At 52.4% G+C, this 117619-nt stretch overlaps 3 protein-coding genes across 12 annotated transcripts in view; all 3 read left to right on the forward strand.

The window, feature by feature from the left end:
- LOC140602472 (uncharacterized) overlaps positions 1-916 on the forward strand; it is a 5491-nt gene extending 4575 nt beyond the window's left edge. For all 6 annotated transcript variants that reach the window (XR_012005415.1, XR_012005417.1, XR_012005418.1 and 3 more), the window contains one exon: positions 312-916. The gene's annotated coding sequence lies outside the window, so the exon portion shown is untranslated. The remainder of the gene's footprint in view (positions 1-311) is intronic.
- A 34914-nt stretch (positions 917-35830) lies between these two features.
- On the forward strand, positions 35831-97558 carry DLGAP3 (DLG associated protein 3). 2 transcript variants are annotated; one of them, XM_072772011.1, is made up of 12 exons: positions 35831-35964; positions 56922-57004; positions 58268-59425; positions 63637-63842; positions 64139-64211; positions 77269-77482; positions 78404-78717; positions 79030-79115; positions 93952-94436; positions 95279-95370; positions 95577-95720; positions 96709-97558. In XM_072772011.1, the coding sequence occupies exons 3-12, from the start codon at positions 58319-58321 to the stop codon at positions 96925-96927; spliced, it is 2940 nt and encodes a 979-aa protein (XP_072628112.1). In that variant the 5' UTR covers positions 35831-35964; positions 56922-57004; positions 58268-58318; the 3' UTR covers positions 96928-97558. The 2 variants fall into 2 exon arrangements, with proteins under 2 accessions (XP_072628112.1, XP_072628113.1); XM_072772012.1 differs by lacking the exon at positions 35831-35964 and adding an exon at positions 39560-40013.
- A 4323-nt stretch (positions 97559-101881) lies between these two features.
- SMIM12 (small integral membrane protein 12) lies at positions 101882-106807 on the forward strand. Of its 4 annotated transcripts, none has more exons than XM_072772014.1 (2): positions 101882-101972; positions 105905-106807. In XM_072772014.1, the coding sequence occupies exon 2, from the start codon at positions 105910-105912 to the stop codon at positions 106186-106188; it is 279 nt and encodes a 92-aa protein (XP_072628115.1). In that variant the 5' UTR covers positions 101882-101972; positions 105905-105909; the 3' UTR covers positions 106189-106807. The 4 variants fall into 4 exon arrangements, with proteins under 4 accessions (XP_072628115.1, XP_072628116.1, XP_072628114.1 ...); XM_072772015.1 differs by having other exon boundaries at positions 101971-102105; XM_072772013.1 differs by lacking the exon at positions 101882-101972 and adding an exon at positions 104107-104131.
- Positions 106808-117619: the final 10812 nt, after the last annotated feature.

Raw genomic sequence — 117619 nt, forward strand, 5'->3', positions numbered from 1 at the left:
TTCTCTACTGGACCCCACTCCCTCCCTCAGCTTAACAACAGTCCAGATCGCTGAACCCAGCCCAACCCCACTCCTGTCCTTGGCCAGGGCTGGTCCAGGTTCTTGGCTCTGCACACATCTGCCTGGGCCGGGTGACCAGCTCTGCAGCCTCTGTTCCTGCTGGAGGCTTCACCTCTAGCCCAGGTACCATCTGCTCCTTTCGCCTCTGTAGGGAAGCCTGTTAGATTTTACCTTAATTTATCTCTCTGTCTTCAGGCCTCAAGGTGCTGTCTCTGAAGCTGTTCCCTGACATCTATTTCCCTTTCCTCTAGCCCTAGGAGGATAGTGTCCCCCCGCCCCCTTCCTGTGGCTGTAGCTGTCCTTCACTGATCCTGAAACCACCTCCTTCCCAGAATAGTCACATGTGGAGCTCTCCCAGGCCTGCTTTTCCAGCTGTTGCTGTGGCACCTGCCCACCACCGAGGCCTAATAGAGACACATCGACATAAGATCATGCTTCCTTACCCCGGATTCTCAGTGAGCACTAGTCTGGTTCTGAAATGGCCTGTGGTTGGGGTGTTGGGTCCACATTGGTCCCTGGCCAGGTAAAAGTATAAATAGAAGCTCATGTGCTATATGTCTAAATATTTATTTATTTATTTATTTTTATGTCTAAATATTTAAAAGTTATAAATTAAGTAATCTCTACACCCAACGTGAGGCTCGAATTTACAACCTCGAGATCAAGAGTCACATGCTCTTCTGTGAGCCAGCCACAGCTAATGCATCGTTAAATAAAATGTGTTCTATCCTCCTATTTTGACAAATATACCTTCATAATGATGGGATAGAAAAATATGTGTAAATGTGTTTTTGAGGACTGAAAGTCAGCAAATTATCAGAAACAATTGAATTAAATTTGATATGTTATGTTTAAACATTGTGTTTGAATTATTGTCATAGACAATATAATTTTTTTGAAAGATTTTTATTTATTTGTTCATGAGAGAGACACACAGAGAGAGACAGAGACACAGGCAGAGGGAGAAGCAGGTTCCCTGCAGGGGGCCCCATGTGGGACGCTGTGATCCCAGGACCCCGGGGTCATGACCTGAGCCAAAGGCAGACGCTCAACCACTGAGCCATCAAGGCGTCCCTGTCACAGAAAATCTAAAATATTTTAATTTAATTTCCTGCTTGGAGTTCTTTCAGCTTTTTGGATCAATGATTTTATACTGTTCTTCATATTGAGGCAAGTTTTAGTCATTGTTTCTTAAAATAATTATGTGTCTTTTTTCTTTTTTTCTGGGATTCCAATACAGGTATACTGAATCACTTGAAATTGTGCCATTGAGTCTGTTCATTTTCCCCCATCTCTTTTCTCCCTCTTTGTTCTTTGTTTTGAATAGTTTTTATTGTGTGTCTTCGAGTTCACTGATCTTTTTTCTCCAGTGTTTAACTTGCTACTAATCCCATCCAGTGACTTTTTCACATTGTGTTTTTCATGTCTAGAAATTCCATTTAAGGGGCAGCAGGGTGACTCAGGTCATGATCTCCAGGTCCTGGGATTAAGCCCCACATCAGGCCTCCTGCTCAGTGTGGAGTCTGCTTGTACCTCTCCCTCTGCCCCTCCCCCTGCTTATGTGTGCATGCACTCTCTCTCACTCTCTCAAACGAATAAATAAAATAGTTTTAAAAAATTCCATTTAGTTATTTTTAAATCTTTTAATTCTTTTTTCATTATGTCCATATTTTCCTCCTAACTACTGAGTATATTTAACATAAGTATGATAGCTATTTAAAGTCCTTGCTTGCTAATCCTATCATCTTTCTTATTTCTGACCTTTGTTTCTATTTACTAATTTTTTTCTTTTGATTATAGGTCACATTTTTCTGCATCTTGGTATTTCTGTTATTTTTGGATTGGATGTTGGGGATTGTGATAGTTCTGCTATTGAGTTTTGGTGTCCTCCTCTAAAAACTTTGGATTTGGTTTTATAAGGCAGTCAAGTTACTTTCAGTTTATATTGATCCTTTTGAGTCAAATATTGAAGTTTTATCTGGGCTAGTTTGGAAGCCTTTATTCTAGAGATAATTTAGCCATACTACCAATGCATGATCCGCTTGAGCTCTTAATAATAATATGAGTGTTCAATGAGGACTCTCCATTCTGGTTTGTCAGAGCTCAAATATTCTCTCATTCTTGTGGAGCTCTGATGATATTTCAACTTGCAATTATATGTTTTTTGTGTTCTGTCTTCTGATGTTCACCTTTGTATGCATGGTTGGGTGTCAGCATAAACTGAAGGAGATGCTTGAGCAGATTTCTAGAGCTCTTTTCCTGCAGATTTCCTCTTATTTGTAACTTTGCTCTGCTACTTGCAGTTTTACCTCAAGCTCCATGAATCCCAGTTTCTGTTTTCCTCAACTAAACAGTACTTGCACACTCTACTTGGGATCTTCTACTCTGCTCTATGGTCTGGGGTGTATCTCTAGGCAGATAGCTGATGAATTTGTAGGGCTCACTATGCTTGTTTTCCTCCTTTCAGATTCACAGTTCTGCACAATTTGCTAATGTATGAAAACAATTGTTTTGTGTGTATCGTCATGTTTCTTAGTTATTTTGGTAGAAAGGTAAGCATAGTCCCTATTACTCCATCATTTCCAGAAGCATAAGTCAAGACAGACACTGCTTTGAGACAGTATGTAATTGGTCCAAGAACAGACCAATAGTTTGGTGGGATAGGATAGAGTGGAAGAAACATGTCCAGACATACACAGTTCCTGATTAATACCTAAAATGCTACTGCGATTCAGTAGAGGTAAAGGGAGATCTTCTAAATAGATGATATAGGAGAAAATTAATGTTGAGTCCTACCTCACATCATACCTAAAAATTAATTGGAGACGAAGCACAGATCTATATATGAAAGGCACAATGATAAAGCTTCTAAAAGAAATAGGGTGAGAATATCTTCCTAGTCTTCAGGTAGGCAAAGATTTCTTAAATAAGGTATAATAATAACTATAAAAGAAAGACTGTTAATTCATTTTTTAAAAGATTTATTTATTTCAGGGAGAGGGAGAGTATGAGTGGGCAGAGGGGCAGCAGGAGAGGGAGAGAATCTCAAGGAGACTCCCCAATGAGCATGGAGCCCTATGTGGGACTCAGTCCTAGGACTCTGAGATCATGATCTGAGCCAAAGCCAAGAGTACCATGCTCAGCTGACTGAGCCACACAGGGATCTCAGTAATTTGTGTGTGTGTGTGTTTTATTTTTATTTGAGTTGACATACAACATCACATTAGTTTCAGGTGTACAACATAGTGATTCAACAAGTCTATATGTTATACTCTGCTCACAACAAGTGTCTACCATCTGTTACTGTAGAACCCTATTATAGCATCATTGACTATATTCCCTATGCTGTGCCTCTTTTTCCCATGACCTATCTATTCCAAAACAGGAAGCTTGTATCTTCCTCTCCCCTTCACCCACTTTTCTCATCCCCCAACCCCCTTACCTCTGGTAACCATCAGTTTGTTCTCTGTATTTGTAGGTATGATTGTGCTTTTTATTTGTTTATTCATTTTTTTTAGAACCCACATATGTGTGAAATCATATGGTATTTGTCTTTCTCACTCTGACTTATTTCACTTAGCATAATACCCCAAGGTTCACCCATGTTGTTGCAAATGGCATGATCTCATCCTTTTTCATGGCTGCATGAAAGGATGGTAATTTGACTTCATTATAATTACAAACTTCTCTTCAACAAATGACAAAATTAAGAAAGTGTGAAGACAAACCACAGACTTGTAGAGAATATTTGCAATACATCATTTGGAAAAAGCACTCTTAAAGAACATATAATGAATCCCTTCAAATCAATAATTAAAAAAAAAGACTGACAACTCAAGTTTTAAAAAGACAAAAATCTTGAACAGACTGTTCACAAAAGAGGATATCCAAATGGCTAATAAATATTTGTAAAAGTGTTTGACATCATTTTATTTCAGGTGAAGTCAAATTAAGACTACAATGAGATACCATCTCATACTTGCACAATTTTAGAATGGCTAAAATTTTTTAAAAACTGACAAGTTCAAGTTTTTGAAGATATAGAGAAACTAGAAGTCTTGTACATTGCTCATTGGGAATATAACTTTATATAAACATTTAGAAAACTGGCAGCGTAGACTAAAGCTAAACAAACATGTGCTGCATGACTGTACAACTCAGCTCTAGGTATATGCTGGAGAGAAATGAATGCGTATGTCCACTAAGATATACATGTAGCGTATTCACAGCAGCATCTTCCATTATAGCCCTAAATTGGAAGCAAACCAAGTGTTAATCAACAATAGAATAAATTATGATCTATTCATATCTGGGGTATTAAATAGCAATGAAAAAGATTGAACTACATGCAATAACATGGATGACTCTTAGTTATAAAGTTGAGCAAGGGATCCCTGGGTGGCGCAGCGGTTTAGCGCCTGCCTTTGGCCCAGGGCGCGATCCTGGAGACCCGGGATCGAATCCCATGTCGGGCTCCCGGTGCATGGAGCCTGCTTCTCCCTCTGCCTATGTCTGTGTGTGTGTGTGTGTGTGTGTGTGTGTGTGTGACTATCATAAATAAATAAAAATTTAAAAAAATTACAAAACAATAAAGTTGAGCAAAAGAGTCAGACACAAAAAATTACACTCCGTATGATTCTATTTTTATATAAAGTACAGGAAAAACTACTCCATGGTGATAGAATTTCAAAGCAGTGGTTATCCCTTGGAATATATTAAGTGGCATAGTGCATAAGAGAGTCTTTCTGGGGTGTTAGAAATGTCTGTATCTTCATCTGAATGGGAAGTACATATGGAACAATTCACGGATATGTACACTTAAGATTTGTGCAATTTATTGCATATAAAATATATATCCCAATAAAAAGGGAGAAAAATCTTACACTTCTAAGAAAGGTATAGAACTAATGATGTGATAATTATTTAAATTTTTAAAAAGTTTTATTAAAAACTAAAGTTTTTCACTTTAAACATATTTTTAAAAAATTTTAATTTCAGCGTATTTAACATACAGTGTTATATTAGTTTCAGGTGTATAATATAGTGATTCAACAATTCTGTACATTATTCAGTGCTCGTCATGATAAGTATACTCTTAAGTCCTTCACCTATTTCACCCATCCCCTCAACTATTTCCCTTGTGGTAACCATCACTTTGTTTTCTATTTCTGAGAGTCTGTTTTTTGTTTGCTTCTTTTTTCTTTGTTCACTTGTTTCGTTTCTTAAATTCCACATGTATGTAAAATCATATCCTACTTATCTTTCTCTGACTTGCTTATTACACTTAGCATTATACCCTCTAGATCCATTCATGTTGTTGCAAATGACAGGATTTCATTTTTTGTGTGGCTAAGTAATATTCCATTGTGTGTGTGTGTGTGTGTGTATACACACACACACACACACACACACACACACACACCACATTTCCTGTATCCGTTTATCTAACACTTGGGTTGCTTCCAAAACTAGGTATTGTAAATAATGCTACAATAAACATAAGGGTTAATATAGATTTTCAAATTAGGGTTTTCATATTCTTTGGGTAAAGTCTTAGTAGTGGAATTACTGGATCATATCATACCCTTACTGGGTAACAACCCAGTAGTGGAAGCACTGGATCATAGTGGAATTACTGGATCATTACTGGATCAATTTTATTTTTTTGAGAAACCTCCACACTGTTTTCCACAGTGGCTGGCCTGATTTGCATTCCCACCAACAGAGTATAAGGGTTCCTTTTTCCCCACATCCATGCCAACACTTGGTGTTTTTAGTGTTTCTGATTTTAGCCATTCTGACAAATGTGAGGTGATACCTCATTGTGGTTTTGATTCGCTTTTCCCTGATGATGAGGGATGTTGAGCATCCTTCCATGTGTCTGTTGACCATCTGGATGTCTTCTTTGAAAAAGTGTCTATTCATGTCCTCTGCCTATTTTTAAAGAGATTATTTGGGTTTTTTTGGTGTTGAGTTGTGTAAGTTCTTTGTATATTTTGGATACTAACCCCTTATCAGATATGTCATTTGCAAATACCTACTCCCGTTCAGTAGGTTGTCTTTCTGGTTTGTTGATTGTTTCCTTTGTTGTGCAGTAGCTTTTTATTTTGTGATAATTATTTTTGACTTCTATCTTCTGGTAGTTGCAATATATATAATACAAGCTTGAGGATTCTGAGAAGATGGCAGAGGAAGAATCACCAGGAATCTGTCTCCCCTCTGGGAGGACAGTTGCATTGGCGGAATCAGTGTGATGTAACTGTTTTGGAAGTCTGGAGTCTATTGAAGGCTTGCAATTTTCAGGGAAAACTTAGGATGGTAAATTATGGTTAATTTTGGTCACTTTCAGCTCTTAGTATGATAGCACCATCCCCAGCCCTCAGCTGTAGGGCAGACAGCTGTGCACATGTTCCTGGAGCAACCTGCATGCAGTACATGGGAGATAGGGTGGGCAACAATGATCCAGTCACCCAAGTATGTGGGATCCATGCTTTGATCACTAATCGTTGCTTCTGATCAAAGAGGTGCAGACAAAGAGATGGACAGCTATTGTTGTTGCACCTCCCCACCCCTTTTGCCCTACACTTGTTGGAACACATCTCCTCTGCTGAAGTGTGATCTGCAGGGGGATTTAAAAGGCCAGAGTCCCTTTTTACTCCTTCATTTTTTGCTTTTCTCCTTTTAGGAGCCAGACATTAAAGATAAGCGCATTCAAAAGTAACTGCATGTACAGAGAAAATTAGAAAGTGACCACACTTTCCCAGAGAAAGGCTCAGAAAAAAACCCTAAGAAGACATTAAGCTTGCACCTCATTCTGATCCTCAGCACAGAGACAGCCTAAAACAAACAAACACAACCCACAGTATACAAAAATAATAATAAAACCCAGAAAACCCTGGGGAAGATGGAGAATCTGGTTTCCTGAATTACTACAATATTAGATTCAAATTTCCTGTGTTCAACAAAAAGTCCCAAAGCATACAAGGAAACAGCAAAGTGTAGCCCATTCAAAGGAAGAAAAATAAGCCACCACAAATTGTCCCTGAAAAAGACCTAATGGCAGATCTACTAGACAAAGACTTTAAAACAACTGTCTTAAAGATGCTCAAAGAACTAAAGAAATACGTGGAGAAAGTAAATGATGTGTGAACAAATGAAATCTCAATAAAGAGATAGAAGACCTAAAAGAAGCCCAAAAGATAGATATTCTGGAGATGAAAAGTACACTAGCTGAAATGAAAAATTCACTAGAGAAATTCAAAGGAAGATCTGAGTAGGCAGAAAAAAGAATTTAAAAACTTGAAGATAGGACAATGGAAATGATTGAGGCTAAGAACGAGAAAAAAGAGATGAAAGAAAAATGAACAGAATTTCAGGGATCTGTGAGATATAATCATGTGGACCAACATATGCATCTTGGGAGTCCCAGAAGTAGAGAGAGGAAGGGGCAGAGAGAGTATTTGGAGAAATAAGGGCTGAAAAATCCCCAAATTTCCTGAAAGACATGAACCTAAACATCCAGGAAGCTTAATGAATCCAAGTAAGATGAATCCATGTAAAATGACTTCAGGGAGACCCACACCAGCCACCCCCACCAAGGCACATTATAATCAAAATTTGAAAGAGAATCTTGAAAGCAGCAAGAGAGATGTGCACTATTATATACAAAGAATTGTCAATAAGATTATCAGCAGATTTTGCAGAAAATTTGGAGGCTGGAGAGAATAGTCAATATATTCAAAGGGCTAAAAGAAAAACCCTGTCAAGAATCCTATCTTGGCAAAGCTGTCCTTCAATAGTGAGGAAGAAATTAAGAGATTCTCAGATAAACAAAAGCTGAGGCTGTTGGTGGCCGCCAGACCTGTCTTGCATGACAGGTAGGGTCCTGCAAGGTGAAATGAAAAGACACAGCAGACAATAATTTATTTAAAGTTGTATGAAGAAATAAAAATCCCAGTAAATGTAGATACATAGGCAATTATAAGCTCTAGTATTATTATTACAATGGTTTGTAGTTGTACGTTTTATTAGTTTTCCACATGGTTTAAAACACTAATATGTTATTTTTTAAAAGCATTTTTATTTATTTGAGAGAGAGAGGGAGAGAGAGAGCAGAGGGAGGGGCAGAGGGAGAGAGAGAATCTCAAACAGACTCCATCCCGGTGGAGCCCTATGTGGGGCTCAATCCCAAGTCCTTGAGATCATGACCTGAGCCAAAAACGAGAGTCAGATGCTCAACTGACTGAGCCACCTGGGTGCCCCCAAACACTAATACATTTAAAGAAAAGAATTTTTAATGTAAATCTTGTATTACTGTAACTTTAGTTTGTGGTTCCAAACCTTGTTTTTACATAATTTAGGGTACTAATGCATTTATTAGTTTATGTTTTGGGGACATATAATGTATAAAAATGTAATTTTGTGACATCAGCAACCAAGAGGGGTGGGGACAGAGCTGTAAAGGAGCAGTTTTTGTATGTTATTGAAATTAAGCTGGTATAAACACAAATTAGAGTGTTATAACTTTAGGATGTTAAATGTAATCCCCATGGTAACTACAAAGAAAATAGCTCTAGAATATACACAAAAGGAAATGAAAAAGAAATCTAAATGTTTTACTAAAAAAAATCATCTAACGCAAAAGAACATAGCAATGCAGGAAATGAGGGACCAAAAAGCTAAAGGCATGTAGAAAACAAATAGCACAATGACATAAGTAAGTCTCATTAGCTGTCATTACTTTAAATGTAAAGAGATGAGACTCTCCAATCAAAAGACAGAGCTTGGTAGAATGGATAAAAACACATGACTCAATGATACGATGTCTACAAGAGACTCAGTTGAGATCCAAAGGCACAAGCAGTTTGAAAGTGAAAGGATGAGGCATGCCTGAGTGGCTCAGTGGTTGAGTGTTGCCTTTGGCTCAGTTTGTGATCTTGGGGTCCTGGGATCAAGTCCTGTACCTCTCATGAATAAATAAAATCTTTTTAAAAAAGTGAAAGGATGGGAAACAATTCTATGCAATGACAACCAAAATAGAGCAGGAGTGGCTATACTAATATCAGATAACATAGTACTTAAATAAAATAAGTTTGTAGGAGGCAAAGAAGGACGTTATATGTTAGCAAATGATTTAATATGGTAAGAAGATAAAATGATTACATTTTAGTGCACTTTGCTTAATTGTACTTCACAGATACTGTGTTTTTAGAGATTGAAGACTTATGATAACCCTGCATTGAGCAAGTCTATCAGTGATATATTTTTCCAAGGCCAGATGATAGCAGTTTTTTAGTAATAAAGTATTTTTAAAAAGATTTATTTATTTATTTTAGAGAGAGAGTGAGTGAGCATGAGCAGGAGGGAGAGAGGGAGAAGGAGAGGGAGAGAATATTAAGCAGATTCCACAGTGAGCACAGAGCCTGATATGGGGCTCAATCTCTTGACCCTGAGATCATGATCTTAGCAGAAATCAAGAGCCCAACACTTAACTGACTGAATCACCCAAATGCCCCTAAATATAACTTTTATATGCGCTGAGAAACCAAAAAATTCATTTGACTCACTTTATTGTGATGTTTGCTGTATTGTGGTGGTCTGGATATCTCTGAGGTGTGCCTGTTAAAACTTTCCACACATAGTGACAGATGATCAAAATATATGAACCAAAAGTGGACAGAATTAAAGGGAGAAATAGTTCTATAATGATAAGTGGAGACTTCAGAATCCCACTCTGAATAATGGATAGAACAACCAGACAGGAGATAAATAAGGAAATAGTCTAAACAGCACAACACAGATCCATCAGATGTATACAGAACATTCTACCCATCAACAGCATACATATTCTTCTCAAGTGCATGTGGAACATTTTCCAAGTAGACCATATGTTAGGAGACACATTGAATCTCAATAGACTTTTTTTTTATTTGAGAGAGAGAGTGAGTGAGAGTGAGAAAGCACAAGTGGGGAGAGGAGCTGGGGGAGAGGGAGAAACAGACTCCCCGCTGAGCAGGGAGCCCGATGCAGGACTTGGTACCAGGACTGTGGGATCATGACTTGAACTAAAGGCAGACACTTAACAGACAGAGCCAAGCAGGCACCCTAGACTTTATTTTTTTTTTTTAATTTTTATTTACTTATGATAGGCACACAGTGAGAGAGAGAGGCAGAGACACAGGCAGAGGGAGAAGCAGGCTCCATGCACTGGGAGCCCGACGTGGGATTCGATCCTGAATCTTCAGGATCGCGCCCTGGGCCAAAGGCAGGCGCCAAACCGCTGCGCCACCCAGGGATCCCCACCCTAGACTTTAAAAGATAGATATCAACAGTCTCTCTTTGACCACCATGAGATAAGGTGAAAATTAAGAAAAAATGAAAACAAAAATTCTCAATATTATGAAAATTAAACAATACATTTTCCAAACAACCAATGACTTGAAGAAATCATAGGGGAAATTAGAAAATACTCAAAGTTGAGTGAAAATAAAAATACAACATATTGAACCTTATGAATCATAGCAAAAGCTGTACTAAGGGGAAATTTATATAATTATAAATGCTTATATTAAAAACAAGAAGGATGGGGCAGCTGGCCCCTCTCTGCCACTTCCCCTGCTTGTGCTCCCTCACTCCCACTCTCTCTCAAATAAATAAATAAATAAAAATTTTTACAAGTTAAAAAACCCAGGAAGGATCTTGGGGTGTCTGAAAGGCTCAGTTGGTTAAGTGTCTGACTCTTGGTTTCAGCTCAGGTCATGATCTCATGGGTTGTGGCATTGAGCCTTGGGTCAGGCTCCTCATTCAGTGAGGAGTCTGTTTGAAAGAGTCTCTCCCCCTGCCCCTCTCCGTGCTCACGCTCTCTTTCTCTCTAAAAATAAATTTTAAAAATCCTTTTAAAAAGATTAAAAAAACCAGGAAGGATCGCAAATCAATAACATAACTTTACAACTTAAGGAACTAGAAAATGAAGAGTGCACTAAATGCAAAGCAAGCAGAAGTAAAGAAAACCATAAAGATTAAAGCAGAGATAAATGAAATAGAGAATAGAAAACAATAGAGAATATCAGTGAAACCAAAAGTTGGTTCTTTGGAAAGATCAACAAAAATCTTTAGCTATATGAACTAAGGAAACAAGAGAAAAACTCAGATTACTTAAATCAGAAATAAAGTGGGGACACCACTACCGATTCTACGGAGATAAAAAAAGATTATAGGAAAGTACTATGAACAATTGCATGTCAAAAAATTGGGTAGCCTAGATGAAATGGACAAATTCCTAAAAACTCAAAACCTACCAAGACTACATCATGAAGAAATAGAAAAATCTGGAGGTATCTATTATAGTAAGGAGATTGAATCAATAATCAAAAATCTTGGGATCTCTGGGTTGCTCAGTGGTTTGGCACTTGCCTTGGGCCCAGGTCATGATCCTGGAGTCCCAGGATCGAGTCCCACATTGGGTTCCTTGCATGGAGCCTGCTTCTCCCTCTGCCTGTGTCTCTGCCTCTCTCTGTGTCTCTCATGAATAAATAAATAAAATCTTAAAAAAAAATTTCCCAATGAAGAAAAGTCCTGGACCTGGTGGGTTCATTGAGGAATTCCACCAGGAATTACAGAATCAACATTATTCCTGCTCACACCCTTCAAAAAATGTAAGAGAGAACACTTCTTGACTCATTTTATGAGGCTAGAGTAACCCTGATACCAACCCAAAGACACTACAAGACAAGAAAACTACAGATCAATATCTCTACTGCAAAAATTTTCTTTTTTTTATTTTTTTAAGATTTATTTTTTATTGGTGTTCAATTTACCAACATACAGAATGACCCCCAGTGCCCGTCACCCATTCACTCCCACCCCCCGCCCTCCTCCCCTTCCACCACCCCTAGTTCGTTTCCCAGAGTTAGGAGTCTTTACGTTCTGTCTCCCTTTCTGATATTTCCCACACATTTCTTCTCCCTTCCCTTTTATTCCCTTTCACTATTATTTATATTCCCCAAATGAATGAGAACATATAATGTTTGTCCTTCTCCGACTGACTTACTTCACTCAGCTACTGCAAAAATTTTCAACAAAATACTAGCAAACAGAATTCAGCACCATATTAAAAGATTATACACCATGACCAAGTGGGATTTATCCCTGAATTGCAAGGATGGTTCAACATGTGAAAATTGATCAATGCAATACTCAACATCAACACAGTGAAGGGAAAAATCCATATAATTATCTCAATTGATGCATTTGACAAAATGCAACACCTTTTCATGATAAAAACACTCACTACACTAGGAATAGAAGGGAACAACTCCAATGTAATAAAAGCCATGTATGAAAAAAAGCCACAGCAAACATCATGCTCAATGATGGAATACTAAAAGCTTTTCCTCTAAGACCAGGAATGAGGCAAGGATGCCTACTTTCACCAGGTCTATTCAATATAGTACTGGAAATCTTAGAGCAATTAGGCAAGAAAAAGATATAAAAAGACAACTCACAGAATGGAAGAAGATATTTGCAAATCATATATCTATTGGATATATTGGATCATATATCTAAGGAATTAATATTCAGAATATAAATAGAACTCCTAAAACACAACAACCACAAAAAACAAGCTGATTCAAAAGTTAGGGAAGGGAGGGTGCCTGGCTGTTTCAGTTGGAAGAGCGTGCGACTCTTGATCTCATGATCGAGAGTTCAAGCCCCATGTTGGGTGTAGAGATTATTTCAATAAATAAGTCAAAATTTTCAAAAAAGTTAGGAAAGGCCTTGAATAAACATTTTCCCAGAGAACATATATGAACGCCTAGTAAGGACATGAAAAGATGCTCCATATCACTAATTACTAGAGAAATGCAAATCAAAACGACAATGAGATGCCACCTCACACCCAGTAGGATGGCTAGTGTCAAAAAACAATAACAGCAACAAGAAATAAGTGTTGTCAAGGATGTGGTGAAATAGGAACCCTTGTACATTGTTGATGGGGATATAAGATGATACAGCTGTGAAAGACGGCATGGAGGTTCTCAAAAAATTAAAAGTAGATTACCATATGATCCAGCTGTTCTACTCCTGGGTATATACTCAAAAGAACTGAAAGCAGGGTTTTGAAGAGATAGTTGTACACTCATGTTCATGGCATCATTATTCATAATAGCTAAAATGTGGGAGTGACCCATGTGTCCATCAGCAGATGAAAGGATAAGAAAATGTGATATATACGCATATTATCCATATATAATAATGAAGTATCATGCAACCTTGAAAAGTAAGGAAGTTCTGCAATATGCCGTAACATGAATAAAACTTGAGAATATTATACTAAGTGAAAGAAACCCGTCACAAGAAGGTGACGAGAGAGATTCTACTTCCATGAGGTACAAAGAGGAGTCAAAATCCTAGAGACAGAAAGTGTAATGGTGGTTTCCAGGGGCCTTCCAGAAAGGAGAAGAAGGACTTACTGTTTAATGGGTATAGAGTTTCAATTTTATAAGATGAGAAGAGTTATGGGGATGGATAGTGGTGAAGGCTGCCCAGCAGGGTCGGTGTACTTAATATCCCTGAAATGTACTCTAAAAAATGGTTAAGATTTTAGAATTTATATTATGTGTATTTTCCTGTAAAAAAGGAAAAAAAGTTTGTTGTTCAATTGACTCTTGTAGTTGAACGAAGTAGTATTTACTTTTTGAAATTTTATATGTAATTTCTTCTCTCATGATATTGGCTGTTACATTATTAATCTCACTTTGAACTCTATCTCAGAAGTGATTATTGACTTTGTTCATCACTTTTGTTTATCCATCATACATATTTGTCCATTCTATAATCAAATTTCCAAATCATCTTTACTATACCCAGAAAATATCTATTAACTTCAGCAACTATTGTGCTTTTGTTAGTAGTATATCAAGATGTCATATTATTCTTTTAAGAATACTATGCCAACATTCTTTATCAAAGTTCTTATTTGCTTTTTTAAAATGGTTTTATTTATTTATTTGAGAGACTGAGTGAGAGAGAGAGAGAGAGAGAAGGAGCAAGGGGAGGGGGAGAGGGAGAAGCAGACTCCCCACTGAGCAGGGATCCCGATGCAAGCCTCCATCCCAGGACCCTGGGATCGCGACCTGGGCTGAAGGCAGAACCTTAACCAACTGGGCCACCCAGTTACCCCAAAGTTCATATTTGTTTAGTGCTATCAATTGTTCCTTTTTTTAGCTTTTTCCCTAGACATTTTGTTAGATGTAATTTCAACAGTACTAGGGGCATCCATGTGTTCTTTAATAAATTGTGGTGTGTGTGTGTGTGTGTGTGTGTGTGTGAGATGTGCCTGACTCTCCAAAACACAGGGACCAGAGATGGACCTCTTCCTTCAATTTAAGGAGGATACTGTCTGGACCCATCTGTTTCTTTCCTAACATTTGATCTGTAGTAGGAAATTTTAAGTGTCCCAATGTTCAGAACACTCTTCTTTTCAAATATTTAGACCTATTGTCCCCATAAATGGGGATAGCCAACATTTACTGAGGGTTTCCTACATCTCAGGCACTGTTCCACCCATTTTATACTTATTTTCTAATGAAATTAGTAAAGTCAAGTCTTTCCTCACAGGAGCTCTATAAAGTAGATACCACTATTATCCCTATTTTATAGATGAGGAAACTAAGGCTAGAGAGGCTAAGCAGATTGCCTAAAACATGAAGATATCCCAGAATGTCAATATTTTGGTATCAAAATTTTCTCTCTTGAATCTTGGAGGAGCACAAAAATTCATAGCATGGTTCCCATTTCTTGTTTCAGAAAATAAATCAGAAGGCGCCTGGGTGGCTCAGTGGCTGAGCATCTGCCTTCGGCTTAGGGCGTGATCCCGTGTTTCTGGGGTTGGGTCCCCCATCGGGCTCCCTGCATGGAGCCTGCTTTTCCCTCTGCCTGGGTCTCTGCCTCTCTCTCTGTGTCTCTCATGAATAAATAAATAAAATCTTAAAAAAGAAAAAAGAAAGAAAAAATCAAATATATCTAATCTACCTATCTCCTACCTTTTCCTGGAGTTCTCATGCCGTAGGTCCACCTGAGTACTAGAGATAGTCTCCTGGGAGTCCCACGGGCATTTCCAACTCAGTATGTTTAAAATCATATGAATATCTTTCTCTTCCAGTCCTGCTTTTCCTCCTGTGATTTCTATTTCAGTGAATGGGCACTGCTCAGTCATTGAGCCAGACCCTGGCATGATCTCAGGCTCTTCCTTTCTTTTCCTACCAAGTCCTCCTTATTTGGACATATGCTTTCGTGCTGATAATGTGCTGTTTCTTGATTAGGACTGGCTATAGGAATGTTTACTCTGTGACATATTCATCAAGTGATACCCTTATAATTTATGCAGTATATATGTATGTGTGCATATTATATACAATCCAGTTGCGATCAATAGAATCATTTTATAGATTTAAAAATGTAATCTATTTAACATTTTAATTGATTTTTAAAAAGAAAATTTTACTTCATCTCTTTTTTTTTTAGAGAGGGAGGGGCAGAGGGAGAGGGAGAAAGAGAGGATCCTAAACAGGTTCCATGCCAAGTGTGGAGCCAGACACAGGTCTCGCCCCCACAACCTTGAGATCATGATCTGAGCTGAAACCAAGAGTCAGGTGCCTAACCGACTGAATCACCCAGATGCCCCAAGAAAAATTTACTTTTAAAAAGTATTTTTATTTTTCAGAAGATTTTATTTATTTGACAGAGAGAGTGTAAGAGCACAAGCAAGGGGAGCAGCAGGCAGAGGCAGAGGGAGGAGCAGCTCCCCCCCGCCCCCCCCCCGAGCAGGGAGCCTGATATAGAATCATGACCTGAGCTTGAAGACCAACGCTTAACTGACTGAGCCACTTGGCCACCCCTCAAAAGTATTTTAAAAACTTTTAAAATGATATAAATGTCACAGAATGTCATGGTTGGGTGTGACCTGGGGCTCAGGTGTTTCTGAGGAATGTTGGGCAAATCCTCCTCTCTTTGTACCCATTCACATCAAGTGATTTGCACAAGGCCCGAGGAAGCCCCGGAGAGAGACCCTGAACTCTTCAGAATAGACAGATATGGCTGATGGACGGGTGACCCTACCAGAAGCCAGGTATAGGGAAGGAGACTGGAAGTCACCGAGGGAAAACCGCCTCGATAAATGGGAAGAGTTGTCGAGTGCCTCAACCAGCTCTCATGCTAGGTCACAAGTAAGGGAGAAGAGCGGTTCCAGTCCAACTGCTCTAGTGGCAGGTGTGCATCCTGGGAGACGTGGATTAAGACTTTGAATCGGAAGAGTTAGGTCATCGATCTCGAAGACACCACGGGGCTCCATCTGCCTTGCTGGGCTCCTCTCCTTTTCCCCTGAGCGTTTCTCAGCAGAGTCTCTTGCTTGCTTCCAAGGAGCAAAGACATGGGCTTTCTGCCTCGACTGCAGTGCAGTGTCTCAGTTTCACGGCCTTCAGGCCATAGCTGCATTCTAGCTCTGCCAGCACGTGGCCCAGCTGAGCGAGTTGGGGCTTCGCGGGCTCCCAGGGCTGGTGGTGGGGGTAAGGTCCGTAGGAATGGACTGTTAACAGGCGTGTGACTCTTGTGCGGAGACATTAGGTCCTTTGGAAGTTATATACTCTCTTTCTGTTCTTTTATTGATTACTCCACCAATTTTAACATATTTATTTATCAGAATCTGAAGTTAATCTCCTTATCCTCCTTCCCCCAAATACAAGGGCCTTAGACACTTACTTGAACTCTACTTTTTCCTTCCCAAAGATACAGGCTTCTGTCACCTGTTTTAATTCTACCTTTGAGGGCAGCCTGGGTGGCTCAGCGGTTGAGTGTCTGCCTCTGGCCCGGGGCCTGATCCTGGAGACCTGGGATTGAGTCCCGCATCAGGCTCCCTGCATGGAGCCTGCTTCTCCCTCTGCCTGTGTCTCTGCCTCTCTCTGTGTGTCTCTCATGAATAAATAAATAGATAAAAATCTTTTAAAAAAATAATTCTACCTTTGAAAAACTCACCAGAGCTTATTATTACTATTTTATACAGTCATGGTTTATTTATATGTATTCACATGTTCACCATTTTCTTTGTTCTTTATTACTTCTTGCATCCTAGACCTTCCATCTGAGATCACTTCTTACACGAGATCATATTTTGTCTGAAGAACTTCCTTTATAATTTTCTTTAGTGAGGGCGGGCTAATGGCAGGCAGTCTTTCGATTTCTTTCTTTTCCGCAAGGTCTTTATTTCACCATGATTCCCAAGAAGTCTTTTTAACTGTGCGTAAATCTCTAGGTTGACTGTTTTGTTCCCTCAGCACATTGGACAGACCATTCCACTGTCCTCAGGGTGTCTGTGGCTGCTTTGTGAAGTCACTTGTCAGCTTATCTATTGTTTGTTTGAAAGCAAACTTTCTTTTCTCTGGCTGCTTTTAAATTCTTCTTTGTATCCTTGATTTTGCAGTTTTTAAAAAAGATTTTATTTATTTGAGAGAGAGAGAGAGAAAGCACTAGTGGGGTGACGGGCAGAGGGAGAGGAAGAAGCAGACTCCCGGCTGAGCAGGGAGCCCGATGTGGGACTCGACCCCAGGACCCTGGGATCATGACCTGAACCAAAGGTAGAAGCTTGCCCGACTGAGCCACCCAGGTGCCCCTTGATTTTGCAGTTTTAACATGATGTTGTAGATTTATTTCGATTTATTCTATTTGAAATTTGTTGGGCATCTGTAATTTGATATCTTTATCAGTTCTGGAAAATCATCACCCACTCTCTCTCCACGTATTGCCTCTGTCCCATTGTGTCCCTCTTTTTGGGGGGGCTTCTGATTCCGTGTGTGCTTGGTCATCTCACATTACCCTTCATATTTCGTGACCTCTCTCTCAGAGCTTTCTCTCTCTATGATGCCTTCCACATATATTCAGCTCTTTCTGTTCACTGATTCTATTAGGACCTGCATCTAGTTGGCTGTTAAACCCATTTATTGAGTCTCTAATTATAGTTATTATATTTTTCATTTCTGGAAGTTATATATAGTTTCTTTTCTTATCTACTTGATCATTCTTTAAAATTCCAGTTCTTTGCTCATATTTCAAAATTGTCTTTTATTTTTTAATGAATCTGAGACACACAGAATTAGATAAATCTTAATCCTTGGTTCATGGTCACTCACTGTCATCATTGGACATAGACATCTTATTTTAAAAAAAAATTTTTTTAGACATTTTATTTTGTATATGAATGTATGCATGTATGTGTGTGTGTGTATTTATAAAAGACTATAATGAATACCTGTAATCCCACCATCCAACCCAAGAGCTAGAAAAGCTATCTATTTGCTTCTTGGCATCCTATAATTCTGCTTCCCCCTCCTAAAGTTTGTGATTATCAGACACTTTTTTTTCTTTTTATAGTTAGACCAAATATATTTGTGACCTAAGTATATTCAGTTTGAATAGTTTCTGAAATTTTTAAAAAAATTTTTAAATTTATTTATGATAGTCACAGAGAGAGAGAGAGAGAGAGGCAGAGACACAGGCAGAGGGAGAAGCAGGCTCCATGCACTGGGAGCCCGACGTGGGATTCGATCCCGGGTCTCCAGGATCGCGCCCTGGGCCAAAGGCAGGCGCCAAACCGCTGCGCCACCCAGGGATCCCTAGTTTCTGAATTTTAAGAAAAGAGTATTATGGCATACATAATCTTCTGGGACTTTATTTATTTTTAAAATAGTTTATTTATTCATGAGAGACACACAGAGAGAGAGACAGAGAAGCAGACACACAGGCAGAGGGAGAAGCAGGCTCCCGGGGGGAGTCTGATGTGGGACTCGATCCCAGGATCCCGGGATCACAACCTGAGCCAAAGGTAGACGCTCAACCACTGAGCCACCCAGGGGCCCCTCTTCTAGGACATTAAAAAATATCTACATTATATTAACTAAGACTTTTCCATATTTTTGCACATTCTATATAATTTCCATTGTGTGACTATTCCATGATTATTTCATCCATTCTTCTGTTAATGAACATTTTCTATTGTTTCTATTTTTTGTTACTATTTTTTGCTACTACCAAGAGTCATGCTGTGAATATTCCTGTATCTGTTTCTTGATAAACACGAGACATTTCTACTGGCACATAACTAGACGTGGAATGCTAGGTGGTAGTGTACATAAGGTAAGTAGCCGGTACACACCAGTAGAGCTACTGGCTAGCATCCAATCTGATGGGCCAGGCATCTGTTCTGATTGGTCAGGATCCATGTGGTATTGGTTATTAATACTCTGAATATTATCCTTAAGGGTCAATGAATGGCAAACATAATCTAATGCCAAATTATTTTAAACGATTGGTCTAATTTATGCTTCTACTAGAAATCTATGAGATCCCATTGATCCATATTGTTTCCAACATTTGGAATCATCAGGCATCTTAATTGTTGCCAGTCAGTTGGGTATGAATTGGTATCTCATTTTGGTCTTGACTTGCATTTCCTGTTCAAGCATCTCTTCAAATGTATTGGCCATATGCATTTCCTCTGAGAATTCCCTGCTCATATATCTTGTTCATGTACCATGTGCTTTTATATTTGATTGTCTTTTTCTTATTTATTTGAAGGAGTTTATTTAAAGACATTTAAAAATACTTGATGCCAGTTCTTGGTCAGTTATGTGTTATGGATATCTCTGCCCCGTTTGTACCTTTTCACTTTCATTGTAAGATGATTATGAAATAAAAAAATAATCAAAAAATGAACAAAAGATTATGTATGAATAGAAGTTCTTCACTTTAATATAGTCAAATGTATCAATTTTTTCTTTCCTAGATAGTGCTTTCTGCATGCCTTGTTTAAGAAAGTCTTCCTACAGGTGCTGGGTGACTCAGTTGGTTAGGCAACCAACTCTTGATTACAGCTCAGATAATGATCTCAGGGTTGTGAGATTGAGCCTGCATTGGGCTCCACACTGAGCATGAAGCCTGCTTGGGATTCTCTCTCTCTCTCTCTTCCCCCCCACCTCCCCCCACCTTGTGCATGCTTGCACGCACAGGCACACACTCTTTCTCTCTCTCTCTCTCAAAAAAAGAAAATCTGAGTGGCTCAGTGGTCTGCCTTCAGCCCAGGGCGTGATCCTGGAGTCCCAGGGTGTGATCCTGGAGTCCCAGGATCGAGTCCCGCATCAGGCTCCCTGCATGGGGCCTGCTTCTCCCTCTGCCTGTGTCTCTGCCTCTCAATCTGTGTCTCTCATGAATAAATAAATAAAATCTTAAAAAAAAAAGACAATCTTCTTAATCCATGTTCAGAAAGATATTTACCTATACTTCTGTGAGGTGTCACATTAATTTTATTTGTCAACATGATTGGGTCATGTGGTACTCAGATATTTGGTTAAATATTAGTTCTGAATGTGTCTGCGAAGATGTTTCTGGATGAGATTAACATTTCAGTAAAGCAGATTGCCTTTCTCCAAGTGAGTGGGCCTCATCCAATACATTGCAGCCTGAACAGAATTAAAAGGCTGAGTAAGAAAGATTTGTCTGTGTCTGCTTGTCTTCAAGCTAGGACATGAGTCTTTTGCCTTCGAACTTGGACTCCAATTGGAACTTATGCCATCTGCTCTCTTGGTTTTCAAGCCTTTGAACTTGGACTAGAACTATACCATTAGTTCTCTTGGGTCTCCAGTTTGTCTACAGCAGATCTTGGGACCTCTCAGCCTCAATAATTGCATGAGCCCATGCCTTATAATAAATATATATGTATATGTTTAATAAATATGTAAATCATGTAATTATATATCCATACCCATATATTTCTATAACTCATAAACAATATATTTATATAAATATATAATATTGAAATATATTTTAACATAGTAAATATGTACTTAAATATTTATTTATTTATTAAAGATTTTATTTATTCATTCATGAGACACAGAGACAGACAGAGAGGCAGAGACATAGGCAGAGGGAGAAGCAGGCTCCATGCAGGGAGCCCGATGTGGGACTCGATCCCAAGTCTCCAGGATCAGGCCCTGGGCTGAAGGTGGTGCTAAACCGCTGGGCCACCCGGGCTGCCCAATATATATTTATTTAGATTTTTTATTTTTAAGTAATCTCTACATCCAGTGTGGGGCTTGAACTCACAACCCCGAGATCAAAGTCTCATGCTCTACTAACTATGCCAGCCAAGTGCCCCATATACTTATATATCTTTAATAAATTGAGTAAATGTATATTTACGTGTATGTATATATATTTATCTCCTATTGGTTTTGTTTCTTTTTTTATATAGATTTATTTTTATTGGTGTTCAATTTGCCAACATATAGAATAACACCCAGTGCTCATCCCATCAAGTGCCCCCCTCAGTGCCCGTCACCCAGTCACCCCCACCCCCGCCCACCTCCCTTCCACCACCCCTAGTTCGTTTCCCAGAGTTAGGAGTCTCTCATGTTCTGTGGCTTTGTTTCATTGGAGAACCCTGACTAATACAGTTTCTATTACGGCATTTGAATTAATTTGACATTTAAGTCTTTAACCCAACTGGAGTTGACTTTTGTATGTTATATAAAATAGGGATCCAATTAATTAGTTTTCTCAATAGATCATCAGTTCCCCTCATTTTTCCACTTACCTGCTATGCCACCTCTGTTATACATCTAAGTTCCGTATATAAATCTGTTTTAAACAACTTAGTCTATCGTACTGATTATTTTGTCTCTCTGAGCCAGTACCACTTGGTCTTGATTTTATACCTTCTTAATAAGTCTTGGTATCTATAGAGCAAATCACATCTCTTTATTCTCTTCTGTAGAAGTGTTTAAAGTAATTAATTAGATCTCTTAGTACCCAGTTTGGAGCTTTTAATATGATTTAATTTAAAAATGACCCTGGATTCTTGGAAAAAATGACTATTTTTCATATTTGGACAGAAAATGTACAAAATGAGTTGAAACAGTTTCTAATATTAAAAAATGAGGAGATTACAAATATTTCTGGGATTACAAATGACTCAGTAGCCAACCTGAATCCTGTTAAAGATGAGAAAAATAAAACATAAATAGAATAATTTCAATGGATTAAAATATATAAAATACATTTAAATCTATGAGTTTGTAATGATCCTAAAAAACCTTCACTGGTTACCTTTGGAATATGCTAGTGAACCATTACTTTTATTTGATCATCTTAATTTTGTATTGGGTTAAAAAAGACACAGTAAAACGCATCTTAAATATATAGATCTTAATATGTACAACCTAAATGTACAACCTTAAATGTGTAAATTGATGAAATTTTACATTTATATATGTCTATGTAACTATCACTTGAAAGAAGGTATAAAGTTCTCAAGTCACTTTTTAAAAGATTTTATTTATTTATTCATGAGAGAAAGAAAGAGAGAGAGAGAGAGAGGCAGAGACACAGGCAGAGGGAGAAGCAGGCTCCATGCTGGGAGCCTGATGTGGGACTCGATTCCCGGACTCCAGGATCATGACCTGAGCCAAAGGCAGACGCTCAACCGCAGAGCCACACAGATGTCCCAAGTTCTCAACTCTTAATGTGCATATGCATCAACTGGTGGTTTTCAAGTTCTGATTCAGTAGAACTGTTGTGAGCCCTCAGGTCCTGCATTTTTAAAAAATTTTATTTTTGTTTATTCATGAGAGACACAGAGACAGAGGCAGAGGAAGAAGCAGGCCCCTGTGGGGAGCCCCATGCGGGACTCGATCCTAGGACCGCAGGATCACAACCTGGGCCGAAGGCAGGTGCTCAACCACTGAGCCACCTGGGCGTTCCAGGTGATGCATTTTTAGCAAGCACCTGGGTGATGCTGCTCCTGCTCGTCTCTGGACCACACTTGAGAAGCAAGGCTATGAATTCTCCTATGTTGTAGTTTATAGTAATAGTTTGTTTGGTGCTGAATGATTTTCATCTGTTAAAGGAATGAATATTCGTACCCATATGGATGACGGACATTTGTGTTTCCAGTTTTAGGCCCTTATGGATTAGATAGCTGTGAACATCCTCGTACATGGCTAGGTGCACTCGGTTGGTGGGGAGGATAGACCTAGGAGTAGAATTGCTGGGTTATAAGGTCTCCATATAGCTATCTCTAGTAGATAGATGCTGTCAAACGGTTTTCCAAAATGGTTGTAACATTTCACTCTTACCAGTAAGGCATCAGGTTCCGGTTGGCCAACATTTCACCAACACTTGGTCTCGTTCTTGTTAAAATATAGCCATCCTGTTGAGTGTACGGCGGTATCCAGTTGAAGTTTTTGGCTAGTGAAAGATCCTCTTTGCAGAAATGCCCACTCGAGTCCCCCCCCCCCCATTAAAATTTGGGCTTGTTGTTTTTTGTTGTTTCCTTTTGTATTTATTTTTTGTTTGTTTGTTTGTTTTTTGTTTCCTATTGATTTGTAGAGATTCTCCATATATTCCGTATTTGAGTTTTTTTTAATTAGATTACAAATATCTTACAAATATCTTTCCCCAGTCTGGTTTAATGATCTTTTAATGAACATAAAGTTAATTTTAACAAAATTCAATTTGTATTTTTTTCTTCAATGTTTGAAAGTTGTGGTAAAATACACATCACGTCAAATGTGCCATCTACACCATTTTTAAGGTCACAGTCAGTGGCATTAAGTACATTCATACTGTGGTGCAACCATCACTACCATCCGTTTCCAGGACTCTTTCCCCTTGCAAAACTGAGATCTCATACCCATTAAACAACTACTCCCCATTCTTTTCTCCCCTCAGTCACTGGTGATCACCTTTCTACTTTCTGTCTCTCTGATTTTGACTCCTGTTAGTACTTCATGTAAGTGGAATCAGACACTGACACTTAGGGGACAATAACAGTATTTATCTTCCTATGACGGGCTTATTCACTTAGCATAATATCTTTCTTTGTCTCTTGTAATGTTTTTTGATTTAATGTTTTTGATATTAGCATGGCCCCTCCTGCTCTTACACCGACTGTCCTCTCTTGTGTTTAGTTGCTTTTTGTAGTGAAATGCTTGCCATTCTTTTCTCATTTCCTGTTGTGTATATTTTAGAGCTCTTTTCTTTGCGGTTATTATGGGGATTTCATTTACAAATTTAAAGGGACAGCACTCTAATTTGAATTTATACCAACTTAACTTTAATGATATACAAAAAGCTCTGTCACCGCTGATTTAGGTTGTTGATATCACAGAATTATATCTTTACATACGGTGTATCCCCAAACAGGAACTAATAATTATTTTAAATGCATTAGTCTCCTAAATTACATGGAAAACAAGATTTGAAGTCACAAACTAAAGTTCTAGTAATACTAGCTTTTACACTAATACTTTTTTCTTTAAATGTATTGGTTTCTGAAATCATGTAGAAACAAACAAAAAATGCAGTTACAAACCGTTGTTACAATAATACCAGCTTTGAGTTCCTTTCATTTCAACCTGCAGGACTCCCTTGAGCATGTTTTTTTGTTTGTTTGTTTGTTTGTTTTTTCAGAGAAGGTCTAATGGTGACAAACTTCCTCAGCTTTTGTTTATCTGGGACTGTTGTAATTTCCTCTTCACTTTTATTTTATTTATTTTTTAAAAAAATCTTTTATTTATTTGAGAGAGAGAGAGAGAGGGAGAAAGAGAAAGAGTGAGCACAGGCTGAGGGCCAGGGACAAGCAGAGTCTGTGCTTGAGCGCAGAGCCTGAAGTGGGGCTTAATCTCATGACCCTGAGATCATGACCTGAGCCCAAACCAAGAGTCGGATGCTTAACCAGCTGAGCCACCCGGATGCCCTCACCTCCTCACTTTTTTTTTTTTTAAAGATTTTATTTATTCATGATAGACATAGAGAGAGAGAGAGGCAGAGAAACAGGTAGAGGGAGAAGCAGGCTCCATGCAGGGAGCCCGATGTGGGACTCGATCCTGGGTCTCTAGGATCAGGCCCTGGGCTGAAGGTGGTGCTAAACCACTGAGCCACCAGGGCTGCCCCTCCTCACTTTTTAAAGATAGTTTTGCCAAATATAAGATTTTTTTATTGACAGGTTTTTTTTTTTTTTTTTTTCTTTTAACACTTCTGATATATTGACCACTCTATTCTGGTCTCTAGAGTTTCTGATAAGAAATTTGCTTAGGGGACGCATGGGTGGCTCAACAGTTGAGCACCTGCCTTCGGCTCAGGGCATGATCCCGGGGTCCTGGGATCGAGTCCCGTGTCAGGCTCCCTGCATGGAGCCTGCTTCTCCCTCTGCCTGTGTCTCTGCCTCTCTGTGTCTCTCATGAATAAATAAATAAGACTTTTTTTTTTTAAAGAAGAAATTTGCTTAGGAGTATATTGAGGACCCCTTGTAATGTGACAGGTCACCTCTCTCTTGTGCCTTCACAATTCTTAGTCTTTATCTACGGGCAGTGTGACTATAACGTGTCTCAGTATGGGCCTCTTTGAGCTCATTGTAGATTGGTTGAACCTCTCAGATATTTATATGCGTGTCTTTTACCAGATTTGGGGAGTTTTCAGCCAATATTTATTCCAATATTTTCAATATTTCAAACGACTTTCTCTTCTTTCTCTCCTTCTGGACTCCCCCCGCCCCAATATATATGTTGGTTCCTTTGATAGCATCCCACGGGTCCCTCAGGCTCTGTTCGTTTTTCTTCCATCTTTTCCCTTAGCCTCAATCCCTTCCATGTCTTACTTCCAAGCTCACTCTTATTTCTTCTGCTTGCTCAAATTTGTATTTGATTGACTCTAGTGAAATTTTCATTTCAGTTAGTGTATTTTTTATCTCCAGATTATCTTTTTAGGTTTTCTCTCTATTGACATTTCCATTTTGTTCATATATCATTTTCTTCACTTTCTCCACATCTCTCTTTAGTTTTTTGAGCATCTTTAAAACCGTTGTTTTAAAGTCTTTGTTTAGGGGATCCCTGGGTGGCTCAGCAGTTTGGTGCCTGCCTTTGGCACAGGGCGCGATCCTGGAGTCCTGGGATCGAGTCCTGCATCGGGCTCCCGGCATGGAGCCTGCTTCTCTCTCCTCCTGTGTCTCTGCCTCTCTCTCTCTCTCTATGTCTATCATAAATAAATAAATAAATCTTTAAAAGAAAATAAAGTCTTTGTTTAGGGGCGCCCGGGGAGCTCAGGGGGTAAGCATCTGTCTTCAGGCCAGGGCGTGCCCCCGGGGTCCTGGGATCGAGTCCCACATCAGGCTCCCTGCATGGAGCCTGCTTCTCCCTCTGCCTGTGACTCTGCCTCTCTCTCTCTCTCTCTCTCCATGTCTCTCATGAATAAATAAATAAAATCTTTAAAAAAAGTCTTTGTCCGGTAGATCTACCATTAGATCTTATTCAGGGAGTTTCTGTTGACTTATAATTTTTTTTTACTTATAATTTTTCTTTGAATGGATCATATTTTTCTGTTTCTTTGTATGCTTTGTGATATATTGCTGAAAACTTGACATTTGTGTCTAATAATGTGGTAACTCTGGAAATCAGAGTTTTCCCCTAACCCTAGAGTTTGCTCCTTCCTTCCTTCCTTCCTTTCTTTCTTTCTTTCTTTCTTTCTTTCATTCATTCATTCTTCCTCCTTTCCTTTCCCCTTTCCTTTCCCCTTTCCTTTCCCCTTTCCTTTCCCCTTTCCTTTCCTTTCCTTTCCTTTCCTTTCCTTTCCTTTCCTTTCCTTTCCTTTCCTTTCCTTCCTTCCTTTCCTTTCTTCTCCTTCCTCTCTCTCTTCCTTCCTTTTTTTCTTTCGAGAGTGCAAATGGGGAGGGGGAGGGGGTGAAGGGGAGAGGAACAGGGAGAGAATCTTAAGCGGACTCCATGCTGAGCACAGACCCCAGCAGAGCTCAGTCTCACTGCCCTGAGATCATGACCTGAGCCAAAATCAAGTCAGATGCCCAACAGACTGAACCACCCAGGCACACGCTCCCCCCTTTATTAAAAAATAAATCCTTATAAGCTGTTTCTGTATCAAGGATCGACCTGAGAAGTAAACTTAAGGTCTTCTCAGCCATTTTCTGAGCCTGTGTCTTTTTTGGAACATGCACAGTGACTATCTAGTTTCTCCTGTATATGTAGTTGCTTTTGAACATCTTAGACTTTAATGTCTGGTTCCCAAAGAGGGAAAAGAGGAAAATGAAGGGGAGAAAGGCCCCTTAAAATCCCTAGAAGTCACTTTCACCAGGGTATGGGGGTACGTGTCTTGCAACAATGGGGGGAGGTCCGACAACAACGGCTACCTCCCCTTTGTCTACATCCTGTTATTAGAAGGAACTTTCAGTGGTCAGAGCACAGATTGCTGATATTTGGAGGAAAGGGTCCTTTTGGCACCCTGGCGCCTTCAGGCTGCTTTAAGAACATATGCACTGCTGCCCATCAGGTCGCTGGAGATAGGAGATAGGCACATGCCACTGGGCTAAAATTGCTGAAATTGATAGCAATTTACTGTCTACATTTTTCCTGGAAGTTGCAAGCCTTTCAATAAACTGCAGAATTCCAAAAATTGTTAAATCAGACAGATTCACCAATGCAATTGTTGCCTGGTTGAGGAGATAGGTTTTTGGTGCTTACTATTCTGTCATCTTCCCAGAATCCTTCTGTCAATATTTTATTATATGGTTATTATCTTTTGCATTCTGCTTAAGAAAGATTTGCCCACTTCAAAGTCATAAAGATATTCACCTATATCTTCACCCAGAAGCTTTAATATTTTACCATTCATATTTAGGTCTGCAATCCCTTTTGAATTTTTTTTTTTGTAGTCAGGTTTTTTGTTTTTTTCTTTTTCATATTTTTTTAAGGTCAAGGTTCATTTTTAACCAACTCATTGTTTTTCTTTCTTTTTTTTTTAAATTTATTTATGATAGTCACAGAGAGAGAGAGAGGGAGGCAGAGACACAGGCAGAGGGAGAAGCAGGCTCCATGCACCGGGAGCCTGACGTGGGATTCTAGTGATCTAGGGTCTCCAGGATCACGCCCTGGGCCAAAGGCAGGCGCCAAACCGCTGCGCCACCCAGGGATCCCTCATTGTTTTTCGACCTTAAAACTAAAGGAAACAAATCAAGCGTTTTCTTGCTTTTCCTATATGAACTATACATTAGAGTAATAAAATAATTGAGAAGTTTCTCTTCATAGAAGTGTTCAAGCTAATAATTGAGGAGGGAATTAAATAATTGGCATGCCACCATTTTGCAACCTTTAATGCATAAGAGAGCCATCATGAAAGGAAAGATTACCAGACACAATATATCTGCTGATGGAAACAGACAACACTATATAATTTGCCCTCAAATTGAAGTTGCATCTGATCAGACCTCTAGATCTACTTGCCAATTAATAAAAAAAAAGGAGGGATAGAGAAATGTGATAAATAATTTTGTAAGCAGAACCCACAAACTATAGGAAATTCTCAAGACAAACTTCTTTCTGCCACAAATACATTTGCTGAAAAAAAAAAGTGGAGAGAGGGAATCTATATATTAAAAAGACTTAAGTGACATCACTCAATTACAATATATGAGAAAAATCAGAAATTTGACCGCATATTTTAATAGATTTTTGATGATATTTGATGATATCGAGGGATTATTGTTAAATTTTTAGATGTGATTATCACATTGTAATTATATTTAACAAAAATGCTTGTATTTTAGAGATACATACTAAAATGTTTATTAACAAGATATGTCTGGGACTTGCTTCAAAATAATACAAAGAGAGAGGGGAGTGAAAGATATGTATTAAACAAGATTGGCTTGGAATTTCTAATAATTGAATTATTATAAATAATAATTATATTATATTATTCTCTCTTCTACATTTTTGGTGTGTGTATGTGTGTGTGTTTGAAATTTATCATGGTAAAAAGTTTAAAAACTATGCCTTAATCATTCTTGATTGTTTACTTTTCCATATTGATTTTAGAACCAGCTTATCAAATTACATGGTTTTTTAATTGAAATTGCATTGAATCTGAGGATCAATATGAAAAGAATCAATATCATTATAAAGTTATAATTTTTTCATGAATGTGAATTATCTTTCCATTGATTAGGTCTTTTAAAATGACTTTCAGTAACTATCTATACTTTTCTGTATCTTAGATTTATTTCTAAATATATAACATCATTGTAGATATTGTAAATGATGTACATTTGCAAATGACATATTTTGCTAATGTGATAATGTAAAAACATGCAAATAACTTTCGTATATTGATCTTCTATTCAGGCACCTTGCTAAATATAGTTTCTTTTTTTAAAAAATTTTTATTTATTTATTCATGAGAGACAGAGAGAGAGAGAGACAGACAGACAGACAGACAGAGAGGGGCAGAGACACAAGCAGAGGGAGAAGCAGGCTCCATGCAGGGAGCCTGATGTGGGACTCAATCCCGGGTCTCCAGGATCATGCCCTGGGCCGAAGGCAGCGCTAAACCGCTGAGCCACCTGGGCTGCCCTAAATACAATTTCATCTAACAATTTTTTAGATTCTTTTGTATTTTCCAAGTAAACAATATGTCATCTGAAAATAATGTTGGTTTTATTTTCCCTCTTTAATCCTAACATGCATGTGCCTGATGAAGTGTCTTAAAATACTTAAAGAAAATTTTATTGGGCTACAATAGATATGAAAAAAAACAAATCCACCACCATAGTGGGAGATTGCAATACTTTTCCTTAAATCACTGATAAGTCAAGCAGATAAAAATCCACAAATGATGTTGAAGATGTGAACAACAAAATTGAACAGCAGAGACTTGACGTATACATAATTCTGCTTCCTACAATTAGAGAGTACAAAACATTCTCCAGAACTGTCTTAATTATCTATTGTTGCATGAACTCAGTAGTGTTAAAAAAAAAAAAGGCATTTAAAAAACATCTCAATGTCTGTGGGTGAGGAATTCAGGAGAGATTGACTGGATGGTTTTAGGTCAATATTTCTCATGAGATTCACAGAGATGTTGTTAGTGATTACAGTTATCTGATGGCTTGACTGAAGCAAGAATATCTGCTTTCAAACTGATTTATCCACATAATTAGTAAGTTGTTGCTAGTGGTTGGAAAGAAGCCTCAGTTCCTCCTCATGTAGGTCTTTTCACAGGTCTACTGGAATATCTTCATGACATGGCAGCTGGTTTCCCTTAGGGTGAGCAACTTCAGACAGCAAAGTGGAAGCTGCAAGGTGTTTTATGGCTTAGCCTCAGAAGCCACATGCTATCATTTCTGCAACATCCTATTGCTTGTCCATATCAGCCTTATTATTCAATGTGGGAGGGGACTACCCAAGACCATTAATGCCTCGAGATGAGAATAATTGAGGCCACCTTAAACACTGATAACCACAAGCACATGTGTTATATTTACAAACACTGATTATATACTAGTCACAGAGCAAGTTTCAATAAATTTCAAAGAATAATGATCATACAGGCAAGGTTCTTTGATCACAGTGCAATTAAATTAGAAGTTAGTAACAAAAATATACACTAAATACTATTTGTAAGTGAAAAACACTTTCAAATAACTCATGTGTCAAAGAAGAAATCATAATGGATATTTTAAAGTACTCAGAACTGAATGATAGTAAAACATGTGAGATACAGTGAAGATAGTTCTTCAAGGGTAATTTATAGCATTACATATTTACATTAAAAAAGAAGAAAAGCTGAAAATTAAGAATCTAAGTTTCCAATTTAAGTGGTAAGTTGAAGAATGAGTAAACCCAAAGAAAGTAAAAGAAAGTAGGTGATAAAAATAAGAGCAGAAATTAAGCAATTAGAAAAGCTATAGTAGAGAAGATCAGCAAAACTAACAAACTGACTCTTTACAACTATTAAAATATGGATGAATCTCTGTCAGTGGGAATCACAAATATAGAGAATACACATAAATATTACAAGGTGGGCACGATTACAGGGGAAGCAGAGATTCAGATGATAATGAGAGAATTTTGTCAACAACTTTATGGAAACACATTTGAAAACTTAGACAAAACAGACATAGTATTAGAGAACTATAACTTATTAGAACTGACTCACAAAGAAATAGAACACCTGAAATAGTCCTTTAAATAGTCCTGTTAAAGAAACAAGCAATAGTGAAACAAAACAAAAAAACTTCTGTAAACATCAGTTCCAGATGGTTTTACCAATGTGTTTCACCAAACTTAGAAATATCAGATCCTTCCAACCTTAAATAAACATTTTTTCAGAGGAAAAAAAAATAAGATAGTACTCTCCCAACTCATTCTATAAAAGTAGAATCATTTAAATATCAAATTCTAATAACAAAAAATGAAAACATCAGGCTTGTTTTATTCATTAATATAGATGCAACAATCTATATGATATGTGTACAATAAATCATAAAGTTCCTTGATTAAGTTGATTTTACTTCAAGAAAGCAAATTTAAATATCAGGAAAATCTCTAAATGTAATTGATCACAACAGATTACAGGAGAAAAATCATATATATGGTCCCTTAAAAGATGCAGAAAAAGCTCTTGATAAAATTCAATGTACATTTAGTTAAAATTTTAGTAAATTGGAACCAAAATTGAACTTCCTTTACTTGATCAAGAGAGGTTTCCAAAAACTAGAATAAATACCATCCTAGAGAAGAAATGTCAGAGCATTAAAATTACAAATAAGACAAACATACTCACCATCACCCCCTTCTTTCTAACGTTGTCCTTTAGGACCTGGCCAGAGCAATAAGAAAAGGAAAATATGCCAAAGGCAACAGTTTTATTTTATTTCTCTAAATATATTAAACATAATTATTTTATATTCTGTGTCTCACAGTTTTGAGTTATTTGCAGATGTCTTTCTGCTATTTGTTGTTTTAGCTGGTTCTTGTTCTTGATGCCATGTTTCCTTGTGTGTTTGGTGATATTTGATTGTGTTAGCTCATTTCCTTTGGAACTTTATCTGTGGAATTTACTTGAAGCCTGGGATTTATATTGGCTTCTGCAAGGCACTGAGGGCACTAGCAGTTTGGGGCCATTTTATACTAAATTCTTGGTTTGAGGTTTTCTGGATCTCCTAGATCTGATCACCTATGGTGTGAAGTCTAAGTTGTAGGTTTGGAATCTTAGGAGGTGATCCTTCTTTCCTACATTCATCACTATTGCTATGGTTTAAAACAGTAGTTTTCTGGGGCACCTGGGTGGTTCAGTGGCTTAAATGTAGGACTCTTTATTTCGTCTAAGGTCATGATTTCAGGGTCATGAGATAGAGCCCTGCATCAAGCTCCCTGCTGTGGGGAGTCTGCTTAAGATTCTCTCTCTCCCTCTGCCCCTTCCCCTGCTCTCTCTCATAAATAAATGAACAAACAAACAAATAAATAAAATCTTTAAAAAAAAACCCCAACAAAACCCAATAGTAATTTTCTTGCAATTTCCTGGGTGTAGGTTGGGGCAAGTTTTTTCTAGTTCACCTGTACCTTAGAGTAGAAGGAGCTCTTTGGGAGCGTGCTCTTTGGGATTCTAAGTAAATGCAGGGGAGTGTTTGCCCAACTTGGGCAGACCCTTTGCTTCATCTTCTTTCCCATATGCCCTGAGAGATCATGAGAACTGAAGTTCAATTTCATCTGTTAACAAGTACCCTTATATCAGTTATTTATTGCCACAATATTATGGTATAACATAGCATTAAAAGATTCAGTGGCTTAAATTAATAATGCAAGAGCCATCAAATCCATGGAACGGTTCTTCTTATTCAGCTGATCTCACTTAGATGTCAGTCAGGTATCTACCCCTCTTGCTCCTGGCTGGGCCCTCTTGTGTTTGGGGGTCAGCTGGCTATACCTGACCATGAGATGATTGCTCCGATGGTCTTGGCTTGGAAAGCCTGGCTCTCTTGCACCTTGTCTCTTGTCTCCAGCAGATTATTCTAGGCTTATACTCCTAGCGGAAGCAAGAATTAAAGAGAAAGAGTAGAAGTATGCAAACGCTGAAGCTTAGGCTTAGAACTGGTCCACTAGGATTTCCTCCCTGTTCTGTCGGTCATAGCAAGTCACAAGTCAGACAGGTTGAAGGTGTGGGAAAACAGACTATCTCTTGGTGCAGGGAGTTCCAAAGTCTTATGGCAAAGGACCTGGATTCAGGGAGGGGTGAACTGGTGCCATTTTTACAATCAATGGATCTCAGGCCCCAAGACTAAGGTCGGCTTCAGTGTTCTGCATACTTCTCTGATTATGCCTTCGCTTAGATTTTGGCTGGGGTGTTTATTTTCTTGCCAGCTCATTGATGCATTTAAGAAAATTAAAACAATTTTTTATCTATCATTGTTTAACACTTACCACGTTTTCGGTGGAAGGATCAATAAGCACCAGCCCGTCATATTGCTAGAATGACCGTTTGAGGAGTTCTGGTCCCTGCATGTGTGGGGTTCTCGGCCCTAATTCTCTCTCCGGGCTTGGAAGTCTCCAGTGCCTCCTTTATGTTTCCTTACTTCTCTGCCTGCCCCTCTTCACTGAGGCAGGGCTCACTGTTGCCTCTAGACTCAGAGTATCTTGTGCCCATCTCTGTGGAGGCGTGGAATTCCTAACATAGCAATCATAATTTGTGAAGTGCAGGGCCCCTTGTTAAGAAATCATTAAGAATTTCGAGACGGTGACAGGAGAGCATTAAACCAAGAGTGGGGCCTTTTTAAGTGTGGGGCTCTGTGTGACTGCACAGCTCACACTCGTTCGAAGCTGGCCCTGGAAGTAATTATTGGTTTACATCTCTGTCTCCCTTACACATCACCGGACGGCTGTGAAAGCACACTGCCCAGGGTAAACCTGTCTGATTAATCTTAATCAGTAAATGGTTGTTGAATTAACAGATGAAAACTACATCATGTTCTCAATTCTAAAACACGTCAACCCTTGGATAACAGCCTTCAGAGAAAAGCAGAAAACCGTATTGAAGGTCCCTATCGGTTGCAGGATGCGTTCCAATTTCAGAATAGCTAACAAAACGTTCATCTTAGGACTCGGAAACCACGGTGGTGCCCTGGGTGTCCTAGTGATGGCTGGTCTTATCCTCCACGGAAAGCAAAGTGGTTCTTTCAGTTCTAAGGTGGGTTCCTGGGACCAACTTTCCACTTTCTTTTCTGTTGTATCTGGTTTTGCCTGGTCCCTGGGCTGGAAATGAGCTGCAACCTTAGCTTAGATTGAAAATTCCTGATGGAAACGCTCTCGTGGGCCGCAGCGCAGGGCAAGGTAACCGTCCTGCCCGGCCCCCATCCCAGAGTCTAGATTTCCTTGGGCAAGGGCTTTCCACACTCCTTCTTTTTTTAATTTTTATTTATTTATGATAGTCACAGAGAGGGGGGGGGGGGCAGAGACACAGGCAGAGGGAGAAGCAGGCTCCATGCACCGGGAGCCCGACGTGGGATTCAATCCCGGGTCTCCAGGATCGCGCCCTGGGCCAAAGGCAGGCGCCAAACCGCTGCGCCACCCAGGGATCCCTCCACACTCCTTTTTGTCATTTATGTCATGTGGGATCTTTAAGCAGTTCTCTGCAGGAAGGGGAAAGGGCTTACTCCCAGTTTTAACTTTTCTGGAGCCTGTGACTCCTACTTTCCCCGCCTCGGTTTCTCCCTTTATACAAGGAAGAGAGCCGGCAACCCCAGAGGGGAACCGGGCAAAGGGGGTAGTTGGGTGAACGTGGAGTCACAATAACTTGAATGTGTGTCCCTGGAGAGGAGGACAGCTAGGACAGCTGGTCTCCGAGGCTCCCGAGCCCTGGCTGGGGACCAGAACCGGCGGAGGCAGGCAGGGCGGAGGGGGGCTCCAAGCAGCACAGGCTCCCCCTTCCCGGCGCCCGCCGCACCCCGCGGAATCCGAACCCAGGACCAGCTCCTCCCCCGCCTTCCAGCCCCTCCCCCTGCGGCTTCCCCAGGCCCCCCTCTCCCCGCCTCGCCCAGCGTCTCCCGGGCGCTGGGACCGACTCCAGCCGGGAAGTGCTGCAGTCAGCTCTCCGCCTCCGGGCTGGACTGTCCCCTGCCCTCCCCGCAGCGCCCCGCACGGCCCAGGGCCCCGAGGTGGGCGGGCACAGGGGCTGGGGGGCCGCCGGCCGGCAGGTGGCCTGGGCCGCGCCGGTGTCAGGCTGGGGGGCCCCCGGGCACAGCGCCCCTCCCCGGCCGCGGCTGGGGGGCGGCCCGCGGGGACCCCAAGAGCCTCCCGAGGGGATGCGGGGGGGGGATACGGGGGACCCAAAGAGCCGCCCGAGGGGATGGGGGGGATGCGGGGGGACCCGAGGAGGCTCCCGAGAGGATGGGGGAGATGCAGGGGGGGATGCAGGGGGCGGACCTGAGGAGCCTCCCGAGGGGATGGGGGGACCCGAAGAGCCTCCCGAGGGGATTGGGGGGGGATACGGGGGGGCCAGAGGAGCCGCCCGAGGGGATGCGGGGGGGGATACGGGGGGGCCCGAGGAGCCTCCCGAGGGGATGCGGGGGGGCTCCCGGGTGACACCCAGGCTGTGACCTGCCTCGGGGGGCGCGAGCCCTGTGCCCGGGGCTGCCCGACCGTGTCCCCGGCTGCGCGTGGTGGCGACGCGGTGGCTGCCCGGGCCCGCGGCGCGGGTGGTCCCGGGGGAGGGGCTGGCGGGGAGCCCGGGCCGCTGCGGGGGCAGGAGCGCGGCCGCCTCGGGCCGGGCAGGCGCGCGGGGGCGGGGGCGGGGGCGGGGGCGGGGGCGGAGCGCGCGGGCGGGATCCCCCCGCCTCCCCGTCCCGGTCCCCGGGAAATCCAGCCTCCGTGGCTTGGCCGCCTCCCGCTCCCGCGCCCGCAGCCGCCCGGCGCTCGCTCGGGGCTCCGCAGCCGGCGCGGCCCCTCCGCCGGGGGCTCCGCAGTGCCGCCCCCCCGCCGCCCGCACCATGGCCCCCGGCCGGAGCCCCAGCCGGGCCAGGTAAGCGCGGGGGGCCGGGGCCGCGCCCTCGGCAGCGCCCCCCAGCCTCGGCCTGGCTGCGGCCCCGGCGCCGCCCACGCCCCGGGCGCCCGCGGCCTCGGCTCCGGGCCCGGGGAGGGGGGAGGGGGCGGGGGGAGGGGAGAGGGGGGAGGGACGGGGTTGGGGTGGAGGGGAGGGGTGGAGGGAAGGAGGGAGCCCTGGGCCGCCCCCCCCGCCCCCGCCCCTGCAGGCGGCCGCGGCCTGACCCCGAGCAGGGGGGCGGCGGGAGGGCCGCGCGGGGCCGAGGGGGCTGCGGGCCGGCGCGGGGGGCTCGGGGGGCCCGGGCCGCGGGGGGGGCAGCCCGCCGGCCGCGGGGGCAGCGGTGGTGTCGGGGAGACCCGGAGAGAAGTTTCCCCTGCAGGTGCGCGAGTGTGCGTGCGTGTCACGGTGCCCGCGGTGAGTGTGCGAGTGTCCCCGCGTGGGTCTGCGGGCGGCCGTGTGCGCGGCGCGAGCGTGTCCGCGGGTGTGTGCGGTGTGAGCGTGGAGTGTGTCGCTGTGTGTGTCTGTAGACATGTGTGTGAATGAGCGTGTGCGCGGCCGCCACGCGTGCCTGTGTATGTCCCTGCGAACAGGATGTGTGTGTGCCCGTGTGCCTGTGTCTCCGTGAGTGGTCCGGGCATCCGTGGCCTGTGTGTGTGTGTGTGTGTGTGTGTGTGTGTGTGTGTCAGGCTGTATGTGAGCGGGGCTCACTCTGAATCACAGCACCCGGGCTTTGTCCCTCCTTCCCCGGGGACGGGGACGGGGACGGGGACGGGGACGGGGACACCGCGGGTGCTGGGAGGCCTGGCGCTGGGAGATGAGACTTGGCCCAGGTCGGGTCATCCCTCCGCGCCTGCGACTCCTGCCCCTGACTCAGGCAAGGGCTGCGCTGCGTTCCCCACCTTGAGGTTCACCTTCACCTCCCCAGGGGCCACCCCCCACGATGCCACGGCTGGGTCCTTGCTGCCTGTGGGGCCCCGGTGGTCGGGGGCCGGGGGGCGCGGGAGTGTGTGTGCTGCTAAGAATCTTGGGGCCTAGGAACTTGTGTCACCCCCGTGACGCTCACCAAGGGCCCCTTAGTGCCAGGAGCTGAGGAGGCCAGGTGGAAGCTGCTGTCCTGTTGTTAGTCATCAGAGCAGGTGGCTGTCTCCCAGACTTCCAAGTCCTAAATTTCCAAGTTCTGGGTCATTTGTTCAGGCCCTTGGCTCCAGGTGGGTCTGTGCTAAAGCTTTTGAAGTAAGAATAGTAAGAAAACAGTGCCTTTGTATCAGTGCAGGGCTTTTGAAAAACTAACCCCCCCTCACCTCCTTCCTCTTATCCCCCCAACAGCCTCAGGAAGCAGGCAGGCCCGGTTAAGGCTCTGAAAGGGCCAGGATTCAGCTGTTTTTGTTTTTTGCCTACAAGAGCAGCAATTTCACGTAGTTTGGCTTAGTATGATGCCGGTTGACAGATGAGGGTGTTGAGGCTTCAGAGGTGAATGGCGGTTCTCCGGATTGCCCCCTGCTAACCAGCGGGGCAGAAGGACTCCAACCCAGGTCTTGGGGTGACTCGCAGAGTTGGGCTGGGCCAAGGCGAAAGAGTGGCGCTTCCCGGCGTCTTCTCTCAGACCCTGGGCCGCCGTGTCTCCCCCCACCCAGCGTTCCCTGAGTGCCGGGGCTACTTCTGCACCCAGCTGCCAAGGCCTAAAAGAGAGATTGGGGGAGAAGAGAGGAGGGAGGGAAGGGAGAGGCTTCGTGAGTTGGCAGTGAATCAGGGTCTAAAAAGGGAGCTGGGAGGGCTAGGGTGGCAGGTGTTTCTAAAAGGAACATGAGCATAGGATGAACAGCCTCAGACGCAAGCCCTGCAGCCCCCACCCTCAATGCCCCCACTGATCCTGCACGTGGTGCCCACTGCATTTTATGCCAGGGGGCTCCTGTCCAAGGGGTGCGCTTGCATGGAGCTGTGGAACGGCGGCCGGGAGAGGAACCTTGGGACTGACTTGCTCTAACCTCTTGATTCTAAAGTGAGGGCACCGAAGCCCAGAGAAGGGCGCGGACTTGCCCAAGGTCACACAGCAAACTTGCGTGTTCCTGGCGAGTCTCAGCCCGGAAACTTTCCAACCCTGCGCGTTGCTTTCCATTCCTGGACCCCCTGCCCGCCCCAGTCTATGCCCGTCAGAGCCGAGCAGAGGGGGTTTCAAAGACCCAATAAGCCCGAGGCTGTAGATCCTTTAGCCTGGGACCCTTTATAAAAGAGAGGGCCAGGGGTTGGGGGTGGCTTCGCGGCCATGCCCACCGCGGAGTAGGCCACGGGCTTGTCCGGATTCCTGCGTGTGAGGGGCCGGATCTGCTGAAGACCAGACTCCTAGACTCTCCGTGGCGGTGCCTGCTTTCAGCTGCCGCCTGGCACCTCACATCATCTCTCTCCAGCTGATGTTGGGGCTCGAGCTGGCCGGGCTCCATCTTCCTTCATCCCACCCAGTTTCTGATGCATTCCGCCTCTAGCTGGCCTGACAGTCCTTATCTCATGGGTTCCTGTTGGGTAGAGAAACTTCTGGGGCTTTTCTGGTTTGGGGAGGGTCTGTAGTTACCCTTAAACCCTTTCGAATCACACTTTCCAGAAACCTAGGGTAAACGCTAAGATAATTGTCCCCATTTGCCAGATGGGAAGACTGGAATTCAGAGAGGGGCCTTCTATTTGGTGTTTTTTTTTTTTTTTTTTAATTTTTTCTCTTAATCTGCTAAGATCAGTGGAAGAGTTTCTTGGAGTGAGGGGACGAGGCGGCAAATGACAGCCGAATCTTTTGCCTAGAGGGGCTCCTACAGACCCCTTCCAGGGTCTTGCCGTCTCCGCCGTCAGGAAGCCTTCCCAGAGTCTGATTTGATTCCCACTTGGTGGAGTCAACTGTTGTCTCAGTGGGAGTTGGAGGACCAGCTGCGTGCCCTCCGCTGTACAAGCATCGTGTCTTGCTGCCTTCTTTGCCCGCCTGCCCCCCCACCCCAGCCCCAGTCTGAAGACTGCTGGCTCAGCGGGCCTCCTGCCGCCTGGGGAGTCTGGGTTTGAGCTGGGGCGAGGCAGCGGCACCATCGTTATGGTAACGAGCTGCTAGCTCATTGTTGCTAATAACTCGTCAAGTCCCTGGGCTCCGAGGCAGCCTGCCTCCCCACCAGCCCTTGTCCCCAAGTCACAGAAAGGAAAAGTGAGGCTGCGAGGGAAGGGCCGATGAGTAAGGGTGTCTGGGGGGAGAGGATGGCCTTGCCCTTGGGTCACTTGGGGGCCGATTTACGCGTGGGATTACATAAGTTTGTGTAGGATCGCCTGGGCTGTGACATGGGAATCCACCCAGAACATACTTGCACCGACCTGCACATGCTAGCTGATGTGTTCATGTGCTTGCCCAGCAGCCCACATGCAAAACATGCTTCCGAGCATCAGAACATGCTTGCGCCTGAATACTTGCTTCTACCATCTGCACATAAGGCACCCAAGAAATCTGGGTTTGTGGGGGTGTCCAGGTATGTGGGTGGGGATCTGATCCTTTTTTCTGATGCGGCTTCAAAGTGTCTTGTTAACAAAGGGCCAGAATGGTCCCGGGGTCCCTTCTTCCTCCCAGCCAAGAGCTCAGAATGGGAGCGGGCCAGGAAGGAGGCGGGGGGCTCAAGCTCCCAGCTCCTGCAGGCTCCTGCCTCTGTGTCCTTTGAGCTCAGGTACCCCCTGCCCCCCTCACTCTCTGTTCTTTCCCATCCTCTCCTCTTCCTATGTGTAAATATTAAAGAGCTGAGCCTGCAGGGCTGATGTAGACATGGAGAGAGAATGAAATTAAAAAGGATTCCCTTGCCCCCATCCCGACACCCCCACCCTGCAGTCCCCCGCTCCTGCCTCCTCCCCTTTTTCTTCTCCCCTCCCCTCAATCAGTGCTTCCACATGTCTCTCCTCCCCCCAGTCCAGATGGGAGCTGGCTCCTTCAGAAAGGGGGCTCCGATCGGGGTGTGGGGAGCTACCTCTCTCGGCCTCCCCCCACCACATCTGCCTACAGGGCTGGGAGCCCCCACGTGAGTATTTCTCTTATCTTCGGGGTGGTGGTTAAGAAGGAAAAAGTGGTTTTTAGAGCCAGCTGTGAGTGGCGTTGAGAGGCTCTGGGCTGAAAAGGAGGTGGGTGGGGTCCTCTCCCTGGGCTCCCTCAGGGAAGCCTCGTGGCTGGGTTTCCTTTCTCTCTTTGGACACAGAGGCGAGGGAGCGACAGCAGGTGCTCCCGGTGGCCAGGAGCCGAGCGTGGGGTGGGCAGGGGCTCGGGGGCTCGGCGGGCGCGGTGGGGGTGTCAGGCGGGCGCCCCGGGGCGCAGGCTCTCTGGGAGCTGTCCCGAGTGCTGAACGGGCTCGGTGGGGACTGGCTCCTTCCTGGCCTCGGCCTCAGGGCTGAGCCGCGCTGCGCTGGGGCCCGTGTCGGGAAGGGGACCGAAGGGGACCCGGCCGCGCTCGGGGCTCACTAGCAGAATTCTCCCGGATGACCCACTTTCCAAGGACGGAGCCTGTGCATGGGGAGATAGATTTTGGGGTCCTCCCTGGGGCTTTAGGCCTCAGGGTTAGTTATTAGCCGTATTTTGGGGGGGAGGCCTCCTCTCTTCCTGTTCCAGTCCCCTCACCCCTCTCCCAGACCACTTTTCCGTGAGTGTGGGGGTGGCCATGGAGGGGGGTACCGTGGCGGCGAGCTCACTCTTCTTCTGCATAGTTTTTAGTGCCATGAGCTTGGGGGTACGGACACTGGCTTTTTCTCCTCCCGGGCCCCCGAAGTTCAGGCTCAAGGCAGCTCTGGACTGGGAGAGCTTAGGTTTTGCAAGTTAGGCCTGGGGGTACACAGAGCCCAGGAGTTCGGGACAATTTGCTCCCTGCGTGGCACCCCTCTGCCCAGCATACTTGGAATCGAGACAGGGGACAGCGAAATATTCTGCAAGCCTGCCTCCTGTTCTCTGCCCACCCTAACCACAGCTCGGAGCAGCATTTGGGAGAGACTTTTGTTGGGGAGGAAGATTTCCAAGCAGAGGATTCAAGGAGTGGGTGGGGTTGTTCAGTGCCATGGAGCAGAGGAGGAGGCTACTGGAGACAGGGCAATGGGGAAAGAGGAAGATCTAGAGGAAGAAAAACCCCTTCAAATTAGGGGGTAGGGTCCAGGTTTCGATCCTCAGCTTCCTTGGAAATCTTTTCCCCACTAACCTAGCGTCTCAATTTTCTTGTGCTTTGTCTTTGTAACTCTGAAGGGAATAGAGCAAGGAGTTATTTCTCCAGGTCCCTTCCCTTGTCATCCCAGGGGGATGAGAGCCAAATGTCAGGACATGCAGATGAGACTGTGGGGAACAACAGGCAGGAAGGGTTGATGGCAGCTTCACCTCCCAGCCCCAAGAGCACAATCAAATATTCAAATGGGATCCTTCTTGAGGGGAGAGCAGAGAAGGTTTCCAGATGATGCTGGGCAGAAACTGGGTGTGGCAGGGAGTTCAAGGAAAGGGGGGACGTATCCAGGGACCCCAAACCAAGCCAGTTTGTTCTTTCCCAGATGTGACTTGTAGTTAATAAGGAGCCCATCACCCATCATGTTTTTGATGTAACTCATCAGGATGATTCTTCCCTTCTCGCTGCTTGGGAGGAGCCGAGTTTTCCTATGCTGTGGGTGCTGGGAGGTGGTGGGTGTGGGTGTGGGTGCCTGTTTGGGGAGGGGAGGTGTTTGTGCTCCACTCAGCTCCCTCCGTTACATAACAGCTTTGATAAGACTTTACTTTGGAGCTGCTGCTACTGCCTGAAGCAGTCACCCCTCCACCCCCACATGCAATGCTGGATGTCCACCCCCCTCTCCCTGGCCCCTTGGAGAGTCCTGCTATCCATGATCTAATGTTCCAGCAGCCACTTTCCTGCTAGGAGGTGTCTTCAGTTCCCCTCCCTGCTCCCTACCCAGCTCATGGTTTGTTTTATTTTTGTTTTTTGTTTTTGTTTTTTGTTTTTCTAAATACTTGCTTCTTTTGTTATCTTGAGCCAAGGTCACCATCTTTACATTTTTAAGCCTTAAGGTCTGGCCTCTTTTTGGCAGGGTCCTTGGGCTGGGATGGAAGGGGTTCGCTGGACATCATGAAGTTGCCCTCTAGGGAGGAAGAGAGGGATCCCAGGAGGTTTTAGAGCCCAGAGATAATTTTCTGACTGTTCCTTCCTGCGCCCCAATAACTGTTTTGGAGTCTGGGAGTGGTGGGCCATACCCAGAGGTATGGGGAGGAAAAACTCGGGTCTCGATATTTTCTTCTTATGTCCCCCTTTTGCATTAAAGAGTTGTATGTGTATATGGGGGCGGGGTGGGGGTGGCCTCTTAGGTGGAGGAAAAAGTGCACCTTGGGATGGGTGCACCTGCTTCGTTGGTACCGATTCCCCAGGTTGTCTGAGGAAATATTGGTTACTACAGGCATGGGACAAGGGGATAACAGCCCATTTTTAGAATGACTTTTTTTTTTGTTTTGTTTTTCCTGAGCGTGGGTGGGAATGGGGTGTGTCCAGGAGTGGGGCATATCCTATTGATAGTAGGAACAACTTTCCAAATGGAGAAGTGGGAGACTGGCAAGAAAGAGAGCAAGTGCAAACTTGTGATGTCCCTTGGAGAGGATATGGACTCCTGGCTTTGTGCGTGGGATAGAAGCCAGGGGAGGGGCTGGATAGCTCTGCTGTTCCGGCGCACGTGCCTGTGAGGGGGTATGTGACTGTGCATAGGTACACACATACGTGTGAGCATGCCGTATAAATGTGTACAAACACTTATGATTTCGTGTAGAAGCGTGGACACGTGTATACGTAGGTGTATGTGTGCACAACTCTAGCGTGCATCCTTATATATATGTGACTTTGAAGGCAATGACTTAATTAAACCTGCACATGAGAGAGTGTGTGTGTGTGCTGGGGTGCTCACCCAACAATGCATATATGGGAGTGGAAGTTTGCATGTGGGCATACATGTGGGGACACACATGTGCATACGTGAATTAGTAGCACGTGAATTATGTACGTAAGCTGGGTCATGTGAATAAATGTGACACAGAGAGAGAGGGAGGGAGGGAGAGAGAGAGGCTCTGAACACTGGAGCTGCCCAGAAGCTGTTTTCCCACATGCTTAAATTTGATCCACCCTGATGCCTGTGGCTCTTCTCCAGAAAGCAGCCTCCTTGAGGTATCTCCAATTCTCAGGTCACAGGGACCCAACTGTTCCTCACTACCATCCACATGGTGGGGGTTTGCAGAGGAGAAGCCTACACAGGCCTTGGACACAGCTGAGTGGGGGAGCCCAACCCAAGGCTATCGGAGGCTGGGGTGCTCAGAAGCGTGTGTGGGGAAAGAGTATGGGAGCTTAAACCTCGACATGACTCGAGACATTTTGAGAATCGAGGGGAACGAGTGGGGCTTGGTGGGTGAAGGGGGCAAGGATAATAGAGAGGCCCAAGCGTGTGCATGAGCCTCACACTCGCGGGGCAGGTGGCGGTATGTGTGTACGTGTGCATGTGCATACCACCTGTCCGAGCTTTCATACGCCGCTCTTGGCATAATTGCACTAAGGTGTACGCGCATGAACGGATTGGCAGGAATGTGTGCACCAACACGGGGATTTGTCCGCACGTACCCGCCTGCTAACACACGTACACATGACCAGAGCGTGCAGAAGTATGTGGGCATGTGCTAACAGAGGCCTGATTGCAACCCGTGAGCGCATCCGTGTGCACCTACCTCACTCACCCACTCGCACACTAGCAGCGGCCTGCACGTGGTTTCCCTGCCACCCCCCCGGTGCCCCCCACAGTACCTCCATTCATTCAGCCAACGTTTATTCCATGCCCATGATCTGCCATGTTCTGTGCTGAACACCGGGGAGGGTCCTCGACCTCAGGGAACTTATAATCTAGAGAAGGTAAGAGACCCGCACCAAGTAAGGAGAGCGTTAGGGAAGGTTGTGTGACGCAAGTGTTCACGGGGGTGGTGGGGGCGTGGAGACCTAGACAGGGCTCGGTCAGTCATGGGGCGGGGACAGGAGGGGTTGGTGAAGCGTCCACAGGAGAGGAGGCCTCCGAGCTGCTGCGCCACGTGAGAACGGGTGGTCCCCAGGTGGGCAACGGTAGGAAAAGGGGTTGCAGTAAATGTCCCGACTGGTCTCCCTACTTCCACCGTTGCCAGCCCCTCCTCCGCAGATCCTCCCCTGCAAAAGCAGTGAGATGAGGTCATGCCTCTCCCATGGCTTCTCGGCTCGGGGTGAGGTCCATATGCTCAGTGGGGCCTGGGTGGCATGACTGCCGTATGTAAAATAGCTCCAGTCACCTCCCCGATCCGAGGTGCCACCCCAGCCAGGGCTTCCTTTCGGTGCCACCAAGACGGTAAGCACAGTCCCACCTCAAGGCCGTCGTGCTAATTTTTCCCTCAGCTTGAGCTTTCTTCCCCCAGATATCCATGTGATTTGCTCTCAAGTCTGCTCAAAAGTCACTTTTTTTGGAGAGGCCTCACCCACCGTTTACCTTAGACGTCCGCTTGCCTTTCTGTCCCCTCCCCGCACTCTGTTATCCAATCTATTTCTTATCATCTCTCTCTCTCTGAGGCAGGGAGCCGAGGCCAGGGCCCGTGCGACGCTGGGGGGCTTGGGCGCCCCGAGGGGACAGGCATCCTCTCCATCTTAATACGCGTCCTGTACCAGAAAGCGAACTTCCTGACAGTGGGAGCTTCCTGAGTCGTGTTCGCGGCCGCCCCTGCGGCGTCCAGAGGAGCATGTGGCCCTGTAGGTCCCCGGCCCGCGGGTCCCCGGCCCGCAGTTGGCAGATCACGCAGGCGGCCAGTGAGGGGAACGGCTGGGGTCGGGCCAGGCTGTGGGGCAGGGGCCCAGCTGGGAGCCCCTGCAGTGGCTTCCGAGAGAACCCAGGGCGAGGGCCGCCCCGATGCCCAACCCTGGTGGTGGAAGTGGAGGAAAGGAGATGGGACGCGTGCGCCCCCGTGCACAGGCGAGCACACGCGAGCACACACGGGCACACGGAGGTATTTTGGGCAGCCCGGTCATTGCCTTGGCCGGAGGAGCCTAAGGGGGGTGAAGAGGTCTGTGCGTCCGCAGAGTGTGGGTCGGGGACAGCCCGCTGCCAGCTGGACCCCCTCCGGTTGACCTTGGCTTACCCTTCTCCCTTCCTCTGGGATCCCGTCACCACCGCACCATGCACCCACCCCTGTGGCCGGTGCGCGGGGGGCTCAGTGATACGGGGCTCCCGCCTTGGGGAGCAGCATGGGCAACCTCATGGGAGAGCCTCAGGGAGTCAGAGCCACGGACGCTTGGACACCCAGGGACCCAGGGCCCACTCTGGAGCGGACCGGAGCCCTGAGAACCTTCAGCTCAGGCCCGGCCCAGGGGCCCAGGCCTGGGTGGGCGGGCCCGGTGTGCCCAGTGGGGCCGTCCTGGGTCCTCCCTGCCCCATCCTGGGTCCTGGGCCCACACCCCTGGTCGCACTGGGCCATGTGTGAGCTCAGGAGCACTGGGCCCCCCCAGGCTGTGACGTGAATTCAGTCGTGTGGGGACACCCTGGGGAAAGGGACGGCGCTCCAGAGGACCAGCCGGGGCTAGGGGGCAGGGAGGGGGCTCTGGGGCGGCTCCACTTTGGGCCATCCGGCCTCTCCCCAGAGGCCTGGGGTTGCGCTGGGGTCGCTCGGGAAGGACGGGCTTGGATGTCAGCCGGGAGGGGACCGCGGTGGTGGGAGGACTGGCCCCACAGCCGCAGCCCGTGCCCGCCGGGTGCCCGCCGGGTGCCCACTGGGTGCCCTAGGCCCGGGCGCAGGGCCTTCGGCCAGGCTCGCTGCATCCGGCTGGGGCGGGGGCGCCGCTCCCCCCACCTGGGCTCGGGGCTGGGGGCTGGGCTCAAGCTGCCGCCAGAGCCGCCCACCTGCCCGCGGTGTCATGGCAACGACTCTGCCCACGTGGACGCAGAGGAAGGGAGAAGAGAGGAGGTATCACGACAGCCGGGAGGATGGGAGGAGGCTCCCGGCCTGGGCGCTCACCCGCCGGGCAGGGGGCAGGAGCCGCTGCGGAGCACAGTCCTGGGGCCTGGGGGCTGCTGACGGCCTCGGCCTGTGGGGGGGGGGAGTGTGCCCTGGGGGAGCCGGGCTGTGGTTGTGCAGGTGTCGCCTCTCCTGCCCTGCAAGTCCTCCCCGCCCTGCAAGTCAGGCCGGCGCCTGGGGCTGAGGGGATGAGAGCCCGACCTACTTCTCCATTTTCTCACTATTTTTCAAAAGGAAAATGACCCACTTTTCAGCCAATGGGACTGGGGCCTGCTCCCAGGCCGATCCCGAGCCCCCCTGCCCAGGCCTCTGCCCCGGCCTCAGCCTGCCGGCCACGTGCTGGACCCGCCCCCAGAGGGAAGCAGGTGCATCTGTGCGGAGGGTCCTTCCCTGCTGACCCCACCTCGGCTCCACCTGGGCGGACCCCAGGGGCAGCCGCAGCCCCAGGCAGCCTGAGCGTCCTGCCTGCCACCCCCAGACCCGCGCGGGACGCATCCGTGGTGGGACAGGAAGGCCCTGGGGAGCTGGGGGAGGCCCGCCCTGTATGAGTGGGTGGTGCTGTGCTTCTTCTTAAGTGTGGAAAGGGACAGCCTGTGGCCCTTGAGGACTGTGTCTGTCTGTCTGTCTGCCTGCCTGCTGGAGCTCCTCCCAGAGAAACTCCTAGAGGGTTCTGTTCTATGCCTCCCCTCCCAAGCCCTTCCCTCTCTCTACGATATTGGTCTGGGCCTCAGAGCCCCCTCCCTCCCTCGGCTATATTGGCCTGGGCCGGCTTGGGGGGTGATTAGGGATTTAATTATTTAGTTTCTCCAGCTCAATAGATTAATTCCATCCATCACAGGCAGGCTGAGCCTTCTTCCCCTTTCAGGGCCTCCTGGCCAACCCCAGAGGGATGGAGCATCATTGCTCACCTGGGCCTAGTACAGGGTCTGGGAACAATGGACACAGTCTTGTTGGGGAGGATCTGGTGCATGACATTGAGCAGATGTGGGTGCCTGCGTGATGTGGGGCGCACAGGTGTATTTGTTGTGTGGGGTAAGCACGTGAGTGAGCGGGTATGTGAGGTCTGTACCTGTGCAGCCTCCGTGTGGACAAGCATCACTGTCCGTTGGGTAAAAGTGCAGAAGTATGTGACCCCTTGTGGGAACAAGTTAGCGTGTATCTGTGCACATTATGTGCTGGTGACTATGTACACGACGAGTGCCATGCGAGTCGTGCTGGGTGATCTGCATGGCTTTGTAATCTGACTTTGGATGAGCACATATGTTAAGCTGTGAATAAGCGGCCTCGGCAACATGTGCCTGTGTTCGAGGGAGGGATGGCGGGGATGGAGGCTTTCTCAGGCCGAGTGATGAGTCAGGGCACACTGGGGGTCCCCCTGGGGGCCTCGTCAAACCGCTTCGGTCAGAGAGCCGGGCTCCTTGGGGCCTGCTTGGCCTTGGTCTCTCAGTGGTGGAGAATGTTGGGTGCGGACTCAGACCAGATGCCAGTCCCTCTTCCGCCACGTCTGTGACCTTGGCCGCTTTTCGTCATGTTTCTAAGCCTCACTTCCCCATCTGTAAAACGGAAGTAAAAATGCTAGCTTCCGCAGAGGCCAGTTCGCGAGGGCTGCGTGGAGAAGTGCGTCCGAAGCGCCGGACACGATGACTTTTTAGTTGCGGGCATTCCGAGCGCCGGACCATGGACTCCAGAGTTGCAGGGCACCAGAGGTGGTGTGTGTGACACGTGTCAAGCGCTTGAATCCACTCTATAGCGTCTCCCAGAGCAGCCCTGCAACCTCCGCCTCCGTGCCTCGCCGGGTCCTCAGGGAACCCCCCACCCTGGAGCAGCTGCGGCTGCTGGGCCCTTCTGGCACAGCCACCGGCAGGCATTTCCCTCCTGCCTTCTTCTTGTCTCCTCTACAACCTGTGCCCCAGCTGAGGGGTACGAGCTCTCGATGGCTCAGTCACTGATCCTGAGCGTATTGAGCACCTACTGTATGCCGGGTCTGTCCATACTGAGACAGATCAGATGCATCTGGTTTTCCTGGAGCTTACAGCCTGCAAGCAAACGTTCGCTCTACTGTGCTGAAGTGTGGGACCTAAGAGGAGGTCGCAATGGCTGGGGCTGATGGGGAGGGCGCTCATGGGGAAGTTTTCTTGGGAGGACGGAGGCCTGCACTGCATCAGAGGTGAAGCTGGGAGGACAGGCCTTCCCTCTGGAAGGATCTCCTCTCCCCATGCTGTCTGCCCCTGTGGCCGTGGCTCCTGCTAAGCCCAGAAATCCAGAGAGGAGAGCAGAGGCTGAGGTAACCCAGAGGCTGGGAAGGGTGGGAGGTGTTACCCCCTAAACCTGGCACCCTGCCTACCAGCCAGGCTCCATGGGGCCCCGTGGACTAGCCCTGTGCATGACCTCCCTGCAGGAGAGGCCCAGAGGAGGAGACGGGCCCCAATGTGGACAGCTCCCGTCTACAAGTTCACACAGGTTGCTTACAGGACAAGGTGCTAACCCGGGGGGCCGACCTAAATTCTGGACTCCATCGGACATCTGGGCCACAGGGCCTGGGCTGGCTGAGAAGCTGCTGCCCAGTGGACCCTCGCCACGGGCTTGGGATCCTCCCTGTTGTTCTCTCATGTCTCTAGCAGGATGAAGTCTGGAGGCCAGAGCCCCAGCGGCCCAAATGTCATCAAACACATACAAGTGAAGGGCGCTGAAGTCAGGAGAAGCCAGTGTATGCAGGGAGACCTGTGTGTCAGTTGCCTTGGATAGATCAACTTCTTTTGTCGTTGCGATGGCCTTAGGAGGTTTATTCTCCCCATTTTACAGATGAGCAAATTGAGAATCAGACAGATGGAGCAGTTTTCCAGGGTCATCGGGTGGGCTGTGATATAATAGTTGGAAGCAGATGCCTGTCTTCTCAATACCCAGCAGTAAGGTCCCCGGGCCTTCCCTTCCAGATCCCGACCGAAGAGAGGCACCATCCCTGGCTGGAGGGACTGGTGGGGCCTGCAAATCAAGGCCTCTGGTTGTCTCAGATGCCACCATCTTTGGCCACCAGGGCTGCTCTGCTAGTTTTAGCAGCTCGAGGTGCAGGAGGCCTCCAGAAGCAGCTCGGGCACACCAAGTCCTGGGTGAAACGTGAAACAAATGAATTTTCAGAGCACCTGTTTCTGATCCCAGTCCAAATGAGGCATGGCTCAGCCTCTGCCCAAGGCCCTTGGAGAGACCCTCTTGGAGGCCCTGCTTCCAGGCCTCACACATTCTAGTGGTCCCTCCACCCATTCTCAGTGGCATTGATGGACCTTTTCCCTGCTTAATTCTTAATCCTTATGACGTCATGATGAGAAAGGAACTATTCTTGAGAAAGGAACTATTTGGAAGTTGAGGAAACTGAACTCAAGAGAGACTACGAAGGGCCTTCCTTCGGCCCCGTGTCCAGTAAATGGTGGGCCTGGGACGTGAACCCAAATAGTTTAACTCCAGACCCACAGTCTCTCTTATCAGCGCCCTTGACCAGGGTCCCTGAGAGTCTGGTCTTGGGAATCCTGCCCCGTGGCGAGTGGGCAGGGATGGCTTCCCCATGAGGCTTCTGTGAGGCCTTCGGGAGGGGGGACACGTCGAGGCAGGAGAGCCTGAGAATGGGTTCGCTCGGCAGGCCGGGAAGAGCAGGCCGAAGCCGGCGGCGGCCGCAGTTAAGAGGCGCGGGGGGCGGGGGGTGATGGCTGAGCTGAGCCTCACGGGGCCTTCGGCAGCCCTGGAGGAGGAGGAGGAGGCCTGACTTCTGCTCCCGGGGCCTCTCGGCTGATGGTGCCAGCCGGGGAGAGGAGCTGGGCCCAGGGAGCAGGAGTGAAGAGACCTGCGTGGGGCTGGTGGCAGACTCCGAACCCTGAGAGTCCCTCCTCAGAGCCTCAGTCCTCCCTGCAATGTGGGGAGGCCATCTCCCCGCTCTTTCTTCTTCTGTCCCCTGAACGCCTTCCTCGAACCGTGCCAAGGGGGCGCATCTGGAGGGACCCACATGCCTCTGGCAAAGAGCCGTCCAGACCTGCCCAGTTGAGACGGGCTAGAGGAGTATGAGAGCAGGGCTGGGCTTGGAGGCTGGATGTCTAATACCAAATCCTTCAAGGGCTCGCTAAAGCCTGTAGAGGGAAAGGACTAGAGGTCCCTTCTATGCCCTGCTGGGCACAAGAGAAGAGTGGGTGAAGGTGGCAAGTGAGGACTTTCATTCTTATAAATAGATACATATTTTTAAAGATTTATTTACATATTTACTTTAAAGAGGGGGGCATGCATAGGGGGGCAGAGGCAGAGGCAGAGGGAGAACATCCCCCAAGCAGACTCCCCACTGAGTGCAGAGCCTGACATGGGCCTCGAGCCCATGACCCTAAGATCATGACCTGAGCTGAAATTGAGAGTCGCCCACTTAACTGGCCGAGCCCCCCAGGGGCCCCCAGATGGGTATCGTTTTGAGCGCCTGTAATACCAGGCGTTGTTTGCGACACTCAGAATCCCGCAGCACCTGAGACAGACACGGTCCGCGTCCTGCTGGGGCTTATGTCCTCCTATGGGGAGACATACTATAAACATGTAATAGAGAAAGAAAATAATTTCAAAGGGCAATAAGTGCGGGGAAGACAATGAAGCAGGGTGATGGAGAGCATGCCTGGGGGGTGGGGCTCAACTCCAGCTGGTGAGTGGTCAGGGAAGGCCTCTCTGAGCCGAGACCTGCAAGATGAGGCAGAGGAAGCCATGGGAATATCTGGGGCAGAGCGTTCCAGCAGAGAGAACATCAAGTGCAAAGCCCCCTGAGGTGGGATTTTCAAAGAGATTATAGGTAGTGTGTTATTCACAGACTGAGCACTGTCCAACGGGTCAGGAGATGGATTTAGACTTGGCTCTGTCTAAATGTCTCGAGTATTTTGGAGCAGTAAGCCCATTTTCTGTAAAATTCCTACCCTAACCGTCCCCCCCACCCCCAAGAAGAGCTGATTAAATTAAGTAATAAAGGCTAACGAGAAAGACCCCGCGCCTCCCTCCTTCTATTCTGTTTTCTTGGGGCAGTGAGGGTAGGAGGAGGTTTTTCTCTGGGGTCCTGAGGGGCCGGGGCTGGGCACGAGGCACACGGAGTCGTCCGCGACAGGGCTGGTGGTGAGGTAGAGAGAAGCAAGGGACAAGGACGCCAGCCCAGCCCCTAGGATCCTACAAAGGCAGCATGGCCAAGCCAGTGGGATGGGCCCGGGGCCCGGGTAGCCCTGGATGCGGGGTCCCTGGGTGCAGGGTCAGGCCGGGGAAGAGCGCCCATCCCTGAGCAGAGCAATGTGGGCTGCAGGCCGTGGGCCCCGGGAAGGCACCCTGCGCTGACCCGTTTACACGAGTGGACACACCCCCGCCCCCGTGCACAGGCTGCTGTCAGGATGGGGGGCGTGGAGGCCAGGGCGAGACCCCGAGGCAGGGTCTTGGCTCCTCTGGTGGTCCTGGGGAAACAGGCAGGCTGGGTGGGCAACGCCCGAGCTCTGGGGGCCCGGGAGCAGGCCCGGCTCACCCGCAGGACGAGATCCAGGCCTCACTCGCGGCAAGTTGCGCCGTGTTGGACCTGGCGTGGGGGCGATCTCAGAGGTTCCAGGGTGTGGGGCGAGATGGGGCTGATCCCCGGCAAGGGGGCAACCGTACCCCTGGGCTGCCACCTGGACCACTGTGGCCAGCCCGCCGCTCTCCCAGCCGGCTTCATGAGGAAGGCATGACTCGGTTTGTATTTGCTTTTTGAAATCTCTGTCTTTGCTTTGCCCAGGGTCGCTCTGCGCCAACCTCTGACATGGAGGCCTTTGCTGTCAAGCGCACCTGGCCCCCTGGTGCCCGGGTGTGGACGGTCTAGACGAAGGCCTGCTTTTGTCCGCAGCAGAATAGCTTCTGTCCGCAGCAGAATAGCTTCTGTCCATGGGCTCGGAGAGATTAAGGGACCCAGCCGAGGTCGCCCTGTAAACCATTGGAGGAAGTCAAGAGAAGAGAAAGGAAGAGCGTGCAGATGACGAGGGCTACTTTAAGTGCTCCCAAGTGCCGGCTGTGCCACCGAGGGCTTTGTGGCCTGCACCTTGCGGGCGGCACACGTCGATCCCTTTCTGGCGACCCCGATAGCTCTGCCGTCTCGCAGGCGGGAGCGTGGGCGCGGAGGGCGAGGCAGGGCCCGGGCCACAGCCTGGGCGCGGGCAGGCCCCGGGAGAGCCAAGGAGGCGCGGCTCTGGCCTCCGCAGCCCTGCCCCCTGCCTCCACGGTCCATCCTTTTTCTGGAAGGTAATTGCTTGGGGCAGGGACAGCCTCCCGGCAGAGCGCACAGCTGCACTCCCAGTGAGCTTTGTAGCGACAACCCCGCCAGGCTGGCGGCCCCCGGCAAGTTCCGGTTTAAGGGACTAATTGCCGGATTGTGTAGTTGGTGCTAAATCGGGTAATTTCTTGGTGACGGCATGCGTGCCAGTTCCTCCATCCCCAGGTGGGCTGGAGCCGCATCGGGGGACCTGTCACTGCGGCGCCCCTGGGCCCTCCAGCCCCACGCGTGGGCCAGCACAGGCCGCTGCGAGGGCGGCCACTCTCGGGGCCCTGGGGGCAGACGGGTGACGGGGGTGGTGGTGGGGCGGTGATGGGGTGCAGTGGGCGGGCGGTGGCACCGGTGCCTGGGGTTGCCGCGGGGCTTCCCGGAGCTTCCTCTCTTCTGCACTCCTGTGACCTTGGACCTGGGCGACCGGGGCGCTTGCTGCTGGGAAGGCGCAGCCTCTTGGCTCTGGCGATGGGTGGCTGTGAGCAGGCTGCTGTCTGTCTGTCTTTTCCTCTTTGGCCCACTGCACTTTCATCCCTGTGTTGGCCTCCGCACGGCGTGGGGGGAAAGGCGGCCTCTGTGGGCTGGCGGCGGGGGCCGCAGGGAAGCCAAGGCTGCGGGCTTGACAAGGTCCGGCTTGGCCGCCCGATCTGTGACCTGGCGTGGGTCAATTGGCCTCTCTCAGCCTCAGTTTCTCTTTCTGTGAAATGGAAGCGGGGGCCCACGTCTGTCCCTTGGGATCGTTGAGGGAGGTACGTAAGGTGTAAGCGGAAGGCTCCCGTTCACCCCACGAACGCCTGCTGAGCACCGGGCGTTGACCTGGGGCTGCGAAGGTGACCTAGGGCCATGGGAAGGTGACCTGGGGCCGTGGGAAGGCGACCTGGGGCCGCGGGAAGGCGACCTGGGGCTGCGGGAAGGCGACCTGGGGCTGCAGGAAGGTGACCTGGGGCTGCGGGAAGGCGACCTGGGGCTGCAGGAAGGCACCCCCAAGGTGCACGAAACCCCTGCACCTGCCCGGAGCCCAGGTCCCAGTGGGGCTGCGGCCTGTCTCCTGCTCACAACCTGAAAACGGCAGCGGCTGAGGGCGGTGCAGGTCCTGGCGCCTCGAGAGCAAACAGCAGGGAGATCTGACCTAGTCGGGAGGCCGGGGAAGGCCGCCGAGGAAGCAGCAGCGAGGCTGAGATCTGAAGGGTGTGTGGGAGTTGACAAGGCAGAGGAGGACGAGGGAAGGCTTTCTGGACGACCAGGGGGATCGGCCCCGACGGGAGGGATCCCGGGGCTGCGGGAGGACTGGCCTGGTCGGAGCCGAGGGAGTGCGGAGGAGCGTGCATGAGGGGTCGCTTGGAAATGTTGGCGGGCTGGGCCCTGCAGGCCGTGGGGGACATGGGGGCCGCGGGGCCATGGGGGCCGCGGGAGACGTGGGGACGGTCATGGCGTTTCATCTGAACAACGGCAGTAAAACCAGTGAGGAGTTTTAAGCAGAGAGGTGACCCGATCCGATGTCCGTCTCCACTTGACCATTTGGATTGGAAGGGAAGGGGCAGGAGAGGAAGCCGGGGGACTAGTTAGGAGCTGGCAGGACAGGGGTGCTGAGTTAGTTGGACTAGTTCGCAGTGCTCTCTGCCTGCAAATCCGGCCAATCTGGCTGACCATGGTTTCAAGGCAGAGATGTTGATTCCTTACCAACAGTTAGGCCTGGAGGAAGGCAGCCGCTCCTGTTGGTTCCTTGGATTCCAGGACTTGAGTTTCTGGGATTCTCTAGGCCTTTCTGTCATGCTAACAAGACCCCGGCCTTCGCTCCGGGCATCATGACTGCGTTCAGGCCCAGAAGAAAGGGGGGGAAGGATGGTACCAGCAGGCCCCACCCCTTTTATCACAAAGGCAAAGGATTTCCCAGAAACTATCGGATGTTTGGGTATCATTAGCCAGGAGTGAATCGTGTGGCCTCCGGTTGCAGGGGCTGCTGGGACAGGGAAAGGACACGGAGGCCGAGGCTGAGCTGGTCAGCCGGCAATGATTTGGTGGCTGTGGAAGTAAGCGGGCAGGTCTATGCCGAGGAAGCAAAATCCACAGGACCTGGTGATGGATGGAGTTATGAGTCCCCTCCCTGCTTGTGTTGCCTCCCTGTTGATTAGTGATGGGGCAATGGCGGGAGACCGTGATGGTAAAACACACCGTACGGGGGGGGGGGGGGGGGAGCCTGGATGATCCAATCTACATCAAGGAAGTCTTTTCTTTAGGAAACCCGTAAACTGCGTTGTTGCCTCCCCTCCGTGCTCTGTATTTTAGTTTCACCGTGGTTTAGTATTTGGACGTCGGGGATTTTGGAAATCCAAAATAAGGCTTCATATGAGGGGATTATATTGTGTGATCTTGGAGAGTCTGTGAAATGGCTCCATATGCGTTTTATCATTTGATATTCAGATCCTGGGAGATGGAGGAGCAGCAGGCATCAGGTCACTTGCCTGGTGTCACACACCTTCTGGTCTCAGAAGCTGTGCTTTTCCCACTAGACGATGCTGCCCCATAGGACGCGGGCAAGGGAGGCGAGGATAGCTTGTCTGGAGAGCATCAGTCACAGAGGCCTGGCTCCCCTGAGACTGGCTCTGGGAGAACATGGATTGATGCTAAAGAGACTGAATTTGGAGGATTCCCCGGGTGGCTCAGCGGTTGAGCATCTGCCTTCAGCTCAGGGCGTGACCCCCGGGTCCCAGGATCGAGTCCCAGGTCGGGCTCCCTGCATGGAGCCTGCTTCTCCCTCTGCCTGGGTCTCTGCCTCTCTCTCTCTCTGTGTCTCTCATGAATAAATAAGTAAAATCTTAAAAGAGACAGAGATTGAAGTTTGATAAGATCTCGATGGAGGCTCAGAGGCTTGGCAGCAGCCCCCGGTGTCAGGCAGGGCTGAGGGTGGGGGGAGCTGGGGAATGAATATCCACCCTTGGGAAGCTCGGCGTGATGGGACCACAAACAAAGCCAATGAGACGGGCTGGGCTTCTGCCGAAGTGGACTGTTGTGCTGCGAGTCCTGATCATGGTCCTGCCTGGGGCGAGGAGACGAGGACTGTGATGAGGATGAAGGCCCGGGCTATCAAAAGTTCTCTCCAGAGCAGTGAGGTGCTTCCAAGAGCTTTTCCAGCAACTGCTTGTGAGGCCATGTGGGTCTGAAGTACCCCCTGGTGCCCCAGAGAAGGGCAGTGGAGGAGAAGACTTGTTGCCCAAAGCCAAGCAGTTGAGATCCATGAGGTCACCCCAGGCTCCCTTCAGGCAAGATAAGCAGCCGCGTCTTCCGTCCGGGCCACCAGGTGGGCCGGGGGCTGGACATGTCTCCGTCTCCTCTATGGAAGGTTTCCAGGAGACTCCACAGCTCTCTTCATCGTCTCGCGTAGCTCAGGGCCAGGAAGTTCTTCCTGAGGTCTGACCGTGTCTCTTGCGCCGCTATCAATCATGCTGGCCAAGCTGGCTCTTCTCTGGACGTCGCTGTGTCCAATAATGGCTTCATCAGTCTCCCAGTCACGGCTGCTGCAAACTTCAGAGTCGTCTTCCTTCCTGACTCTCTCTCCCCCACCTCGTCCCAGAATCGGCCAAGCCCTGCGTGTCTGCCGGAACTTTCACAGCCCCCCTCCCGCCCCCCCGAATTCCTTCCTTGCCCACCTCTTGTGCCTTTATGTTTCCCGTTTCCTGCCCTCTGGGAATTTGGTCTCCCCACCACCTCGTCTCGGGACACGCAGCCCTCGTTCTCTGTCCCCAGCACAGTCTTCCCCGGGAAGTCCTCCTCAGCTCCCTCTATTGGATCCGGTCTGGTCTTCATCCGAACCAGCGTGGCATTGAGTCCAGTCATTTATTCATCTACCTGGTGAAACTTGAAGGAGGACCTGCTCGGCACAAAGCCCCGAGTTAGGTGTTGGGAGATCCAGGGACACGTAGGATACGGTTCCTTCTTGCGCTGTAGCTGGGGAGACACGGACTGAACCTATTTCAGTGCCGCATTATGGTTTCTTTCACCGGGGAACCAAGGCTGCGGGGAAACCCCGATAGGGAGGCATAACCCGGAATAAGAGTCCGGAAAGTCACGGAGGGAAGGTGAGGCTCCATGAGAGTAAGTGGTGGTCGAGGGAAAGAGCTGAGGGCAGTGGATGGAAGGAGATTCTAGGAGGAGGTACAACTTGTGCAAAAATACAGGGACCTGAAATGACCCTGCCACGTAGGATTGTCCCCTTGTTGGACTGGAAGCCTCTCGACGACAGAGGCCATACTCGGATCACTTCTATACACGTCTTGCTCAGTCTGGCTTATGGTAGCTGCTCAACAAATTCTGTGGAGTGGATTCGTATTTGAGGGCGATGGGGCGGGGGAACCCAAACGCGATGGGAGGGGAAAAAACCCAAACACGCAGTGGCTCAGCACCATGGACAGATCACAGAGACACCTGCGCTTGGAGGTAGTCCAACCCGTCAGCTCATTTGCATGTATTTGCATAATGAAGCCAACTTCATTTCCCTGGGCGTCCAAAGGCTGCGCATCATGGGGGACCCAATCAGTCCTGGCGCGGGGGTCGACTGGGAAGGGAAGCTGTCCAGGCCTGAGGCTGGGCCTCCGAGGACTCAGACCACTGCTCACCACGCTTTTCTCTTCCATGTAGGAGCCAGTGATCCTGAGCCTTCTGGAGCTTCCGTTCTGTCTGGTGGTGGGGATCCTGACACCAAGGATGGGAAACCCTGGATGGTGAGTGGTAGGAGTCTGGGACATGGGGCGCGGCTCGAGGTTCTGAAACATCAGCCTGGACGCGGCGTGAAGCAGTGGGTATGGAGAGGTGGTGCTGGGGAGCGAGGGAGGACAGGTGTCCGAGGTGCTGCTGTCTGGAGTCTTCGAGGCTGTCATCCCCTCCTGGTCAGCAGATGGCTCCAGAGCCTGGTCTGGGATGAGGGAGGGCGCCGTCTGCCAGTTCCTCAGTCCCTGTCCCCCCTGCTGACACCCCCTCCTGCTGTAGCTCCTGTCCTGGCAGCTCTGCAGTCCTGATCGGAGGCAGTTCTTGCTGAGAGCTGACCTCTCTGTCCTGTAGCCTTGGCAAGCCTGGGATGGGGGCCAGGGACACCGGTTCCAGCGCTCGCTCTCCATTACCTCCCTGCCCAGCCCGCCCTCTGTCCCTGGGAGGAGGAACTCCTGCATTCCCATCTCAGTTTAGGATTTAGACGCTGCCTTTTGCAGCCAGCGTCCCTCCTCTGCATGGTTTCTCCTCCCTGTGTGACTCCTCAACAGTGGGATGAGGGTGCGGTGGGGATAAAAGGCAAAAGGGGAACACTTGGAAGCCAGAAGAGGAAGTGGCAGTCATCTCGGGTTATTCCTTCCTGTCTCAGCCCTGGAGTGGGTGGGCGGGGGGGGGGGGGGGGGGGGGGGGGGGATGGTGGGCGGGAGGAGAGTGAGCCTGCTGCCAGATGGAAGGAACTGGGTGCGGAAAGCAGGGGAGGGGGCGGCTATGTCCGTGTGGGTCCAGCGCTCTGTTTGGTTACCGCTCCCGGAGGCCGTGACCCTGAGGCCTGCCCCACACAGCGGTGGATGTGGGTAGGACCGGGGCACAGGTGTGGCCTTGGGTCAGTGCGCCTAAAGCCAGCTTGTTAAAAGGTAGTTCACCGAATGACCGGTTTCTCTGAATATCTATTTTTGTGTCTGCTCGGGTATCCTTTTATTTTCGGTGACCTAAGGATTCTTCCAAATCCGCTCGGCTGAGGGCATTTAGTCTCGTGAACAAGTGTTTATGAAAACGTGCAGCATTTGACGGGCGATGGCATTATCTTGCACCCTTGTGAGTGCCGTCACCTAGTATGACCGTTGTAAGGGATTTCAAGCTCATTCGGGGGAAAGATAGTACAATCAATCACAATAAGTCGATGTGCGTCACCTGCAGGGACACGAGAATGCCTGATAATTGAGAGTTTTGGGTGAAGTGGCCTGTTCCACCTGAATCCTTTTTTCTCCTTCTTTTCCCAGGAGGTTCCTGGGGCCTGGCCCCCAGCACCATGAAGTACCCTTGCTGAGGCCATGAGGGGTTACCATGGCGACCGCGGTAGCCATCCCCGCCCAGCCCGCTTTGCCGACCAGCAGCATATGGACGTGGGCCCAGCTGCCAGGGCCCCGTACCTGCTGGGCTCTGGGGAGGCCTTCTCCACCGAGCCCCGCTTCTGTGCCCCAAGAGCTGGCCTGGGACACCTTTCTCCTGAAGGGCCCCTGAGCCTGAGTGAGGGGCCATCAGTAGGCCCCGAGGGAGGGCCAGGGGGGGCCGGGGTTGGGGGAGGCAGCAGCACCTTCCCCAGGATGTACCCTGGCCAGGGCCCCTTCGACACCTGTGAAGACTGTGTGGGCCACCCCCAGGGCAAGGGTGCCCCCCGCCTGCCGTCCACACTCCTGGACCAGTTCGAAAAGCAGTTGCCGGTTCAACAGGATGGCTTCCACACGCTTCCATACCAGCGAGGTCCGGCGGGGGCCGGGCCAGGGTCAGGGCCCGCGTCTGGCGCCACCCCGGAGGCCCGCAGCGAGAGCCCCAGCCGCATCCGGCACCTGGTTCACTCCGTGCAGAAGCTCTTCGCCAAGTCCCACTCTTTGGAGGCCCCAGGGAAGCGGGACTACAACGGGCCCAAGGCCGAGGGAAGAGGTGGCTCCGCGGGAGACAGCTACCCTGGCCTGGGCTCCGGAGGCCCGCACGCCTCCCACCACCACCATCACCACCACCACCACCACCACCACCAGTCCAGGCACGGCAAGAGGAGCAAGAGCAAGGACCGCAAGGGGGACGGGCGGCACCAGTCCAAGGCCGCTGGCTGGTGGAGCTCCGATGACAACTTGGACAGCGATAGTGGCTTCCTGGCGGGTGGGCGGCCCCCTGGGGAGCCTGGTGGTCCCTTCTGCCTGGAGGCTCCAGACGGGTCCTACCGGGACTTGAGCTTCAAGGGGCGCTCGGGCGGGTCAGAAGGCCGCTGCCTTGCCTGCACTGGCATGTCCATGTCACTGGATGGACAATCGGTCAAGCGAAGTGCCTGGCACACCATGATGGTCAGCCAGGGCCGGGACGGATACCCCGGGGCCGGGCCGGGCAAGGGGCTCCTGGGTCCGGAGGCCAAGGCCAAAGCCAGGACTTATCACTATCTGCAGGTGAGGCTTTGGTGGGCCCGGGGAGCGGGGTCCTTGACCCTCATCGGTGCTGTCGCCCAGGGAGCTCTCAGAAGGGCTGGCTGGGAGTCACTTGTCCCTGCAATGGAGACCTGGAGGCAGGGAGGTCGTGCCCTGCCTCCCTGCCTCCCTGCGAGCCCCTTCGGGGATCTCAGTTTCCCCATTTCTGACATTGGTGTCAGTGCGGAGAAGACTTCCCTTCGACCTGTTTGGACAAGCTGTGCTGAGCCTCTGTCTTAGGGGCTTGGAGGCAGAATGAGGTCGAGGGTGGGCCGCGGGCAGGACGGCGCGGCCCTCGGGATTGGAGGTCACAGTCGGAAAGCAGTTCTCTCGCCCCCAGGCCTTCTCCAGGCCTCTTTTCTGCTCAGATCTGGGTGGTCCAGATACTGAGTAGAAGGTCAGTTATTTCCAGAATGTGCCTCTGCTGGGTCTGTCGTCCCGGGGTGCCTGCGGCAGAGGACTCCACGAGGCCGAGGCCGTGGGAGAGCCCGGGGAGCCTGTCCTGGGGGTTTTCCTGGGTTGGGGACACGCTGACGTCTGAGCCCCAGATACGACCCAAGGGCAGGGTGTCTTGGGAGCGGATGGTGCAGGTGACGGCTGGCATGATGTCCCCGTCCTGTCTCGCCACTTGCATGGTCTCTGCAGCTGAGGCGAAGGGCTCTGATCCATTCTGCTTGTGGGGTCCTTATCCATCCCGCACCGTCCCCTCTCTGTCTTCCTCCCGAGGTGAGGTCAGGGCTCTTCCCATTGTCAACCTTCCTCTTCTCTGTTCAGGCCCCTCTCCTGTACTCCTTGGCTGGCTTCATTTTTTTTTCTTTTTTAAGTTTTATTTATTTAGGTCATGTCTACACCCAATATGGGCTCCAACTCATGACCCTGAGACCAAGAGTCTCACGCTCTTCTGACTGAGCCAGCCAGTTGCCCCCACCACGACCCCCCACCCCATCCCGCTTGCTCTCTTAAGGCCTCGCATAGGTTTAGGAGGAAAAGTCAATACAAGTTCTGGAAGTCCAGCAGACTTGGAGTTTCCCCCCAAACCCACATTCCACATATTTCATCCGCGGTCGTTCACTGGGGGCACATTTCCGGGGGGAGCCCCGGATACAAAGGTAGAGACACAGGTGCGGCTTGCGAAGCGATTAGACTGGGAAGCAAGTAGGATAGAGCGGCGAGGCCGGGCTGGAGAAGGCCAGGCACCTCGGGAGCATGGAAGAGGCACGTCACCCCCTGGGGTGGTGGCTGGGGGCTGCTCAGGGCCAGGCTCAGGGCCGGGGACTCCTGAGCTGAATTCCCTCCCACGGAGCTGGAGTCGGTCGCGTGCAGCAGCCGATTAAGGGTCCCCCAGGAAGAGGCCGCAGCCGTTCGGGGTACAGAGCATTGACCTTGAGCCGTTCGGGGTACAGAGCGTGGTTTGAGGGTCCCTGGCCTTGCCGGTAAGTTCTTCACGCAGCGGGGCTCTCCTGGGTGGAGAACTTGCGAGAGCCCAAGGGAGAAAAAAATCGGGCCGCGTGAGAGCTGGAAGGGGTGGCCGGGGGGCTAGGGAAGGTTGGAGACTCTGGGCTGGCCTCGGGTGTGCCCCCTTGCTGGGGAGGCAGAGGTTCTCGGCGCCGGGAGCTGAGGGTCCCGCAGGAAGGGCCGAGGGGGGATGGCGGACCCCGCTGGGGCCTGGCTGTCCCTGGGGCCTCGCTGCCAGCCGCTGCTCCAGGCCGCCCTGACCTCTCTGGGGGCTCCCTTTTTAACATGCGCCTCACAGTGTCCTGCAGAGGAGCGAGGAGCCGCAGTGGCTGTGGAGGGGGAGCCCTGCAGTGGCGGAGCCGCCTGGCTGTCCCTGTCCCATGTGCGCTCTGCGCCTGGGGCTCCTCTCCTCGGGCGGCGGCAAGGGAGGGAGGATCCCTTGGGGCCTGGGGCTCCGGGTGTCCTAGGACGGCGGAGTGGGAGCCCATGGGGGCAGGGACCAGCACACCGCAGGGACCTTGCACGAACACAGAGGCAGCCGGCCCCTTCAGACCAGGTGCCTCCGTGGGCTCCTTAACCCTTTTGCTGGACCCCAGTGCTCCCTCCACCCTCTTCTGAACCCCTCCTGTCCGCTGGAGTCCTTGTTCCTTTGCAGACTCTAGTCCGTCCCCGTGTTTCCATCCTGTGGCTGAGCTCCGGCTCCCTCCCTGAGCCCTGCCCCTCCCTGCGGGTTCCTTCCGTCCTGGGACCCCATCCCATGCCTGGGACTTTGTTAGGATCCTGACATCCGTCCCCTCTGCTAGCCTCACCCCCAGAGTCCGTGTCCCTCCCTGAACCCTGTGCTCCCCCCGAGTCCCGACCCCTGTCACCGCCGCACCCCATTCCACGTGTTCCTTACGACGGCTGTTTGCAGTCTTCCCTGCCGCCCCGGCCCTCTCCCCCATGCCTCCGTTTATACCTCATGCCTCCTAGTGGAGTCAGCGGCTCCCTCGCCTTCCTGTCAGCCCACCCACAGACTCCTCTGGGTCTCCCCCCCCCCCAACCCCCGGGCCCTCCCTTCTTGGCTCAGAGGAAAGGCCGAGGCCACTCATCCCGGGCTGACTCCTGCAGCAGGGCTTGAGCCAACCTCCCCAGGGCCCCCTCCACCCCGGGACTGACTGTCCCCCATCACCGCCCCCTCCCCATTTAAACACTATCTTTGTCTACTGGCTCTTTCTCTTACCCTGGAAACCTGCCCGGATCTCTCATCCTGAGAAATCCTTCTTTAACTCTACACCCCCTGCCATCCCCTGTCTTCCCTTCACACCCAGGGTCTTCGAGCACCACCTCTGCGTCCTCACCTCCTTTCCCTGCACTATAGGCTGCCTTGACGGACGCCCTCCAGTGCTTATGCCCGGCCCAGCCAACAGTCCGGAGGCCTTGCTTGGGCCCCGCACGCTGTGTCCGCCTGTTTATCCTTCGCCCCCCACCCCTCCCCGGGATGTGGGCCTCCTCGTCCCCACCAGTCCCAGACGAGGAACTGGACAGAGTCGTGGGTTCCACTCAGGTCCTCCTGTAGCCAAGTGATGGGGCGAGAACTTAACACGGATCCGCGTCCCGCGCCCGAATCACTAACCTCGGAGCGCACTGTGGCATTTGACATTATCAACTCCTTTTATTCTGGAAATGTCTCCTGTTTCCATGACACGGCATTCTCCTGACTTCCCTCCCACCCCCTCGGCCCACTCCTTCTCAGGTGACTTCATAGGCTTTTCTTCCTTTCTTTGCAGTCCCCTTTTTAAATGTCACTGGATCCCTCCCCAGCTCTCCTTCTCCCCCCTGGGCTGTTTCGCTCACCCCTGGGGATTCAGCTGCCGCCCATGACTCCCACGTGTCTGCCTGGAGCCCGGATCCCTCCGCCGAACTCTAGCACCCAGCACCCAGCACCCAGCACCCAACCACCTGCTCGGCATTTCCCTGCCAAACTTAAGATACTCAACCCTAACCTATCACCTCTCCCCCAAACCCGTTCCTCTGGGATTCTGCGGCTCTGAGCGACAGCACCCTCCCCCGGGGCCTCAGCCAGCAGCCTCCCAGGCATCTGCGGCTCCTCCCCGCCCCTCGCCCCCTCGCCCCCTACGTCTAATCAGGCTCACTGGTGCTCTTTAACACCTCATTTCCATCTCCCGTCCCCCTCATTGTCACGGTCTTAATTTAGGCTCATCATCTCTTGCCTGGCTAACAGCACCAGCCTCCTAATTGGTCTCCCTCCTGCCCCTCGAGCCCCTGCCCCCTCCCAGCCCCACCCGGTGCATCCCCCACTTTGGACTGTGGGGCGCGCTTTTGGAACCCAATGCTTGGAGTCCTCTGCTCCAAGGCTCCTCAGAGAGGGAAGGATGGGAGGCTTGGAGGGTTTGGGGTGTCAGCAGGTTGAGAGGGGGAAGGAGAAGGAGGGGTGATAGGTGGGGATGGGTGGTACTCCAGTGCAGGGGGTGGGTCATCACAGGTCGCAGGTCACTGGCCTCTGATCCTCATCCTCTTGGCTCCTGACCAGTCACCTCAATTGAGCAGCGACAGGTCCACGGAGGATGATGAAGCCCCCCCCCGCCCCCCCCCCCCCCCCGCGTAATGGGGGGACAGCCTGAACGCTTCCCTCGGGCTCTGCCTCTGGTGTCTCCACCCTGGCGGTGGGGACAGGAGCCCTGACTCCCAGGTTTAGCAGGCCTGTGTCCGAGAGACAGAAGCTGCTGTCCCCGCAGGTGCCGCAAGATGACTGGGGGGGTTACCCCACTGGGGGCAAGGACGGGGAGATTCCCTGCCGCAGGATGCGGAGCGGCAGCTACATCAAAGCCATGGGGGATGAGGAGAGCGGAGACTCAGACGGCAGCCCCAAGACGTCTCCCAAAGCCGTGGCCCGGCGCTTCACCTCCCGCCGCTCCTCCAGTGTGGACCAGGCCCGGATCAAGTAAGGACGGGAGGGCTGGGGCTGGGGTGGGAGCTGATTTGGGGTCCCTGCAGGAGACACCTGCGGGCGCGTCGGGGCCGGGGCCTGCTTTGGGTTCAGCTGGGCGTCTTGTCCCACCCCACCTGGAGAAGGGGCCCCTGCTGGTAACTCCCATCTGGGTGCCTCTGGGATCCCTGCGCCCAGGAGCGACCTGTCGGGGGGCTTCTGAGGGGCACCACCTGCCCGGGAGCCCCAGCGCTGGGAGTCCCGCCTTCTTCAGACCCCCACTCTGAATGTGGCCCTTTGACCCTTACCAGCTGCTGTGTCCCGCCCCGGATCCATCCCCGGAGCTCCATCCCTGGCTACAGCCGTTCCCTCACCACCGGACAGGTAGGGGCAGCAGGTGCCTGTAGGGGGGGAGGGGGGCACTTCCAGGCCCCCCGCGCCTCAGCAGGTCCGGGCCCGGGGGGGGGGTGGGCAGCTGGAGCGCACCTGGGCGCAGTCTCAGCCCGCCCTTCAGACCTCCAAGGGTCCCCAGGTGCTGACTTTGCAGGGGGACTTCAGTTCTCTGGGGTCCCCCGGCCACCGGGCCTGGTCGCAGCCGGCCCCGAGCAAGGGCGGCAGCACTGTGGCCGAGAAGGGGCTCTCCCCAACCCCGTGGGCCGTTCCACATCCTGGCAGTAGGTGCCTGGGGCTCTGGGGGCGCCCGGTGGGGGGCTCAGTGGGAGAACCTGGGTGCCTGCCCTGACCTGGGGCCAAGAGCGTCTGCTGAGCGGGGGCAGGTGCAATGCCGGCTCAGCGACTTGGGCAACTTACGCGACTTTTTTGAGCCCCACTTTATTTCAAAACTAGGCATCATAGTAGTGTTCTTGGCACAGCAGCTGCGCTCGGGAAAGGTTAGCTATCGTTAGTTTGCTGGGGGTGGGGGGGAGCAACGCAGAAGATGGTCTGATTGGCCCCGACTGTTTGTGGCTGGGGTCTTTGGGATGGTCCCCAAACCAGGGAACGTCCCATGCCGTGTGGCTGAACCCCATGGAGGGTGCTCAGGCCTCGGTTCACCTGCCCCCTCAGCGCCAGCTAACAGGGCCGGCTCTCCCCTTCTGGAAGCCCCGTGCTTGGTTGGCCCTGGAGACCCGCACCTTGCAGCTCTGCTGGATTCCGGCCCTGGCTGCCCGGCTTGCTCGCCCTGCGGAGCGTCTCCAGCTCTCTAGGACCCAGCACTGGGTTTTTCCAGGGCTGTAGTTGCCGGACTTCTCTCCACACTCACTCCTTGGGCCCGTGGCTCGGAGTAGCAGGGACGGCCCGATGGCCCCTATGTGTGTCTCCAGCTCCGATCTTCCCGTAGTTGCCAATGCATGCGTGTCTCACGAGGTATCAGAATCTCCCTTGGATGTTGAGGAGACTCAAACTTAAGAGGTCCACAGTGAGGCTGCTGCACTCTCATCCCCTTCTCCTTCCCCCACAAAACACCCTGCTCCATCCACTGTCCTCTCCGGCTCAGGTAAGGGCAGCTTCTAGGAGCTCGGATCCCAAAGCCTGAAGTCTGCCTCGACTCCTTTCTCTTTGTCTCACTTGCCCACATCCAACCCTTCAGCAAATCCTGTGGGTCCCCCTTGCAGGCATGCCCGGGGTCCAGGCGCTTCCCCCCACGCCCACTGCACTACTCCCATCTGCATCAGCATGGCTTCCCCCCCCCCCAACATTTAGGGAAATTTATTTTATTATTATTTTTATTGGAGTTGGATTTGCCAACATATCGCATATCACCCAGTGCTCATCCCATCAAGTGCCCCCCTCAGTGCCAGTCACCCGGCCACCCCAATCCCCCGCCCACTTCCCTTTCCACTACCCCTTGTTCGTTTCTCAGAGTCAGGAGGCTCTCATGTTCTGTCTTCCTCTCTGATATTTCCCACTCATTTTCTCTCCTTTCCTCTTTATTCCCTTTCACTATTCTTTATATTCCCCGTATGAGTGAAACCATATAATATTTGTCTTTCTCCAATGGACTTACTTCACTCAGTATCATACCCTCCAGTTCCATCCACGTCGAAGCAAATGGTGGGTATTTGTCATTTCTGATGGCTGAGCCATACTCCATTGTACACATAGACCACATCTTCTCTCTCCATCATCTGTCGGTGGACACCGAGGCCCCTTCCACAGGTTGGCTGCTGTGGACATGGCTGCTATGAACATCGGGGTGCAGGTGTCCCTTAGTTTCACTGCATCTGCATCTTTGGTGGGAATGTGAACTGGGACAGCCACTCTGGAAAACTGTGTGGAGGTTCCTCAAAGCATGGCTTTTGTCTGCCCTATCTCATTGCCCCCAAAGGGGTCTCCTGCAGCCCCCCTCCCATTCATTCTCTCTCCGCGTGGCCCCGGGGGGATGGTTTCAAAATAGAATTGGATTCATTCCAAACCCTTGCCTTACTCAGAGGACGTTACTGTGACTTCTAAGGCTCTGCTGCATCTGGCCCTTGTGCGTCCGGTAAGTCCTTCTAACGCTGTCCCCTGCCATCCCCCACCCCAGCCACGCTGGTCCCCTGGCTCCTCCGACACCACGGGCGTGCTCCAGCTTTTTGTCTCCTTACGTGTTACGTGTGTCTTTTGTAAACAGTTTGAGGAGTTTATTTCACATCTATTCTGACAACTGCTTGAGGGTTAGTACATTTATATTTGTTGTGGTTACTGATAGGCCTGGGCGTGTTTTGTGGTTTTATTTTGTGCCCTTATTTCTCACGCCTTTTGAGGGATGCTTTTCTACTCCTTTGCTACCTTCTTTTGGATTAGTTTTCTTCATTTTTCTTTTTTAAAGATTTTATTTATTTGCGAGCGAGAGAGAGCATGAATCGGAGTTGGGGGGGGGGGACAGAGGGAGAAGCAGACTCCCCGCTGAGCAGGGAGCCTGATGTGGGGCTTGATCCCAGGACCCTGGGATCATGACCTGAGCTGAAGGCAGACAGATGCTTGACTGACTGAGCCACCCCAGCGCCCCTGGCTTAGTTTTCTTCATTTTTCTTCCCACCAAATCCCACTCTGGTTTGGCAGTTCTATATTCTTTTATTTTATTTTATTTTATTTATTTATTTATTTATTATGATAGTCACAGAGAGAGAGAGAGAGAGGCAGAGACACAGGCAGAGGGAGAAGCAGGCTCCATGCACCGGGAGCCTGATGTGGGATTCGATCCCGGGTCTCCAGGATCACGCCCTGGGCCAAAGGCAGGCACCAAACCGCTGCGCCACCCAGGGATCCCGGCAGTTCTATATTCTATTTTCATTCTTGTGCTTACTCTTAGGATTTTCATGTGTATATTTGACTTTGCAAAGTCTAAATTCGACAATTTCTTCTAGCCTTAGGACACTTACGTTGTGATCACCTCTTCCCTTCTTACCTGTGCATGTTGCCTGGTATTTTAGTCCCACCTTGTTTTTACCTCTCTGAATGAGTCTTTATTATTGTTGTTACATTTTATGCTTTAGTACTTGATTATATAGACTCACATCTTTACCTCCCCGCCCCCGTACGTCCTTATATTTCGTTTCTTCCTTTTAAATATTCTTTAGTAACTTTCTCAGTCAATGTCTGTTAGTAGCAAACTTTGCCTTTAACGAAAAATGTAGCCTACCCTCATTATTTACCATAAATCAGCTTATTATAGAATTTTAGGTCAGCGTTTGTTTTCTCTCAGTGTTTTGAAGATATTCTTTTGTCATCTGTCTTCTGTTGTTGCCGTTGGGAAGTCTGCAATCAATCTAATCGTCTTTGTGGATGGCGTTCATTTCCTTCTGATTGCTGTTGAGATCTTGTCTGTGATTTTGGTGTTCTGCAGTTTCACTCCATGTGTGTTCTCTCTGAATCCGAAGATTAGTGCTATTCATCAAATCTGGAAATTTCCCTCACGGTTACTGTTTGCTGGCACATCTTTTTTCATCCTTTTTACTTCCAACCTACTTATGGTTTTATTTATTTTTTATTTTTTAAGGATTTTATTTATTTATTCATGAGAGACACAGAGAGAGAGGCAGAGACACAGGCAGAGGGAGAAGCAGGCTCCATGCAGGGAGCCGACGTGGGACTTGATCCCGGGACTCCAAGATCGTGCCCTGGGCCAAAGGCAGGTGCTCAACCACTGAGCCACCCAGGGATCCCCCTACTTATGCTTTATTTTTTTATTTTTTAAAGATTTTATTTATTCATGAGAGATGCACAGAGAGAGAGAGAGAGCAAGAGAGGCAGAGACACAGGCAGAGGGAGAAGCAGCTCCATGCAGGGAGCCCGACATGGGACTCGATCCGGGGACTCCAGGATCACGCCCTGGGCTGAAGGTGGTGCTAAACCTCTGAGCCACCTGGGCTGCCCTACTTATGCTTTATAAAAAAAACTCCAGTCTAACAATTTCTGCCTTTCGAACGAGGCTTTCTCATTCATTCATGGTTAATGTGATTATTGATATGGTTGGATTGTATCGTGTCATTGTCGTTCCTCTGTTCTTTCTTTACTGTCTTCTTTTGTATCAGAAATGTTTTGGTGTAAAATATCGTGCCTTTTAAAGAAGTTTTTTTTTATTTTTTTTTTTATTTTTTTTATTTATGATAGTCATACAGAGAGAGAGAGAGAGAGAGAGAGGCAGAGACACAGGCAGAGGGAGAAGCAGGCTCCATGCACCGGGAGCCCGATGTGGGATTCGATCCTGGGTCTCCAGGATCGCGCCCTGGGCCAAAGGCAGGCGCCAAACCGCTGCGCCACCCAGGGTTCCCCCTTTTAAAGAAGTTGAGAGAAAAAAATCAGGCAACTGTATCTATAGAGTCTTTTATATTTGTCGTTTCTGCTCCCTTTCCTCTTTTCTGGTGGATTTGAGTTACTGTTAAGTGTCACTTCCCTTTAGCCTGAAGAACTACCATTAACGTTTCTTGGGTCTGCGACAAATTCTTCAGTTTATATGTATTTGGAAACATCATTAGTTTTACTTCATTTTTGAAGAATAGTTTTGCTGAATGTGGAATTCCTGGTTGACAGTTTTTTCTTTCAGCATTTCAAATCTACCATTCCCATGCTTATTGCTGTGATGAAAAGCCAGTTGTTAATCATATTGTTGTTTTCTTGTGTGTCGTGAATTGTTTTCCCCTTGCTGCTATTAAGATTTTCTCTTTGTCGAAATGGCTTCCAACATTTTGGCCCTAACATATCTGGCTATGGATCTCTTTGTATTTAACCTGCTTTGCATTTATTGAGTTTCTTTAATCTGTAGATTAATGTTTCATCACATTTGGAAAGTTTTGAACTGTTATTTTTTCAAGTATCTTTTTCTTTCCCTTTCTCTCTTCTTTTGGGATTCCCATTACATGTATACTGCTTTGTTTATTATTGTCCCATAGGTCAGAGACCTATGGGACAATAATGGGTTTCTGTTTATTTTTATTCTTTTTTTTAATCTCTATTCTTCAGATTGCATAATTTATACTGATCTAGTTTACTGATCATTTCTAATGCTGAGCCCTTCTAGTGAATTTTTCACTTCCGTTACTGTATTTTTCAGCTCCAGAATTTCCTTTTGGCTCTTAAAAAAATTCTTTTTTTTAATTCATGAAAGTCATTGCTATGTTTTCTTTTCAGTCTTTAAACATGATTTACTTTAGATATTTTAACATATTTGTAATAGCTGCTTTGCCGCTTTTGTCTGATAAATGAAACATTTGGGGACATTCACATTTTCTTGTTTATTTGCATGTCTCATTTTTTTTTTCTTGTATACTGAACATTTTAAGAAATATATTGTAGCAACTCTGGATTCTTACTTGACCTTTAAAATTTTTTAAAAATTTACATTCTAGTTAGTTAACATACAGTGCAATATTGGTTTCAGGAGTAGAATTCAGCAATTCATCGCTTATATACAACACCTAGTGCTCATCACAAGAGCCCTCCTTAATACCCATCTAGCCCATCTGCCACCCATGTCCTTCCATCAATCCTCAGTTTGTTCTCTATCGTTAAGAGTCTCTAATTTTTTTCCTTCTCTCTCTCTCTTTTTTTCCCTTTCCCCCCTTTCCCATATGTTCACTTGTTTTGTTTCTTAAATTCCACATATGAGTGAAATCATATGGTATTTGTCTTTCTCTGACTGAATTATTTCACTTAGCATAATGCACTCTAGCTCCATCCTCATTGTTGCAAATCGCAAGATTTCATTCTTTTTGATGGCTGAGTAATATTCCATTATATATATATATATATCACCTTCTTTATCCATTTTCATCAGTCATTGGACATTTGGGCTCTCTCCATAGTCTGGCTATTGCTGAGAATGCTGTTATAAACATCAGGGTGCATGTACCCCTTCAAATCTGTATTTTTTAATCATTTGAGTAAATCCCTAGTAATGCAATTGTTGGATTATACAGTAGCTCTATTTTTAACTTTTTGAGGAACCTCCATACTGTTCTTCAGAATGGCTGTACCAGTTTGCATTCCCACCAGCAGTGTAAGAGGGGCTCCCCTTTCTCTGCATCCTTGCCAACACTTAATGTTTCTTGTGTCATTAATTTTAGCCATTCTCACAGGTGTCAGGTGGTGTTTCATCATAGTTTTGATGTGCATTTCCCTGATGATGAGTGATGTTGAGCATCTTTTCATGTGTCTATTAGCCATCTGGATGTCTTGTTTGGAAAAATATCAATTCATGTCTTCTGCCCATTTCTTAACTGGATTGTTTGATTTTTGAGTGTTGAGTTTGATAAGTTCTTTATAGATTTTGGATTTTAACCCTTTATCAGATATGTCATTTGCAAATATCTTTTCCCATTCTGTACACTGCCTTTCAGTTTTGTTGATTGTTTCCTTTGCTGTGCAGAAGCTTTTTATCTTGATGAAGTCCCAATAGTTCATTTTTGGTTTTGTTTCCCTTGCCTCCAGTGACGTGACTGGTAAGAAGTTGCTATGGCCAATGTCAAAGAGGTTGCTGTCTGTGTTCTCCTCTAGGATTTTGATGGTTTCCTGTCTCACATTTAGGTTTTTCATCCATTTTGAATTTATTTTTGTGCATGGTGTAAGAAAGTGGTTCAGTTTCATTCTTCTGCATGTAGCTGTCCAGTTTTCCCAACACCATTTGTTGAAGAGACTGTCTTTTTTCCATTGGATATTCTTTCCTGCTCTATTAAAGATTAGTTAACCATATAGTTGTGGGTTCTTACTTTACCTCTTGAAGATTGTTATTGCTTTGTTTATGTGTTTGTGGATCCCTGGATTAAATCTGTGAAACCTGTCTTCCCTGCTAAATATGGTCTCTGATGTAGTCACTATTTTTTTCCTTGTTTTTATTTTTAAGCCTGGTTTCCTAGGGGTTGTCCTTGCATCTGCATAACTTAGTGTTCAGCCAGAGATTGGTCAGAGATTGTGCCCAAGAACCTTGAGCCAGAAAGGCTTTTCTCGGCTTATGGTTCTATGTGTGGACTAGGGACTGCAGGCTGTTTTTTTTTTTTTTTTTTTAATTGGAGTTCAATTTGCCAACATATAGCATAACACCCAGTGCTCATCCCATCAAGTGCCCCCCTCAGTGCCCATCACCCAGTCACCCCCACCCCCCGCCCACCTCCCCTTCTACCACCCCTTGTTCGTTTACCAGAGTTAGGTGTCTCTCGTGTTCTGTCTCCCTCTCCAATATTTCCCACTCATTTTCTCTCCTTTCCCCTTTATTCCCTTTCACTATTTTTTTATATTCCCCAAATGAATGAGACCATATAATGTTTGTCCTTCTCTGATTGACTTATTTCACTCAGCATAATACCCTCCAGTTCCATCCACGTCGAAGCAAATGGTGGGTATTTGTTGTTTCTTTTTTTTTTTTTTTTTAAGTATTTGTTGTTTCTAATGGCTGAGGAATATTCCATCGTATACAGAGACCACATCTTCTTTATCCATCATCTGTTGATAAACACTGAGGCTCCTTCCACAGTGTGGCTATTGTGGACATTGCTGCTGTGAACATTGGGGTGCAGGTGCTGCAGGCTGTTTTTAAGCCTACCTTGGATTTTACTTTTTGCCAGCCTCTCTTATGTTACCATTACAGGTGTGCTCCATTGGCCAGAGAGGTGTGGGTGGCTCGAGGCCTCTCTGGTCGCTGTTGTGCATGCACTCCCCTCTAGTTAACCCAGGATATGTGGAGAGCTCATCAGACCTTCTCTGGCTATCTCATCCCCTGGAACTCCTCTGTTAAATCCTTGCCTAGTGTGCCAGTCCATTGCATGCTTCCAAAAGTGCTGAAATCTCAGCTCAGCAGTACTGCTGGTTATCCTTGTTCCCCCCCTCCCCACCCCAGCTCTCCCCCCAGCCCCATTCTTGATATTATAGGACAATGTTCCAAATTCAGTGAGCCCCTTTTGGCAGTGGCAGTGAAGCAGCTGGTTTTCACAGCCTGCCTCACCCTGGTTGAACTATTGCAACTGATAGAGCCGGGAACTTGAGTAACAGGAGCAGCCCCAGGCAAGGACACCACAGACTCACGCTGTTCAGTAATTTTCACATATATGTTTCTTTGTTGTATACCTTTGATTGATTTTCAGAGTGATGAAGTGGTTGTTTTCGACAGTTTTGTCTAGCTTTATAGCTGTCTTGCCTGTCACCCTGTCATGCATAAAGCCAGAAGTCTGTAAAAATCTCCATCAGTCTAATTAACTCTTCAAATATTGCTGCTTCTACATTTTATTTAGTATGTCACCTGGAGCTCCTATTAGTGGTCTGTGGGACCTTCTTATTCTTCTCTCTGTGCATCTTGACCTCTTGTTCATATTTTCCATCTCTTCCTCTCTATGCTGTCTTCTGGGTGAATTCCTCAGATCTCTCTTCTGATTCACTAACTTTCTCTGCAGGCGTGTCCATCTACTATTGGATTCATTAATCGTGTTATTAATTTGACTTTTTTCTTTCAGTTCTGGAAACCAGGTTTGGTTCCTTTATATCTTTCTCGTCTTTTATTTGAAGCTTATGTCTCCTATGTCTTCAGTTTTTTCTTATAAGGTTTATAAGTTTGAAACACAGTTTAAAAGCTAATCTGAAAAAAAAAGCTAATCTGTTTTAGGTAAGGTAACACCAGCAGCTGTGACAGATCAAGCTTGCCTTCTCAATGGCTTAACTTAACAAAAGCTTAGGTTTTGTCTATATCACAGTTTGCATTATTATTATCTATTGCTGCGTAACCTATTACCCTCAAACACAGTGTCTTAAAACAAGTACTTATTATCTCACCATCTCTGTGGGTCTGGAATCTGAGTGCAGCGTAGGTGCTCTCTGGATCAGGTGACTCATGTGGCTTCAGTTAAGGTGTTGGCCGGGGCTGTAGTCATCTCAAGGCTTGATTGGAGCAATATCTGCTTCCTCACTCACTCACGTGGCTCTTGGCAGGCCTCAGATCCTCACTGGCTATCGGCCAGAGTCATCAGTTTTTTGACATGTGGGACTCACCACAGGGCTACTCCTAACATAATAGCTTGCTTCTCCCAGAACAAAGATCTGAGAGAAAGAGAGTGTCCAAGATGGAAGCCTAGTCTTTTTGCAATCTAATCTCAGAAGTGCCATCCCGTTGTATCTACCGTGTTCTGTTCATTACGATAAGTCCAGTCCACACTCGAGAGGAGGGGACTGCACAGGGCATTAATGCCAGCAGGTACAGATCATCAGGGCCTGTGTCCGAGGTAGGGCACCACATGGTCTGGTGCGACCTCATCTTCAGTGGGGCTTTATCTGTGAGGATCCTGAACAGCCTGGGTTAGGAGCGGGTCCCTCAGAAAATATTTTGCAGTTGCTTCTGTTAGACTGTTCTTGGCTTGTGATCATTTTATGTCAACTTTTAATTTTCAGGGAGGTGTCTGGGCCACACAGGCCCACAGGCCCACAGAACCCAGTGTCTGTATGAGGACCAGCTTGTGGGTACAAAAATTTTATGAGATTAGCCCACTTTTCCCTCTCTTCAGTGCCTAGACTACAGACAAGGTCCCTGTCATCAGCCTGTGCTGATAATTGATTTCTTTTTTCTTTTTTTTTTTTAGTTTACCTTTCATGACAGGTATTTTCCACTTTCCTACCTTTATGGAGGTTCTCATTTCTGATGCTGTGTTTCATGTGGACCCAACGCCTTACTCCTGCGTCCAAGTGGGTGTTGATACCTAAGCCCTTTGGTCCTTCAGGCCAGCAGCCCATGCCCCCACCTCCCACCACCACTGGGCTGTTTGCAGCCCTGACTCACACAGTTAATATTCTGATTTCCCCATCTCTTCTCTGCTTTTGTCCCCTGGGGACATATCTTGCTTTCTTGTGAGCTCAGCTATGCATATAAAACATTTCTTATATTTTATCCAATGTTTTAGAGTGTTTTGAAATGGGAGCATTTTCCAAGGTTAGCTAAACTAAATGACACAGGTAAAGGATACAGGATGTTGCCCAGCCCCCAGATGAACCCAGTGACTCTAGCGCAGACAATTTGCAATTAGACCCAAGCAAAGTATGTTCTTCGAAACATCCCACACCCTTGGAGATGTTTACTGATCCTGAGCCTGGTGTGGACAGAGGCTAACGTTCCATTTTCTTTTTTTGTTTTTAAGGTTATTTATTTAATTATTCATGATAGTCACAGAGAGAGGAGAGAGAGGCAGAGACACAGGCAGAGGGAGAAGCAGGCTCCATGCCGGGAGCCCGACGCAGGACTCGATCCCGGGATCCCGGGATGGCGCCCTGGGCCAAAGGCAGGCGCCAAACTGCTGAGCCACCCAGGGATCCCCAGGTTCCCATTTTCTAAGAGGATTCTTTGACTTTGACTCTACAGAAAGCGGGTGTGGGGGCAGCAGGCTGGAAGGCAGTTCAGCACAGCACGATGTTACAGTTTTATAATCACGATACAGTAAAGATCAGCACAGGTGCAAAATTCCTTTGGGAGTCTCTACAAGTCTGTATTTCCCTTGGGACCTGGTACCCTGTGGGAACTTCCAAAGCTCCTCTTGGCCAGTAGAGACGGAAGGCGTGTGGCCCCAGGGAGTTTCTCACCTTCCCTCTGTCTGCCTTGGGTGGAGTTGGGCACAGGAATTGCATATGGTTGGGACTTCAAGAGCTTCAGAGACCCTGGGAAGGAGCGGCCCCTGAAAGGTATCGTCGCTGTGATTTATGAATCTCTTACTACTAAGAGTAGTCTACTATGTCTACTGGGCACCCGCTATATGCCAGATATTATGGGTAATACTTTACACACAGAAGAGGCTTGGAGATACTGAGATAGCCGCAGAATGAGATTCCTTCCATCTGTGGTATCCAAAGTTGAGACCAGAATGCTCTCTACTGGGGTTAGATCAACTGTCCTGTGCCCCAGGAGGGATCCTCTGAGATGGATTGGTTCTACTTGGGGACTGTCTTGATCCTGGCCTAGAAATAGCAGGAGTTCGATCAACTTCGGAGCTGTGGGAAATACTCTGGCACTGCTGGTCCTTTGTACCCCAGACGTCCCGAGATAGGAAACCGGAAGGTGGGCTTGCAGAGGGTCGTGACGAAAGCCACAGCTGCCACAGGAGTATGGCTTGTGCCAAACATGACACAATTTAACTTCTACAGGATCTCAAATTGATTTTTCCGTGACCTATGATTTCCGTACACTTGTAATGAAGTTCCCATAGTACAAGCTGCAGAAAGAAGTCCAGACACTCCTTTTTGATTTCCTGGGCCCACACTCGAACCACAGAATCTGAGTTTCCAGCCAATTTTGTCCCTGAGCTTCAAAACAGCCAAAGCAAAGAGAAACATATAATTAGAGAGCCCTGGGTTCAGAGCCTGGGGGTGGAGCTTGAGTTAATGTAGTTTTAAAAGGTCCCCAGGAGAGTCTGATCGAGCCTGGCAAAAGAGCCAGGACACCTGGTAGTTAACTTTGGTAAGTCGCTCACAGGCTGGGCGTTGCTGGTCAAGTCATCTGCTCTCTCTGAGCCTTAGTTTGCCCATCAGTAGAACGGGATGGAAACTTCTGTTCAATTTGAGGTAGAATTTAGTGATACCATGTTATGCTTTGGAGGCGGGGTTATGGAAACATTGAGCTGCATGTTACACACGTGGTCAAGCCACCTCTTTATCTGTTGATTGCACATCAATATGATGCTGTGAATCTTCCCTGGGAGGTGTCATAAGATGCGGCCAGGGGACATTTGCTATGACATTTATCCATGATCCGTGACATCCTCCAATGGCCTCTCCATAATCATTCATGGGGGGATTTCTCTTAGGATCAGTAACAGGAATAGCTGTGGTTCTTTTGAGTGGTGGCCTATTTCCAGGTAGGGCCTGAGACCTTCACCTGCCACACTGACCGAGGGCTTGGTATGTACCAGTACCTGCATCAAGTGCCTCCCATGTTTTCCTTTGAGTCCCCTAAATAGCCCCATGAAGATGGTACCCTTATCATTCCCATTGGGCAGGTGATTCAACTGGGGCCCCAAAGTTTTAAGTAGCTTCCCCAGGCCACACTACTAGGAGGTGGCAGGGCCAGCTCTTGAGTCTAGGTGGGTCTCCCCCTGCTAGCCTGTGCAGGCAACCTGCAGGCTGTACTCCTATGATGCTTTGGCTGCTCGGAAGCTCGGGGTCAAATGTGCACCTATCCTGTGCTCTGGGTGAAGAGCTTATCCCTGGGACCACCCACCTTTTTTTTTTCCTTCGTGCAAATTTGCTCAGATAATATGAATAGAAGCTCAATCTCTGTAGTATATTTAGTCTCAGTGCAGTGCAATGGGACACGGTTCCATGAACAGAATTTTTGTTTTGCATTTTTCTTAGTTGCTTTGATTTTTTTTTTTTAAACACCATGGGTTCTGTACCGCAAAATATAGGAACAAAAACAAGAACCTCCGTCAGCAATGGCTGAACTTGCCTTAGAGGATGAAGGCAGGGGAAGCAGCAGGCCAAATCAGAACCCGAGGGAGTGGGCAGAAGGTGGGAGAAGGTTTACAACACTCGAAGGTTAATAATTTTTCCTTGATCACTTACCCATTGATTTCTTCCCAGCCTCACGGTATGGATCTCTATAGGTTGCTGTCAATCCATTTTGTGATGTGATGGGTCATACATAATAAAATGAGAGGTGGCCTTCCCTGCAGTTCCCCACGTCCATGCTGGGCTGGAGGGTGGGTGTCCCTGACACCTTCAGGGGGAGGTGAAAGAAATGGGAGGGGTTGGGGCTTGGTGCAGAGGGAGATAGGGTGGTCCTGGAAGCCTGGGAAGGCAGACACGGGGGGAGGTAACACTAGACCCCGAGGCAGGCCTTGGGGAGCAGCACAGGGCAGAGGCGCCTCCACCTTCCTGCGCCCCGACGGAGGGTCTCTTCCTCCGAAAGCAGGCGGCACACAGCCCGCGCACATCTGGTATGTCGGAGGCACCGCTTTCCTCCCAGAGCCCCAGTAACACCCCCCCCCCCGTCCCCCCGCAGCTCAGTGAGGAGCTGAACCAGCAGCTGGAGGCCGTGTGCGGGTCCGTGTTTGGGGAGCTGGAGTCGCAGGCGGTGGACGCCCTGGACCTGCCCGGCTGTTTCCGTATGCGGAGCCACAGCTACCTCCGGGCCATCCAGGCCGGCTGCTCTCAAGACGACGACTGCCTGCCCCTCCTCGCCGCCCCCGCCTCTGTCTCAGGGAGGCCCGGCTCCTGTGAGTGCGCCCTCCTGGGGCCCGGCCCGGCCAGGGCTGCGTGACCTGGGCGGCCGCTCGCCTCTCTGGGCCGGATGAGGCGGAGCTCGAGCCTTGGCGCGGGGTGCGCGGGCGGCCTGGGTCCTCTGGCGCCCCAAGGGTGTGGGTGGGGGCGGCTGACGCCCGCTGGGACACCCCCGGACACCTGCTGGGACACCCACTGGGATGCCCCCTGGGACAACCCCAGACACCCCCTGGGACACCTGCTGGGACACCCCTCCAGACACCCGCTGGGACGTCCCTGGGAAACCCCCGGGACACCTGCTGGGACACCCACTGGGCCACCTCCTGAGACACTCACTGGGCCACCCCCTGAGACACCCCCCGGGACACCCACTGGGACACCCCTTGAGACACCCCAGGGACACCCACTGGGACACCCCCTGGGCCACCCCCCGGGCCACCCACTGGGACATCTGCTGGGCCACCCCCTGGGCCAGCCTCTGGGCCACCTGCTGGGCCACCTCCTGAGACACCCCCCGGGACACCCACTGGGACACCCCTTGAGACACCCCTAGGGACACTCCCCGGGCCACCCACTGGGACACCCACTGGGCCACCCCCGGGACACCCTCTGGGTCACCCCCTGGGCCACCCACTGGGCCACCCCCTGAGACACCCACTGGGATGCCCCTTGAGACACCCCTAGGGCCACCCCCCGGGCCACCCCTCTGGGCCACCTGCTGGGCCACCCTCTGGGACACCCTCTGGGCCACCCACTGGGCCACCCCCTGAGACACCCCCCAGGACACCCACTGGGACACCCCCTGGACACCCCCCAGGCCACCCCTGGGACACCCCCTGAGCCATCCCCTGGGACACCCCCCGGACGCCCCCGGGACACCCGGGACACCCGGCTCACCCGCCGCCTTCCCGCCGCAGCCTTCAACTTCCGGAAGGCCCCGTCCCCCATCCCGCCGGGCAGCCAGGCCCCGCCGCGCATCTCCATCACCGCCCAGAGCAGCACCGACTCTGCCCACGAGAGCTTCTCGGCCGCCGAGGGCCCTGCGCGGCGCTGCAGCTCTGCCGACGGGCTGGACGGGCCCGCCCTGGGCGCGCGCACCCTGGACCTGGCGCCCGTGCCCCCCCGGGCCGGGCCCAAGCCCCCCACACTCATCATCAAGACCATCCCAGGCAGGGAGGAGCTGCGGAGCCTGGCGCGCCAGCGCAAGTGGCGGCCGTCCATAGGGGTGCAGGTAGGGGAGGGGGGCTGAGAGGGTGGGGGCGGCCTCCCCGGTGCTCAGGGCTTTCCTCCTGCTTCCCGAGCTGCTGAGGGGGTGGGGGCAGGACCGCCAACCCCAGGGCCAGCCCGTGCCCTCGGCACCCTTCCTTTCCGTGAACACCACCTCACCAGGGGTGTGGAGTGGGGGGGCCCTCTTGACCTCCTGGGTCCCTGTACTTGCTTGGGCCCCCTGGCTGGGGGCCTGGCCTCCACTCACACTGCCCCCCCCCCGGGTGCCTGCGTCCCTGGTCTAGCCCTGGCCCTGACTCCCCTGATCCTGCCCCAGGTGGAGACTATCTCAGACTCGGACACTGAGAACCGGAGTCGAAGAGAGTTCCACTCCATCGGTGTCCAGGTGGAGGATGACAAGAGGTAGGTCTGGGTGCGGCCTTCTCAGGTTTGGGGCGGGAGAAGCGGCTGCCCAGCCCTCCCCGCTCGCTCGGCCTGCTCCCCCTCCTTCGGGTCGCCAGGGCAGTCATCAGACCTAAAGGGAGTTCTCTTCCCACCCCTGCCTGCCTCGGGCTCCAGAGGGATGGGAGTGTTGGGGGAAGGGGACGCTGGGGAGAGGTGACTGCTAGGTGCCAAGCAGGGCCTCCTACAATTGTCCTTCCGGGGGATAGCAGCATTTTTCCCGTCCCCTGTTGCTCCCTGTGGTGTCCGAGTATGTGGACTGAGAAATGCGTCAGCCTGAACACTGCCTCCCGGGGTCCCTGGGCCAATGTAATGCTGCTCACCCAGCGTGCAACCCGTCAGGGCCCCTGTTACATGCATGCGCGAGTCTGTGACATACCGAGATGGTCAGATTACAGCAGCCACGGGTGTGGCCTTCGGTGGCCCCAGAAACCCGGTTTCCTTAATTTCCAGCTGCAGACTCAGCACGTGGGGTGCTGGGAGGAGTCCCCCAGTCTTTGGCTTCCTGTGCGAAGACGCTTTCTTTAGCGACCAGGTGGCAGTGCCGCAGTGGCCCGTCTGCCCCCTGGGCTGCAGGGCCCCCAGGCCAGCGGCCTTGAGTGGGGCGGCCATCAGAGTTTCATGTAATCCGTGTTGCCCGGGAGGGATACGACCAGGGTCCTAGTAGCAGCCCCTCATAGCTCTGTTCCCAGTTGCCATCACTGGGCCCTTCCCCTAAGTCCCCCTGTGTGCGTGTGTGTGCACGGTCACATGTGCATGGTCACGTCTCCTTGGGGTTCCTGTGGGCTCCAGCTGTGTTCTCCGTGCATCCTCCAGCCCCCCGCAGGCCCTTATGCTCTTCAGGCTGTAAATGCCTCCATCAAGGGTGACAGCTGTCTTATTGCCCCCATCATTCCTGAAAGCTACTGTCCTACAAACTCTTTTTTTTTTTTTTTAAGATTTATGTATTAGGGTGCCTTGGTGGTTTCGTCGGTTAAGTGTCCAACTCTTGGTTTTGGCTCAGGTCGTGATCTCAGGGTCATGAGATTGCACCCTGCGTGAGGCTCTGTGCTCAGTGGGGAGTTGTCTGTGTGGCACTCCCTCTCTGCTCTTAGGCCTGTCCCCCCTCAAATAAATAAATAAATAAATGAAGATTTTATTTATTTATTTGAGAGACAGAGGAGAGAGCATGTGAGTGAGCGGAGGGGGGCAGAGGGTGAGAGAATTCTTAGCCAGGAGCCTTATGTGGGGCTCCATCCTCTGACCCCTTAGATCACAACCTGAGCCAAAACCACGAGAGCTCAGCCGACTGGGCCACCCAGGCGTCCCTCCTTCCAACTCTTAATATTCCCCAAAGATCCCAGAGAACCAGAACTTTATGGCCAGCCCAGTTTGCAGGTCGATGGCCTGAGTTCTTGAGGGGTGGGTGGCAGATGTGGAGGGATGCAGCTGTGCGTGGAGCACACTTCCCCCAACTCTATTGCTGCCCCCGGCGCCCGAAACCAAGCCCGTTACCCCCACTCACACGCTACGGGATAGTCTGTAATGGGATATTGTCATATATTATGGGGAGGATATGAAAGAAGAAAGCTAAGAGAGAAGGGATCCCGTGTGGGGTGAGCAGATGACATTTAAGCTGGGACTCCAGGATTGAGTAGGACGCTCAGCTGATGACTGGGGGTGGAAGCGTCGCAGGAGGAGGGAGCAGCACACGACAAGGCGCTGGGGCAGGGCAGCGTTTACACACAGCAAGAACCGAAAGAAGGTTCCGGGGCTGGCGTGGGGTGGGACGGGGCAGTGGTGAGGGAGTGGATCGGAGAAGAGGCGGGCGCCGGGTCACGCAGAGCATGGGCGTGATAAGGAACTGGAATTTAATTATAACTGATGAGTAGCCATTAAAGGGTGAAAGGAGCATGACAGGGTCTAATTTATGTTTACAGAAGATCACTAGCTGCTAAGTGGAGAATGAATTCGAGGGAAATAATAGCGAGGACGCGGAGGCGAGTAAGCAGGAGTGTGTCCTGATGCGCAAGAAAGGGGACGGTCTTTTGCCTTGTGGAGGATCTAGGATCTTTTCTCCTATTGTCGTTGGTGACCGGGCACCACCCGCATGGGGAGGATGCAAAGCTTTATACGCTGATCTCTGTGTTTTGCTTCTGTGTCTTACTGGGACGCATAATCTATCTGAAAATCATGATGGGTTTTAGTCAGGCATGTTTTTTGTAAATGAGGATTTTTCTTTCTTCTTTTGAGAGAGAGAGTGAGACAGAGCATGTGTGCAAGTGAGGGGGAGAGAGAATTTTAAGGGGGGCCCCGAGCTGGGCGTGACACGAGGCTCGATCTCGCCACCCTGAGATCACGACCTGAGCCAAATCACGAGTTAGATGCTCCACTGCCTAGCCGTACAGGTGCCCTGTAGGTTTTACTTCTCTTTCTTTTTCAACAGAAAATGAGACCGGAATTTTATCGGATGCTCTTTCAGAATCTACTTAGATGACCATAGATTTTCTCCATTCGTCTATAATGTGATTTATGTTAATAGATTTTCCATGTTGGTCCATTATTTCATTCCTGGGATGAACCCTGCTTGATGCTATTATCAGTTTGGATTAAGTTTGGCTGTAACAGGACCTCAGTAGCATCTTAAGTGTGTGTGTCTCTCTCACTTAGAAAAAGAAGCAGCAGGGCTCCTGGGGCGCTCAGTGGTGGAGCGTCTGCCTTCGGCTCAGGTTGTCATCCTGGGGTCCCGGGATCGAGTCCTGCATCGAGCTCCCTGCATGGAGCCTGCTTCTCCCTTTGCCTCTCTCTCTTTCTCTCTCTCTGGGTCTCTCGTGAATAAACAAATAACATCTTTATTTTTTTTAAAGGTTAAGTTGTAAGTTTTTTTAAGATTTATTTATTTATTTGTTCATGATAGACATAGAGAGAGAGAGGCAGAGACACAGGAGGAGGGAGAAGCAGGCTCCATGCAGGGAGCCTGACGTGGGACTCGATCCCGGGTCTCCGGGGTCACGCCCTGGGCCGAAGGCAGGGGCTAAACTGCTGAGCCACCTGGGCTGCCCTGATGAGACATTTTTAATACAACTCTCTCAGAACTGGCAAATCAAGCATTTGAGATATATAATGTAGAAGTCCGATCATCTATGTAAGAATTGCATATATATGACTGAGGAAGCCTCAACAAATTCTAAGGAATAAAAACATCGTACAGAATGCATAGTGTTACCACATGCAGCAAATTTAGAAATCGGTAGTGCAAAAGGTACCTCCCCAACCCTTCCCCCTGCCAAAATTTGGAAACTAAAAAAAAAAAAAAAAAAAAAAAATCTTCAAAATAATTCATCAATGAGAAAGGAAATTGTGTTAATGGCTACAAGCTATTCAAAACGGAACATTGGAAATACTGCACCTCAAAACTTATGAGGTGCAGCCCTAGTAGGATAGTTAAAGGGAAATTTATAGCCTTAAAAACACATGTTAAAAAATGAGTTTTCTCATTTTCTCATTTTCATTTTCAGAGGCTGTAAAAAAGACAAAGATGGTAGGAGGGAGAAAATAAAGATAAAAGACAAAGAAACAATAGAGATGCTAACTGATGCCAAAAGCTAGTTTTTTAAAAGACTGATAAAATACAACTTTAAAAATATATTAAGAGGTGACTGGGTGGCTCAGTTGGTTCAGTACGTGACTCTTGATTTCGGCTCAGGTCATGATCTCAAGGTCATGAGATCGAGCCCCATGACGGCTCTGTGCCAGGTAAGGAGCATGCTTAAAATTCTCTCTCTCCGTCTCCCTCTGCCCTGCCCTGCCCACTTGTGCACACACTCTCTCCCTATCTCTCTCTAAAAAAAATAAAATAAAATGAAACGAAGTCATTTTTCATTAATTAATAAATAAGAATATGTTAAAATGAGAAGATATACAAACCCCGGACAACACTGATCGAGAAATAGAGGTAAAACATACATATATGGAATTTAGGAATGAAAAGAGGGGACATAAGCCATAGATACAATAAAAACTTATAAAATCATAACACTAAAAAAAAAAACCATAACACTATGACAAAGAATATCTGTGCCAAAAATGTTTGAAAACTGTCAAAATTTGTAAAATGGCCCATTTTCCTGAAAAATATAAAAGACCAAAATTGACTCAAGAAGAAAAAGAAAATCAGATAGGGGGCAGCCTGGGTGGCTCAGCGGTTTAGCGCCTGCTTTCGGCCCAGGGCGTGATCCTGAAGACCCAGGATCGAGTCCCGCGTCCGGCTCCCTGCATGGAGCCTGCTTCTCCCTCTGCCTGCGTCTCTGCCTCTCTCTCTCTCTCTGTCTCTCACGAGTAAATAAATAAAATATTTTTTAAAAAAAGAAAATAGGATAAGTCAATAGCCACAAAAGAAACTAAAGCTGTGTGATTCCCCGTGTTTCTCCTATTCCCAAAAGGCATCGGGCCTAGACAGTTTTATGGGCAACCTCTACCAAACCTTTAAGGAATAGATCATTCTTACCTGACACAAATTGTTCCAAAGAACAGAAACGCAGAGCATGCTACCAAACTCATTTTAGGAGTCCAGCCTAACCTAAATACCCGAACTGAATAACTGCAATAGAGCAAAATCGTCAGCTAATATTACTTATGAACAGAGACTATAAAAATCTTAAAGGAGGGCCACCTGGGTGGCTCAGTCGGGTAAGCGTCTGCCTTTGGCTCAGGTCATGATCCCAGGTCCTGGGATTGAGTCCTGCCTTGGGCTCTCCCTGCTCCGGGGGAAACTGCTTCTCCCTCTGCCTCTGCCTGCCACTTCCCCTGCGTGTGCTCATTCACTCACTCCCTCTCTTTCTCTCTCTGTCAAATAAATAGATATTTTTTTAGAACTCTTAAAGCAATAGCTATTCAAAAATTCAGTAAAATCTATAAAAAATAATACATCAAGATTATACAAAAACTGCTGGAGTTCCATATGTCCATGTTTCTTTGTCTTTAGCCACAAGAACCCTGTATTGAGCTCTGTGCTCTGCTGACTGTGTTGCTCCCCAACTACGACCATAGACCACTGCCTCTCTTGCAGCTAGATGCCGCCCCTCGATGAGGTTTCAGCCAACGCGATGTGGGAGTGCTGTGTGTAACTTTCAAGGCATCTTTTTTTTTATTTTAAGGATTTTATTTATTTATTCATGAAAGACATACAGAGAGAGAGAGGGGCGGAGGCACAGATAGAGGGAGAAGCAGGCTCCATGCAGGGAGCCCAATGTGGGACTCGATCCCAGGACCCGGGGTCACACCCTGAGCCAGAGGGAGATGCTCAACTGCTGAGCCACCCAGTGTCCCCAAAGCATCCAACTCTTGATTCCAGCTCAGGTCATGATCTCAGGGTTGTGGCACCCTCGGACGGGCTCTGCGCTGGGCATGATGGGGTCTGCTTAAGATTCTCTCTCTCTTTGTGCCCCCCCACCCCTTGCCATACTCACTCTCTCTTAAAAAAAAAAAAGTCTCACCATGATTTTGGATGTGTCATTTCCCCTGGTAATTTTATTAATTTTTTTCTTTATTTTTTATTTTATTCTATTTTATTTTATTTTTTTCTTTAGTTTGAGAGTTCTGTTCAGATGTATTCAGGCTTACGATTGTTATAGCTTTTTCATGGGTTGGTTCTTTTGTCATAAATAGGCTGCTTTTCATCCTTCCTATTGGGTTTTTTTTTTAAGATTTTATTTATTTATTCCCGAGAGACACACGGAGAGAGGCAGAGACACAGGCAGAAGGAGAAGCAGGCTCCATGCAGGGAGCCCGATATGGTACTCGATCCCAGGACCCCAGGATCACACCCTGGGCTGAAGGCAGGTGCTAAACCACTGAGCCACCCAGGGATTCCCCCTTCCTACTGGTTTTTGCCTCAAAGTCTGTTTTGCTTGATTTTGCTATTATGGCTACTTTCTTTTGGTAACTTCCCAAAATATCTTTTATCATCCTTTGATTTTCATCCTCCCTTTATCCTTATGTTTCAGATCTGTTACTTGTGCTGAAATTTACTAAATGTATTTAATCAATTTATCTATATCTTTCATTACTGATTTATTTGGACTTATTTTTATTATCTCTTTAAAAATCTTTTATTTGATATGCTCTTTCTTCATTGTTTATTTTCCCCCCCGCAAATAAGCTCTAGGCCCAACACGGGGCTTGAACTCACACCCCCGAGGTCAGGAGCTGCGTGCTCCGCCGACAGCCAGCCGAGTCCTCTATCATGCTTTTTCTTTGCTCTCCTCCTCTTCCTCCTCTACTTTTCTGCCTTCTATTGAACTGATCACATTTACTTTATTTCTCTTTATCCTTCTACTGGACATTTACATTTTGGTAGTGATTTTTCCTCAAATTTTTAGAAAATATGCCTAATTTAATATTTTTCTGATAAAGTCTAAAAATAGTATTTCCATCCTTCGTAGGCAAACACCAAGAACCTTGGAACACTTTAATTTCCTTCTTAGCTCCCTCCTCCCATCTCCCGTGTTGTATTTGTCTAGTATTCTGATTATAGCTCTTAAAAAAAAATTCTGCCAAATCACTTCGGTTTTTTTTTTTTAAATCTTTTATGGTTTAGTAGTTCAGATTTACAACCACGTTTTAACAATTTATGCATGCACCATCACCTGCCACCGCCCACTCCTTCCTCATGGTTCAGTGTTTTTCATGCCGAAATACGGCCCGAGCTTAGGACCAGTTTTAGAGTTCATGTCTCAGCTTGAAGTTTCTGTGTTTCAGTGGCGGTGCTCGTTGGAACCCACACCCACACACCAAAGCAGCCTCAATGCTCTTATTCTCAGCATCCTACTTCCCGGCCACGTTCCCGAAGCGTGACCTGAGTTTTCCAGTCCACGTTTGTAAGTGAAATGGACCCTTTTCTGGCTGCTGGCTTCCTGCACGGGGTCCCCGTCCAGCTCCCCGGGGTGCACAGGTGTGAGGGCTCCCCTCTCGCCCTCCCTGGGCATCACCATCTAGCCTCTAGCATATGTCTGGCCCAATATCCCCGTTGGCTCACTTGGCTTAGAGTCCCTTTCACTTCGGATTTAGGTTTGTCTTTCCTTTTTGGGAATTTCCCAAAGAGGTTTCGAATTTCCTCTTTGTTTCTAGCACCCGAAGCCTTCTCTCTTCCTATTTTCAAGCGTGGCGCACACTATAGCGGGGACCCCTTTGGACCTTATTTTATCCAGCATCTCCACGTGTTTGGGGGTGGGCGGGTGTGTGAGCGGGAGCTTCTCGAGTCCGTTGCGTCTACCGTACTGCCCAGTTGTCCGGATTAGGTTGATGGCAACAGACACAGAGAGAAGTGGACCGATTGGAGGAGCCCTTTGAAGTGAAGTTGCAGGAGGGCAGGGACAGGCAGAGAGTGGGGTCTCCCTTGCTCCCGTGTAGGTGTTCGTGAGGTCCTGTTGAGGGGAGCTGGGGAGGGGGAGATGGTGTTGGATAAGCGTCTGAAGGACTGGATTGCCCGGGACAGGTGATCACACTGGGAACCCACGGGGGTGACAGGTGGGAAGAGAAGAAATCTGGCGCATCTCTCTGGCCAGGCTCCCTTGCTGGTCCGATGCAGGCGTCCCTAGTTATCCACCTGCACTGTCCTTTCTGTCCCTTATGTCCCTGGCATTTTAAGTCTGACGTACCCCACGCCATGCCCCACATGGTACACAAAAGCGAGCCACGACTACCAGCAGCCTTTCTGGGCAAACATCCAGGAGCCCCCACCTGCTGCCGTCCCATTTCCTTGGACTCCCTTGTCCTTGCTCCCGTCTCACTGTCTCTCTCTGCACGCCGGGCGTACAAACTGCCAGGGAGCAAGGGCGTCTCCTTTTCCATCTTTCAGTGTGTCCCCCGTCAACCCGTTGGATGAAGAACTCCGCTTTATTGCCCCTTGTGCCTGTTGCCAGTGGGCTTGTCCCGGTGCCCATCGTCAGTGGCGACCTGGCTTAGGAATAAATAAATAGGGACGGGTGTTGGTGCGTCTTTACCTCTATTTGCACCTAACCCCCACCCAAGATTCATTTGTCCACGGGTATTTATTGGATCCCTATTATTTGTCCAGTACTTTGTCAGGCACTGAAGATACCGAGGTAAGTGGGGCCAGGCCTCCCTTGCCCCGTGGAGCAGGCTGCCGTGTTAATCCAAGACGCTCCTAAATGACGCAGATGTGTAGCCGTGGTGGTGCCATAGAGGAGAGGTCTGTGCCCGGTGAGAGGGGCGTTGGCCTAGTCGGAGGGATTTGGCAGGGCTTCCCCGAGGAAGTGACATTTGGGCAGAGGTCCCAGTGAACGATTAACACAATTTAACCAAGTGAACAAAAATTAACAAGGTGCAAGTGGGAGAGAAGAGTGTTCCAGGCAGAAGGAACAGCATGCGCTAAGGCCTTGTGGTGGGAGGGAGCACGCCAGCACTGTCGCAGGGCATCCCACTGCACCTGTCTACCCAGCCTCTGCATACTCCGGGCCAGGGTAAAGGAAGGCGTCAAACAAATGTCCTTGCCAAGTATTCGAAGACTCTTCCTGGGCCCTTTAACAACATAGAGACTGTAGGATTTTTTTTCCTCAAACTCTAACTGTGGGGAATCCCCTTGTACCTTTTAACCTCTGGATCTTCCCTACCAAGACCTTATCTCAAGTTCCAGGTTTAGCAAAAAAAGAACAAACAAAAGCCACCAGAAGTTTCGGTTAAATTTGGTTGTCAGATAAACCGTGAAAGCATTTCCAGTACGAGTAGTCCCCATATATTGCACGAGACGCACTGAAAAATCTGTTCTTTATTGGAAATTCAAATTTCACGGCGAGTCCTGTATTTTACCTAACAATCCTATTTATAACCAGCTGAGCCCAAATGGGGCCCCCTGGAGAATTCCATGTAGGAAAGCCGCCCCCTCCCCACTGCCCTTCCTTCGCCTCACGGCCGTGTCTGGGGCCTTGGGAATGGCAGGTTCCGAAAGAGTAGAGCCCCTTGGGCCCCGGCGGGGGGAGCATCCGTCGACATGAGCTCCTAGTCCCAGGACAGTCCTGGGAAAGCAGGTGCGCCGCTGGCAGACCTCAAGCCCTGATGTGGGCGCCGCCCTCAGCTCCGGGGCTTCTTTTTTTAAAAAAATATTTTATTTATTTATTCACAAGAGACAGAGAGAGAGGCAGAGACCCAGGCAGAGGGAGAAGCAGGCTCCCTGAGGGGAGCCCGACACGGGACTCGATTCCAGGACCCCGGGGTCACACCCTGAGCTGAAGACAGATGCTCAGTTCAACCACTGAGCCCCCCGCGCCCCCCCCCCCCATTATGTTTAAGCCTCTGCTGCTTCCCGAGAGAGGCAGCCATTGGCTGTGCTTTTGCTGGGCGGTCGCTGTCCCCCCCCGCCCAAGTATTCCCAGCGAAACCTCGTGGCAGCTGCTGGCTGTTCCCCGATCCTTGGACTCGTGTCTCTGGGGACCAGCCGGTTCCTTCCCAGAGCACCCTGTGCCATCCCTCGGAGAATCCCAGTAGAGACGTCTCCGTCAAGTCACCACGCCACAACTTCCAGAATCATCGGGAATGTGGCCACTGTCACCCCACCGTCACGAGGAGTGGTGAGGCCTCCTCGACCTTGTTCAAAAGCTTGGGGAGAAAATACCGTGACGGGCACGGTTACGGGTGAGCGATGATTCGCAGCCGCGGCGGCTTCTATCCTGCGGTTACGGCCGTGGCGAGGATGCCAGCGGACACTGCCAGGTCCAGAACGAAATTAGGGACGTAGGCCCCGGACTGCGGCACCCCAAAGCCTCATCTGTTGTCCTTAGGATTAGGTTTGGCTGTGAGTTACGGAGAACCCCCGGTAGGACAGATGTCTACGTCCCTCTGGCCTGGAAGAGGTGCAGAGTCTGGTGGGTGGGAGCCGGTGGGTGCTGGGCGGCGGCGGGACCCAGGCCCCTCCCGTCTTCTCACTGCTCCCTGGTGCTCGGCTGCCACCTCGTGTTCCCGGACGGCTGCTGGAGTCCAGCTGTCGCGTCTGCATTCCGGCCAGCGGGGAGGACATGCTCATGTCCCACGAGCTAGGACTTGGCCGTGTGGGCTACACCCGGGAGGCGGGTGAAAGAATCATTACTCGGCATGGCCGTGTGTGCAACTTAAACCTGTGGGATCCTGTTACCGAGGAGGGACGGATGGGTCCTGGGGGCTGAGCGGTGGTCCCTGCATCCCGCCTTCCAGCCGAGCCACCCCTGCCACCACCCCCCACCCAACCGCTCAGCCAGCACTTGTGTGGGGAACGGCTCTATTTATAGGGGAGACCAATGCAGATTGCCACCCAGAACGCAGTGTGCTGGGGAGGATGAAAGGGGTGTCGATCCAGGTGCCGGGTGACAGCAGGTGCAAGTGATCAGCGGCCATCACAGCCACGCATCACCACGGTGCCCTCGCGGGCTCTCCAGGCGCGTTCCTGCCGTCGTGCTTGTCCAGCTCCCTGTCTTTTCTGGCGAGAGCTCCCCGCCTCCCCACAGGGCCAGTGACAGTCACACAGGGCGGCCGGGCGCCACTCTCAGTCCTTGACGTCCGTTATCTCCTGCCAGTCCTGTGCACTGCTCTCACTGGTGGCTGGGGAAACTGAGGCACAAGCCCCACCCCCCAAGCTGCTCATTCTCGCTTCCTCCCTGACCCCCCACCCCTGCCCCCAAATGTCCATCCACATCTCGGAAGGATTGGGGTCGCCTGGTGGGGACCCCCCCCCCCGTTCCCATGTCCAGACCGAGCCCTAACTTCCCCGCCTCCTTTCCCTCACCTCTGCCACCGGTCCTGCCTGAGGCTGAGGCGGTGTCTCCCCAGGTAGGGCCGCCCCCCCACCCCCGGTCCTGGAACGGGCTGCAGGGGTGTAGACGCCGGCCCCCACCACCGCGCTGGACCACGCTTGGAACCGCCTGGCCCGGGAGGGGGACTGAGTACGGTTTGACTGGAACCCTCGGGCTAGCGCGACTGCCTGCATGGACGGGGTGGTGATGCAGCCCCGGAGGGCCGGTCCTCGGACCCCGGCCTCTTTCTCCGCGACCTCGGACCGGTTTCCCTTTACAGGTTGGTGGTTTCCCCTCGAGGCTGTGGGGCCGCCACAGCCCCCCAGCGTGGAACAACACGTGCTTACTGTCCCAGATCCCCAGGGCTCGGGCGCCTGAGTGTGCCTCACAGGGCTAACGCCACTCTGTAGGCAGCGCCGGCGCCCTCGGCACCCCCAGGAGCAATCCTCCCTCCGTCACCTTCCCCTGTGTCCGAGGTTACGCACTGTCCCTGGCTCGTGGGCTGCCTTCGCCTTTGGGGCCGCGGTGGCAGGGTGAGTCCCCACATCCCAGCCTGGGTCCCCCTCTTTCCTTATGGGGACCTTTGTGATTCGGCTGGACGCACCTGGGTAGTGCAGGCTCTTCCCATCGTCTCGGGACCCTTAGCGTCGTCGTATCTGCAAAGGCCCTTTTGTCGTGGAAGGCGACCTGTTCGGAGCTGCCAGGAACTAGGCTGTGGACCTCTTGGAGTGTGACTCTGCGGTCCCCGCAGCTTCCATCCTCTTGAGCAAGGCGCGGGGGAACCATCCTAAATCAAGCATCCCTCTCCTCCCCCTTGGAACAATCCCCCCCCCCCCCCAGATGGAGAGCTCACTGACAGATAACCTTCCTGGAAGGTACACTGTCTCCCCTTTTCCTCTTTTCTCAGCTAAGCTCTTTGAATTGTCTTGCTCAGTTGTCCCTCCTGACGACCTTCTGTCCCCTGCGTCCGCCCTCGGACTCTGCCAGACTGACTCCTGCCCTGGCTGCCGGTGGCTTCCATTTGGCCAAATCAGTGGACATCTTCCGTGGGCTATGTTTCCCATGTTGACAGCTCACACCCTTCTTGAGACCCTTGTCCCCTCCCTGCTGGCCTTTAGCTGACTTTGTCCTGGTTTCCATCCTCTTCTCCTTTGGCTTAGACGCCGCTGGGGCTACATCATCTCCACCTGCCCCTGAAATGTCCACGTTCCCCAGGGCTCTGCATCTTTGTTTCATGGCTCTTTTCTTGGGCGATCATGTCCCATGCTGCTGGTTTGATTACTTATTTTTATCTTTAGTTTTTTTTTTTTAAAGATTTTGTCATTCAAGTCATCTCTACACCCAGCGTGGGGCTGGAACCTATGACCCTGACATCAAGAGCTGCACGCTCCACTGACTGAGCCAGCCAGCTGCTTCTCACGGCTGGTTTTGTTATTAATTTACATTTTTTTTAAATTTTATTTTTCTTTCAAGTTTTTATTTAGGTTCAAGTTAGTTGATGTACAGTGTAGTATTGGTCTCAGAGCTATCAGCTCTCAGGTCTCAGAGCTTAGGGATTCATCTTTTACATGTAACGCCTCGCGCCTGTTACATCGGGTGCTCTCCCTGATGCCTGTTACCCCCACCTGCCGCCCCTCCAGAAACCCTCAGTTTGTTCTCTATGGTTAAGAGTCTCTTAATGGGTGATTTTCAAAAGCACTTGCCCAAGCTTGACTGGCTCCTGCTGGACCTGTGCCGATCTCTGGCCCCCGGCTAGGAGTCCTGGTGAAGACTGCGCTCCTCATAATCCCGAGCTTCTCAACTTGTTTTGATCTTCCACGAGATGGACATGGTGAAGGGGCCTCCTTGAGGTAGAGGCTTGAGGACCATGGAGCCTGGGGCGCGTATGCTGCTTCTGTTCTGGACCCCGTGGCCTGCTTCCATCCAGACAGAATGTGATCCCCTCAGGACCCTGGGAGGATGGGTGAAAGGCTGCAAAGGCAGGGGGCTGAAGGACAGGGGCAGTCAGCAGGCTCACAGAGGAAGAGAGGACGGGAGCCGGGAATGGACGGGGAGGGAGGAAGGCCATTTGAGAATGGGGAATAGCACAGGTGAAGGCTTAGAGTCCAGCCCACTAGAATCTACTTGGGGAACAAGGAGGATGCAGGCGGGATGGGGCTGGGGAGGACGACTGCTTCCAGTGTAGATGCTGGTGTTGGGTGAATGCCAGCAGAGGAAGCTTGAACTTTATCTTGTTGGCAGTGGGAGGCTCACGAGAGGGTTTCAGGCAGGGGAGTGAGGTGGGCAGGGGGGTCCGCTTTGGGACGACGGCCCCAGATCTGAGTGGACTGGTGAGTCCCTGATGGGACAATATGCAAGCTGTGATTTTTGAGAGAGGAGGTACCTTGGCGAGTACCGGTCCATTCCCATCGTTTTAGTAGTATACATGTGCGCACGTGTATTTATACCTAATCGTATGTACCGTACGGTATATTTTACAAACGCACGTAGACAGGGTGAGGGACTTCCCAGAGGCATGTAGCAACAAAAGCAGCATCAGAACTCCGATCTGACTCCCCATCTAGTGCTCTTCCTTGGTGCTGAGTGGAGACGGAGGTATGTCGAAAGGAGCCTGATCCCATAGAGGGCAGAGGCTGGTTCCAGTCCTGACCAGGGCAGGACAGGGCGGATGCTGGGGTGAAGACCGGGGTGAAGTCCGTGTGGGAGGCAATGTGGCTATGTTCTCGTGCTCTCTCCCTCCCCGGGTGGGGGTGGAGACACAGGGCTTGTTGGAGGCTGCACATGAGTGCATCTCTCTTTCCTGGGTCCTGCAGCATCCTTCTGGGCCTGGTTTCTATGGCAACAGGCTCCCAGCAGGCAGCCCGCCAGCTGGAGGGAAGCAGGCAGGCAAGGCAGGCGGCCTGGAGAGGAGGCCTGGGCAGCCAGCGCAAGGCTGAAATTGTGGCAGTTGGAGACTCTGGGGAGGCTGGAAGTTGCCCCCCCCCCCGAAGAGCTGCCCCCTTCCCCGAGTCCTGCTCTCTTTAGGCCATAACGGGGTGCAAGTGGCTTAAGACACATGGGTGCTTTATTTTATGGTCCTGACATTTCCAGACATCAAACTTGCGTCGACCCCTCCCCACCGCCCTCCCGTCTGCTGCCTCCCACTTCTTCAAGGACTGTCTGACCGCAGCCCCGCGCTTCAGGGGCAGCAGGCTCTGCAGAGGCAAGAACGCTGAACTGAGTTGGTTGGGGGTGGGGGGCGGGATGACAAAGAACAAGGCCAGTTGACTTTCTGTGTTGCAGAGGATTTGCATATTAACTCATAGACAAGAAATTTCCAGGCCTCCTGTCATTCCTGCCAACAACTTAATTCAGCAACACTGGCGCTGGCTGACTGTGTCTGGCCAGGCTGGGCTGAGCCACAGGGTCCCCAGGGGGACGTCCTTTCAGCTGCAGGCTCCTCCCTGCTCCGGGGCTCCCCTCCGAGGCCAGGCAGCTCTTCCTGGCGTTGGAGCAGCAAGGGTGTGGGAAGTGCTGGGCTGTGGCGGTGGCAGCCCTGAGTCCAGCTCCTGGCTCAGCTACTTGGTAGCCGGGTGACCACAGGGCCTCCCTGCTGGAGACAGAGCCATGCAGGTGGTGTAAGCTAGCGACACATGCTGTCAGCAAACTCTGCTCTTTTGTTAAAATGCTGAAATACTTTTGTGCTGTGGGTGGAGAGCCGCCTCCCCGGCCCCGTGGCCCTTCGGCTGTGCCCCACTGTCCGGCTTCGGCCCGGCCGTCGCGCTCCCGGGCTCTGGCTGCGTCCAGTCGGGCCGCCGTGTGCAGCATCCTTTCTGCCCGCGGAGGACAGGCTGTTGACTGGAACGTCAGCCCTGTCCAGAGGCGGCACAGCAGGCGTCTGTGCCCACCTGCGAGGACGGCCAGAGCGAGCGGCCGGGGTTAGTGTCCTCACGTTGGAGGTGGCTTTTCCCTTTTCCCATTCCTGCAGGGCCTGGGCTGGGAGGGGAGGGCAGGGCTGGCCAGGCAGGGGTGGAGATGACGGCCCCCTCTGTCACCAGGCGGGCAAGGTTCAAGCGCTCCAACAGCGTGACGGCAGGTGTGCAGGCGGACCTGGAGCTGGAGGGCCTGGCCGGCCTGGCCACGGTGGCCACAGAAGACAAGGCCCTGCAGTTTGGACGCTCCTTCCAGAGGCACGCTTCTGAGCCCCAGCCCGGGCCCCGGGCCCCCACCTACTCAGTCTTCCGCACGGTCCACACGCAGGGCCAGTGGGCCTACCGCGAGGGCTACCCACTGCCGTATGAGCCGCCGGCCACCGATGGGTCGCCCGGCCCTGCCCCCGCCCCCACCCCTGGCCCCGGGGCCAGCCGCCGAGACTCCTGGATGGAGCGCGGCTCACGTAGCCTCCCCGACTCAGGCCGCACGTCCCCTTGCCCACGGGACGGCGAGTGGTTCATCAAGATGCTGCGGGCGGAGGTGGAGAAGCTGGAGCACTGGTGCCAGCAGATGGAGCGCGAGGCGGAGGACTACGAGCTGCCCGAGGAGAGTGAGTGGGGGGCTCCATGGGCTGCGTGGCGAGTGGGGGGCCGGCTGCCCTCCGGGTGGGCTTCACTGGGCCTCCCGTGGCTCGGTTCTTCAGCCTGCATCTCCATGGGTGCCCCTGGCAGCAGGGCGAGCTGGGAGCCCCTGGAAGGAGGCGGGGAGCGGCTGCGGCAGCCAAGGCGGGTCTGGGAAGGGGGCCCAGGAGAAAGGGCCGGGCCTCTTAGGAGATGCTGGACGTCCCGGTCACCCAGGCCACGGGGGTCAGGGGCGCTGCTCCCACTTGGCCCGTGTGGAGTCCAGGGCTGATCCAGGGAGCGGGACACACTGCAGAGTAGGGGGCCAGGCAGGGCACAACGTCACGTCACTGTGCGAGGCCTAGGGGAAGGAGGGTCATTCCCCAGGACACGGCCACGGCCCTTCCCTGCAGGTCCATCCAGGGGCACACAGCCCTGAGCTGATGAGGTAGTGACTAGGAAGACGCATGACATTTTCGGGACTCCTCGATGAGTGACAAGGGTCTGCCCCTGGGTGGTCATTGAGTAGTGCCTGGGCGAGCCTGACGGGCAAGGCTGGGGCTGGTTTCCATGTCATGGGAGGAGAGAAGGACATGGGAGGATGAGTGCTTAAGAGATGGAGCTCGTATGAGGAAACAGTGGCGTCTGAGGATACAGGCTTCTTGATGAGGTGGGGTTTGAGCTGCTTGTGGGGACCCGGAGGATGCGGGGAGGTGCCCGAGGACACAGACGGTGCCAGATAAGGCAAGGTTGAGTCATTCAGGGCAGGCTTCCTGGAGGCTGGGAAAGGCGAGGCATCGGTCCCTCCCCTGAATCCCCTCCCGCTCTCCAGTCCTGGAGAAGATCCGCAGCGCCGTGGGCAGCACACAGCTTCTCCTGTCCCAGAAGGTTCAGCAGTTCTTCCGGCTGTGTCAGCAAAGCATGGTGAGTGCCCGTGGGCCGGAGCTCACCGCAGGTGTGTGCCTGGAGGTGCGGCCGGTGCTTGTGCCCAGGATGCAGAGGCTGGGCTCGCTCTTGCCTCCCTGCCCCCCCCACCCCGCCCGCCCCTTCCCAGGGATAGGGCTTTCTGTGTCCTGGCTGGGGTGCAGATCTTCCTGACCGGCTGTCTTTCCTGTCTCCCCCCACGGAAGGACCCCACTGCGTTCCCTGTGCCCACCTTCCAGGACCTGGCGGGTTTTTGGGACCTCCTGCAGCTCTCTATCGAGGATGTGACCCTCAAGTTCCTGGAGCTACAGCAACTCAAGGCCAACAGCTGGAAACTCCTGGAGCCTAAGGTAGGGGGAGAGCGCCTTCAGGAGAGAGGCCAGACCGGCCTGGGGGGGCGGGGGGAGCAGAGGGCACTCAGGGCAGCAGAGGCAGTCCTGGAGCCGTGATGGTGACTGCACCGCTGCCGTGTGCTGGGGCCTGTGCTCGTCACTGCCTGAGCCCCCAGAACCCGGGGGGGGGGGTGCTGCTGCCCCCTGGCGCGGGCTGTGGTCGGAGGGCGCATCCCTAGAGCTGCAGGAGAGCGGGCTTGGACCCAGGCGCGGAGGGCACCCCGAGGCCTGGGAGCGAGCCCGCTGCCCGCTGCCCTGCCTGAGTCGGGCCGCACCCCCCTCCCCGCCGCGGCCCTGGAGCCAGCCCTTGGGGGACACCGTCGGCGCCGGGGGGCGCCCTGGTTCGTCCTTTGTAGCGAAAAGCCGCTTTGGCCTGGTTCGCGATCCCAGGCTCGGGCGTCGGAGGCGCGCGGTGGGGGCCGGGGCGGGGCCGGGGTGGAGGGGGCGGGGCCCGGGGGCGGCGGGGCGGGGCCGGGGCAATAGGGGCGGGCCCGGGGTGGGGATAGGGCCGGGGCGGGGTGGGGGTGGGGGGGGTGACCCGCGGTCTCCACTGAGCCTGCCCTACCGCAGGAGGAGAATAAGGTCCCTTCGCGGATACCAAAGAAGCCCTCGCGGGGCTGGCGGTGGGGGGGCCCTGTGGATGGGGGAGCGGCAGGGCCAGGGCTGGCGGGGCCGGGGCCGGGGCCGGGGCGGTGGGGGCGGGGCCGGGGCTGGCGGGGCCGGGGCCGGGGCGGTGGGGGCGGGGCCGGGGCTGGCGGGGGCGGGGCCGGGGCGGTGGGGGCGGTGCCGGGGCTGGCGGGGGCGGGGCCGGGGCCGGGCTGGAGAGAGCGGGGCTAGGGCGGTGGGGGCGGGGCGGGGCCCGAGCTGGCGGGGGCGGGGCCGGGGCCGGCGGGGCCGGGCCGGGGGTGACCCGCGGCCTCCCCTGACCCCCCGCCCTCCCCCGCAGGAGGAGAAGAAGGTCCCTCCGCCGATACCAAAGAAGCCCCCGCGGGGCCGGGGCGTGCCGGTGAAGGAGCGCTCCCTGGACTCGGTGGACCGGCAGCGGCAGGAAGCGCGCAAGCGGCTCCTGGCGGCCAAGCGCGCCGCGTCCTTCCGCCACAGCTCGGCCACCGAGAGCGCCGACAGCATCGAGATCTACATCCCCGAGGCCCAGACCAGGCTGTGACCGGGCCGCCCGCCGGGCCCGCGGTTTTCGCCCGTACTGTACACCCAGCGTCGAGGTCACTGTGAACGCGGCCGCCCGAGCGCCCGCCCGCCGGCTCCGCGCGCCCCGCCCGCCCGCCCGCCCGCGCTCGTGGGTTTTTTACCTTCCCGACCCCCGCGGAGGCGCCCGGGCCGGGCTGGGGCCGTGCCTCTCCGCCCTGCGCCCCCACCGGACCCCTCCCTCCTGGTCCGACGCTTCGCCCCCCCGCCCCCCCGCCCCCCCGCCCCGCACCATCTCTGCCATCACGTCCCTCCCCCTCCACGGGCCGGGCCGGGCCGGGTCCCCCATCTGGGCTCTGCGTCCCCCACCCCCCCACCCCGCGGGGCTGGGCTTCGTGGGGATCAAGCTTCGTGGCTTTTTATGAAGAATCCCGAACCCCACCCCGGAGCCTGCCGCCCCCCCGGGGCTGCGCCCTCCGCCCCCAGCCCGCCGGGCCCAGGGACCGCAGTGGCTGGACCAACCCAGGACCAGGGCGCCTGGGCCTCTCCCGTTCCCCGCTGCTGGGGGGGAGATGGGGCTTCCCCCCACCACACCTGTGGCTGTTCCCACATCCCCTTGAGTATCCCAGGAAAAATAAAACGGCAGAACTGCACCCGAGCCGGCTGCTCTCTCCGGAAGGAGCCACCTCTGACCCGCCTGGGAGCCCCGGGGTGGAGGGCGGCGGGGGGAGGGGGGAGGGGAAGGGGCCCCTCGCTGGGTTTGGGGAGAGCGCTGGGCCAGGGGCCCAGGGCGGGAGGACGGAGATGGGTACTGGGTTCCCTCTGCTGCCCTCATTCCTGATCAGCTGCAGAAACGAGGTTCAATGTAGTGGTGGCACATTTTCTGATGCCTCCCCCCACGTGGGCACTTTGGGGCAAGGCGGCGGGAGAACAGGACTCTCCTGGGAAGCCAGGTAGCAGCCCAGAGCTAGTATGATGGCTAATGCTTATGGGATGCTTGCCCTGGGGCATGCAAGGGGACTGGTGCTTTACCTGAATGTAGCTCCTGCGTATGACAGGTGAGAAAGCTAAGCTCAGCGGAGGTTCCGCGGCCTGTCCAGAGTCACAGTCAGGGCTCAGTGGCGGGCCCGGGTCTGTCTAATGCCAAACTGTGAGCTTTTAGCTCTACGGCTCTTCTGAGCCCTGAAGGGATTTGATGGCAGCCCCCCCCCCCCCCGCCTTGTGGTTTGGCAACCCCATGCAGAACTTGGGGTTGATGCATCACCTGGGGGGCAGGAACAAGAGCCCTCCAAGGCTTTGGCTGCCCTTCTGGGCCACACGGGACTGGCCAGGTCACATTCTTTCATTCAGCAGGCGTCTATCAAGAACCTCTATTGGCACTGGCCGGCACCTGGAGATAGCCTTGGACAAGTGTAGTTTCTGCTCTTATGGCACTTACTGTCTTATGGGAAAGGCAGACAAGTAAACAAGCAGTTGCAGAATAAGAGCAAGTGCTGGAAAGAGCCACTGGAGGCCGGCCAGGGCTGGGAAGAATGTTCCAAGATCAGACACCAGCCGTGCAAAGGCCAGGAGGAGAAAGAGCATCAGGAGTGCAGAGGCATGGCCGTGTTGGGCTTTGGGGTGGACGTGAGGAGGGTGGGTCTGGGTTGTGAGAGCCGTGGGGAGCCATGGAAGGCTTTTGAACGGGAGGGTGGCATGAACAGCTCTTTTATGGGCCAGTGTGGGCGACAGCCTGAAAAGCAAGAGGTCGTATGTACACACTTCTATGGGCCCGCTGGAAGGCAGAGAGGAGCCCCATGTGATCCAAATTCCCGAAAGTGAGTCAGCTTGGAGCTGATCCCAACCAGATTCCTGGGCCTGGTCCAAGACTGTGAATAGGCTCTCTGCCCCCAAATGAGTTTGTAACAATTGTGCCAGGCGGTTCTGATGGGCAGCCAGGTTGGAGAATGCTTAGGTTGGATGACCGTCCAAAAGTTTCCACTGGAAATGCCCATCTGTCTGTTTCCCCTAGACTTGCCAAGTCAGTCTTTGGCTGGGTCACTTTTCCTGAGATTGAGTTTTCTCATCTCTAAAACCGGGCCGCGGGCAAGGTTTGATGTAGAAGATCCTCGGAGCCACCCTTGAAGCAGATACTGTTGTTACCATCGTTTACGGGTGAGGAAACAGGCTTGGAGAGTTTAAAAACTTGCCCTAAATCACGAAGCCGAGAAGTGGCTGAGTCTAACTTCCACACTCTACAGCTCTTTAGGGGTCCGTGTCTCTTCCCAGAAACTGGATTAGGTTTCCGAGAACCATGAGGTGTATGGGATGGGCAGAGGGATGCAGGGGCATTCCTGGATGAGTCAAGTGGGCATCTGGCCGCAGATGTCTGAATCTCCCCATGTGGAGCTGGTGTGGTGGGGAGTTTCTGGATGTTAGGGCTGGGGAGTCATGCTGGGCTCCACGGACAAGAGAAGGATTGCATCCAGTCCCTGCGCTTGAGTTGCTCCCAGCTGGCCAGGCGCATAAACAGAATGATACCCGCAAAGGGAGGCCTCTCCCAGAGGGGCTGAGATGCCCAGAGGACGAGGCCTCTGGCAGTCAGTTGAGTGTGGAAAGCTTTCTGCAGGAGGGGCCTTTTGAACTGGGTCTTGCAGGATGAGTTAGAGTTTCGCAGCAGAGGAAGAGAGAGGAAGATCATTTCGGGCAAAGGGACCGTGTGTGTGTGTGTGTGTGTGTGTGTGTGTGTGTGTGTGATCATGGGAAGAACAGGGACTACGGGGAGGTGGCAGGTGCAGATGGGGGTGTAGAGGGCACAGAGGAGATGTGGCCAGAAGGGACCCGAGGGAAGAGAGGAGGTGTAAGCTGGAGATTTCATGTTTTATTCCAGGCTTTGAAAGACCCTTTGGCTAAGAATGGAAATGGACGGTAGGGAGTAATGGGAGGTGGATAGACCATTGAGACAGTAGTTCAGGTGGTCCAGGTAAGAGATGATGATGATGATGATGGTGATGATGATGATGAGTTTGAGAGGCATTCAGGAGGTACAGGTGGTGCTGTAAGCTGGGTTTCGGGGATAATGCAGAGATGGAGAGATTTGGAAGATGTCAGGCTTTTGGCTTAGTGAATAAGTAAAACCATAAGTGGACATAGGACGTTACGGAAGGAGGACTCACTCAGGGGGGACACTAAACATGCCAGCAACCATTTACTGAGCACTTAGGAGGTGCCAAGTACTGTGGCCAAGTATTTTATCCACGTTAGGTGATGGAGGACTCAGAACCACCCTAGGGGATGGGTACTCTTATTGCCTTTGTGTAAACAAAGAGTGTAAACAGCTTTTCTGAGATTGGCCGGCAGCAGGGCCAGGATTTGGACGCACTTTTGATTCCTACGTCTGTGCTCTCAAGCCCCGCTCAGTTCTGTCTGATGGAGCTACTGGCCATCACTTGAGGCCCAGCTCAAGGGGGGGCTCCCCTGCTGAGCCCTTCCTGATTCTTCCTGGGTCCTCCTCTGTGTTTTGATGCATGCTTCTGTTGTCCCATTTCTCACACCCCTTCGACAGTTGGTAGAGTCCTCCGCTTCCCCAGCAGTTGGGCCCCGGACTCCTGAAGGCGGGGGGTGGTCCTGGTCATTTTTGCCTCCCCGGTATCCAGCACATGTCAGATGCTGACTGAACGCGAAGCGTTCTGGGAAATTCTGTTCCCTTCTCCTCTCTACACGTTCACTTAGGAGACACGTTCTGCAAATAATGGTGTCGACATATTTCTCTAAACCGTTCCTTTCCATCTTCGCTGCCAGAGCTTCGCACTGACCCCTTTGAGGTCACAGAGGAGGGGCACGTGAAGGCCTCCTCTGGAGGTGTCCCTTAAGCTCTTAACATGAGCCAGGGCTACTTTGGTAAAGACAGATGGGGAGGGCACTGCAGGTGGACGAAAGCACAGAGATGTGAGGGAGTTCGGTCTGCACGGCGGGGGAATAGGAAGGGTCTAGCCTGTGCCATTAAAGATAAGTAAACAGGCTGGGCCGAGGCCCGTGGAGCAAAGGGGCCAAGGCAAGGCTGGTGGGGCCACGACACAGCTCGAGTTTGGTGTTTCATCTCTAGACAGTTGACCCCCGAGCAGTGACGGCCCAGTGCCCCCCTTCACGGTGGAAAATCCACGCATAACTGACTCCTCCCAAACCCAACTACCGAGAGTCTACGGTTGACTGGAAGCCTTACTGGTAATGTGAACAGTTCTATGTGACACGCACGTGTGTGCTCTATGCCTACGCTAGAATAAGCTGGAGAAAAGAAAATGTTAAGCAAATCCCAAGGGAGAGGAAATGCATTGCCAGTTCCAGGATGCATTTTTTGAAAAAAATAAAATAAAATAAAATCCGTGTGTAAGCGGGCCCACCTAGTTTCAGAGCCCGGTTGTTCGGAGCTCAGCTGTCGGTGATCCAGTAGGTGTGTGCCCAGGGCTCAGCGGGGTCACGGGGGGAGCGAGCTGCCCCCCACATGAGGGGTCACGCAGAGCTCGGGCCTCGCTCTCCTTTAGCGCTTTGTACACCGACAGCAGTACCACGTGTTCTCTGCTGCTGCCTGGCACAGCCCTTAACACGCACCGTGTCATCTAGGCTTTGCAACAGCCTGGGAAGCAGGTGCCATCACCTGTGTGCTTAAGAGGTCGCGGAGGGGGCTCGGCCGGGCCAGGATGTTGCCCAGCTCACCCGGCCAGAGCCGGCCCACGTCCGAAGAGCTCTCGGGTTCTACACCATGGCCCGCTAAGGACATCTCCTCCAAGGCAGGGAGCACTGTCATTCATGTCTGTGGGTGTTGGGGACCAGTGATGATGACCTTGCACCGACGGTCTCCGCGCACGTCGCTGGGAAGCCTCCAGGCCGCCAGGGGGCGCGCGGCCCCCGTTCCGCGCGGCGGACCCGCTGCCGACGCTCAGCTTCCTTGGCCGGGGCTCAGCCAATCGGCGCGCTCCGAGGGCGCAGGCGCAGGCGCCGGGGGCGGGGCCCGGGGGTGCCCCGCGGGCTGCTGGGAGCGGCGGCGGCGGCCGGACCGGGAGCGCGGCTGCGGCTGCGGCTGCGGCGCGGGTGAGCCTCGGGTCCGGCGGCCGCCCGTCGTCAGGGAGACGGCTCCGGCCGCGACCTCGGAGGGGCGGGGGCCGCTGCGGGCCCGGCCTGGCCGCTGGCTTCCCGGGGCTCGGAGGCCGAGTCGGGCGCGTGGGTGAGAGCGGCCGCTGCGGGGGGGGGGGGGGTGCGAACGGTCCCGCTGGTTCCGCGGCTCGCGGGGGGCCGAGCTGCGACCGGGCCTCGGGTCCCGCTGGCCTCCGGGCGGCCCGCTGGACGTCGCCGGGCGGGAAGGCGTGAGGGCGCCCCGGGGCGACCTGCAGCCCTCCGAGGCCCGCCCTGCAGCCCGCTGCGCCCCTGCGGCCCGCTCTGGAGCCCGCGGCACCCCTGCAACCCGCCCTGGAGCCCGCCCTGCAGCCCGCTGCGCCTCTGCAACCCGCCCTGCAGCCCTCTGCACCCCCGCAACCTGCCCTGCAGCCCTCCGAGGCCCGCCCTGCAACCCTGTAGCCCTCCCTACAGCCCTCCGAGGCCCGCCCTGCAGCCCTCTGCACCCCTGCAGCCCGCTGTGCCCCTGCAACCCGCCCTGCAGCCCTGCCGGCCGCCCTGCAACCTGCCTTGCACTCCAGTAGCCCGCCCTGTAGCCCACTGCGCCCGTGCAACCCGCCCTGCAGCCCTCTGCACCCCTGCAACCTGCCCTGCATCCCTCTGAGGCCCGCCCTGCACCCCTGCAGGCTGCCCCGCAACCCACCCTACAGCCCGCGCTGCACCCCTACAGCCAGCTGCGCCCCTGCAACCCACCCTGCAGCCCGCCACGCCCCTGCAATCTGCCCTGGAGCCCACCCTGGAGCCCGCCCTGCAGCCCTTTGCGCCTCTGCCACCCTCCCTGTAGCCCACCCTGCCGCACTCCTGCAACCTGCCCTGCAGCTCACTGCAGCCTGTTTCACCCCTGTGGCCTGCCCTGCAACCCACCCTGCAGCCCGCCCTGCAGCGGCTGCACCTGCTGTGCCACCCTCCGAGGCCCACAGCACTGATGATGCCCATGCGCCGTTTGACCGTCCTGCATTCAGGCGGCGAGCTTGCGGTGGGCCCTCGATGGCGGGCAGGGCGCCCTCGGCCTCTTGGAGCTTCAGGGCTGGGCGGAATGCAGCCAAGAGGGGTGGGCCGTGGCACCAGGCCCGGCCCGGAGCAGGTGGTCCTAGGTGTTGGACGAGGGGATGAGTGTGGTTATCTGGGGACCACTAGAAGGGGGTCGGGACAACAGAGATCTTTGCTGAGCGTGGGAGATGTTGTGAGTTGTGGCCTTGTGCTTGGGATGTTTCACAACAAACGAGGGATCCACGTGGAGAATTGCTGTTTAGGGTGCAGGTTAAGGTACAGAGAACCTCCATGAAGGTAGGAGAGGAAGTGGTGTATTAGGTTTGAGGTTCTTCAGGGTGTTCCTTTTATTTTTTATTTTATTTTATTTTATTTTTAAAGATTTTATTTACTTATTCATGTGACACGCAGGCAGAGGGAGAAGCAGGCTCCGTGCAGGGAGCCTGACATGGGACTCGATCCCGGGACTCCAGGATCATGCCCTGGGCTGAAGGCAGGCGCTCAACTGCTGAGCCACCCGGGTGCCCCAGGGCGTTCTTTTTATTGACTTCTGCTGTTTTATAATTTGGCAAATCTCTGCGTAATCTCAGAGTTTGCCTACAGGGAAGCTCTTGCAGATGGTGATGTGCCAAGTTGATGGAAAAACAAACAAACCAAACAACAGTTGCAGGAGGTGCTCCCCAAGTCCAGGATTTGGACAGACACGGCGCACCTGTCTGCAGCGTGTTCTTGCTGCCAGAGCGAGCACAAGCTCTCTGCCGTTTGGAGAGGCCTGGATTCAAAAGCACGTCTGGTGATTCCGGGCAAGTTCACATCAGGTCCCTGAGCCTCTGTGGCCTTAGGCACAAACCTGGGCTGACAGTTCCGACCTCATAGAGGTGCTGTGACAATCAGCTGATGACTGGCGAGTGACCCGGGCGGCGCTGGGCCCGGTGCTAAGACAAGGGACCCAGAGGGGACCCTTGGAGCTGCTGTGGGTTTCCCCCTGATGATGGTCCGTTACAGTCTTGGGTCCACAGAATGCTGGGATTCCTCCAAAGAGAATCGGAACCAAGTTGAGAGAGAGAGAGAAGATCATTTTCTCGTTGGTGAGGTTTCATTTGTACGTGTTGGACTGGAGAAAACTAAGTCGCAGAAATACCTACAGAGGTGCAAATGGAATGAATGATGTTCTAGTGGAGACTTTGGGGCAAACCGTGTAGCCCTCTGATGATGACGTCGGCCTCACAGTGGACATGAGGGCGAAAGGACGTACAGTGTATAAAGTGGCCCGAGCACGTATGTGCTCCGTCAACGGTAGCTACCGTTATTATGATAACGTGGATAATCGTTTTTCTTTAGACACTTTATTTATTTGAGAGAGGGGGAGAGGGGGGGAGGAGAAGAGGGAAGAGAACAAGCAGACTCTGCTGAGGGAGGAGCCTGACTTGGGGCTCGATCCCACGACCTCAGGGTCATGACCTGAGCTAGAACCAAGAATCAGTGCTTCACTGACTGAGCCTGCCGGGTGCCCTGTGAATAGTAACTGGTAATTATTAATGGGGACCGTCATGAGACTAAATGGCCATTAGAGTGAACCAATCCGTATGTTTCTGTATTTTTTTTTTTTTTTTTGATGTTGTCCTAATTCATTTCAGGAAGCTCTGGGACCATTCTACCTTTTTTTTTTTCTTTCTCGGCGACAGGCTTATACAGTGTGTTTTTTTTTTTTTTAATTTTTATTTATTTATGATAGTCACAGAGAGAGAGAGAGAGGCAGAGACATAGGCAGAGGGAGAAGCAGGCTCCATGCACCGGGAGCCTGATGTGGGATTCGATCCTGGGTCTCCAGGATCGCGCCCTGGGCCAAAGGCAGGCGCCAAACCGCTGCGCCACCCAGGGATCCCTATACAGTGTGTTTTTTACAGAAAAAATTCGCTCCCTGTCGTGTTCAGAGTCTGTATAACGTGTTGGTGACACTTTTAGGAGTTTTTTATGCAAATATGAAGGGTTTGGTTGAAGAGAATGTGTTTTATTTTTTATTTTTATTTTTTTAAATTTATTTATGATAGTCACACAGAGAGAGAGAGAGGCAGAGACACAGGCAGAGGGAGAAGCAGGCTCCATGCACCGGGAGCCCGATGTGGGATTCGATCCCGGGTCTCCAGGATCGCGCCCTGGGCCAAAGGCAGGCGCCAAACCGCTGCGCCACCCAGGGATCCCGAGAATGTGTTTTAAAAGAGGTGTGGCCAGCCCCCGTTTTGTAAAGTCCAGGTATGTCTCACTGTTACCAAGATCAAGTTCAGATTGGGGGGAAAAATCATTTCTCTAACATCCAGAATGGTTGAGTAACGAGTTAGGGTTTGGGCCACTTAAAGACGCTTCTTATTCTTTTTTGTGGCAGAGGAACTACTTATGGTGGAGCCAGGAGAGTGGCCGTGGGACCTCACCTGGTGGGAAGAGGGTGGCAGGCTGTGTTCACGGAGAAACTGCGTGGAGCAGAGGGAGGCTCTTTTCTGTTTCTGAAATGTTGGTTTAAAGTGTGGAGGGAGGGCCTGGGGCCAGTAACAGGCTTGAATCTTCGTCGGGAGAGCTCAGAGGCTCCCTCGAGGGGAGCACGGCCACATGTGGTTGCGTAACGGTCAAACAGGATAGTACGGAACCTAGAGATTCTTCCCCTTTCCCTAACGGTTACGTCTTTCAAAATTTTCTAGACTGTTTCAGGGCCCTGACCGCTGCCTGAGCAGGGCACTCTCTTGCCTTACTCTGCGTGGGGTGGATGCTCAGGCTGCCTGGTGACGGGAGCGCCCCGGAGGGTCGTCTGTATTCATGGGACAGGGGCTGCTGGTTCCTCCCTAACGCTGCCTTGTGCTCTTCTGCAGATGTCATGTGGCCTGTGCTTTGGACCGTGGTGCGTACCTATGCTCCCTATGTCACGTTTCCTGTGGCCTTTGTGGTCGGGGCTGTGGGTTACCACTTGGAATGGTTCATCCGGGGAAAGGATCCCCAGCCTGCGGAGGAGGAGAAGAGCATCTCTGAGCGCCGGGAGGACCGCAAGCTGGATGAACTGCTAGGCAAGGACCACACCCAGGTGGTGAGCCTTAAGGACAAGCTGGAATTTGCCCCTAAAGCCGTCCTGAACAGAAACCGCCCGGAAAAGAATTAACGAAAGACACAGAGCCCTGTGGGCCCTTGTGGGCCACCACCGGCCCTGCCACCATGTCTGCGCCGCTCCAGAACCCACATCTGATTTGCTTTATGGCTTATTCTGGCCCCTCGCGTACCACCCGGCCAGGCAGACGTGTGAGCAGCGGAGGGGCCGGTGAAGAGGAAGGCCCTTGAGGGTGCTGCTGGCCTGAAGGCTCATCTGTCAGGCTTCTGCTCGTCGGGCGCACGGCTGGGAGGACTGTCATGAAATGAATGACGGCTGTCTGTTTCTTTGGGGAGGCCCCCCTGGCCTCACGTGGGAGCGGCTGGGGTTGGGGTGCTGCCTTAGGAGGTACACCTGCGTGCCCAGTTCCAGTGCACACTGGGAAGAATGCAACCAGCTGCCTGCCTCCCGTTGCTGGCTTGCCCACCCCCCTCTCACGCTTCCTGAAATCCTGTCCTGTCAGCTCAGGAGTGAGACTCCCTGGGGAGGAAAGCCTTTTACTGTTCTTGGAAGCCCAGGCTGCGTACCTTGGGGCAGGGGGATATGCTTGAAAACAGTCTCATTCTTCGCACACACCCACCCCCCCATCACTGTATGGTACAAAACCTGATTAAAGTGGCATCTGAGAACTGTCTTGATGTGCTCCTATCTTCCAGATGGTGTTGGGGTCTCCTTAGGAGTCAGGCAAGTGTAGGCATTGCGGGGTCGGAAATCACTGACCTCTAACCAAGAGCTCCGAGGCCCAGGCAGGTCCCCGGGAGCCTTTTTATCATGATGAGAAGAGAGTTCGAGGACTTACCAAATATGAATCCAGCGTAGACCAGGTTGCTTAGTAGTTGCTGTCAAATCTTTCAGTCATACGCAGACATACATTCTCCCCTACAAAAGTAATATGCGTGCACCCCAGGACACTTGGTAGAGATTGGGAAGGGTCGCCCCGCTGCCAGGGCTCCGGTACAGCCAGCAGGGTAGCATCTCGTTACCTTTCATCCACTCTTGGCATAACTGTTTAAGATTCCTATCACCTGTGTCCATTTAACTTTATCTTCTTTTTTTTTTTTTTTTACCTAGTGTTTCACGTCGTCATTTTTCTGTCTTATCTCATGGTCTTCATAATCCTAGTTGTTCTTAGCAGCCGCATCACTGCCCATCAAGTGGGAAGGAAACGGACTTTGTTTTTTTGACAGTTTCCCCGTGGCTGGACGCTTGGGTCATTTCTGGTGGTTCCCCAGTGTGGGTGTGGCAGGGACTGTCTCTCGCAGGGCTCCTTCCTGCATTTTGGAGTAAATGGTGTTCTGGGTGAAGGAGGATGAGCAGTTTCAGGCGTCTGGATGCACGATGCCAAATGTCTTTCCTAAGTGGCTGCAGGCGTTTGTACTAGTGCTGCCGTTTGAGATGTTACAGGTGCTGTTGGAAGGGCAGCGAGAGCAGAGGGCAGGAAGGGGCCTGAGAGCCGGGGTCCGCTGGAGTCCGCTGACCTTTGACCCAAGTGAGCAGAAGGAAATGAGGAGCGCGTGATGGGGGACGCGCCGTCCTTTAACGCCGGGGAGGGTGTTTGTCCTCTTGGGAACCAAGGCTCGACAGCGATAACAGGTGAAGTTGGGACCCGAACAGATGGAGATGCCGGCTGTGACGTGGGAGGAGCTGGGGAGCTGGGGAAGGTGGTGGCCGGAGGGCAGGAGGCAGTGAGTCACTGGCGTCTCGTCTCCTCTGCCGTCCCTGAGGCTCCAGGGTGTGCTGAAAGGAGGTGCTGTTGCCATTAGGGACACCGGCGGATTCCTGGATTCCTGGTTCCCGGAGGACGTGCCAGGCTCTGCCAGCTGAGCCGGGGCGGGCGGGCCTCCGTGGCAGCTTGGTGCTGCCGCCCCGCGGCCGTCCTGGGCAGGCAGGCCGGGAACCAGGAGGAGGGTGGGCTGCCCTCGTGGGCGGGCGGCTGTGGCTGCTTCCAGTGTATGCTGCTTCCTCAGTGATGCCCACATTTTTAGGTTTTTTTTTTTTTTTTTCCCTAAAAGATGGTAGGAATTTAGGTATTTGTGTATGGTTCTTTTTTTTTCATTTTGAGACTTGATATTTAAATGTTGGCATTTTTTTAAAAAAAGATTATTTATTAAAAAAAAGATCATTTATTAGAGCGCGCACATACGAGCAGGAGCAAGGGAGGGGGAGATGGAGAAGCAGACCCCACGCTGCAGACCTGGGAGCCTGATGCAGGACTCGATCCCAGGACCCTGAGATCGTGACCCGAGCCCAAGGCAGGGGCGTAACTGACGAGGCCACCCAGGCACCTGGCATTTTATCTTCTAAAAAGAAATTCTAAGCGTGCTTTTGTGCTCGTGGGGTTGATTTGGCCTCCCAGACTACCGCTGTTCTCCCAGTAAGGTCTGAGACGTATACTATCCACCCCCCAACCTGAGCAGTCTAACAACGTGGGGTAAACCTTAGGGCCCCGGAGCGGCGTCTCCGGAAACACTTCTGCGTGTCCTGCACATGTGTCGTTTTATTATCTGTCTAAGCAGAACTCGGGGGGATGGAAAAGCCACGGAAACAATAGCAGCAGAGTTTTCCCACAGCCTGAGATGTTTTGGGACTTGCAGCTAGGTCAGGAAGCCTGTCCCAGCTGCTGCACCCCTCCCAGGGCCCGGCTGCGGGGGCCCCATCTTTGGAGTCCCAAGGTGCTCCCCTCCAGCCCCACCCCCGTTGCCCCCTTTTAAGTGATTCCGTGCCCTTGGGCCTGCCCTCCCTGAATCTCTGTGTGGGGCAAGTGTGTTAGGACGCGCAGCCGGGTCAGTGTCCCTCGGCCGCCACCGTGGGGCGTAGACCTAGAGCGGGCCTTCCTGCCTCTGCTTGGGAGCCTTCTGCAAAGGCGGGGGGTGGGGGGCAGCGGGGATGCGCGGGGCGCTGGTTGCCTTCCGTCCTCGCTGATTCACCTTGCACGCACGTGTCCGTGTTTCGGGGCCGGCAGTCCTGATTCACTGAGACGTGTCAGGGCAGAGGCGCTCGGGGGGGTCGTGCTCGGGCCCCCACCCCGCGGGGCCTTGCGGGGCCAGTGATGGCCGTGGCTTCCGAGCCGGCTGCCCCTGCCCTCCCCTCCGCCGCCCGGCGTCTGGTGCTTTTCCACTCTCGCTGGAGCCTTTCCTGTGCCCGTGGCCGTGTTCTTCGAGTCAGCTGGGCGGCCGCCAGGATAAGCCAGCCCGGGAGCCCTTTGACTCCTGTGGGCCTCTCGGGGCTCGGGGGTGGGGGGCTGCTGGCGAGCGGGCCACTGTGGGGTTGGCTTCCCGGAGCTCCCTGGGAGCAGCTCGAGGGGAAGCGCCCCCGTCTGGCCTCCGTCTTCCTTTCCCACGTTGGCGTGGGCGTCTCCGCGGTGCTGGGGTGGCCGGGCAGCCTGGCCCACTCGAGGTGACCCTTGCCTCAAGCGCTGGCTGCGTGGCCAATGGCGAGTCCCCTAGGCTCTCTGGGTCTCCTGTCCTCAGCTGTCATGGGGCTGGGCATGCCCGTGTGTGCCGGGCTGGAGCAAGGCTGAGGTGACGCGCAGAGCGAGTCCAGGCGAGTCCAGGGCGTCCGGGGACACTAGCTGCACTCATCTGCCCCTACCTGGAGCCCCTGCTTCCTGCGCTAGTCGCTCATACCCTCGTGACCCTGGTGAGGGGTGCCCTGGAGGCGGGAGCAGCCTTGGCTGGGGGAGTGATGACGGGGCGGTTGGGGTCTTCTTAGGGATCCGTCACAGGGCGGACCCGCTTGCCCAGGAACCACGCCGGCCAGACCTGGGTCGCTAAGCGGTAGTTCCCCGAGTGCCGTCCGCAGGGTCAGAGGCGGAGAGTGGGGAGCAGGGGAACAGGGGCTTGCGGGATGCCCTGGAGAGGCAAGGAGAGCAGGGCCTGGGGTGTGACCTTGCCCTCCTCCTGGCCTTGGCTTCTCTGCCTGCAAACTGGGGGTTTGAGTGTGTTCCCCGCGGATGGAGCAGAAGGAGGGAGAGAGCAGCCCCCGGAGTCCACGGAACCGTGGTGGCCTAGAGCCCCGTGGAGCCTCCCTGTTGCCGCGTCAGGCGGCAGCCAGGCTGGATCACGGAATCGCAATAAATAAATGCTCTTTTATGCCTTCCCTGTCCAACGTCTCTCCCAGTGTTTGCTGAAAAGCAGTGTTTGGATTTGAGTTTTTAAAGAAGAGCAGCACACGTGGGTTTCCCTCCCAGGCTATCCCTGGGTTTGCAGGCGGCCCCCGTAGTCCAGGGTGTGACTGGGAAGTCCCTTTGCTTGTCCAGGCGTCCTCCGCGGGTGGGGACGGGCCTGCCTCCCTCCCGAGCTGCGAGGTGCAGGGGATGTTTGTAAAAGTCCCGGCTGGCTCTCCGTTTGGCGTGGAGCCCTTCCCCCGCCCTGTTCCTCGTGGTGTCAGGGCCCCCCTGCCCCGTCCCCTCCCCAGCCCGCGGCCACCGTCCTCTACATCTGCAGTTCGTCCTCTGTTCATCTCTCACGTCCCCCATTAGGGCCTCCTCCTCTTACCTGAACTTTCAGTCTCTTCGTGGAAACCCCTCCAGGTTCTGCCAGTATTTTGTCCGACGAGGTCCCTGCCTGCCCTCCGCGACCTCTGTGGCTCCTTCCCCCGTTGCCCCAGGCTCCCTCCTGTCATCCCCCTGGGCCGGGAGCTAAGGTCTGCTGCCTCCCGAGCACACGATGCTTGTTTGGACCCTGACGCCTCTGTGTGCGCCGTGCACCCGTGCACCGTGCGTCCTTGGCTCCGGGCCGGCTCCTGTTACTCCTGTTACGCCGCGGGCTTTGGCAGCTCTAGGCCCAAGCCCACTCCCCTAAGCAGGGCCTTCCCTTCCTCCTCCAGCCCCGTGGTCACTGTACCGTGGCACTGATTCCGGGGCGCTGTAACGGGTGCGCCGCCCCCCCCCCCCCCGCCCCAGGACGGTGGGTTCCTTGAGGCCTGGGGCCACGTCCTGCTCACCTCTCTGCCCCTTGCAGACGGCCTGGCACACAGTCATTTTCAATAAATGTTGAGTGAATGAAGAGGCCCCTGAGTGATTCGGGGTGGAGCAGGGGCTGGGGCCGGCATCTCTGGAGGACGGCGGGGCCGCTGGGGTACCTGGAGGGGCCTGGCGGCCGAGTTTGGCGACAACTTTGCCTTCCCCGAGGCTGGTATAAGTGAACCCAGAAGAAACCACTGGCTTAGGTTTCCCAGGGGGAGAGGGGCTTGGGCGGAGGGCTGTGCTTCCCCACTGGGTGGGACCTGGACCAGCAGGGCCCATGATGAATTTGACCCCGTGACTCTGTAGTGGGGAACAATGTCCTCAGGAAGGCATTCAGGAAACCCTTCGCGTCGTAGTGATGAGCGCTGTGCAGCCGCCCGGCAGGGCGGATGGGGTCGCCCCAAGGAAGCCGCCAAGGCCCTGGGCCCAGGCCCGGGGATCCCTGGACGCCCTGACCAGGGGCCTCTCCCTCAGCCTCAGCGCCACCGTGGGGATCCCCGGGGCGGGGCCTGGGCGGGCCTGGGGGGCGTCTGTCTCTCTGGGGGGCCGAAGGGCCGGGCCTGGGTTCCGTCCTTTGCCCTGAAGCTGATGCACACCTCCCGTATCCATGCAAAGCCCTTTCATTTGTGCCTCCTCCCCGAGAGCTCAGGCGGGAGGGCGACGGCCCTGCTTGTCCTGCTAGCAAAGGGGAGCCGAGTCCTGGGTGGAGTGGGTCCCCCTTCCCGCCCTGTGACCGCAGCCCGTGCCCCTCCGCCTCCCAGCCCACTGCCGCCACCACTGTCCCTGCTCCGCAGACCGCTCTCCGCCAGGGCAGCACCCTTCGAGGGCCTGCTGGCCCCGCGCCGAGTCAGGCTGTGGCCAGGGCCCCCATGGCGGTGGTGCGGGCGGCTCCGGGACCCGCCTCGCGCTGCTGCCCCCTTGTCCTGTCCCCTCCTGCTCCCACGGCCCCGGGGCGCAGACCAAAGATGAAGCTTTCGGGGTAGCTGTGCCTCTGGTGCTCCCCGGACAGTTTGCCCCGCGTGCGGGGGCAGGTCGGGGTTACTCCCACAGGTGGAGCCCTGTGTGGGGGCAGCTCAGTCAGTTGGTGCCCGGGCGGGTCGTTTACCCGCTGTGGCCCCCAGAGTCCTGTCCTGGCCGGTGTTCACCGGCTGTGAAGCTAGGCCGCGGCGGGCGGGGTCCTGGGCACCCCCCTTCCCGTCGGGGAGCTCAGCCCTGCGGTTAGGGTGCTGGGGTCAAAGCCCGCGCCGCAGTACGGCTCTGTGGGGTCCCATGTGGGGCTCAGCTGTGGGGGTGGGGAGGACATGGGGGCTCCTGGGGCGGGGGCTTGTGCTGAGGCCCGCTGTGTGGACCCTTGCATCGGGACCATGTTCTGAGTCTGGGCTCCAAGAGGGCGTGTGGGGCAACGGGCCCCCTCCTGCACTGCTGCGCCAGAGACAGGAGCTGGAAGTTGCGGGGCGCCCTGACCCCTGCCCCGAGGCCCTGACCCTTGCCCTGAGGCCCTGACCCTCGGGGTGCCATGCAGCAAGGCAGGGTTTCCGCGACAAAGGGCCACAGGCCAGGGCACATCGACAGCAGATGTAGATCCTCCCTTTGCTGTGGGGTGCCTGCAGGGTTGGCGCGCCCTGCGGCCTCTCTCTGGACCCGGGGGTGGCTGCCCCTTGCTGCATGCCCGCGACAAGGCCCCGGGGTCCTGTGCGCACACCTCCTTACAAGGACACAGCCTGGGTCGGGGCCAGTAAAGGCCTCGTCTCCAAATATGGGCACACCATGGGGTCCCCGGAGGTCGCAGCTTTAACATACAAGTTTTGAGGGGACACAGTCGAGCTGTAACAGGAGGGTGGGCAGGGGGAGAGCCTTGGGCATGGGTACCCAGCCCCCTGAGGCCGAGGCCTTAGGGTGGGAGCTGAACGCCTGAGGCCGGAAGACTGTGAGCTGATTATCCTCGGGGTCCCTGGGGTGAGGGAACAGTCAGGGGGCCCCAGGCACGGTCCCTGCTTCCCGGGCCTTATCAGAGCCTGGACGCCCTTCCGCCTCGAGGCAGCGGCAGCTGCTGAAGGCCTGGCCACTGGGCTCCCCGCGGGGGAGGTGGGGGGGTGGAGGGAGGAGGGCACCGAGAATCCAGGATCGCTTCTGTTGTTTTTCCAGATTTACCTGCCCCACTGGGTAGGTTCACGCTGATACCCTCATACGGACGTTCCCCCCTGCCCTCGTGTGTGTTTTTGATAAAAGCTGAGCAGAGTGGGAAGGCGTCTCCGATGTCTGCTGGGGTCCAGATAACAAGCCGGCCCTGCTCTGGCCCGGCCCCCCCCGACCCCCGTGTCTGCTGCCAGCCCCCTCCTGCCCAGCCAGCCCGACAGTCCCAGGGGAAGAGCGAGCGCGCAGCCCCTCCCCGTGTCCCCGGGGACCTCGTTCTCCCCGGCACCCGAGGCAGACGGATCCCCGTGGAGACAAGGGAGCTGGCTTACCCGCTGAGCCCCACCTGGGCCGGGTGCCCACCATCGCCTTCGTCCTGCAGGGCAGGGTTGTGTCCGGGTCAGGGGGTGGAATGGGGGTCCGAGGCTGGGCTGCCCTCCTCGTCGCAGGTGCACGCAGTTCCTTTCCTCCCTGGGCAGCTGGCTGACCCCGGGGCCGGGGGAAGGGGACGGTGGGAAATTGCTGAGGGTTTTCTCCCCTCCTCTCCATCTGCAGAGGCCCGGTTCTCCCCGGGCCCCGGGGTGGGAGTGAATGGGTTGTCACCCCTTGACCTGTGCTGCCTCCCCACTGCTGCCCCCCCACCCCCGCCCCTGCCACCACAATGCCCCGAGGCTGATTCAGTGCCTCCTTTATCAGAAGTGGAAAACAATACAGAGCGGCCTGCTGGCAGGGTGGGTGCACCCCTGCCCTCCCTCGGGTTGCTTCACCACTGCCAGGAAGCCGGGAAGGACTTCCCATGGGGGGATGGGACGTGGGAGGGAAGTCCTGAGAGGCCAAGCGAGAGGAGGGGTACACGGCAGCCCCCATCCCCTCTCACTAGCTGGGGGCCCCTGGGCTGACTGCTGACGCCCGTGTACCCTTGTCCTGAGCACGAGGCTCCACCACCGGTGTCACCGGGTGGGCGCGGGCAGAGCCGTCTGCCCAGTGCCTGAGCCCCCAGAACAGGCTCCGGGTTGCCTGCCCTGGTTGCCCTGAGCCGCCTCGGTGGGGAGTCGGGGTGTGGGGTGGGGGGCGCGGCCCGGGGAAGGCCTTTCTGGGGTCCAGCTGGAGCCCGGACGGACAGGAGGCCTCCCGCCCTGTTTCCGTGACACGCAGGAAGGCCAAGGAGTCGTGGCCATCCACTCTGGGGAGACGAGGTCCAAGGGGTGACCGGAGCAGCTCCGGGGAGCCCCCAAGGCCGCGGCCCCGAGTGTGCTGCGGAGGGAGCCGAATGCGGGGAAGCCTTTCCCAGCAAGAGCCCGGGATCCTGGGGGCGGGGGGCGGGCGTCACTGAGGAAGGCCGCGCCGGGCGTGGGTTGGCCCGGAGTGCGTGGGTTGGCCGGGAGTCACCCCGGAATCAGAACCGGGCAGGGGGCTTGCGGGGAGGCCCAGCCGCCGCCCCCGCCCCCGCCCCCCGCCTGGCAGGGCTGTATTTTCGGAGACAGCGCAGGAAGTGGGCCTTCACAATGTCAGGATGCAGGAAGCGATCGGACTATTGAAGGCCACTTCCTGTGAGCTGGTCATTCACAGACATTTGTCACCGGCTATCAGGCCCTTAGGGTCCTGCCATTGTGTGGAGGGGCTGCAAGAGCCCGGGGGCTGCCGGCCGAGGCTCCTGGACACAGAATGCACTATTGTGCTCACCGGGCAGCACCCCGTGGGGTGGGGAGGAAGGCGGTGGGTAAGAAGGGGACGCCTGCCTCTCATTGTCCCCCTGCACAATGGGGGTGGGGGCTGGGGTCTGCTCCACGGCCCCAGGGGGCTTTGGGCCGGATCTCAGCCAGGAGGCAGGGTGATGTCCAGCGGTCCTCCAGGCCATGACCACCTGGATGGCTCCGGGCGCATCCGTGGCTCCTGGGAGCTGCAGGCCTGCTCCAACCTGCTGGAGTGCGTCCCGGCGTGGGAGGTCGGCACACGGAGCGGCTCTGCTCAGGCTCCTGGCTGGGTGCTGCAGGTCCCTCGGTTCCGCCTGCGCCCTCCTGTCTTCCCTTCCTGCCCCCTGGCGACCCCACCCTCTGTCGGGTCCAGGCACGTGTGCAGGGGGACGGGCCGGGGGGTGACGCAAGGGCACACCAGCCACAAGGCTCAGCGCCCCTTCCCTAGTATCCGCGCTTAGGGTCGGCCCAGGGCCCAGCATCTGTCCGTGGCCGCGCCTCTGGCCTGCTGGGTGAGCCTGGGTGAGCCTGCGTCCCCCGGGGTCACCTGGGGCTGCGTCATGGAGTCCTGACGGGCAGACGAGGCTCGGGAACACATGGTTAGAGACCCACGGGCAGCCCCCGGCCTCGCCCTGCTGGGCTGTGACCCCGCTGTGACCCCCGTGACCCGCAGGGCCAGGTAGGGGCCCTCGTGTGGCTCCGCTGTGTGACCAGGTGGACGAGCAGGGACGTGAGGTCGGTCACACACATGGGGTCTGAACCTCGCCTCTGGCTGTGACTCACTGTGTGGCCCCAGGAGGGTTACGGCTTCCGCCCCTTCCCGACCCCCAGCATGGAGCTGCTTCTCCGCTCAGGGCACAGGACGTGCAGATACTTTGGGATCTCAGGGGGTCGTGCTGCCCCCACCATGTGGAAGGGCCAAGGCCGCGCACTGCCCGCTGTCCTGCCCACTGTCCTGCCCGACACCCTGCCCGCCGTCCTGCCTGCCGTCCTGCCCGCCGTCGTGCCCGCCGTCCTGACCTCTGGCCACGTGCAACTATCAGGTAAAAAGTAATGAACTAGAACCAGAGCTTCAGCTCCTCAGCAGCCGCACTGGACGGAGGAGCCGGAACCGTCCAGCGTCGTGCCGTGCCCTCCTGGATGGCCCTGAAAACGCATCCGAGAAGCACAAGGAAATACATGAGTTGGGAGGAGAGACGGTCTGAGGTGAATACTGGCTCTGCTGGTCCTGGTCGCGTCTGCGGGGTTCAGCGTGTCCGTGTGGCGCTGCTCTTCCTTGGGGGACGTAATCAGGGCACGTGTGGGCCGGGCCCCCAATGCCAGGGGCCGTGGGGCCGGGCTGCAAAAGCTGCCTGACGTGCCCTGTGCCCTGGAGTGGGGTCACCCACCTCCAGGCCGTGTGGACACACACAGTTTGCCCCGTGAGCCTCGGCTGCCATGTGGGTGTGAGTTGTGGCCCCTGTGGCTCCGGGGAGCACAGCTGGACTCCCTTCACAGCCTTGGTGTAGAAAGCTGGCCCGTGTCCTGCCTCGTGGTGACACAGGCCGCCTGGGACGCTCCATCCTTTCTCACCTTGTGCTTCTCTGCTCAGGTCTTGGCTTCCTGTCCTCTCCCTCCACCTGGCCACCAGCAGAGTCCCAGCGTGCCAGGCACCGGAGGCCAGTGGTGTCGGCCCCGTGGGCTTGCCTACCCCGGGCAGGTGCCCCTGGGTAGGTGCCCCAGGCAAGTGCCCCTGGGTAGGTGCCCCTGGGTAGGTACCCCCCAGCAGGTAACCTGGGCAGGTGCTTCTGGATAGGTACCCCGGGTAGGTGCCCCCGGGCAGCTGCCCCCAGCAGGTGCCCCGGGCAGGTACACAGAGTCACAGCAATGAGAGTTGGGGGAGCTTGGCGAGTGCTGAGGTCCCGAGTGGGTCCTGTGGGAGGCCAGGTTGGGAGGGGTCGGGGTTCTCTAGCTCACCATCTATTCCACTCCCATTGCCTATGCCCGGGTGCGGGGGCCCTGAGGGAGGGGGAGAGAACCCACTGCCACGGCCACCCGGAGGCCAGAGTGAGGGCCAAGCGGCCATCGTGGCTTCTGTTGAGAGGCCTCCTGGCCCCTTTCTCCACCCAGGCCTGGGGTCGCTCCCGCCCTCCTGTCCCATTGGACCCCTCCTCCTCTTTCCCTCGCTGTCCTGGTGACGTCGTTGCCGTCAGAGCGGTGATCCCCCGGCGTCCACTTCGAAGGCGCTGGAACTGCCTCTAGCAGCCATCCCATCCGGGCAGGTCCCAGAAGGAACACGGTGCTGCCCGTGCTGGTGTTGGGAGCGCCCAGGGGATCGCCTGGCTGGTGCCCCTCCCACCCGGTGCTGCTGGACGGGGAAGGCCACGCGGGGCTGACGGAGCCTCAGGCGAGGGACCGAAGTCCACCTTAAGGCTTTTCAGGCAAAAAAGGAGACATCCGTTCACCAGGACTGTCCCTGGGCCTCTCGCCTCCGTGTCTCTCTGTGGCTGTGCCACCTGTGCCCACGCACCTGTTTCTTCCACGAGGAGGAACACGGCGGCCAAGAGCTTCCGAGTCTGATCCACGGCAGGTTCTGGCACAGGACTCACTCTGATCCTTGGTCTCCAAACCCGGGAACCCGTCCCTTGACTGGTAGGCAGTGGCCAGGAGAGGG

The sequence above is a fragment of the Canis lupus genome, chromosome 13 (genome assembly GCF_048164855.1).
Source record: "Canis lupus baileyi chromosome 13, mCanLup2.hap1, whole genome shotgun sequence".
Taxonomy (NCBI): Eukaryota; Metazoa; Chordata; class Mammalia; order Carnivora; family Canidae; genus Canis; species Canis lupus.

Excerpts from the sequence above, each read along its gene's own strand:
- DLGAP3 (XM_072772011.1), top strand. The coding sequence starts at position 58,319 with ATGAGGGGTTACCATGGCGACCGCGGTAGCCATCCCCGCCCAGCCCGC. Across the intron at positions 95,371-95,576 it reads GGCTGTGTCAGCAAAGCATG|GACCCCACTGCGTTCCCTGT; the intron begins GTGAGTGCCCGT and ends CCCCCACGGAAG. Across the intron at positions 95,721-96,708 it reads GGAAACTCCTGGAGCCTAAG|GAGGAGAAGAAGGTCCCTCC; the intron begins GTAGGGGGAGAG and ends CCTCCCCCGCAG.
- SMIM12 (XM_072772014.1), top strand. The coding sequence starts at position 105,910 with ATGTGGCCTGTGCTTTGGACCGTGGTGCGTACCTATGCTCCCTATGTC.